Raw genomic sequence first — 144179 nt, forward strand, 5'->3', positions numbered from 1 at the left:
TTACATGACAGTAGATGTACTTCGATAATGCGCGTTTAAATTGCGCGCATACCCTCGTAACTTCAATATTCCCCTTAGGATTGCCCTTCTTTTGCCTGGGCTGATTTTAGCGAGGAAGATGGAGTGTTACAATCGAGACGAAATTCCACTGAGAGGCTGTTGTCGAGTTTTACCTAAAAGTTAACTGCGCCGGAATTCCGAGGCACGATCCTGCCTGGAATAATTACTTTGACCCGACTTTTCATCTCTAGTTTTCTTTTTCCTGTCAAAAGAAGCAATATACACCGAGACAGAGTTCTTGAAAGAATGCTAAATCGGCCTGGCCTAAACCAGGATAGGGCTCACCTTTGTTCTCATTAGAACTGAACCAATACCCCCTATACCCGTTTTCACCTCAAGAACCGTAGTAAAAAAAAGTCCGGGATCTTGCGGAGCGTTACTGATTTCCCCCATTATATAGAAAATTAAGATATATGCGGCTGCATTTGAGATGTGATCTCAAATTGTCTTATCTCTTATCTCTCTTGTCTTATTAAGACGTACAGTCTCCGGCGATATGAAAGACCCACTGGGAGCGCGTGGCCGAGGCGGTGACTGGCGGGGGCGCTACGAGCGCTCCGGGCAATTCCATTCTGCTTCGAGGGGAGGACGCTCACTCGGGGCTCAGCACAAACTGATAAGCGCGCGCTTTAGCTGAGCCCCGAGTGAGCGTCCTCCCCTCGAAGCAGAACGGAACTGCCCGGAGCGCTGGCAGTGCCCCCGCCAGCTACCACCTCGGCCACGCGCTCCCAGTGGGTCTTTCATATTGCCGGAGACTGTACATGTTCCAAACGCCAAAAGCATCGGTTTTTCCTCCGACAACCAAATCTCGTAAGAACTACTTCTCGCCGCGTGTGAACAATGCGCAAAAGTTGTCTTTTTCCTTGAAGTGAAAACCGGTATAGCAGACAAGGCCTACTCCTTTTTTCGCCAAAACGTCATCGCAATTAGGTCAACATCGCTGCGAGCGCGTGGTGCAGCGTCTCATAACGTGTGCGACACTAGCAGGCGGTGACGCCAACAGGGACGCGTCTGCCACTTTGCGGCGTCTCTCGCCGAGCTTCGGCGTGTTTGCCGCTCGCGGCGGGATCCACTAACGATGACATCATGCTCAAGCCTTGTCTTCTCGGTAATATTGACTGAACTCGGTTAATTCGGGTTCAGGTTTTCAAACTTGTCCGAACGGGCGCAGATCTCGTAATGTGAATTTTGAGGCTCCACACTAATACTCATTATTTAGCGCGTTCTGGAGGCACTCCAGTGCACAACTTGCCCTTTGTTGTGTATATGGTATGGACCCTTTAAAGGGGCAACCGGCAAGCTTACGCTTTCTTTTTGTTTTTGAGCAAAAAAAGCGCTGTGTGTGTGTTCTTTTTATAAGACACAGACACAGCCCTGCCTTCCTTGTTTTTAGTCTCGTTTTTGCGCTGTTTTATATGATAAGATTATTAACCAACTTGCCCGACTTTTACAGCGGAGCTGTCAAGGGCTAGTTTCCCCAGTTTCGTGTCCGGTACCAAACAAATGTCGACACAAAACTACACAAAACTGTGGACAGCTACCGCCATCTATTAGCGACGGCGACAACCAGAGAACCAGTCTGGTTTCCGCCGTCGCTCATAGATGGCGGTTACCTTTCCAGCTATCACAGAAGAATGGATAGTTGGGTGAGTTGATGGGAATTCATCGTAGGAACCAGCGCGAAACACCGATGACTACGAAGAAAAACACACACGACGAGCGCATAAATAACAACCCCGGATCGTTCTAAATATATCCGATTCTTCGATCGTTCAAATGGCAAATTATCCATTCACACTTTAATCCTTACATCTATTGGGCAGGAGATCGAACTATAGGGGGCGCTCTGACCCGTTTGTTTTCCCCACGCTTGGTGTTTACTCAACACAAGGCCTGTGCACATGCCGACAGGCCTTATGGGCATGGCCATGTCATTTTCTACAATAGAGCGCGGGGTGCAGTTTAATGCAAAAAATACTAACAATCGACGAAGCGACGTTAAGTGCCGGATCTATCCTCAAAGAATGCGAGCTTGACCCACTTCGGCTTTTGTGCTGAGCTGGGATCGTGCATGCTGCATTGTTCATGCAGGCCGAGTGGAAACAAAACAGCCCCTCCTCCCCCTCGCCAGAAAACACGAACTCCAGCCGAACGCTGACGCCGCGTTCGGTTATGTCGGCCGAACGCTGCGTCATTGTATTTGTTGTCCCCATCCGTGTAGTTGTTAGGTTAACCGCTTAGGGCGTCACGGTCTGTCCTCCTCCCCAATAAATAGCTCATTCCCACCATTGTACAGCTTCGCTGGTCTTCCTTCTTCCCCAGAGTGGAAAAGCTGAAAGTTTTGTTCGGTGAGTTTCTGCCTACCACTTGACCCAAGTGCATTGTTCCGATGCTTACCTACGGGATTTGTGGGCTCGATCCCACGTCTAGATTTTTATATATGGACGTCAACCAGGCATCTTTTGTGTGCTGAGTGTAAGAAATTAAGAAAAAAACTGTCGTTTTTATATTTCTCCTTTTGCTCAAAAAGAGAAGCAAGGAGCGATTGTTTGCAAACTTCCTAAAAGGTGTACATTCTTTCCTCAAAGAGGGGGAGCCAATGCGCGAGAAACAGAGGGAGAAGGGCTCGAGAGAGCGCGCTGGCATCAGAACGCCGAGTTCTGATTGGAATGATTAGTGGGTAAACCTAAAGCTAAGCTGGTTTTGTCTCCACTGCACTCGTAGAACGCGCTCGAATGCGAGAGCAAACGGCTGATGGCGGCGTTCCCCATTCTAACGCGTTCGACGAGAGTGCAGTGTAGCTATAGGTCTACCCACTAATCGGCCCAATCAGAACACGGCGTTCTGACATCACCGCGCGCTCTCGTCTCCTCCTCTCCCTCACTTTCTCGCCGTATTCCTTCTTTTAAATTCCAAGTAAAGTTTTCGATAAGCGGTAGTATTTACCTTCTACATTAAAGCAACGCTTTCGTGTGGTAGGGAAAGCAGTACTTTGCTCGCAAGGTATCTTTGGGCAACGTCGGCGGCACTCTGGTTACTATTTTCAAGTTCTTATGAGTTTTAAGAACAACCGTGTCTGCTTGTTTTTTCTTGGTTTTAATGGCTACTAGTCAGACATCTATTGCACCTTTGGTTGGTAATTTTTTAAGATCCTTATATGTTAGTGGCGTCTTCGTTTTCTTATGTACACCACATCAAAGCGATGCAGCATTTAAAAAGCGCGTTTTCGCCAGTGTTGGCTGCGAACCTCGGACGAGAACGGTCGTCTTCTCCGGGCTCCGTAAACCCTGGAGAGCTGAACGTGATCCTAGCGTAAACATCGCCTCGCTCCGTCGGCCCGCTGCGGCACGTCCGCCGAGAGATCGGCTCTCTCGAGGGAGGAGGCCTAGCCGCACGATTTAGCGGTTGGGCCTAGGAACGACATCGGCCATGGAGGTTGTTGTAGCCGGGGAAGACCTCCTCCCAGAGCAATACGACGAGTCCTGGACGGTCATCCGAAGGCGCCAGCGGGTCCTAGACGCGGCCAGCCAGCACGCCTCAACTCCACCACCATTGCCAGCGACCTCGACAACCGCAGGTTCAGCGACAAAGAGCAGCACCGGACTGGCCCCGGCGCGAGGACGACCCAGGCATCGGGCTCCACCGGCTGAACGCATCCCGGAGGACCACGTCAAAGTAGTGCTTCGCCCCAGAGGTGGGTTAAATCTCAGCACCGTCTCACCCACTACATTAGCCGACTGCATCACTCAGGCGGCACAGCTTACATCTGACTCAAGGGACAGAACCCTCGTATTTGCAAAGGCCAACTACCTACTTGTCAGCACCCCGGATGAAGAGCGCGCAAGGAAACTGTGCTCAGTCACCGCCATAATGGTCAAAGGCAAGCAATACGAATTCGCCGCGCACGTTTCGGCCCCGGCTAACACCACTGCGGGAATTATATTCAACATCCCTGAGGAGGACTCCCAAGCCGAAATCAACCAAGTGCTGATCAGGTCCAACCCTGACCTGCCTATACTCGCAGCAAAGCGTCTCGGAGAAACCAACGCAGTTCAAATCCTATTCAACGGACCAAAAGTACCCTTCTGGGTTCGCTACCGGCCAGCCACTTACCGGTGTACCCCGTATCGACAGAAGACCGAAGCATGTACCAAGTGCTGGCAAAAGGGACATCGACAGGATGTCTGCCCTCATCAGATCATCAGGTGTGCCAACTGCGGCCTAGAAAACCCCAAAAATGACCATCCATGCACGCCTCGCTGCGTGGTATGCGGCGGCCACACCTCATGGGAACGCCGGAATGCCCGAAGAGATTCCAACCCCGCCGCAGGCAACCGTCGCAAGCAGCCCCACAGTCGACCTCTGCCTGGGCGAGGGGTCCTCCAGGCAGTGAAAAACCGCCTCCCAACACCGACGACACCAAGCACTGGCCCGCCCTCTCAGACAGAGGCAGATCGGCGAGTAAGTCACCGGCAGGAGAAAGGCGAACAACGAGGTCCCCCTCTATCAACCGGGGCAGAACACCGTCCACCGACAGAACGAGGTCATCAGACGGACCGGCAAGAAACACCAGGAGACCGAGCTCCAGGCACCGTCCCAAGGCGCGGGACACCTCTAAAATGGTAAGCTTCGGGGTAGAGGTCAACCACTCTCAATCCTCCCATACCCACCCGCCCCACGCACCACCCCCCTCCCAAATCCCACAAGAGGTAGCGGCAGAGCTCGCTAAGTTCAGAGCTGAGATGGCGGCGCTTCAGAGAGAGAATCAAAACCTCCTTAGAGAACTTAAGGCCTCTAGACACGAGATACAGGCAATGAGACAAGAAAATCAGAACCTTAAGGCTAGCATGCACACGCAAGCCCCCGTCGCGCCCCCAGCCTCAAAAAAGAGGGCCGCGACAACACAACCAGAGGATGAAGACACTATTCCTGACACCTCTCGATCCAACGGGGAGCCCGACAGCAAATACTCCAAGATGGAGCAGGACATCTTCTTGATCAGGGAAGGATGCGTTAACCTGGAGGCAGACATTGACAACAAAATTGCCAACGCGATACAAACCGCGATGCAAAGCTCGCTTAGTGGCCTCCTGAAAGAATTTGAAAGCAGAGTGGCAAAGGCGTACAGGGATGCGATACGCGGCTCTAGATCAAGGAACGCCTCCCCTGGAGCTCCCCAGCATGAACTCACGCACCCCACCCCAACGTATCCAACCACCTACACGGCGGACCCCGCACTAGATACCCCGCACTCTCTAGAACAACCGCACCATGGCACATACTAATCACAAAGGAGTCACAGTTTGGCAGTGGAACTTGTGGGAATTCCCCTTTGGGGGGGTTACCACTTAGAAACACAAAGGTTCCATGGGTCCGTATAAAGACGTGTTTATTGACTGCAATGCCAACACGCTTCGCTCTTGATAACGAAAAGTCTGGGCGCTGGCTCAATTGCCAGTATCACCCGGTCGGTTTCCCGCGCTGCCGCATTAGACAGAATCACGGGAAGTCGAAGGCCCACAAAGAAAAACCGAGCTCCGTAGAGCCAGGGCCTCCGCCGACGAGAGCCACCTGGCCCCCTTCGGGGCCAGCTTATGTAGCCTCGGAGAATGGACGCGCCCGGGGAGGCCACTAGCAGTCGCGTCCATTATAACTCTGAAGGGTGTGCCGAAGGCGCGTTCACCCAAATGGGCAAGGGAGAGCCGGCCCCTTCGGGGAATTCGGTCTCGTGGTTCCTTGTATCCGGGAGGCCGACGCCATTGGTGACGACGACTCCCACGGCCTGCTTGAAGCTAGGCCTGGATAGGGATAGAGGGAACCCAATGGTTCCCACACTCCCCCCTTCTCAAGGCTAAGGTAGGCCTAAAAATAAAATGGCCTACCGGCTCTCAAAAACAAAATAAAAAAAAAACGAAACGCTAGAGCGAAGGAGCATGCCGCGAAGAAAACAAAGATATAAAAAAACGATCAGCGCGGTACATGCTGAAAACTCTAGCTCGAGGCTTGACAGTGGACCCCGGGTGCAGCCGAACTCTGCAGCCCACGCTTCTTGGCAGGCTTACCGGGAGTAGCGTTGCAATGTCCGTGTAGTGGCCTGGCTTGTGCAGGAAGGACGGCCCGGACACTCCATGACGAAATGTTCGAAGGATCACAGAAAGTACGGCGGCTGGGCGTCTCTCCTGGGGGACGCACCAAGTGGCACGAGCACTGTCACTGGGTGCGTGACGGGGTGCGAGCTGCTTGCTGTCGGCACGGGTCCACAGCCTGGGTCCGCGACCGGATGCCACGTGTTGCTGGGCTGAGGACGAGTCCAGGCAGCGGGAGGATGGCTGCCGCCATCTTGGCCAGCAGCCGACGAGCCGGATCTGGACACGCAGGCCGGCGACGCTGCGGCAACGGCGACGATGACGCTCCCTGGCGTCGATGACACCCCGACATCGAACCAGGGCCCAGGAACCGCCGGGAACTGGAATGCAGCCTGCGCTCTGCCCCCCTCTCCCGTTTCGTTCCCCAAGAAGGAAGCTTCGGAAATTCCGAGCAAGGTGGAGCCGTCCAACTGAGGACACTCGACCAATCTCTGAGTGCACCAGGCCCCGGAGATAAAAAAGAGGCAGAGACAAAGGTGTCGCTTCTGCCGTGAGTCACGTGCATCGCACTGGCTCGGCTTGCGGAGTTATTGTGAAAATGGTTACACGACTCCGCTTAATGTGAACACGGATGTCCACATACCGAGCTGACTCGCGTCACCCCGGACAATGGATTTGTTGGTGACTGTTCGACGAGGCAAAGTTCTTTGTAGCTGCTTTTGCTTACGATGCCTAATCGCTTCGATTTGCGGGCGCAATGAATTGTCAAATGCACCACCCTGTCCTTTCTTGTGATATTGAAACGATGCAGGGCTGCAATCGGGCAGGCTCGCCAACATTGTTATTTTTCAAACATGTTAGCTTTTACCTTTGGCTAAAACACAAATGCCCGTGGCCAGGTATAGCACAGCGACCTAACTTCGAAAAGTCTTGGAGCCGCGTGCTGCCCTGGCCAACGCGAACAAAGGAGAGCACCGAATGCACCTCCCAGCCGCGCAGGACAGCCACCTTGAACTGCAATGTTCGTAGAGGCCAAGCGCCGTAGCACGAGTTTATCCGCATCAGCAAGAACAGAAACCGATCCCAAATAAAACAAACCCCCGTGCCAATAGCAATACCAGACTATTTACGGAACCGATCGGCAACAACACGAGTTGCTCGACCCGGCGAGTACGCTGCCCGGCTGCCAAAGCCCGTCTGCAACAATACGAGCTGCTTAGCGACGTTAGTGGCGAGCGTACCGCCCGGCGGACGCACCGCCCGACTCCGCAGAGTCCGCGAAAATATTTACAATTATTCACATATTTACACCCCGGATCGTTCTGCTGAGCATCAAAAACTGATCCGTGCTACCGTCGCCTCCCAACGAACACCTCGAGTGCCGTGGCTCACAATCTCGTCCAGTGACCGCATGGCGGTCACCTTAATCGGACACGCAATCATCCCGGGACGCTGCTCAACCTGTTGCACTGCCCGGTAGCACGATTGAACCGCTCCCGGACCCCGCGGCGTTTTCACCATTAACGTCGCTCTTACGGGGTTGCAACTCGATAGGTGGCCCTCAAAGGTTAACGTCATTGTTGCGTGCGACGCTCACTGACTTTTGGCCGGAGTCGATCGCGGGTAAACGGAACATACTCAATCCTAGTAGCCGAAAACCATGCTCACGCCAGTCCTCTGTCCCTTGATAGCGGGAAGGAAAGACGGAGTAAAAAGGAAATCATTTTGACTCACTCAGTTTTCCCGGGGAGCCTTTGTTCCGGGGTCGCTTGGTCAACCTGATGGCTACTGGTCCGTCGACGCGGCGACGAAGGGCAGCATCGGCGGTCTCCGCAACCTCGCTAGACTGGGACCGGTGTTGCAGGCACCGCGCATTTTCTCGCTCCGAGATACGCTTTTAGTTTGTGCGCTGACGGGGTGTCCACTCTGGGTGGGCCCCGCGAGCCGTCTCGAAGGCAAAAAGCTGCACTTGCTTCGTGTTGCGTCACCGTGCTTTGTTCGAGAACGGGCTTGACCTCGAAAAGCGCAGGTGCGCCTCCCCAGCGAAGTAGGCTGGCGTCGTCCCGAAAGGGAATGCCTCGGACGTATTCCGGGCGTTGAGTCACCTCCGTTTGGAAGCGAGCTCGGCTGAAAAGACACTGCATTGTGTCCGTGCGTGGCTGACGTGGCCACTAAGCCGTTGAGTGGCGTCGGGTGTCGGGCGTTCGCCTCTCCCTTTGTCCACCTGTTTGATCCTTGGCCGGAAATTGACCTGGTTCGCTATCTTAGCGAAAGGAGATGGATGCTGCTGTCTTTGCAGTCCACGGTAAGCCGCACGTTGAAGCGCCAGATGTGGGATTCGCCCTTTGGGGGGGGTTACCACTTGGAAACACAAAGAGGGTTCCTCGGGTTCGGATAAAGACGTGTTTATTGACTGCAATGTCAGCACGCTTCGCTCTTAGACAATGAAAAGTCTGGGCGCTGGCTCAATTGCCAGTATCACCCGGTCGGTTTCCCGCGCTGCCGCATTAGACAGAATCACGGGAAGTCGGAGGCCCACAAAGAAAAACCGAGCTCCGTAGAGCCAGGGCCTCCGCCGACGAGAGCCACCTGGCCCCCTTCGGGGCCAGCTTATGTAGCCTCGGAGAATGGACGCGCCCGGGGAGGCCACTAGCAGTCGCGTCCATTATAACTCTGAAGGGTGTGCCGAAGGCGCGTTCACCCAAATGGGCAAGGGAGAGCCGGCCCCTTCGGGGAATTCGGTCTCGTGGTTCCTTGTATCCGGGAGGCCGACGCCATTGGTGACGACGACTCCCACGGCCTGCGTGAAGCTAGGCCTGGATAGGGATAGAGGGAACCCAATGGTTCCCACAAACTGCAGAGGTTACAAACGGAAACGAGCGAATCTGCAGCTTTTAGTACAAAACGCCGAATCTCCCCGGATATAATCGCACTCCAGGAAGTAGAAACTCAGGTCAAGTTACCGGGCTATAAAGCCTACCAAGGGAAAGAAAATGGCAAGACCGCCGTCCTGGTGCACAGAAACATCCCCGCGTCGCGGCACCAATTCGACAGTATAGACATCCCTCATGATTTAGTAACAGTCTATCCCCCGAAGCGAGGTGGGACTAAGGTATGTGTCTTAAACGTATACAGCTCACCAAATAATCAGGGCAGGACGCACCGATTCAACCAGCTATTCTCGCTCGCAAGAAAAGAAGCGGGCCCACACGCTCTCTTAATAGTTGGAGACTTTAATGCCGCGCACACTGCGTGGGGCTACCAGAGCTGCAGTCCCAAGGGCAGAGACCTCTGGCTACAGATACAATCACACCACCTCACATTAGAGACCAATCCAACAGCACCCACACGCATAGGCAACAGTGTTCAAAGAGACACAACACCAGATCTCACCCTCTCATCACGCATCAGCCGGCTCACGAGCACGGTCACTGAACACAGCCTAGGCAGTGATCATCTCATCATAAGCACAACACTCTCCCCCAACATGAGGCTTACTCGCACCCCCAGGCAAAGCACCCTGGTTGAATGGGAAAGCTTCAGAGCAGTCAGAGAGTCCAACGCAACAGAAAACAGAAGCAGACACGAACAGATCGACGATATCATTCAGTGGACTAATCAGCTGCTGAGGGATGTCAGAGGAGCCACCAAAGAGCTAGACCCGAGCATTCCATCGGAAACGGTAGACTCCCACCTACAACATCTATGGGAAGCCTACAGTAGCATTCTAAAAAGATGGAGGAAGAACAAACACAACCGTAAACTGAAAACCAAACTGTCCCAGTTGGAGAGACAAATCAGCTCACACGCGAGTTCCCTGGTACGAGACCAATGGGGACAGATCTGCGATCAAATGCGCGGTAACCTTGGGCTGAAAAAGACCTGGATCCTCTTACGACACCTCCTTGATCCGGATCAAGGCAAATCGGAACAAAAGAATCGCATGACTAAACTTGTACAAAATTTCCCAGGCTCGGATCAAGATTTGCTCGATCAAGCTACCCAAAAATACCAACCGACCGGGCCCCAAAATGCACTCCCTCCCTACCCTGGGCAGCAAAACACCAACGTGAACCGAGAAATCGCGGAGGCGGAGGTGAGGTCGGCAATATCCAAGCTGAAACCCAACTCGGCGCCAGGACCGGACGGAATAACCAACCGCACCCTCCGCAACCTTGATGACTCATCCATTACAGACATCACCGACTACATCAACACATGCTGGAGAGAGGGGAGGATTCCCGAGTCATGGAAACACGCAAAAGTTATTCTAATCCCCAAGCCAGGGAAACCCCTCACCCTAGAACACCTAAGACCTATTTCTCTGACATCCTGTTTAGGTAAACTAATGGAACACATAATCCTAGATAGGCTGACCAACCACATGAATGACGCAGACCTGTTCCCACACACCATGGTTGGCTTCAGGGCTGGGCTATCCACGCAGGACATATTATTACAGCTCTCTGAACAAATAATCAAATCCACAGGTAACCTCGACACGGCAGCCATCCTGGCCCTAGACCTCACAAAGGCATTCGACAATGTCACCCATGAATCCATCCTGGGGGGTCTGGGGTCAGTAAACCCCGGAGAGAGGACGTACAACTACATCAAAGCATTCCTCTCCGAGAGAACTGCCGTAGTCAACGTTGGCGACCTCGCGTCAGACACTACCCAACTGGGCAGCAGGGGAACCCCGCAAGGGGCTGTGCTTTCGCCCATTCTCTTTAATCTGGCAGTCATCAACATCCCCAAAAGGCTAGGCCAAATTCCCCAACTCCGACACAGTCTTTATGCGGACGACATCACCCTCTGGATCGGCAGAGGGAGTGACGCCAATATAGAAGAAACACTACAACAAGGGGTTGACATAGTAGCGGAGGAAGCAGAGAGAGCAGGTCTCGCTTGTTCTCCGGCGAAATCCGAACTAATACTACTTCGGCCCTCCAACACTAGGAAACAAAACAACGCTGACATCGAACTACACATCAATGGCAGGCCAATCCCAGTGGTCTCGGAGCTCAAAATCTTGGGACTGCAGATCCAGGCGAATAGGCTCAATAACAAATTTCTTGAGCGAATAGAAAGTCAGATTAATCAAACAATAGGCCTACTGAAAAGGGTGACAAATAAACATAAAGGCCTCAACGAACAGGATCGCATACGCATCCTACAGGCATTCGTCCTAAGCCGGCTAACATACTCGGCCCCATACTTACGCCTCACGCCGGCCTTCACCAATAAGGTTAATACCTTGATCCGCAAGGCCTACAAAATAGCACTGCGCCTACCGCCTAGCACTCCAACTGCCAAACTGGAAGGACTCGGTTTGCATAATCACCTGGACGAATTAATAGAAGCACATCGTGCTGCCCAACTGACTAGACTCTCCCGCACCCCCACTGGTAGGCACATACTCGCCAGCCTAAACATTGGATGTCACAAGCTCCACCAAGACAAATCCCCCATCAGGCCCAACATCCACAACAAAATTATAGCAAATCCGTTACCTCGAAACGTCCACCCCACCCACAACCTTGCTCGCAGGAAACAACGCGCCATTTCCCTGCAAAGAACCTACGGGGATAACCCAGGTGTCCTATATGTCGACGCGGCAGAATACAGTCACCATGGGGCTTTCACGGCGGCGGTGACTGACAACTTACACACCCCCATCGACGCCGTCACCGTCCTGACCACTGACCCAGAAACGGCGGAAGAGGTAGCCATAGCCCTCGCCTTCACTGTGATCCCAACCCCCTCAGTGATCATCACGGATTCTAAAACCGCCCTTCAAAATTTCGCAGCTGGCCGCATTTCCAAGCCAGCGCTCAAAATTCTTCACAGAAACCCGCCCCAGACCTCCGTCAGACTGGTCTGGACACCCGCGCACGCTGGTCTCGAGGGAAACGAGGCGGCCCATGAACAAGCCCGAGGATACACTATCCGGGCAGGGCCTAGCCTCCATCCCTATCATGGGGCTAGATCCGCCAGGGACCGTCCATCCAGCTTCCATGAAATCACCACACACTACCTCCTCTCCCGTCAGGTCTACCCGCCAGCCGACAAGTCCCTTACCCTGGAGCAGGCCCATAGTTGGCGCCAACTCCAGACGAGCACTTTTCCTAACCCCGCTATCCTCACCCACATCTTCCCCTCAATGTACCCCACCTCGGAATGCACCCTATGTGGAGACAAAGCCACTCTGCCCCACATAATATGGGCTTGCCCACAAGACCCTTTTCCCTCAATCCCATCCCATGATGAGTGGGAGACCTCGCTCCGAAGCTCCGACCCAGAGGTGCAAAGCGCCTTGGTGGAAAGGGCAAAGGAGGTCGCCACCACAACGGCCACAACGAGGACCGCACTCTAAGGAATTCTCATATTCCGCCAATAAAAATTTTTTCTCTCTCTCGCCAGTGTTTAAAGTGTAACTATAAAACAGCTGGTAGTTTCACGCACTGGCGAAGATGTTAATGCTTAAATTGATGAAATGATGGAACTTCAGACATTGTGCCAGTTTTGGCTGTTGAGAGGTTCTTACGTATTTAGCACACTCGGGCATTTATTTCAATGAAACTAAAGTTGTCACAGCGCGCAAAGTTAGTTTTTTCGTTGTTCTAGGTGTTTGACTGTATTTATTTATTGTATTGTAAACAAAACATCAATATACACGCAGAAAATGTCTGTTCCTTAGTACAAGATCGGGAAGTAGCCCTTCTAAATTGTAAAAGCTAATTCTCTCCCATAATTTTTGGCGCCTATCCTCACTGTAGCAATATTTTTTTTTTCTGATTTACCGCGATAGCGCACAGGAACTCGTGTCACAGAAAATCAGGCGTCGGCGTCAGCGTCCGTGGGACCGAAAAATCCCGGCATGCACATGGTGACGTCACACGTGACGTCACGTGCAACGTCACGAGGGTTATATTCCCCTCTAAGTTTGGCGGGAAATTTTCTCTTTACATTTGGCGGAAATGTTTTTGCTATATTTAGCGGGTCGATTAGGTCATAATGTCACAGCTGCGTGTGACGTCACGCCACATGACCTCTCGCGGGAATTTCAAACAACCCGCAACGCTCACGTGTGACATCACGTGACACGTGACGCTACCAACTAGACCACGCCAGTACGCCTGTACGTCTCGGGAACGAGCGCGGGTTTATATGAAAAGGCTTTGCGAACAGGGCCCCAATAACTACTGCCTTCCACTCTTAAACGGGCCATGCAGCAGTTTTCCTACTTTCAATAAATAGAGCTTAGAATTAATTATTCCTTAACATTTATGACCTATGAAACACACGTTGTTGTTGTTTTTCTTTTATTTTTTCTTACTCTACGCAGTGGAAGTCGCAGAAAAAAATCCCAGAAACGCGAAAACCGTTTACCTTCTCAACTCGCAGCCAGAAAATGCGCTCACGAGATCTGGATGAAATTAAAGACGTTTCCACTGCTTACGAAAATCACAGTTCACACGTGCCATTGGCGACGTGAGCGATCGAAAGTGTTGGCCCACCACAAGTAGCCGAATGCTGACTATGACGTAAGCAAAATATGTCTCATCGACAGAAATAAGAGGAATGTAAGAACTTCAGTTTTGACGGTGTTGGCGTGTTTCAGGCTTCAGGTTTCAGGCTTCCCGGATTCTCATTTCAAACACCATCGAGCTTGTTGTTCACAAGGTTATGACTTCACAAAAGGTAACGAACGAGGGTGCATCCGAAACAACTCGCCGCTAATCCTCGTTTTAACTTTAAGTGGGAGCGAGGCCGAAGCTACAAGCACGAGCATGTGGCCCTGAACAAGGCTTGCACTGCACAAGCGCGCATCCTTCGCAGGGACGCTGAAAGCCCGGAGCTCGCGCATGTAGCATCGGCTGCGTCTGAACTTCAGCTGAAACGAAATGTAAGCCAGCCCAGCCAGCGCTCGCGCGCAGTTCCGGCCAGCCTGAAAGTGTTCGTGCATAAAACACAAACACAGCAATGACCGCACCCTCAAACGCTTTTATGGAAAGATGTATAGGCGCAGACTTCCGGGTTGTGTGGGGGGGGGGGGGGGGGGGGAGGGGGGGGGGGCATCGGGGCTCCCCTGGCGAGATGCGGAGGGGGCAGAGCCCCCCCCCCCCCTTTGGGCCCGGGCCATGATGCTTACCGAGACGCCGTTTACGTGCCATGTAACCAGCTTCTATGTAGTGGCATGTAAACAAAATAACGCCCTCGTTGCCTTTATTGACATAATACATGGGAAATGGAATCCCAGCGTGCTTTCGTTAGCTATTCAATCTTCAGTTCTGGCGAAAAAATAACGCGCAGCAACACCCCCTCCCCCCCCTTCCCGAAGAACTTCTCAGCCTGCCCCCCCTGGGAAAATGGAAAGTCTACGCCGCTGGAAAGATGTATATGCCGCCAATGATTTTAACATAGCTACGCGTCGGGGTTGTCATGCAGAGAACAGGGAGCGCTGAGTTCCACGCATTGTTAAGGTTCGGCTATTCCCGTCATTTCAGTGATTCTGCACGAGCAGCTACACGAATGCGTGTCGAAGCATTGACTATCACGTGCCAAAATCGAATGCCCTGCGCAGTCTTCGTGTCCACTGTGGGAGCAGCATTTAAACATCTTTGCAACGGGGATCGCAAAGCTCGATGACGCACTCCTGGAGATCGCATTGTCGACATTATCCCCGCAACTCCGTCATAAAGTTTTGCGAAGGAGAGCCTGAAAGAAAACGTTCACTTTTATCCGGTGAATTCCAGCGCGACTAAGTTTCTTGATCGGTGGCATTGCGTTCAAGTATTTTTGGGTACCACTAGTGCCCGTAAGCTCGTGTAAACAGAGAAACCTTGCTACACAATAGCGCTGCAGAGCCCCTTTAAAGGCGACGCTTTAAGGTTTCTCAAAGCTTTTTTTTTTTTTTTCTGCCGATTTTGAGACGTTAAAATGCTATAGGTTGTTCAAAGGTAACATGCAAAGGGAAAAAGCACATTTTCTTTCTTTTATTACAGCTTGGACGGGAACAGGATGCCATAAAATTAATTTACGACGAACAAAAAATATTTTAAGAGCTATATTTACGGCGCGAAGCGCATTTGTAGTTGGAAACCGTGGCTGCCGCCACCGGTCACGTGGTAGATCATTGCGCTGCCTCACTGCAGCCCAGCCACTGAACGCAGAGCGTGGCGCGGCGCCGGTTTAACGCATTTCTCAACACCGCCGCTGTTGGAAGGGTACACCACTGCGCGCCACCGTCGTCAATTTCTGACCGGCGCAGAGGTCTATCACGTGGTGTTAGCGCTCTTTCAGGAGCTTCCTTTGGGATCTAGAAGTTACTTATTATTCCTTTGTTGCACTTCAAACGAAGATTTATAAGTAACTTTTAGAGCCAACATGAAGCTCCCGAATAAGCGCAAGCACCACGTGACCACTGTTGTCACGTGACCAGTCACGTGACAACAGCGGCCTCTTTTCCGCGGGCTCCCCCGTGGGCGCTAACTACAAATTAATTTCGCGCCATAAATATAGGTCTAGAAGTATTTGTTTTTTGTTGTAAATTTTGTTTTAGGACATTCTTTTTCCATCTTTTTCCATCATTTCAAATAGTTTTTGGCCTTCGCATGTGTTTTTTAGTTAGGTTGATTACGTACACAATAATAAACATACCCACTTCAATTTTGTTGGGTTTTGTACCCCCCTCCCCACTTTAGTTACAATATCTTGTCAAAGAGAGATAGAGCTCATGTTCAAACTTGGCCAACTCCCAGAGTCGCAGTGTTTCAGTTCAGAAACCCAGGTAAGATGCGACGAACGAAAAATTGTACAGGGTTTAACTTTATTTTGTTTTAAATTCCATGGGAGCTTCCCAAAAATCAGCTATCATTGATGACTGCGACATGTACATAGCAAACCGAACCTAGGTAAATCATGCGCTTAAAATAGTCTTCATATCTTAACCCATTTCCCATTCAGGGTTTTCAAAATAAATAAAGACACTTTATTCCGCAAACCTGATTGCCGAACTGAAATATGTAATACTTTAAATGAACCTAAAATGAGGTATCCTTAGCTTCTGGGCATTGAAACAGAACACAAATAACAATCACTCGGAGAACTTCGTTTCTTTAGAACCAAAACAAACTCACCGACTCAAGAATACCTTTGCTCGTACACTTCATAAAAAAGACGAACACGAGTTTTGGCAGTCATTAAAATTATACTCTCAGCTGTCCCTGCATCTGTACTGGCGCACTTTGCACTCCCAAAATCGATCAATATCATTTCTTTATTTCGTATAGCTAATTAGAAGGATATCGGTATCGTGCTGTGATTCATGTTCAGTCTCAATGGCAAAAGGGCCTGACGCCTATTTTTACCAGTGACACTGCACAGCCATTGCGTGCTATCCGATTAGCCCTTCTCATTTGCTGTACTTTTAAAAAAGGCCAATGATTGGTGTTGCTTTAATACTTGGGTTTGAGCTTGTTGGTCCATTACTGAATAAAAGGTTAAAAAGCGTGAACGAACGGTGACAATGACGGACGACCGGACACGTGCTTCTACTGCGCCTGTCCTGTCATCCGTGTTTCTTTGTTGTCCCCGTTTGATCGCGTTTTTTTTTAACCTTTTATTCTGTTGGTGTTTCTGCCGTGCGTCCTGGAAGGCAGTATACATGCAGGTGCTTTTGAGAGCGTAGTAAGTTCAAGTCGCAGAGGTCAGACTGACACAATCATATAAAACAAGAACGAACGAACAATGAAAAGGGCGCACGTCTCAACTTCACTCGGCGCTACATAAGCAGACGACGCTCTTGCTTTGTCCGCACCACGTGACATGAACTACGTTAACAGATAATAACAAAACAAAGCCACCTCAACCCTGCAATTCATCGGGGTTTTCGACACTCCACATTAAAAGCACGACGCACACTTAATTTCTAAAAAAAAAAAAAATAAAGTACACAACCGAGCGACACGCCACAGCGGTTCATGATCACAGACCGACGGCCAGTCCTCGCGGCATTGTCCTTCGCACCAGGACCGACCACAAGAACCGACCAGTACCACTCTGTCCCCGTTCGCAGTTGTCGCACTGCGCGATCACCTAAACGTCGACATGGCGGCCGCCGCCAAACAGGACCAGAGGAGGCCCACCAGACACCACCCGGCGTCCGTCGGCCGACCGGAAGCAGCCCCGTTGCCCCTGTGCTGCTGCTGTCCTCTGGACGATGACGCCAGCATATCCGCGCCCTTTCGCTGATTCAAGACGACCTCGATGTCGTTCTTCGTCAGCTGCGCATCATCGTCGTTGCCGGCTTTGTTCTTCTCGTCGGGATCGATATCGGGGTCTGGAGAGGCCCCGTCGTTAATCCTGTTACCGGACTCGTCCGCGGCTTCCTTGTCTCCTTTCCCGGCGGCTGGCGGCGGCGGACGGGCCGAAGTCTTTCGGGTGGCGGAGTGGGTGATGGCGGCGGCGCTGCGGAACTCTGGCCTGGCGTAGTCGGCGGGGCAGCCCAGCTGGCTGGCGCTGAGTCGGGACACCTTGCTGCTGCTCAGGTTGCCACTGGCTTGGAAGTCGCACTTGACGTGCCTCAGCTCGCGCCGAAGCTTGTCGTTCCTGGTGGCGTTCTCCAGGTGCAGCATCCACACGAGGCGGCAGTCGCAGCTGAACTTGTTGCCTGGAGGAAAACGAGAACCGTTTATCGATCGATTGATTCACTAGATTGACTAATCGGCAGATTAACTGTGTAAGTGACAAACTGCCTGACTGTGCTTATGCTTTTTATAACGTCCCAATTATTATGTCCCACCAGCATCATGCGTTGCATGCACATTTGATGTGAATAAAAACAAGGGATTTATTGTAAAAGTACTTGTTGGGCTAGTCGCGGATGAATGTTTTCAACCACGGTTGAAAGCCCTAAAAGTACAAACACAAGAGAAACAACAAACACGGGCGCTACCCACAGCTCTTTTTGAAAAAAGAAGATGGAAGTATATATATATGCACTTCTATCGACACTTCTATCGACATGCCGATACATCCATCACCACCTAGGCTACGCGTGCGCAGGGATACCCACCCTTCAATCATTTACATAAATGTATCAAACAAACGTATCTCGGCATCATACAATGCAATCGACATGTCGCTCATGCTTTGGGGCCCCCTCTTCCTGATAAAGTACGGCTCTTTGAAATTCGCGTGCTCTTTCATTCTCGCTTCTACTTAGAATCTTGTTGTCACCAAAGCGTGGCTCACATTAGCTCATCCACGCCCTACAGGGCATGAATGAAAGGCCATCTCTCAAATACGGTTTTGCGAAATTGGCAGAGGCCATCCTACATAAAACTGTTTCTCCAAGAGACAGTTGTGTGCCTCTTAAGCCGCGGTCACACATTGTTTTCTGCAGACATGATGACAAACATTATCTGCGGGCTGGTCTCAAGTAGCTTCCAAGCATGTTGCTTCATGCATACTTCGAACATTGCAGGCTTTGTGTGTACAATCTGACTGGAGAATCACAACTAAGGCGCCCCTCAGACACTGTCTGCACAATGTCTTTTGTATGAAGTATGAGCAGTGTGCCCATGGCTTTAGAGAAAAGCCCGTTAGTGTTCTCAGTGTGCGGTGTGCCTAGGCGATGCCTAGGAATAAATTCAGCTACCATAGAAGCTTAATGAAGTAAAACAAAAATCTTGCGTCTTTACCCTTTCTACATTGATTCGGAAGAACTACAGCGTACATGCATTCCCTGCTCGCAGAAGCTCCTGTATTTATATTGCTTCAAGATGCACGCCGAACGTCAGACATCGATTTTCCTTTAATCAGCTCTGCTAAGAAAAAGGGCGAGCGGTTTCGCCAATGAGGATAGCGGACCGTATTGCGCCCCTCCCAGCAGCATGCAGTCTCGGTAGCGGATGCTTTCTAAAAAGAAAATGGAAGCATCAAGTTAGAAAGAAAGAAGAAATCGGGAAGTGGCAATACCAGAGCAAAAAATAAGGAAATCAAATATGTAGACGAGAACATTGGGGACGAGTAAGACGAGAGGGAAACCTAAACTAATCTCCGGGAATTATTAACAAGCGGGAAATTCTCTCAACACAACAGCAGTTCCGCTAACCCGGGAAACTTCAACACGTTCAGCAGCGGGTCTCGCAGCATGCGTAAGTTAACGAGTCCAACCGGTAAATAAGATAATGACCTCTGCAGGAGGATTGCGAATTCTAGCTTCAGAGAATTTGTCAAAGAGCAGGCGACGGTAGTTATTGGACTATACGCCACTGAAAAATATCGTACATTTGTTGGCAGTCCTTGTGGGGGGGACAAGACAAAGTCTCCAAGATACAGAAGCAAGAGAAGCATCCACCTCTTTCTGCCACCGAGACAACACTGATTTCATAGCATGAGACTTATCACATTTTTCGTTAGCTGATCCGATTAATCAAAAAGCCAGGAAAAGTGTTCCGTGTTCATTTCGGTGGAGTACACAGACGGAGATTTGAGGGTGTAGACAAAACAAGAAGCACCGAATAGAAAAAAAAGGAGTCATGTTCTCTTCTTCTTTGCCAATCTCGACCTTTCTGTTGTCCGCGGAAACCGAGTGCGAAAGGCGTTATAAGCAGACCAAGGGTTTTCTGAGTTTATGAAGAAATATTGCTTTCCGTCTTCGGCTCAATGTAGGCCTGTGAAAGGAAACGCCTTTTTTTCTTTCTATTCTTTTCTGCCCAGGATCAGCGATTGAATCCGGCGGCTCCAGCATGATCCTGGAGGTCGAACAATGAGCCATCACGAAAAGAAATTACATGTAACTCATAAGAAAGAACGCACTTAAGTCTTGTTCATCCGTGTCTTGTTTGAGATCCTAAACAAGGCCGACATACGACATCCCTCCAAGTAATCAGAGAGGCGCCGTCTTTTTTCCTCGAGATTAGATGATGAGAGGCGATGGATTTGGAACTTCTCAACGTGGATACAGTTTAATTCGCGCTTCAAATGTGGATTTCAAAAATCTTGTATATATATTTTTTTGTGAATGTTTGGAATATTCGGTTTAAGTATATTTTCCTCTCCAGCTCGTTGCTCGCCCTCTCCCGGCTGAAACGAGAAGCGCTCTAGCGGGGGTCCCCCGGTTACCGTGGGCTCGTTGGGACTACGCAAGACGGAGGGACGAAGGGAGTGGAACATTGCTGCCTGCTGCGATTGGTCAGCGCCACGACGCTGACCAATCGCAGCGGGCGATGTCCCGGCCCCATCGTTCCGCCATCTTGCATAACCCCCAGCTCAGCGGGCAGGGCGGAACATCTCGCGACCATGGCTCACCAACAGCCAGTCTTGAATGCAAACAGCATTCTTTACTGTACCAATGTAATGTAGGGGCCCGTGTGGGACTTGAACCATACATTCTAAGAAGTTCCTGCGCGTCTACTTATCCGTAAAACTTTTGAAGAGACGACCTCTCCGATCTTCGAAATCAGCTCAGCGTATGATAAGGCGGAACATCCGTTTGGACCTAAAAATGAAGTATGCGCTGTGGCATTACGTAATGCCAAGCATCATGCTTGCATCGCGTAGTGCCACAGCGTAGACTACATTTTGAGGTCAAAAGAGATGTACGCCCTCATCATTTGCTTAGCTGATTTCGTAGATCGCAGAGATGGGCTCTTTGAGGGTTTTGCGGGTAAGTAGACGCGCAGGCATTTCCTAGAGTGTACTGTTCCACCGGTTTTCCAACATCAGCGAAAGGGGCCGCAGTGAACGTACGTGCAAGCGGGTAGGCGTTCCTCCGAACTGGAAATCCTGAGCTGGGCAAAACGATTCCGGGGAAAAGAACTAGACAAAAATTAATGTTAAGGAAGATGATGTAATTAAAAAAATAACGGAATCGCTTTTTCTAGCCACATTCGTTCCAAAATAACAGGTGTTGAATTTGGAACTTTTACCCATTATCAAACGCCGGGACTTTGATATCACTAAGTGCTTTACCACAATTAATGTCATTACACATGGATTTTTCGTACTAGATAGAGCATTTTAATTGATGTCAGACTAGTTTTAATTTACACCTTGTTAATTAAAATCCTACATTATGCACCCGTACTGATAATTTGCCAACATAGGATCACCACAGCTGTTCGCACGTTTGAAATTAGATCATGAGCAACATATTATATTGCAGCTTGAAGACCTACGTGTTAGGGTACCTTAATTTTATTATTAGTGATACAAAGTGCGGCCCCCGGTGAACGTCATACTTAGAAAAATACGAGGTACAACTAATATAAATTTTCCGGAAAGGCCTCCTTCTCGTTTCTTTTTAGCGTGTAACAATGTGACATCATTATCAAGATTACCATTGCCTGAAAAAAAAAGGCTTCTGTTGCCTCTTTTGGATTCTGGGTTTGGATTTTCGTAGTGAGAACAGTGTCTCATAATTCATGATTTTTTTTTTAATTTGAAACTTATTATTCGTGGCGAAATTTTGGTAAACTTTGATTGATTTCAATGTTCATGTGTTGGTAATAATTCTAAAGCAAATAATCATCTAGATGCCTAAAAAAACCATGGCAGGACTAAAATGTTAAAATTGTGAACAAAACGGGGACAAGAAAGATACACAGTCGACCGGACAGGCGCTTTACTCTCAACTGTTGTGTTTTCAATGCCAGCATCGTCGCCTATATATCCACAATTATTGCCCAACCCCCATCACACCCAAGCGCACACTGAAAGGCAGCCATCCAAAAACGCCATTTCCCGTTACAGGGCCCGCAGTTATCTCTTATAGACCGACACGCGGGCTTGACGTCACGGAGTTGGGGCGGCGCTGCGGTCGCGCCGAAGCAGGGTGGCGAGGGCAGAAGGGCGCACGTTTTGCATGGGCGTCATAGCATTTCAGCATGCCGCGAAGCGGTGTTGCCGTTAACTGCACCGAAAGGAACAAAAAAAAAAAAAAAAGAAGAAAATAGCGGAGTGAGTTTCCACTAGTTCCCATCAGACTCTGAAATGCACAGAAGGTGGATAATATCCGTGGATCGAAAAGAATAGTCGCCTCGAGCGAACGACCGTTTGTGCGGCAAGCACTTTCTTGAAGGCAAGTGTGCTTCCATTTCAATCTCCGTCCTGAGGCTTGCTTATGTGCAGGAAAACCGTCGTCTGATACCCGAATTTCGTTCCCACGGTGTTCGCGCACAAAGCATCGGCCAAGCGCTCGTCGCAGGCTCGCTACGCCCGGGCTACCAAGCAGAAGGGGATCGGCGACAGAACGGCAGCGTTGTAGGCGTTACCGAAAAAAAGTAACGAAATACGTTACTCGTTACTTGCAAAAAAAAAAAAAAAAGGTACGCCTTACCGAGCTACGTTACCCAAAAATGAAAGGAACGCTTTACGGCTACCGATAAATAGTAACGCACGTTACTTCTGCTTTACTTTTTAAAGTATGATTTAACACGTTTTACGTTTTTGACGATAGAGGTATGCATAAGCTCAAGTATCAAGGAACATTATGTTCATGCAGAAAATGAGCATAGTTACTTTATCTCTTTTTACGGTTTCACCTAAATACTCGCAAGAAAAAACGCAAAGAAAAACGCAGAAAACTCGGATCTTCACATGGCTCGAGGCCTAGAAACACAGAAAAAAATTTAAGTGTAATTTCTTTAAGACTTGGGAAGTAGTAACGAGTAACGTAACTACGTTACTTGAAATAGTAACGTTAGTACGTTACCCCTTTCTGAGTCGAAAAAGTAACGAGTAGGTTACTACATTACTGAAGGAACGCGTTCCTGGTAACGCCGTTACAGCTTACTTGTAACATGTTATTTCCAAGGCTGCAGAAAGGACAAAGCATTACTGCTTGTCCTGCCTTGTGGTCATGAAGGTAGAAAAAATATCAATCCTTGACTTGAAGACGCTGCGTGTATTTAATTAATAAATGCACTTTCGCAGACCCACAGTCTGCTGATCCCGCCTGCAGAGCGGAAACTGACTCGAAGTAATCGTATGCCTCGGAAAACATGTACGCCTGCACCGTGTCAGCCGTGGGCTTGGCGAAAAAACTAAATAAACGACTACTGTGAGCCATCGACTTCGGTGGCAGCAACTTCACGTCGGAATTCCAGCGGGCCTTGTTTGAGGCGTACGGAACCTCGAAGGCAACGCCGTCCAAGCACAGTTTGTTTCGATACCGCTGCCATTCAGGCTCGGGTAGTGAGCTTAAACAGTCAGGCGTAGCATACGACATACGTTGTCAGGAAATACGACGCACATATAAAGACAGAAGCGTCCCTACAACGTCAACAATGAGCGCACGCCACACAACGCAATGGCCAAAAAAAGGAAAGCCGGGCCGCTTTTGCCCACAAAGCGACCTTCCGGCGGTGCTTTTGCCCACAGAGCGACCTTCCGGCGGTGTTTGTAAACAGAGCCGCTCCGCGTGTCGGTCTATAAAAGTTGTCTTAGTGAGGTGCTAGGAATAAAATTGTCATGAAACTTTTCCGTGCGATTAGAATGTCGCACAAAACATTTCACGACTCTTTTATTTGATGAAATCACTAGAATGTCTGACGGAACGGCATGTTATCTGCCAAGAATTCTTTGCAGACGACACCGTTCATTCACGCTCTCCAAGGTGCCGCAGACGACATGCCGTTCCGGCAGATAAAAAAAAAATAACAGCAGACAAGTCCGTTGCTTCGACACACTTGCGGCGACAAGACCTTCCGAGTGGATGGTTCCACTTTCGTTAGATTGGAAACAACACCGCTGGAAAGTGCGAATCGTAAGTTCTGTTTCGGGCACTCGGAATCCCATTTCCAGTGTCAGGACTGCCCACGTCGAAAAACGCGAATGGATGTCCGGTGGCTCTCCAAATTTAACTTGGGAGCTCGAGAGGCATAAAACGGGAAGGGAATGCGCCGTCTATTCCTGGGAAGGAGAATAAACAGTCCAAGTTCGTCTACGAACCGCGGGCCTGGCTTCCCCCGGGGAAAATTCTTCGACGTGGAACGTGAGGAGCTGCACGCGGCCACTGCCCTCTTATTTTCGGTTTGTTCGGGGGTGCTGTCACTGGAGAAAAACCAAGTGTGAAATCTTGGCAACCGTGCACTTCAACTAGAGGCGTTGAAAGGGTGAACCCTGTTTCAGAGTGAACTGAAATAGTTTCTTAATCAAGGCAATCCTAATGCAAAAGATAATCTGCAGTGTTGCGTCTGCATTTGCGCAGGAGGGGCGGGGTGGTGACGTCCGAACAACGCCAAACTCTGATTGGCGTTGATTGAAAGGATAGTGGGTAGACCTAAATGCTAGATGCCTTGAGGCTACCCACAATTTGTTTTTCAATCAGCCAATAAGAGCTCGGCGTTCCAATAAGGTCACAACCCCTGTGCAAGGAGCAGACGAACTTGCGCTCCGCATTCTAATACAAAAGACAGCCTGCAGACACTGCCTGAGGCATTCCTTTTACCCTGACGGTCACATTGGTAACACTGTCTGCAGACATGTCCGAATCACAATAATGAGGCGCGTACGCTGATAATTATGTCATCATGACTGCAGCGAAAAGCCTGTCGTTTTTATAATGAATGAGCAGTGTGACGCGCCCCGGAGTCACACTGCTTATATAAAGGAGACAGGCTGCATACAGATTCGAAAGCTAGTCACCGCGAGATCCCTGCTTCGAATGCCGCATACCAATGAGTTAGAGGATAACTTGGGCAAGCGGCATTCGAATCACGGATATTGCGGTGACTCGTGTTTGCAGACTGTCTTTTGTATGATGAGCAGCGGCGCAGCGGAGTGATTCAAAAGTGCAGGCGAGATCGCGGGACCTATTGCCGGCGTCTGATTGGCTCCGGCCACAGGTAGCTTTGGTTGCGCTCGGGCGGAAGCTGAAACGAAGTATAGTGGCACTTGAAGCGAGTGCACTTCGCCCCTAGTGTCGCTCGTGCGTTGCCACACGGTAGATTTAGTTTTACTCACTGCAGAACGTACTATACACTCGATCCAGGAGACCGAGTCTGCAGCCTCGATAGCAGATTTCATGAGTAACACAACAACCTAGTAGAAAGCAATAAAGCAGCATAAACATGCAGTTGTTTCATGCCAACAGAAAGTAATAAGTAAAAAAAGAAGGCTAACCTGGCTATCAGCCTTTTCGACGTACAGATTGCTCGTAATTACGCAAGAATGCTCGGCGCCTATATTGGTGTCTCAAAGATGAGCCGAAGAAATTCCGCTCGAGCGCGAAACCGCGAACTTCGGATTGTAGTAGAGAGTCGACCGTAGCACCAGGAACCCCAAGTCGCCCACGGTCTGAGCAGGACACCTTAGCTGTGATCAGACCTGGAAGACTTCTGTAGTGCGAAGGTCTTCCAGAGGCCTTAATCTGGACACTTGGCAAGAAAGTCAGCGAGATATCCGACGGCCGTGAATGGCGGACACCCCACTTGATCTTGGCGCCGGTCAATCTTCTTCGCCAAATGTCCAGATTAAAGACCCAGGTCTGGATAACTTGGCTCGGCTTGTGATATGGCTAAATGTATTCATCAAATTGGTGTAAAGCTTTCAACTCACGTAACAATGGCTGTCACCATGTTTTTAATAGGCATACAAATAAATATAGAAATATGCGTGTATATTTTGATCATTCGCGTGCTGTTTGCTTAACTCATCATCATTGACAACATTTCAGAGTGATACTACTACAACCTCAGACGGTGTTGTTCTGCCCATTAGCTTTTTGTCTCTGGGTTTTTCTACTTTGATTCGTCACCAGCTCGCCTGCGTCCTTGCCCTAATTTCTTTGATAGAAGATTTTGCCGGCTAGATGGAAAACGCTTCAAGTGACATTCGATACGTTGAGGTGCACTCGCTTGCAGTGAAACAAAATGAGTTCGTCCAATGGGAATACGACCGAAGCCGACGCTACTTAAGAGCGTGATGCGTGTCATTGCACCCGCGTCCCTGCCGAACTCTTCGTGCACTACACTGAGTGGCCGTCGACGCATGCACTCAGAAAATAAACGATTTGCTTTTCCTTTTATAGCATGTTCAGGAAGCAGTTAGCTAATGTAATTATATGTCTAATAAACCGACGGCAAGAAGAGAGAAAGGAAAGTTAACGGGTCAGGAAGACGAAGGGGGAGCGAAAGGGAGGAAGAGGAAGACGAGGGTGCTTTGGAGACCGAGGAAGAGGGACAAGGCGTTGCTCAGGAGGGACCGGCGAAGGACTGGCCTTGCGAAGCAGGTGCGGCCATCGCCTTTCAACCCAACATCACCGACGAGCTTCACAAAGAAGCGTCTGGACGGAAACCAACGGCGCCCTGACCGATCCACCTTCTATACCAAACCCTACACCGGCAAGTGGAACTGTGCTAACGAACACGACTTTCATTTCTTCGCCTTGGAATTACTCTTTCTTTCATAATTGAACGAAACTAAAGCTAGAGAAGTGTAAACACAGGCTTCCCGCAAAAACCAAACGAACGTCTCGGTCGCGTGTTTTGAGTCATTAGAAATAACCTGACACTCAGTGTTGTACACGTTCCTCAAAAAAAGGAACGAAATCTCGTTCCTCGTTCCTTCTGATTTTTGGAACGCGTTCCCGTTACAAGTTACATCTTTGAAAAAGGAACTCGTTCCCGTTACAGTTTAAAAAATGGAACGTATCGTTACATATGCGTTACATTTGTATTTTGCTAACTACTATATTTAGTTTAATCAAGCAGTTTTTTTTACCTATCCCATTAGTAGTCAACATACGAGTTTGTAAGTCGTTATGGAAGGAAACAGGAGAAGAAAACAAGCGGAAGCAGGGTTTCATTTGTTGATACATTCAAGTTAAAAATCTCAGCTTTCAACCATATTCACGCTTGTAGTGGACAATTCAGACGAGCCGAATGTACTTTTACCCAACATTGTACCAGCGTTTTACAGCAACCTCGCACGTTTCAATTGAGCAAAGTCCCTTGTTCGACCTTAACAACAGTTGCTTCTCGATGTTGCTGTCCGCAAGACGAGCAAGTCGAGGAGAGGGTAGGGCCTTTGGAAGGTCAGTCTTAAAAAACTACAAGTATTTCTTTGTGAGGTTGTCTTTGTTGTTCATTTTGAAGGTCTGTGTGTGTGTGTCCGGGGCGGGGGGCGGGGGGGGGAGAAGAAATAATGGTTATTTTTGTGTGTGTGTATCTTTTAAGTGAACAATGTTCGGAATACAAGGGTGCGTTCGATGTCTGGCAGTCTGTGATCTTGTAACTGTAGGTCTCGTTATGGAAGTTCACTAGTGGCTGTAGTCGACCTTAGATTTCTGGGAGGATTCGTGGAAGCAAAGAAAGTAGCGGAGCTTGAAACAACCCTCTTTCTTTGTCTTTTCCTACGACTAAAAGCCTTGCTTTTATTACGCAATTTCGGGCACTCAAAAACGAATCAATGTCCACCAGCTCTCCTGCAGCCGAAACTGTTAGCGAGCAAGGACCACACAGAATAATTTACAAGATTAGTAGCCACAAAGGTAACGAGATCCTACACTTCTTAAAAATATTGTTTCTGTACTGTCAAATTTTCCCTGTTATAAATAAAATAAAAATTACCCCACTGGACGAAAAAAAGGAACGCCGTTACTCTTTCCGTTCCACTAAAAATATAACGCGTTCCCGTTCCAGTTCCAGCGATGCAAAATGGAACGGCGGCGTTCCTTCGTTCCTCCTAAAAGGAACGCGTTCCAGGAACGCCGTTCCTTGGAACGCCGTTCCGTACAACACTGCTGGCACTTAACTTTGTCCGTAAATGAGAGATGAACCTGTTTGCTGCAACTTTGTCATATCGCGCCAACATTGACCATTGAGCTAAACGACGCTGTCACCCTTCGGCGGCTTGTTCCCCGACAGATGTGCGGTGTGAACAATCGTTAAGTTATGCTTTGGCAAAGCGAGTGTGCGTGTGTTCGACAGGCCGAAGATTAACCCACCACGGCAGAACGTTCAGCAATATATTACTGAAACAAATTTAAAGCAAAAAGAGTATATGTTCGTATTATTTTTTTTTGTGTGTGTTTCACTTTGAGGTAAAACTACGCGGTCGAACATTTAGACAAAGTCCGACCGCGGTCACCGCTACAGTTCGTTCGATTGAATCGAGCACGGTTAAAGGTAGAAGACTAATGGCCGATCACACGTATGAAGAGGTTCAACCGAAAATCGCACCAAAGTTTTAACATGCCAAAATGTTTGCCCGATATATTGAAGAAAGTGAGAGTATCTATGTTGGCGTTCAAAGCATAGTTGAGATTTCTGCACCATAAACGCCCACGCGCAGTTCGTTCTAAAAAAGAAAAATCTGGTGAAACAAGTTCTTATGTTTCAAGTTTCGTACCAGTTTTGTTTGGTTTTTTGTAGCCTTCAATAGAGATACATGAGACCGCTGATGTTTACGCTACTTTCGTTAGCGTCTGCGGTGGTACTATGTTTTTAATAACCATTTCTAGTGACGGCTTTAGCTGCAAATGTAACTGTCGCGTGACGCTCGGCCGAGCGGCCATTGGTTACAAATTCTAATGGACACTCGAGCAGTCGTTGCCATTTAAGTAAGAACTATATCTGAGACTTTCTGCCCTTTTATTGCTTGCTTCCGGCTTTACGTGAGCTATGTCGAAATTTCAATCTCCAAACCCACTTCAGGTTTTAAAGCAATCTCGCCTTTCATATGGGAACTCCGATCATCAAGAATCATCTTGTATTGCATGTTTTTTTTTAGAATACATATTTGTTTTAACTAGTCGACGGGAAAGTTAGTCATTTTTCATAACGCAAGCACGAACTGATCGCTATACCTTTCCATATCGAGAGCTCTTTTCGCATCCGGAAGCCATTATTCTTGTCGTCCATCCTATGCGGCTGTTCTTACAACGTGACCGAATTGCAGCAAAGCAAAGGTCCAACAAGTTGACCGATCGCTGAGGAATGTCTGCCGAAGCCTGCATCACATATCGGCAAAATGTTACGGGGTCAATGGGTTGACACGCGGACGTGGCGTGAACATGTTGCTTCACTAGACTGGGCTACGCTCCCTTTCACCTTGCGGTGCCCTGCAGACGATGCTACGAGCCAACGGAACCAGTCCAATGTCCTCCGGGTGTCACGTGCCTTCCGCCAGTGAATACTAAGTGAATACTCCCTATTGGCGACGCGCGCGGCCAAAGTTGACCGTGTGGTCGGCGTTCGGGATGGGTCAAACGCTCTGCATGATGTCCCTATTTGAGTTAATGTTGGTTCCATCGAGGGGAATAAGAACCTGACCCAGATCGTGACGTCACGAACGTAAACCCCAAAAGGACGCCACCGAAACACAATAGGAAACTGCGACATGGAAGTCGCTCGATCCGCTCGACCTTACTGGTGTCGGTGGCTCGCGTGGACACTCGCCAGACTCTGTCGAGCGCTACATCAAAAGACCGCAGTGCGTGGATGCGGTTCCCTGCAGGAGCGTGTCACCAACGTGTAACTGCATCGGACCCGAGACGTCGGATCAAGGGAGGCCACCGACGGGTGGACAGCTTCTTCGGACTCTTTTAGCTTCCTGCCAGACAGAACACGCGACGACAAGGCCAAGAGGTCATGGACACTTCGAGCCGGGGACGCTGTAACCGACACAAAACAGTTACATCTACAGGGTGTTTGAGCGCTGTAGGGTGTATTTATGCTATTCGCATAAATAAACCGATCAACGGAGTGCATTGGAACTGTTTACGGAGGTTTTCATAGGTCGTGCATTTATCATACTCAAGTTGTATAACGGTACGTTACGAGCAAAAATTAAGCCTAAGAATATTTTTACTTCTTTTCTACGCACCGGGAGGAATGACGGCAAAAAGGGTTTGGTTGACGCCGCTGCTCATAGACGGCACCACGCACATTGGGAACTGCCAAACCTGTTTTCAACAGCTCCTCTAAAATAAAAATAATTGCACTTTTTTGTGACATTTGTAAGTATAGCAACGTCAACCAGTGAGTTTCGCCGTTTTCCTCACGTGCAGAGCAAAAAACAACTTCTTTAGGTTTACCTTTCTTTCATGAAACCTACACTCATCAAATTTAAGTGTTCTAAATACACAACCTAAAGACCCCTTTGTGAAAAGCTGAATTGCCCTCGTTTTTATTGATTTATTAATACAAAAGGTTTTTATTTGTTTCACAATACTACCAGCCCCTTCAAGGGCCAAGGCAGGAGGGTGTAATACAAACATGGAAATCAAACATAACACTGCTTTCAAATATCAACATTCAGAGCAATCTCCAGGATCGGCGCTCGGAAAGCACATTGTACAGTCAAAACTCGTGGGGTTTTCGCGGCCGAAACTAACACGCATAAGAGCGAAGAAACCGCCACGCCTTTATAACAGACGCCCGGGTGTGACGTGAGGATGTGACGTGCCTCTGATGCGAACATGGTACCCAGGAACATCGCGGTGCTGCCTCGGTCGTCTTCGCAACAAAAGGCCTAGTAACAGTATAGCCGAGTTGTTCGTGAAATCATGCGGTAAAGCTCCGAAATACTTCCAGACCTCACGTCTCCAATTCGTTTCCTTTTTTTTTTCTCCTGCACGTGTTTATCTGGTGTTTCGCGGGCACCCCTCTGGCGTTCTTATCTGCTGTGCTGATATGAGAAATTACGACCCTTCGTCGTGCCCATGGGCCTAAGGTATGCTGCTCCCTGTGAAACACCAGGGTGCAGTGCCCGATAGCTAAAGTAAAGAAGCCTTATTTCGTTGAGTCGCCCTAGCGGCACCGCCGTTCTTTACCTGCGAGAGTGCTGTACCAGCGATTTCGTTGTCTTCGCGAAAAAAAGCCAGGTCTATAAAACACGTCTACCAACGCACGTTGTCGCCCGCCAAAAACTGTGCCGTTATATTTGACAGAAATTAAACGGGCACTTAGACTGGGAAAGTTCATCACAAAAACGAAACATTTATTTGCTGCGTCATCCTATTATTTGTTCTTCGAAGGAGTTGAATTTGTGCTTCACAACCTCGACATCTTTTCAGTATGGCCTACCTAGCCAATTGAGCATTGCGCGCTGTTATTGCCACCGAGTGGGATGCTGCTATCTGATTTTGATAACAAAATAAATATATCGGTACATCGATAAATTAATAATGTGGAGGTTGTTTGGCCAAGATCTTTCGACCTGGTCTGCCGGCTTCGGGGATATCAAATACCTTCTACGAAAGTTGTGACAGTCATGGGGCGGGGGATTCCGACAAAAACACAAAGTGGTTCGTGTGCCCGATCGGAAAGCAAGAATAAGAGTTACCTTAAAAAAAATAAAAGAATAACCTGTTCAAAAATGTTTCGCAAATACGCTCCCTCCAATGGAGATATAAAACTTGCGCGATGAAGGGGAGTGACTTAACTAACTCGAACCACCGAAGAGAAGACAGGTTGCTCTTGGCTAACCACAAACCCGCGCAAACCTCGCAATGGCCTTTTCGAGCGACAATCTCCGCCTGCCCCTCGGCCTTTCAATTTTGGGACGGCCCTCGGACTTATGTATCACTCCACTAGTCGCCCCCTCTCTCTCTCTCTTTCGCACCAATGCAGCAGCGACGAACCTTTCGGTCGATTACTTTCTTTCGTGTCGTAACAAGCGAAAGGCGCGTCTATTGAGAAGATCGCGGCCCCAACCGCTAATTGCAGGCATCGTTTCCGGCTCAGAAGCGACAGGCTACCACCCAACAAACAAGGCCTGCGCGTGACGTCATCGTTAATGGCTCCCAGCCCCAAGCGGCCAACACGCCAAAGCTTTACCAGAGTCACTGCAAAGCGGCGGACACCTTTGTCGTGGCGTCGCCGTCTGCTAGCGTCGCGCTCGTTGGGAGACGCTAAGGGACGCGATGGTGGCGACGTGGACGCTAGCTATATCCTATATATATAGGAGACCACGTACGATGACGTGAAGTGCCCGTGTTGTATATATATATATATATATATATATATATATATATATATATGATATAAACGAATATGTGCAGATGAATGAACCGTACTTAATCCAATGAATCAAAGTTTTCAGGAACCCGCCGAAAGCCAAAAAACGGCGGAGCCAGGATTTGAACTCTGGGCCTCCCAATGTCCGGTCGGGTGTGCTAACCTCTACACCACTCCACCTTGGCTTTCTGGTGTTTCCTACCTGTCTTACTAATGCACAAGAAACGAAATGTGTCCAATCGTCCAATCGGAGGTGTTCTGGAAACACACGCCGCCGCGTGGAACGCGGTACGACGCTTAGTGTCACGTGGTACGTGCTCGTTTGTGCTCCAGAAATCCTCCCACTGTTTGTCTCGCCCCGTGTACATGTAGCATATATATATATATATACAGGGTGCGGCCGTAAAAACTTTCACATTTGACACGCCTAGCGAAAATCGAATTTCAAACATACACACCTGAAATTGGGCACACGAACGTCGTTTATTCCAAAGTTTTTTGCCTATTTTTTTCAGACGTCAACTATGGAGTAGCGAATTATTAGAAAGATAACAAAAATGGCAGACGTGCATTTCCTATGGCCTATACCCGCCCGTTCGCCGTCTGCGATATGGTTCGCGACGCCGCTCCCAGGTGGCGCACTGAACTCTAAAACGCGGGAAACGCCGCACGAAAGGCTGGTGTCGGGCGAGATAATCGCGATAGAAAGGTATTTGAACGAAATATATGAACGATTGTTGAAATTACCTGTTTCGAGTCAAGTTCTGACAGATCGTCATGCAAGCAAGAAGACACCATAATGCGACGAGATCATTTATTTACAGCTGCTCGTCTTGTTGACAATTGCGGGTCGCTCTCGAAGACAGCAAGCACCGCTTCAATGAGCTCCTCATTTTTCAGCAGGCTCTCACGTTCACTGACTGGATTCTTCTTTTTAAAGTCTTCTCCACTCACAAAACCATCCGCCCAACTCAAAACAGTCGGGCGTGAAGGCGGGCGTTGATGAAATGCAGTGCGAAATTTTCGTTGTGCTGTGGCCACCGAGTTCCGCTCCACGTACCACTTGACTGCCTGGGCACACTCACTTGCCGAGTATTGCGGCATGGCAGGGCGGCGCGGAAAATATTTTGATAATAACTGCAGAAGGTAGTGCAACAAAAACAATAAATAGAAACAATCAAGATGCCTCAGCAGCGGCACTCTTGATTCCAAAGTTGAGCTTTCACCGGGAACGGACGTGTCAACAGATAAGCAGACGACAAAAGAAGACACACGTTCGTCTGCTTTAGAACATATTTTTATTAAACGAGGGCGTCCGCCAGTTTCTAAATTTCAAGTAAAAGGGCATAATCGTTCACATATTTCGGTAAAATCACTTTTTATCGCGATTATCTCGCCCGACACCAGCCTTTCGTGCGGCGTTTCCCTCGTTTTTGCGTCCAGTGCGCCATCTGGGAGCGGCGTCGCGAATTAGATAGCAGACGGCGAACGGGCGGGTATAGGCCATAGGAAATGCACGTCTGCCATTTTTGTTATCTTTCTAATAATTCGCTAGTCCAGAGTTGACGTCTGAAAAAAATAGACAAAAAACTTTGGAATAAACGACGTTCGTGTGCCCAATTTCAGGTATGTACGTTTGAAATTCGTTTTTTGCTAGGCGTCCCAAATTTGAAAGTTTTTACGGCCGCACCCTGTATATATATATATGGGTGATTTCATCTCAAATCGGGCAGGCTAAAAGTGTCTAATTTTTAATTTTCACGAAAAAAAATATATGTTTTTGGGGTATTTCTCAAATGAAGGAGGGCGCAAACCGCATGTTCTCCCGATTTTTTGTTCTCGAGTTACGAGCCGTAGAAGCCGCAGTGGCTGAAACTAGTGTTTTTGCCTGCCGTCGCAGGTCGCGTGTTTGACACCCTCTGCTGGCGCCATTGTTTTCTCTACACCTTTTTAACTTTCTCCCCTCATTCAATTGGTATTATAAAGATACCTTGATGTATTCAAATATTTTTAGGAATTTGATTGTTTCCTATAAAACATGTCAAACTCGTCACTCCGGTCGCTTTTCGGTCAAATTTGACAGGTCATTACTTTGTCTGTACTTAAGGTAAATTTTCTTTATTTGGCTCTACAGAAAGCCCAAAGAAAGCCCATTATAGATATAATAATATCATTATTATCTGCCAAGTAGCCGTTCCGCTACTTTCAAGTAAACGTTGTAAAAAATAACAAATGTTCACACATTTCACGCGATTGCGGCTCAAACAGAGGACATACAACCAAAATATTACATTTCTAGACTGTTTTTTCTTGTAGTCGACTAGTATGTCCAAAAGAATTTAAAAAATAAAAAATTTACAAAAATGGGGTTTTTGAGAAAATCGACCTCAAACTTTCAACATTTGTTATTTCTTACAACGTTTACGTGAAGGTAGCGGAGCGGCTAGTCGACAGATCATAATGATATTATTATATCTATAATGGGCTTGCATTGGACTTTCTGTAGAGCCAAAGAAAGACAATTTACCTTAAGTACAGACAAAGTAATGACCTGTCAAATTTGACCGAAAAGCGACCGGAGTGACGAGTTTGACCTGTGTTTTAGAAAACAATCAAATTCCTAAAAATATTTGAATACATCAAGGTATATTTATAATACCTATTAAATGATGGGGAAAAGTTAGAAGGGTGTAGAGAATACAATAACGTCAGCAGAGGGTGTCAAACACGCGACCTGCGACGGTGGGCAAAAACACTATAGTTTCTGCCACTGCGGCTTCTACGGCTCGTAACTCGAGAACAAAAAATCGGGAGAACATGCGGTTTGCGCCCTCCTTCATTTGAGAAATACCCCAAAAACATATATTTTTTTCGTGAAAATTAAAATTTAGACCCTTTTAGCCTGCCCGATTTGAGATGAAAACACCCATATGTATATATATATATATATATATATAGGCGTCGCGGGGGCCCACTAGTGATGACGCTTGAGGGGAACTGTGTGGGCCTTGTTTTTTAGGTGGCATTGGCTCGCCCCGGGTGCAGGGAGACTTCTCGCCCGAATGCTCCCCGTGCGCTCCCCGGGTTCGCGCTAATGGCCGCGCCACAAAGGAAAAAAGGAAACAACAGAAAGGGGGCGCGATCCGACACGCCTTCCTTGTCGTTTACTGGGGGCCAGATGAATACCAAAAACCGCGCTTTTTCTGCCACTGTGTGTGTGTGTGGGGGGGGGGCACAGTGAGATTTCCCAAAATTTTTAATGACTCATGAAATACGCGTAGTGATACCTGCTTTTTCGCGGTGTGTGCAAAACCAGCGTCTTACCCTCCGAGTGACGGTTTTAAATCTGCATTCGAAAAGGAAGCTATACTGGAAACCTCGCCACAGCAGAGAACTGTTCACGTAGCTTGCAAAGCCGTGGTCACACTGCTGATACGTTACAGAAAAGACAGCTTACAGAAACAGCCTATAATGCGCGTTTTCTTTCTTTGTCACATTCATGATACAAAATTCCCTGCAGACATGTTGGAAGCACAGATACGTATGGCGTCAACATGCTTCGAACATCCTTGAAGCGTGTCCGCAGAATTTTCTCTCTGTGTCTGTAGAAAACACTTTTGTGTGATGTGTGAGCAGGGCAAATGCTGCTTTAGGCTTCCAGGAGCACTTCTTGTGCAGAAACTTAGGCTGGGGGAAGGGGGAAAGAGAGCTACGATATAGAAAATAAATGGGTATGTTTAGACAAATATTTGCGCGACACGCCGCCCCCAGACTGCGCCGTGTCCCTTGGTCACAAGATCTATCTGCAGCTATGTTCAAAGCATGTACGAAGTAAATATGCGTCGAACATGCTGGAAGCGTGTCATGAATCATGATGCATCATTATGACATGAGGAATAACTGCGCTTGCGATGTTGTATTTTTATGATGTATCATCAGTGTGACTGTGGCTTTAAACATCGTTTGGAACATTTCATATACTGCACAGTTGTATCCCACGCTCATGATACACGCAGCTGAATACCGTAACATAAATCGACTCCAATAATAAAAAAAAAAAGACTAAAACATCGCGAGTGCAGTTAATCGGCCAGTTCAGCTTTTTTCTTTTACTATACAGAGAAATTGACTGAAACTGATTCTGATGTAGGGCCATGTGTCATTCTGACGCGGCGCAGGCTACGTGAGCCACCCGGGGTGATCTCTTAAAAAACTGCGATTACGATTGTCCCTAAGCTACGAGGTATCTTCCTTTTTCGCTCGATAGTTAGTGTACTTTAGTAAATATTATATCTCAGGGGTTGGTTTCAGGCGTCTACGACAAAAGCCGCAACTGTCGGAGAGGGATAGCAACGCTGGTTGTCAGGCGTCATGTCGGTGCTGCGGTGCGCCGTACGACTTCCGGGTGCCGGCGCAAGGCATGCCGCGTGGCTGCAAGTTTGTGTGGCAGTGAAGCCAAAGCTATGGGTGCCCGTGCGATCGCGCACCTTCAGCACCGAATGGCACCGATGAAGACTGTGCACGCGCAATCTTAACTTCTAAAATGCCAGGGAACTTTGACCCTGAGTATGCATATACTTCTGTTTCTTGCTCGCGGAAATAAAAATCGATGGTTTACAAGGGTTCTTTTTTTAATTTTTTATCTTTTTATTCTTTATAAATTTGTTTAAAAAAAAAAAACATTGAAAGCTACACTTATGCGGTTTGTGCGAGTGAGTTATACGCCCACGGGGACATTATCTGGTTGGCTAATTTTGCGATAAGTCGGCTAATAATTAAAATTTGTCAGTCAATTTTTAATTAGTAAAAATAGACATATGGCTCCATTTAGAAACTTGCAGAACGCTATCGAAATCCACTAAATCTGTCCTTTTCAGAAAGACTTTCACCTCGTGAGAAGCGTACTAGTGCACTAAAGTTATCACTCGTGGAGCAGGTACAAGGCTGCACGGGGCTAGATAAAAGAGGGAAAATTTCGGGCGCCTTACCGCAACCGCTATACTCCGTTTCACTTTATGTTGTACCGCAGCGAAAGCTAGAAGCGCGAGCTCATGGCGTTGGCAGCTGCCCTTGGAGCACGAGAGCTTGTGCCGCCGAGATGTGCCCCAGAGCAAGGAGCTCGCGCTTGTAGCCTTTCCTGCGGTACAACATAAGGTGAAACAGAGTATAGCCTTGCAACTGCTCCACGAGTGGTAACTTTAATGCATATACGCTTCTCACGCGCTGAAAGTTTTTCTGAAAATGGCTGATTTAGTGGTTTTCGATGACGCCCAGCAAGTTCCTAATTGGAACCATATGTTTCTTTCTCTAAATAAAAAGTTAATTAACGAATTTCACTTAATCATTTGAATTATCACAAAGATTAGCCACCCACATAATGTCCCTCTGGGCGTATAACTCACTCGCACAAACCGCATAAGTGTGGCTTTCATGGCCTTTCTTAAACAAATCTGTAAAGAATAAAAAAAAAACTGTATATAAGACGAGAAAATTACTACACTTGCATCATACGATTGAGCGGCGCGAGTTTCACACCATGCATGTCTGTTTGCAGGTGACTTTCCCACGCTGTACGACTGCTTGCAGGTGAGAGTTTGCAGGAAAAGAACCAAAGCACCGACGCTTGGGTTCCGTGTTTTCGGATAAATCTTAAAAATTCCGAAAAACGCTCGTCGTTTTATTTTCCGTCGATTTAAATGTATCAAAAATAAAACCCCAAAAGTTTTAGGTCACAGCAACAAAATAAAAAGCAAAAAAAAAAAACACTGTGTTTTAGAAATAAATTTTACAAGAGCACAGGGTCAGTGGCCCTGAGGAGATGCAACTTCAGTGTCCTTTGAAATCTCGAAATACTAACAAACGACTGAGCTCGTCAGCATTCCTTCGGGGGAACGGGTCAGGGTGCGCGAACTTTATTTATTTATTTATTTTTTTTATTTGAACCCCAGTTAAATAAAGTCCGACGTTCAGAGAATAGGGAATCTAACAAAAATGAACTCAGAGAAACCCCAAATTTTCAGCGAAAAATAAACTCCAAAAAACACCCTCCGAATTTCACGATGAATAAACTCCAAAAACACGGAATCCTAGTTAAAGCCTAGTGTTGCTTGACTATCAGCTAACCCGCTGGTAAAAAGCTTAGCGGCCGGTCTCACCTTTAATATTGATTTTAGCGGAGTATACGCGACTTCATTTTGACCAAATATTTCGTGCCTCAGAGACGATACCGGTAATTTATTTTGATTTGATTTTTGACTGGAGCTGCCTTTTAATCATCGCAAGAAGATTCGGAGTTCATCGCGATTTGTCTCGGGGTTACGACACTACATTGCCACCATTCGTAAAGCACCGAGAACAACTCAGCCTGTTAGTTTAGTATTTAGAGGAACTCGAGTCAGTATTATGATGGTCTGGTCTTTTCTTTTTTTTTTTTTTTTTTTTTAGTTTCGCAATTAATTAGTCTCGAAAAGGCTGTCGTTCTCGAAGTTCGAAAGGCGTTAAAAAAGCTTCGCAAGATGGTCGTAATAACCATCTTGCAAAGTTTTTGGTTTGTTGTTTTCGCTACCTGCTCCATAGCGCACAATCAAATCGGAATACCAACGAAGTAAAAACAAAATGTAGCGACGCCATGCCTCCCACAACCGGTTATGAAAGCAAGCAAGACTTGGTCGGTGAAAGCCGGGCAATGCCCACAAATGAAGCGCCCAGACAGACATGGCACCGCCGACGCCGCCGCCACCAAGCGCACTTCGGATTCCAACCGCTTTCGCCGTGTCCATGCGCGCTTTCACAACAATAGAAGCTGACTGCGAGGAGCAATCAAAGATCGATGCGTGGACCAATCGCCAGCAGGCTTCGCGCATGCGGGTGCCGCGAGCGAGAGCCGGACGGACTGTTGATTGGGTGGCCCAGCCTGTTTCGTAGGCTCCGCTGTGCTGTCACGACAGCAGCTTCGAGACTTGGGATCGGTTCCGCCGGCGCAGCCGCTGAAAGCTGGCGAGTCTGTCTGCAGTGCCGTGACCGGGCTCCGTCCCGTCGTGACGGAAGGACGACGTCTGGGACGGGGCAGGAACCGGAGGAGGAGGAGGAGAAGGAGGGCACTGCTTACGGGTTGCCTGTGCCGGCCTAGGGCCTTTCGCTGCTTTCCGCGGCTCTTCTGCGTCTCGTCCATCTTCGCAGTTGAGAAGGTCATGGGGGCGGCGTTATTCACCGGCGCCCCGCGGCTTTGCACGTCTTTCCCCCCTCGCGCTTCGCACCTGTAAATACTGGTGTTGGAGCGATTGGTGTTGTTTTTTCTTCTCCTTTTTTTGTGTGTGTGTGCATGTGTGTATGGTGCACCTTCCAAAGATATACGTAAGCGCGCGTTAAGGCTAGGCTCCCTAGTTAAAGGGACCATGAAATGACCTTTTTACTTTTTCCAGATAACTTTTACATTAAACCGTCAATGTTCACTGAATGCCGAACAAGCATCCGTTTTCGTCTCGGTTTATTAACTTCTACACAAAAAATTATTGAAACATCGACTTTTTCATTCTCTCCAACTGATCGCAAAACAAGCCGTGACGTAAACCGTTTCCGGAACCGGAAGTTCTCTCGGCAATAGGAGAATGGGAGTGTTAGCGGCAACGAGTTGGGGTGCGCCGGTAGGTTTTACTGCGCTGATGTCACCGACGTATTTCCTGAATCGGCGCCTCTCATCGCCGCATCGCAGCTGAGCGAAATTCAATGAGATCTGTTGCGCTACAGCGACAGCATGGGACTAGTCCCATACGCCGGTATGCCTGTTGGGAAGTGCAGCGAGTCTTCCGGTGAAGACTCCAAAAGTCAACCACCCTGTCATTGTTGGCAGAAGGGCCGGCCCGTGTCAGTCGTTTGCAAAGCGACGTAAGCGCTTCGGGACCGTTCTTTTACGATTGCAACTCGATACTGACGCGACACTCGGCAAAGAAAGGTTGGACCGGGGTTGTACGTATACCTCCCACGAACTGTTATAGCTCGACAGTGACGTGCAGTCTGTGAGAATAAAAATGGCATACCAATAACAAAGTGTACATACCGTGTTACGAAGGTAATCCATACGGCGTTTATTTCAGCTCTATATCACACAAAACAAGATAGAATCGACGAGAGTCCCTTTTCGACGAGTGTTCGTCAACACTGCCTCGGAAAGCAAGGGGAAGAGATTGACCTCACCTCTTAATCTAGAATTGAGGTCAGTGATCAAACTATAATACGGGAAGGGTCCACAAGGGTCGCGCGGGAATATTCCATTTAGCACGCCAGCCGGTCGTAGGCAGACGGTCTTGCGACGAAGCAACGCAGCGCCGAGTCGGAATGCCTGCTAGGCCTATATTCTGAGCACCTCGCTTCGTCGGAGTCGGTGGATCCAGCGTTCTTGTTCGTCGTGGTCTGTTTTAAGTACTGTTTTCTTGCTGCTTGAAGTCGGCACGCGCGGGAAGAACACGTAGAAAAATAAACGTTCAGTCAGTCAGAGTTTTGAGAGGAAGGAAAACAAAGAAAATAAACGTTCGTCGGCGGCCGCCGCCACCCAAGTAACTGTCGGCCCTGCCCTACTGCGCACGCGCAGTAGTTGCTTCGTTTACCACACGATAGATGGCGCTTGGCTCTCAGCATTATCAAATTTGGCAATTTTCGCCACACATCTCTAATTATGCTACAAAATGTGGATCTGAATATTATTTAACAAAACTTTTAGGAAACATTCGCCGGCTATTTATTGTTTACGATCGCGGAGCTGGTGAGGTAGGCTCTTACCCAATAGGCGACGATTTGGCTGACGTGCTCCATTTCCGCGGATGCATCGTAGTGAACAGGCGAAGGAAGGAAGGCGCAAAAGAGTCCAGTTTTCTTTTAAAAGTTCTATAGCAAATAATTTTTTTGGCTCCCTATTTTTGTGTTTTTGTGTTTCTTTTCACACGTTTTACGATGAGCGGTGGATGAAACTCGATTTTAAAATCGTTTCATGGTCCCTTTAAGGCTAAAGACCTGCAAAGTGCAATATTTCACTGTAATTTGTTTTTTCATTTCTTTTTTACAGACATGCATAGAGATTACAGTTTCTTTCGTAATTTGGTTTTAACGTGAAGCGTTGTTTCGGTACTTGCTCTGGATTTCGTTAAACCACATTTCCTGAAGCCGTTGCCTGCCACGTCCCACAATGCAACGCGCGCAGTGTTGCATTATGGGATGTCACAGACCCCCACAGCAATTCAGTTTCCCCACTAAATTTAGCGAAGAAATCAAATTATTAACATCCCGTGACCTACGCGCCAATTTGGTTTCCCCGCTAAGTTTAGCGGGGGAATCGACGTCACGTGACCCGATGTCACGTTATGCTAGAACGTTTCACGTACCCAGCAATTTGTCATACAATTTGCATTCTCTCGGCAAACTGCCACACGTCAGCCTCGTCGACGACGTTGACGTCGCCATGACTAATTTCTGCGCGCGATCCGTGGACACGAATCGGCTACGTGGGTGACGCCACTCCCGACGCCGCTCGTGTCATCTCGTCTTGCCTTTCTTCGGTGCGAGAAAAAGACAAGTTGACGTTTGTTTCCCTGCGACTGCGTTCACCTTCGGGGACCGCCGAGTGTCACTAGAGGCCCATTTTATTTGTTCCCTTTACTGACCATTTCAAAAAATTTCAAAAATGTTCATCTGAGCCCGTATTACTAGACCAACTCAACTGGCAAACTTGGAAGAAACAGAGCCCAGACCGTCGCCGCAGTCGGTAGAAAATGTCTTACTCCTACAACGGCCAGATTGGTTACAAAAACTGCCTACAGACGTGTTCCACGCACATATGAAGCAAACGGGCTTCTATGGTGCTTCAGACATGTACGCAGACAATGCCGTCATCACGCGTGCACCAAACACCGTGTCTTTTATAAGACGTACAAAGGAGAAAGAGAAAACGAAGTTTCGATTTTGAAATTAGTTACATCAGATCATATGATTTAAATCGTACATATTTCATCTAAATCAGACTATTTCGTTTTCTATTAGCTTAATTTGGTATAAATTACTCACTAGAACATTTTTTTAAATTTTTTTATCGCTAGATGCATTTCTAAACTCGGTATATTGATCTATTAATTAATCCCTCCGATCACTCAAAAACAATGCAGAAGGAAAAAAAAATGGCGTATAAACGTGCAATCAAATAAGCAACTGTTTTATTTGTGTAAACCCCGCTATGCAGCTTGATATTTCTAGTTGTCAGTAAGCTTCCTCTGTTTGCTCTTTGTCATGTTCCGATTTTCCTCCAGTATGACAGTAATTTCCTCATATTTCTTTCTTCATTCCACTTCCTGATTTTCTACCCATGGGACTTTATGTAACTGAAGAAGTAAATAGAAGGGTAGAGACAGATCTCTTTTAACGCTCCGATTGGCCCAGAACAGCCCCGGCCTTTGCTCATTTTCAGCCCGTTATAAATATGTTTTGTCCGATGATTATTTGATTTAAACAAGCAAATGAACATAGAAAGCGTCAGATGATAGGCAAACAGTAAATAAAAAGTATTTTGGGGAATATTTGGGCGGGAAAGGTTTGATGTATCTCATCGTTGATGCATATTAAGTCACGATTTAAATCATATTGATCCACATTCTCCACCCTGCCAAAAACACGCCCCCCCCCCCCCCCCCCTCGGGGTCAGAAAAACAAACAAAAAAACTATCCCAACCGTTTGCAACAGACTCGGTAGGAATATCGAGCGCGGACACGACAGGCTGCTCTCCGCACCGGTGTCCTGAACCCGCTGTTCCAAACAAAGGGACAGCGAGACATGGCCCGGAGAAAACCCCGAACAAGGGACGACAGCGGCGACAATGAATAGCGGGCCCCTTTCGTCCCGTCCGCTGCCCGGAAACTAAAAGCTCGGAGGCACGCGGTAGCAGCGTCCCCAGCCGCCAGCTGCAGCGTCCAGCGTCGTAGGTCGCGTTGATGTTGGGTCATCGCTCGGGAGATAGCCCCAACGCGAGGCTCGTCTGTTCAAACTCGTCGTTGGCACAGGTCTCTCTCTCGCCGTTCTCGATCAATGCGTGTAACAGTGCGTGACGTCGAAAGCGCGCGAGTTCTCCGATGGCCTGCCCCGCTTCCGGCGTATACCGCGCTCATTGTGAACGTGTGTTTACCCGCGAAGCCCCTGGCACGCAACGTGCAGATTGATTTGTCGCGCGCTGTCGATAGCCGACGCCGACCGCCGGACTGAGTCGGGGGAGACAAAAGAGTACGCTGAAACCGTCGCGGGACGCGTGTCCGTCATTTCCAGCGCTTTTATTGTACGAGCTGTGCCCTCAGGTTGGGGGGAGGCAAAAGCGTTTTCCTGGAAGAGACACTGCGGTACGTGGTCGGTCCGTGCTCAAAGTGACAGCATGAGCTCCCGCTAGCAAAGGCTTTGTGTAGGATGTAGGCAAAAGCTCTAATGAACTTGTACAAATTAGGTCTCAATGTAAGTGCCAGCGAAGCCGATGCTACAAGCACGATATTTTGTCTTGCACGACGCTTTCACCCCACGAGAGCGCGTGCGTAACACCTAGGCTTAGAGCGTTCCCTCTTGTAGATTTTTCGCTATTCATTAGAGAGCTTTCCAAAGTACCGAAACTCCCTCTTCCGGCATATTCCGGCCAACTCATGGCCATCCTGTAAACGTTTGACAGCGGGGTTTGTTTTTGACCATTGAAACTCGCGGTTACAGGTTATTTTACCCCCCCCCCCCTCCCCCCCCCCCCCCCCAAAAAAAAAAAAAAAAATTGTACACTGATGTCATATTACGCCTGAAATTGATCGGAGTACTCTCGACGCCATCATTCGTTTTTGCATACTAGCCACAAAACTTACAAAACCTTTTTTTTTCCCAATTTGCCTCGAAAAACAAAATTCTGTTTTCTCTTTTTTTTTTCTTTTTTTTTCTTTTTAGGTTATGACTACAAAAGGCCACTGAGGAGACGAGGTTTGTGACGCCTCCACTTGCCTAAATTGAGTGCCACTCGCGGCGCCGAGTTTTGGAGGTAGTGTTTTAAAAAAAAAAGTTTCGAGATATTCATGCGTCTCCTATCACATACTTCATTTTCATGAAACGAAGGAATTCGTCAGAATAATAATAATAATATTCTTTATTTTTACATGTGCACAAAAATAAATCCCAGACCACAGAATACCTGCAGGCTGATCTTCATGGCCTGCTTTCGTGCTTACTATAGATGACAAACGAGCAGGGCACTTGGCTGGAAGGCGCGAACACCGATCGCGCTTCTATCCACCCATTAGGGAGAGCTCAAGTGACGTTCACTTGGCTCAAACTCTGGCAAATATCCGTACTTGGGAACCTTGGCCTTACGCCTTTCCTTGCGCGGAGGCAGTGTTTCTCGGCTCGCCCGAGGTTCTTTGTGTGGGGATCGATTACACCCGCCGGTCGAGTCGGCGGCATAAGAGAGCCTTGAGCGGTACTCGGTTTTCACAGACGCCGCGGCTGCTCTTCCAAGTTAAGACGAGCCGGCGTTCGAGCATGTTGCCTCGTCGGAGTTGGCATGCCCAATACCATTTCGAAGGGGGGAAAGACGAAGTAAAGCCATATTTACACGGTGCGATATTGCTTGCGAATTCACAGCTACGACGTCGGGCACCAGAACTTCCTCGAAGTTTTTTTTTTTTTTTTTTGGCTGCACGAGCGACGTCGCGGTTGCGAAATCGCAAGTAAAATCGGACCATGTAAATCAGGACTAAAGGGAAGCTGAAGCGGTTCTGTATTTGAGTAGAAACACTTAAATCGCCTTCGTTTGACCTGGTCAAGAATATCGAGAATATTTTCCCATTCTGTGCACGCAGGCTGCAGAAAATCATTTCTAATGTACCGGAGAAGGCACTCTTTCCCGTCATAAAAGGAGCTTTCGGGAATCACCGCTCTCGCGCATCTTCAGCGCCTATCAAATCTATGCACGCGCATTCTTTCTATTTTCAAAAATGGTAGGAAAAGACGTCGTCACTGGTGTCAGTGCGGCGGAATGAACCCGGCAAGCTTGCAATAGCATGCGCTGCCCACACCAGCGACACGCGCTCCGCGGCAGAAAGATCATTTTATGACGTGACGACTGGTCGAAGGTTTCTCGTGTTTTCTCGCATTTAGTTACATCTTGGTAAACACGAACGTAATATTCGGATTCACAGGATAAAAATACTGCAGAATTCGCCTCTGACTCGCTTTTTTCTTCAATAACCTCTTCAGGTTCCCTTTGAGTGTGGCTTGATTTGGCCCAAATGCCCGCCTGGATGTGGTTCCCGGGAGCAATCGTCGGCGGAACCACCTTTCGTGTTTCAGATGTTTGCCGACACCAGAAACGTCGCCGGCAAAAAACATTGCTTTCGTGTAAATGAGAGGAAACGTTCATACAATCACCACGCACGGCTTGCCTGAAGTAACATGACCCTTTTGTGAAACCGCCGTATAAAATATCCCGGATGAAAGACAAAAAAAAAGAGGACAAAAAAAAGAAATACCATCCGTTCTTCGGCGCTTAAACATCCGCAGAGGGGGTGGCAAATACGCCGAAACCTCGGGGGTCTGGCGCATGTCATTCCGAGCGGAAACGTAAACATTCAGCGATAAACAATGGATTTCTATGATGTATACATATAGCGAAAATTGTAAGCTCATCGCTTTTTGTTATAGTCATAACTTTTTTTTTTTTTTTTTGAGGGGGAGCGAGGGGGTTCGGGGAGGGGGCGGGGGGGGGGGGGGGATTCTTTGATATACATGAAACTATTATGCGGCCGTGATGTCCGAGATACTTTCTGCAGGAATGTGTGGATGGAGGCAGGGTTGCCCGAAGCGTGTTGATTTAGTGAGCAGTAATCGTACGGAGTGACGCTGTTCGCTGTTGGAACGCGGTTCACCGGCGCCTTCCCAGAGAACAGAGGGGCCGCCTTTCTGCGCTGCGTCAAGCGGCCGAGGCCCGAATTTATGGACCAGACGTGCCGAGGGCTGCAGCTTTGGAGCCGCCTTCTCCCTTTGAACCGGGCTCAGAGGTACGGCCGAGGAGAGAGGTCCAAACCAGAGGGTACCGACCCCGCGGGCCGCTGGGGCAAAACAATTCCAAATGAGCAGGCTGCTCGGTGTCAACTCGGCGTAGCTTCATGCGCTGTAGTAGGGACGTAGCGAAACTGCCGAAGTTGGAATGCGACTAGGTTTTACATGTTTTAACTTTCTAACTCAAATTCTACCAAACGTCTCACATAAGTTCAGCTGTTGAGAGAACGCGCGTAAATTAGCTGACGTCGAAGAGAACTGTGCGCCCGCCATTTTAACGAACACGCTAAATAATTAAAAGTTGAAATGTCAGCTTCTATATGGTGCAAACGTTAGTAACTATTCCATAAAATTCATGAAACACGATATTGTGTGAATAATTGTCCCCCACATTTAGAAATGCTTTGTCGAAGTCGGGCAACACTGTCTGAGAAATCGAAACTCTCCAATGTTTCCATCCGTTTTGAAGGTTCTACGAAGCGGGAGAACCTCGAAATTCGAACATCAGATGGGACACGCTCGCGCAGAAACGCAAGTTTTCCTAAATTTGTTTCTTTTTGTCGGGAAAAAGGCCGTGTAGAGTAGGTGGCAAATGTATATTTTGGTTTTGTCGCTGGGTTTGTGTGAGAGGGTCTATCGAATAGGATGTCAGGAGACTACTCAATCAATCTTTTGCTACAGAGTCACGTGTATTTTTAGTAAAGCCAGAACATTCAACTGAACGAAGCTCAAACTAAAATATGGGTCCGGAAGCTCGGAGGAGAGAGTTGCCGGAAGTCACGTGACTATCGCTTCCTACCCAGTTTTTCTCGTTCCTGCGTTTCTCGGGCGTGTTAGGCAGACGACGACGACGAGGACGTTGCCTGAACCGTCTGCCGTGCGACTGTTTCGTACTTATATTCCTTCCCCTCGATGTTCTACGTTTGAAGATCGATTGGCCGGTACCACGAACGGCAGATCTCATGTAGCGGACCCACGTCCGTGGCAATACTGGTCCGTCGTGCGGCGCCATCGCGTCGTCAAGCCCGCCGCACGTTGCCCTATTGACAATGACGAGTACATGTACTTCCTGTGTTCTGTGCAACATTTTTTTCTCGATCAACCTACTTACAGTTTTTTGGAAGTCACAAAAATTGGGGCTCACAATTTTTTTTTTTAATTTTTAATGTTGAATTTATGCTTAGATGACCCACGACTCTGAATATATTTGGCACGCATTAGTTTGAACGGCACGCGACTATAGAAAAAAGGGTTAGCGCCTGGAATCTGACAAAAAGAACACGAATTTTAGGCCGCAAATTGTATTCTGGGTATAGTTGGGTTCTCATAAGTCATCTTCACATAAAAACATCGGCATGCATAAGTACCCTGTCAGTGTCCCTTTAAAGTTTAGGCAAATTTGGCCGGCCAGGGTAAGGCCACTCGCTAGTATATATCTATAGGTAATGCCCAGATTCGTATTTATTTTTATTTTTTCAGGCAAAATAAGGACGTCTCAGAGGGTGTACGTAAAAAAGCTGCGTTTACCTCTGAAAAAATTTAACGATCTTTGTCAATAGCCCAACTTCACCTGAATGTAGCCCTAGCAGTTAGCAGAAAATGCCGATGCTAAAACAATAAACTACCATTGGAAAAAAAACAAAAAACTTCACGTGAGTGTAGCCCTATACTTTGTCTCATCCTACGATGGACTAAAGGCCAACGCCACGGGCCGCCAGGTCCAATCACGTTCCACGCTATGACACTCGTAACATTGATCAGGGGTGGACGAATAATGCTCGAATCCAAAAGCGCCGCATCATTTCTATAGCTCCGACGCTGCAAAAGCCTATATGTCGTGGCTTTCTTTGCGATGTAAAATTGTTGAGTCATCCAGTGCTCTTCGATTCGAACCACTGTCCACCCGTCCCCTTATCAGTGATCCGAGACGCGGGCACCGATACCTGCATCGAAGCGAAATACCGCACAATTTCTAAGTGGCTCGTGATTGGATCCGGCGGTCGGAAGCTTTCGCCTTTAGTCCATCGTAGGGTGAGACGAAGTATAGTAGTTGGAAGGAAATACCAAAGCTCCCAAACTTATTGTTCTGGAATGAACATTGAACTGCGAAAACCACATTCTGACTAGGATAGTACGCCGTTATACAACAGAACCAGGCGCAGTGGCCCTTTTTGGCTGCGGTCTGTCTCAGATGACTCCACTATCGACTCCATACCGTCGTCTGCTTCTGTGTTCAGGTCTGCAAATTGCCGGCAACAACTATAGACAAAAAATATGGCAAACGCCTATGTGCTTGACGGGTTCATAAGAACGTTGCACTCAAGTAGCTCGGTGACTTAATTGGGCGGGGATCTGTTGAGATAGGGTGGGTGTGTGTGTGTGTGGGGGGGGGGGGGGGGGGGGGAAGGTCAATAAGCACAACACTTGCAATTCAGACTAGCGGGGAACTTCGGTTTTGCCATAAGCTCAGCCCGAATATTAATTCGTCGTTGTAGGTGATCGTGCGCTCTTCGCGATGTCCTTGACCTTCGTCTGGCTTATTTTCCCAGCCATGCTCCCCGCTCTGTCCAAACAAGCTTCCTAGAATAAACGTCTCCAGCCAACCTCCAACATCCTCCTCCAAACACTGAGCCCCAACCCCCGCCCCGCTGTCGCCATCGCCTAAACAACGCGAACACTGTATCTTTCCCACCAGCTCGGGGTTATTAGAGGAAGAAAGAGAGCGAGAGAGAGATAGGGACCATCGACTAAACGCTCCCATCTTGAGCAACCCGTGGCTTTCAAGTCCGATATTGAAGGGTACGCCAGCCGCTACTGTATAGTGACTCGCAAATACTGCCCGAATACGGGGGGGGGGGGGGGGGGGGTACATAAGGACGATATTGTGTAAACGTTCCCCGGAAAAAAATAACATATTCAACAAATATTTACGCTCTTTGCGCTGTCAGGAAGAGAAAACTATAACATATTCTCATCATTTAAGTCATCAGACGAGTGGCCTGGTAAAAGGACAAGGGGAGGTTTAGATGTGGTGTTTCCTAATCAGCTCGTCTGCATGGTTTCGCTTCTTGGGAAACATGTTATCGCTGCTGTTCACACGTGGTAGCAAAATCCTTACTTCGTCACATAAAGGAAAAGAAAAAGCCAACGAGTTACGAGTAACGCGTAATTGTTAACGAGGCACGCACCGCTTGTACATCCGAGAGGCTCCTCTAAGGCTTAACAAAACAATGCCTGGGACTCGCCTGTGTCGTCCGCAAAGAAGTAAATAAAGCGGGCGCGTTATTGAGAGGGATGGCGCTGATAGCAGCGGCAGCCAAAAGGGAGCCGGTGGGACAAGCTGTAAGCGTCCCGGCCAGAATTGTCCGAGACTGGGTATAGGAATGGCAGAGGAAGCAGAGCTTCAAGTGCCTCGGACACTTCCAGAAACTTCAGAAACGTCAGGAACTTGATTACAACTAAGACGTCCGTCGAAGAAAAAAAAAATTCTTATATCGAAGTAAGCTCTGCAGGATTCACTGGTAAAAACAGTTAGTAGACGGCCCTTGCTGCGTTTTATTCTTCCGCAGAATAGAATATCGCTTACCCAGTTGGGAATCAAAATAGAGTTCTCTAGAAACGTTTCCGCTTTCAAAGTGCATATACCTGATTAGAAACTCTCGGACGTTACTGCGCGTGATTCGTGATCCTTGTTCTGAACACGCGCATTATCACACTACTGCGGAAGCACCGCACATGGGCCCGCTGCCCGGTGACTGGGTATTTCTTGCCCGAGTGACAAGCGCTGGCAAGTTGTATGGCGCGTCTGCTGTGTCTCGTCGAGCTGTAACATATTCCTCTCTTCAGATGGGTCGGAGATCCGCTAACAATCTCTGCTTTACGGCGGAATTGATTTGCTGCACCTCCACGTACTTGTAGTACCAATTGTATGTGCCTCTGTGTATTCGGGTCAAACAGTACAGCTATTGGACCCGTGTCCGAGTCTAATAGCCACACGGTCATGCGGTGACAGGGGCGGACATCTTCGTTTACTGGACTGCATAACCATTGGGGAGCGATAGCATGCGCCTTCGTGATTGGTTGATCTTATCGAGGGACGACCGATGAAAGAGCCGATCGTAGCGCGGCATACATCTCTTCTCATTGTTGAATACCTAAAAGCGGCAGTCTGTGCCTAGCACTTGTCACCTCATTGCCATTGGGCAGAGAATCAGATGGTTGCGTCTCGCCTTGTACAAGGTGAAATCAGTCATCGACTTACGAACGTCGTCGTAATTAACCCAGGCTCCTCGTCAATGGCCACAGCAGTGACAGGCAGCGGTAAGGTCACTCGTGAGGAAGCTTATTCAGTGGCAAACACATTAATGTTCCCTAACCTAGCGGTGTTGTCAGGCTCATTAAATTCAACTTCTTTTTGCGTACTGCACATAAAAGAAGACGTAAGTTTGAAGACTGTTATTAGGTTGAGAGGTAATTGTGCACGGGTGTTTATAAATAAATGCGCTTTTGTCTACTCCGGATGTTGACAGTGCGCGTGTTTAGAAACCAGATACGCGACATCTGATCCGTCTGTGCATGCGCTGCGGCGCCAGCGGCGCCACCGCTTGAAGCGTGACGTCACAGGCGGGCCTTCGAGTGAGGTAAACTAATTACGCATAACTCAAGAAAGAATTTACCTCGAGATAACGAATTTGCACGAGTGTCACAATAACCTTCGCAAACAAGGCAAGCAACGCTTATAATCTATAACGAAAACGATATATCTAGAAAGCTACCCCAAAATAAATGCATCGCAGTTGAACTCGAAAAACAAAACAAAACAAAAGCCAAGAACAAAACAAAGCAAAACTTCGGTTCGATTTCCGTCTCTTCGCTTCATGTCAAGAAACGCTTAAATTCGCGTGTTTGCGATTCACTTCGTCGATACAAAAAAGAAGACGGAATAAAAAGCACTAGCAGTCTTATTTCGAAATCGACGTTGGCGTGAAATCGAAGCCAGTCGCAGCTCGCTCGGGGCATTCCGCCACTGCCGTGACAAGAGAACTCGAGCAGGAGGCTCGCGGGCAACACTGGGGAGGCTGAAACGGGAGAAGTTAACTCGGCTCAGCACGCGTATTTTTAACCCCCCCCCCCCCCTCCCCCAACTTCTGCTTTCCTCATTCCCCATCTCATTGGGACACCCACATTCCTCTATTCATGTTTTTTTTTTTTTACTCGGTAGTAGTGTTTGTTTTTGTTCTTATTCATTTTCAGATCCTTTCTTCGTTGGGGAGGTCTCCCTCCGCAACTCACCAAACGGCTGCTGCTAAAAGACATGCCTCCCGACTTCAACTTTAGAGGGAGCTGGGCGCGAAAACAACAAAACAATACGAGAAATAGGAAAGGGAATAGCGACCTTTCCCAAAACACAGCAACTTTCCCGTTCGTTTTCTTCTATTTTTTTCACCTGCCATCTTCTCATTTTGATTTTTAAATCGCGCTCAAGATCTATCTCTCCTCCCACTTTCTTTTGTTGTTTCTTTTATTATAGTAGAGACCGCGTCATTTGGAGCCCCAAAAAGAACAAAGAAAAACTAAAGGGAATCTTAGCAAATCGCTTTCTACGTCATGCATTGATAGAAATGTAGTTGTTTCATTTTCTCTTCATTCGTGCCTTTTTATCTCCTTCTTTAGTTTTTAACAGTCGCTGGTTAAAAGAGCCGAAAAGAGCGAGTTCCTCCCATTACCTGAACACGACCATTCCGATGTGCAGTGCAGTTCCGACTTGGGAACATTTCAGTGGCGTTGCCGAACGAAACATTCTGTTAGCGACGAATGGTTCAGTCCAAGAGAGTAGGATATACGTTTTATTCAGTTTTCTGATGCTCTGCATTGTGCCATAAATAGAAAGGCAGCCAGAACCTTATTAGAAAAGAAGTGTGAGTAAGAATAAGCTTGCAAGTGGGTTTAAAACAATGAGAGTTTCGCAGGTTAGGAAAATACACATATGCACGTACCTGTCCCAGTGTCTTTACATAATTACGAAAAAGAATACTGAACCCACCGAAGAGTATTTCGACGAGTGTGTTCACGTGCTTTCTCTACAAAATGAACGCAAAACACAAAAAGGAACAATGACAGATATGTGCGGGCTTCCAGCTGTGACATAGCGAGTTTTAGGCGTACGCAAAAGCATAGCGCACGCAAAAAAATAGCGTTGTCGCGTGGCGACGACGCTATTTCTTCATACGCAAAGGTTTCGCATACGCTATCCTAAAACTCAATGTTTATATCACACCGAACAAAGCTCCAGCAAATGCAGCTTCTGCATTCAAACCCCCCATTAGTCTTTCGGACATTATCAGCTTTCTTAGAAGACCAAAGCGGAAATGTATCAAACACTAGAGTTGTTCGTGTTACCCAACACTCCCGCAGCCTGTGCACCTAAGACGACACATCTCAGGCGCTATCTTTTGCCGCTGGAGGCGCCGTCTATGTAATAGATTTGTCAGGTAAGTCACTTGATAAGTTCCCCGATCTTTTTTTTTTTATATAAATAAACTTGTGACGTCATCATAGATGAGTTTCGCATGTTCTGAAAGTCTCATAAATATGGGCATAACTAATTTCGTTCCATATAAAATTGAAGTCGTTAAGCGCAAGCACTCAGAGTTGAAGACGGACATCTTCGAGCTATTCGAAGTCAAAGCGACTCGTTCAAAAATTAATACACAAAACAAAATGTAACTTTAAATTTATGAAACGCACGCAGTTTTGTTGTTATTGCTTTACTAAAGAGGGATCCCGAGGTCGTCTCCCCGGCAAATTATCGGTCCACAGAAATTGTGTATTGCATTAACTATAGAAAAATTGATTACGGAGGAATTAGAAGGAAAAATTTGTGAACAGTTTGATTGAACACTTTATATTTGGTTGTGCTACAGATAATGAAAATAGCACCGTTGATCTAACTTTCCCGGTGTTTACTGGTCTAGTTACAATAGAAAAATGCATCTGTCATTTGCTTATTATTATTGATTTCGGAAGTTTAACTGAGCCAAATTTAGTCGAAGACGTTTTCTTGGTGCGTTATCAAAAATGGGGGAAGGGGCGCGGATAAATACTTGTTAACAGTCATTAAGACATTCTTGAAGTGTTCTTCTCGATGAATATCGAAATAAATTTTGATGATCTCCAGAATTATCACTGAAGTGAGGTGCTGTTCCAAAATGCAGGAAAAATAACTAATAGCTATTCTTAAATCAGGCAACAAACATATGCGAATATTAGGCAGATATTGATAACCAGTCTTTGTTTAAAGTTATTAGAAAATAAAAATTAGAGATTTATTTATTGTTATGCAGTAGAATTGTCTTGACATTCATATTAAAAATCGCCCAAAATGACGTATTTGTTGCACTATTTATAATATGAATGTCAATTACCAGCTTGTTCAGCAGACCAAGCTTTTAATTGTCTTCGCCGCTTGTATGCACAGACTTGAAATATAATTCTCTAAATTCAGTGTTTATTCTTTATTGAAAGAATATCCAGCACAGCCCAAAGGCGTAACGAAGGCGCTACAGCTTCAGGAAAAAGAATTTTCGTTTCAAGAGGACACTAAAAGTAAGGCATGCTTTAGGTAAGTTAATAACTAGCAGGAATCAGAATATTATTTTCCCCATAGATCTATACAAAGCCCGTTACATAAAGTTTCTGAGAATAAACTTCTTCGGAAACAAAATGCTATCTTTAACACAAATAAATTATTAAAATTGTCTTTGGTATTTACGAAAGGGAGAAGAGCATGTATCAAAAGCCATAAATCTTACTATATGCCTGTTGATCCCAGGGTTCCCCAGGTGTTTTTCATTGGGCACATGACCTTTCTAGTTTTCATTACCGATATTACAAATATAGATGTCAAATACAGGGTGTTTTCTTTTATTCTTACACATTTGTTTAAAAAAAAACGTGAAAGCTACACTAATGCTGTTTGTGCAGGTGGGTTATACGGTCAGGCGGACATTATGTGGGTGGCTAATCTTTGCGATGAGTCGGCTAATTATTTAAAATTCGTTAATTAACTTTCTAATTAGTGGAAATAAACATATGGTTTCAATTAGAAACTTGTAGAGCATCATCGAAAACCACTAAATCAACTATTTTTAAAAGGATATAACGCCGGGGAAGCATTTTACGGCGTTCTGTAAAAGCGTTCCATTTGGACGCGTTTCTAGATTTCAGTTTCTTATCGGAGCGCATCACCGCGCCCGCGGTCCTGCTCCCCAGTGGCGGAGACGCGCAACACACGTGTGCCCCATTTCCCTCCATTCGACGAAGGAGGCGAGGAGGTGGCTTCGCGCCGCGACCGCCGGGGAGCAGGATCGCGGGCGCGTAGATGCGCTCCGATGAGAAACCGAAATCCAGAAACGCGTCCAAATGGAGCGTTTTTACAGAACGGCGTAAAATGCTGCCCCGGCATTATATCTTGCTAAAAATAGTTGATTTAGGGGTTTTCGATGATGCTCAGCAAGTTTCCAATTGGAACCATATGTTTATTTTCAGTAACTAAAAAGTTAATTAACGAATTTTAATTAATTAGCGGACTTGCCCCAAAGATTAGCCACCCACATAATGTCCACCTGGCTGTATAACCCACCTGCACAAACCGCATTAGTGTAGCTTTCACGGTTTTTTTAAACAAATGTGTAAAAATAAAAAAAAAAAAAAACCCTGTATATTGTATTTATGGACGATTATGTTTTGTAGAACGAAGCTAAATCCTATGAGGAACAAAATTATGTTAAAAAGATAAGAAATAAAAAAAGCTTACCAGGTGTCGGAAATGGCAAATGCTTTAAATAAACTCAAAACGGTGACATGTACTATTACGCAAAACGTGTAAGGCGAATTTCTCATATCGCATTGATGCGTAAATGGTTCGAAAGTTTTGAGTATACATCCACGGGGATAAATATTCGTATTAAATTTATGAGATAACGACATACTAGTTTTAAAATGCCTCTTCCGGTCTACCCTTCTTCAAACTAAAACTATCGCTCTTCGTGAAACTTTATTCGAGGAAATTATAAATTATAAACATGTTGCCTGGGGTTTGTTCAATTCACAAGCTAGAGAATATGTACACATGTTGTGGATCATATACAACAAATATGATACCTTAAGCTCTCCTTGGGCATTATTACGTTCACCCAATGTGCTCGCGCCGAGAAACAAATTAATGCCAATAAAAATCGAAGATTTTATTTTCTTATGCACAGATAAAACTCCACACTATAAAACGCATCATGTCTCCAGGTCCACTACACCTCGACACGACTGTTTCTGTAATAAAGTTCCAAGTGAGACTGGACACATTCGAATATTTCGTTTTGTTTTAATATCCATCCTTGATATTTAAAAGAAAAAATATTCCTGCATTTTTAACGAAGTTTCGAACGTGTTGTTCTTTGGCATTTATATTTTGTGTTCGCACAGTTTAATCCCTTGGACTTATCTTGCCACCTTTTATGTACACGTTCCCAGTACGTGCCCACCTTCTGGGAAACAGCTTCATCACTCATATACACCAAATTATATTTTGTAGATAAGCCCGTTTCTCTACGGAAAGTGTAGAGCGACGCCTGCGTAATAACCCACTTTCAGAGAACCAAAGCACCTGGCCATGTTCGGTTTTACAGCCGGCGCCACCCTCTTGGCATAACGCGCGGAACATGAACTGGTGTATTCCAAAATACACCCAGAGCTGTTAATCAGAAAAGCTCTATCCTTCGTCTAACCTGAACATGGACAAATCGTAAAGGCTACAAGCGCGAGAGTGTAGCTTTGACTGGTGCTCCCGCTGCGTGAGGGCTCCTGCAGCCGAGGCGCGTTACAGTGCATGGAACTCGCCATTGTAGCCTTTCCGCTTTGTCCATGTTAAGACGAGGCGAGTGTAACACGCCTCTCAATATTTATTTTCCTATTATTTCTCAGGAAGCCACTATACCGCGGGAGTACCCGTCGCTTCTCTAATTCCAGCTAGAAAAACAAGGAAAGTTGTCCGGCCCGGCAGTAATCTGAAACGACGTTCGCGTCGTCTCTCGCTTCGGGAGATTAGGTGCCATGTGCTCACTCGGGAGCACTGTGCTCATTCGAGCCCATCCTTAAGAGCGTCCAAGGTCACTCGCAATGCGATGCACATCCGCCTTCAAAGCTGTTCTCAGCCTCTCTTACGAAACGCCAAATGCCATTTTTTAGAGCTCTCTCCAAGGCGTGCTAATCGCCGTCTGACGGCGACGGTTAAGCCGAGTAGACAGAATTGATTTGCGTGGCGCCGCGTCGAAGTTATATATGGAAATACTTCCTACCTATTCCTATCCGAGTCCTCGCTACCCCAAAGATTCATGCCTGACCTTCGGCTTGTATCTGGAAGACACAGCGAGAGCCAGCGTAGCGCGTTACTTGTAGCTTGTTCCGTCTTCGGTAATCAAGTAACTATCTGCGTTAAATTTTGTTGTGCGGAAAGAAAACCAGAAACACGATTGACTTACTTGTCTGCAAATTTTTTTAAATATTTTTTTATTAATATTTTAATTTACGTGCTGCCGTCGCCGCGGCAGCTTCCGCAACAGCAATATTTTCCTAGAAACGTATGCGGTGAGCGCTGCGTGGTTCGCATTGTTATCAGGAGCGTAATATTATCAACTATCTTGTTCAGACGCTTGTTTTGTGCTTGCACCTTATCAAAACGAACGCTGTGCTGTATTTCGTATGCGTGATATGCTCTTTTCGCTTTAATCGCTGAAGATTTTCTTTTCCGTGATTACGACGACACGAAAAACTTCCAGAAATCCTGCCTGTCAGTGATGTACAGCATCGCTGTAAAAACGGTGGCAACGTTTACGAAGTTTCCGAGTACACCGCCGCACATTGTGCCATAAGCGTCAAATTCGTGCAAACGCTTCACCTAATTGTCGCTCCATAACACTGAGAACAAAACGAAAATTATCGGACTTTGTTTGGTTAACCTTTAAGCAGTTCGCTCTACTCTCGTATGGTGTCTGTGTTTCCCGACTTTACGTCAACCACATGCTACTCCAAATTAAAAAAAAGCAGCGCTTTACTTTTGAGATAGTTCCTTTTATAGTAACAAAGTACGTAAAGAGTCACGCAATTTGTGATTATATGACAAAGTATAAGAAACGGCACTCGGTTACGTTTTGTAACTCGTACATGGCTCAGTACCACTAAGTAGAGCACACCTACATTGGCTTAGGCCCAGGCACGTAGCCAGGATTTTGTTTAGGGGGGGGGGGGGGGGGGGGGGGGCCCAACCATGACAAAATGTTGTATGAGGGAGAGGGGGAAGAGGAGGTCCCTGCAAAATGGAAGATTTCGAGGGGGGCCCGCGCCCCATGGGCCTCCCCTCTGGCTAATTGCCTGCTTAGGCCCCTGCCAAACGTTTGTAGCGTCTATCGGAAGGGAATCGATTCCGACTCTTATTAGAACTGGTAGTTATTAACGTAGAGTATACACCAACTTACGTTTACAAACAAACCGGAGCGCCCCTAGCGGACGCCATCGGCGCCGCGCATGCGCGATGGGGGTGTGGGCAAGAAGCTCGCCGTCGCCCATAAACAAACCATCGGAATGGGATGTTGTCGGCGTCCGTGTGAGTCCCCCCTTCATTTTTCGCGTTCCAATTGTTGATTCTACGTCTTCCTGGCGATGTCTGACTACTTGAGCGGCATGAGCGAAATTACCGCGGCTCGTTACACCGCAAAACTTCGCGTGAATAATTTGACATGTGGCAATTCATTCCCCGTGGACGCCGTAGTATGTACGCTGAAGCCTGATTCGCATGATGCGATTTCGCTCGCAATTTTCAGTCGCGACGCCACTCGGGCTGCAAAAGCGTGAACGGTAGATGAGATGGTCGACGCCGATACTGAAAATGGCAAGCAGATTCGGACCAAGTGAATTAGGGATAACAAGTCCATGATTGTCACTGGTAACAATGATCAATATCTCCTTGCATCTACTGTTTACATTGAGCCTGCTTACTAACCTTAAAATTTAGGTCTATTGAGGCCTGCGCTTACTTCTTATCACAAGTACTGGGGCAACGTTTGGTCTACGGGCCGGCGTCGTTTAAGAGAGCAGACGACAAGCAGAAACGTTTCAAAGAGCAGACGAGAGCTCGAACGATCAGGCGGCCGTTTCAACTTGAAGACGCACTGAACGTAGTCCGCAGGTGGTCCGCAAAACTTGACGGTTTTCTGGCGTCTATGTTGGAATAAAACAAATAAATCTAATGACCACAAGTATCCGTGAATTCAACCCAAAGTGCTTCCCGCCCAAGCAATCGTCGTCCGACGGCGTCTGCTTTTCCCTTTTTACGGCACATATCCAGATTCTCTGACGAACCGAGCACGTGGAAACTGACCTTCAAAGCTTTCTCGACACTTTCGGTACGGGCCCAGTCGCGGCATTTTGAGGAGAAGGCATGTTTTTGTCTAGTTCCTATCAAAACAACGCAGGAATACACGTCTGGCATGGGACTTTTGCCCACAGCCCCAGACCCGAAGTGCGACCGACGCGCCACCACCGCGCGGTGACGTCACAGAGATGAGTTGGTGTATACCCCTAAGCGTTTCCCCTCCGCTCCGCACCGCACCCCCACACCCCCGCACCTCCCCCCCGCAAAAGTATCACGAAAAAACTCAGGTTCAGCCGCTAGACTTATCAGGACGAAGCACGTGAGGCAACCATACTTCGTTCACGCCTAAGCTGAGACTGCGGTGGAGGCTACGTCCTCGTTAGACCAGTCATACGCCTCTCTTTCGGCACATAATCACGCTCCCGCCCTTACCCACGCGCAGAGAGCCCGGTCAGGTGATAAGAGGGAGGCGGCTGATTGGTTCGGCGGGCACGTAGCTCCCACTGCAGTCTCAGCTTGGTCATGAACGGAGTATAGCACCTTAAGCTCCCTGCGCGACCGGAAACCGTTGTGCTTGGGGAATTGAAGCAAATTTTAATACCACCTATAGAAGAGAAGGCCTGCGCCCTTCCTCCCAGAACGTCATGATCCACGCAGCGCCACCTAGCTGCCATCAGCATCGCCGCCAGAGCGTCTCGCAGCGTCTCGCAACAAGCGCGACGCTTTCACGCTGCGACACAAAGACGGACGCGCCTGCCGCCATGCGGTGACTCTATAGATTCAGCAGGCTTGCCGCTTGGTGCAGCTAGAAGATTTCCGAACAAGGACGTCATATGCAGGCCATGTCTTTAGGTACTAAAGGTTCAACGCTCCACACGGGTTCTCTTTTATTTATTCAAAATTGTTTTCCTCGTGTCTTTTTATTAATAAATGCCAGAAATTATTTTATGCAATTTCTGTTAAAATATTTCGCTACATCTACTGCTTATTTTAATTTAGCTATACTGATTTTTTTTCTACATTTGTAAGCTAATGCACTCTGCTGCTATGAAAGTGCACCGAAGACGAATCAAAATGACGACGTCTGCTTCTCTACATTTTTTGCTTTTATTGTTGAGCGGAAATAATTCAATATTAGGTATTTGATTGATGGCACTCGACTACTAAAATTGTCTAGATAAGTGGAGCACTCCTCCGTGCTTCTTACTATACTTCATTTCATCTTACGTCCCGACGCAGCCGACGCTACGAGCAAATGGGACCATTCAGACAACTTCTAAAGAGACCATCATAGCGTTCGTCACGTTTTTTACGTGCTATCTAATTTTTTAACCAATCATAAACAGAAAAAGCCTAGTGACTTGCACTTTTAACGCTACTTGATTGGCACCATTACCTCGTAGCGTCGACTGGCACGACGGCGCAGTGTGTTCGAAAGAACGTGGCGAAGATACCCTGGTGCAATATCTATGCACAATATCTAAACAAAACAAAACAAAAACACTGACCAGTGAGGCTCATGTCGAAGGACTCGGCGTCAATCTTCCTCAAGTCCTGGACAGTCCTCCAGGTAAGCGTTACCAGCTGGTTCTGCGACAGATCCACGGTCACAAGGTTGGGAGCTCCCATGAACATGTGCGCCGGCAGGACGCGGAGCCGGTTGAACGAGAGGTACACGATGGTCAGGTGCGGCAGACCGTCGAAGGCCAGCGGATCGACCTCGGAGATCTCGTTGTACTTGAGATCGAGCTCCACCAGGGACGACAAGCCGCCGAAGACCCGGGTTTCCAGCCTCTTCAGCTTGTTTCGAAACATGTCGAGCCTGAGTACCCGCGACAGCCCCTTAAAGCTGTGCTCGGTGAGGGCCTCGATGGAGTTGTCGCTGAGGTCTAGCTCTTTAACCTTGCCGAGGCCCGCGAAGGCAAAGTCCTCTATGACCGTCATCTTGTTCCGCTCCAGGAACAAGTGCGTCAGAGATGGTAGGTGAGACAAGGCTCGCGCAGGCATCTTCTTTAGCTTGTTGTCCGCCAGTTCCAGCTTCTTGAGGCGAGGCAGATGCGAGATGCAGTCCGTCTCCAGTTCCGTTATCTCGTTGGAGTCGAGGGACAGCACTGCCAGTTTCGTCAGGTTGTAGAAGGCGTGTGTCTTCAAAACACCCAACTCCGCCTGGGAGAACTTAAGACGCTCCAAGACCGGAGCATGTGGCAGGACGTCGGAAGGAACAAACTTTAAGTGATGGTCCTCACTGAGCGAACTGAACACGATCGAGACGATGGACGGCTGCTTCGCGAAGGCTTTGAAGACGATGTCGTCTTGGGCGGTGTCTTTCACCACGTAGCAAGTCACTTCGGTCGCGTCATCAGTGATATCGTCCGTGTCGCAGCGGCAGTATAGCGCTTGGTCGATGAGATTGCAGAGGTTGGGCACGAGGTCCTCGGCTTCTGACGCTCCCGCTTGGAATGTTGCCGTGAGGAAGAATAGGAAGAGCGTGAGGTACCTAAACCAAAAGAAAATCGGAGAAACTGTGAGCTGAACGTGATTATCCAATAAACTCGATAAGTAAAACTGCGGATACAGTACAGTTTATAAGGTACCGTAGAATTAATGATGATTCTTTGTTTAGATCAGTGTCGAGTGCAGTATATTCATGTAGTATTTTAGATATAATTGTATATACGCTCTCAGAAGTCCCTGAGCGTACGCTTCCCCACAATGCTCTCGAAACGCAAAAGCTATCAATCAACGCGCCAAAGGTCATCGAAACAATTACGGTCAGTGACGCGTCTTTATTCTTACCAATTAATGACCGCACAATCCCCATATACGGCTCTGGCCTTGGGGCGCTCGGGGCACGGGTGGTAAATACCGACTGCTTACAGTACCTCTCGCTAAGTGATCATGTTGGTCGACGACGTAATCAATCGGTGGTGACAAGCTCCCTTCCCTCAAAGCCCTTCACCTTTTCCACTTGGTGGATCAAACATCGGAGAGGAGGCGAGTCCCTCCTCGCCTCGTCGCAACACTCCTCCCCGGAGTGTTGCGACGGGGAGGAGTGTTGCAGCCTAAGATAAGTAACCAAAGGACTAAACCCTAAGATAAAAGGAATAAACCCTAAGATAAGTAACCAAACAGTTCACGAGACCCTGCTCTTCGTAAAAATATTGTTTTCATACTTTTAGCATTTCCCTCTTGGAAATAAAATAAAAATTACTCCACTGAACGAAAAAAAGAAACGCCGTTCCCTTTTCCGTTCTAGTAAAATTGTAACGAGTTCTCGTTCCACTTCCACCGATGCAAAATGGAACGGCGGCGTTCCTTCGTTCCTCCTAAAAGGAACGCGTTCCAGGAACGCAGTTCCTTGGAACGCCGTTCCGTACAACACTGCGCCAAACATAAATCATCGGTATTCCTTTAATTGGATTAACCAAACAGAATGATAAATGGCACAGCATACACCAACGATCAGTCTCCAAGGCAAGAGAAGTTTTGCCGCTGTGACCGCGTGACGAATGGCTGAACAACTTTCTCGTAGTGTGAACTAATTAATGGAATACCAACAACTGCAGCCGTATTCACCAGGCGTGACTAACCAGCGAGGAAAGAACGGCTAGGACAGGCAGTATTCCTGGGAGAAAACTTAATCGCCGCAAGTGGGTTACTGCTCAGGAGTAACAAGCGAACAGTGACTGGAAAATAAAGGTTACGCCTGCGTGTACTCAGAAAATGCTACTACGTGAAAGAAACGTATATCGCCTAAAACGTTGACATTAATTAGATAAAAGGAAACGTTACAGCTCTATGAATTTGTTGCACACAGATCTTATTAAAGGAAAAATTGAACATCGAAAGGCGACATGAAGAAAGCCGGATTGTAAGCGACGTAATGAAGATGGAAGTACTCTTAAATTGCGGCCTCTCTCGTCGTTCAGTTGAGATCATTTTAGCGGCAGCTCTGTCCTCTAAACAAGGTGATACCCAGAACATTTGCACTCTAAGAAATGCCCTACGCGTCTACATACTCGCAAAACACTCGAAGAGCCAATCTCTCCGATCTCACGAAATCGGCTCAACGAATGATGAGGCGGAACATCTGCTTAGACCTCAAAATGAAGTGTGCGCCCTGGAATTACGCATTGCAAGCATGACGCGTTGCATTGCGTAATGCCACAGCGCGGACTTCATTCTTAGGTCTAAACAAATGTTCCACCTCATCATTCGCTGAAGCTGTTTTCGTAAATCCCTGAGATTGGCTCTTCGAGTGTTTTGCTGGTGAGTAGACGCGCAGGCATTTCTTAGAGTCTGTTGCTACATTTCCTGCTGGAGTTGTCCATCGGCGTTATGAGGCAATATTTGCTTCGTTCAAGATGACGATTGGCGGTGATGGGAGTAGGACACGGCGCTGAGCGCTAGCCACCCGCTAAACAGCGGCTAAACTAGCCCTCATCCTTCACTACGATTTGTAAATCACATTCTAAAGGGGGCCCGTTCTTACACTTGCGTTTGCTCAGAACCGAGCTCTTGGGATCTCTCACGAAAAGAGTGAGCGCTTGCGTTATTTATGAGGTGGTCCTGGAACTGCATTTCACTAGAGTGAAGGTGTCGCAATATTTTCGAGATCAAATGTACGTACTATATCCATAACAGGGGTCCCAAACGCGCGGCCCGCGACACTCTGGGACGCGACTGCGAGCCCCGTCTCTATGTCTCAAGTGCTACGTGCTCCGAAGTCATAGGTTAATATGGGGTGCGCGTTCTCTGTTATGGTCAAAATTCTCACGGAGCAGTGTCCACGGTTCTTACCCTCCACTCGGTCGTGGCCGCGGGTGCGACTGCAATCAAGAGAAAGATAGAGTGCATTCTGAACGTCGCCGTAACGACAACGTCACGCGCGTTGCATGCCCTTTCAGTTACAGAGGGTCGCAACCTTCAACTCTAGTGTGCTGAAATGAAATACGAAATTACATCCTTACCTAGAAATTGTGATTGGACGATATAAGTTAAGCTCACTGCTTCCACTACGGAAATATTCGCGGCTAAGTGGTTGGTCAGAAGAGCTATCAATTAACGCGCCCAAGCTTATTTAACAATTTCAGTCAATGATGTGTCCTTATTCTTTCCAATTTATGACCACACTCTCTACATAAGCGACTCTGGCCTTAAGGCGCTCGGGACACGGGTGGTAAATACGAATACTTAGAGTACCTCCCGCTGTGCTATCGTTTTTGTCGATTACGTATTTAGTCGGCGGTGACAAGCTCCTCCTTCGACGCCCTTCCCCCTTTCCACTTAGTGGAGCAAACGCCGGAAAGGAGGCTAGTTCCTCCTCGCCTCGTCTCGCCTCCTCTCAACACTCCTCTCCGGCGTTCGCTCTGTTAAAGGGGGAAAGGGTTAAGAGCATAGCAAGAGGAGCTTGCCCTGGTTTTCTTAACTTGCAACAGGGTATGGTGACGTCTGCTGCATACGTCTGCTGGTGCTTTGATCGCATGGCGTGCTATAGTGCCCATCAAGGAGCTTCTGAAAGGAAAGAGTAAGGTTGACCTTCGAATCCGCCCCTATCAATTTATTCAAAGAAACTTCAAACGTTTTCGAATCATTAGTTGTCGATGGGCTGTCACTTCGACACAAAATTCCTGTAAAGCCCCATCAAATATTTTGTTCGACAGTACCAAGAATGAACACGTACCCAAACACATTCCCTGCAAAGTTCAGACACGATTGAAGTGTTATTTATCTCTGTCGCGCCAGTTTCATTCCCTATCATATGTTCAAATTGTTTTTGTATTATATTTTACCGGGGAATACTGTACTGCACGTAAAGAAGAGTTTCAAGATTGGGAAAACAATTTAACGTAAATTTGCCTGTCAAACTTGCATCGCTCCATCCACACGTCAATTTATATCTCGAGTAAGTTCGTGTTCTACCCGGTCAGCCTCATTTTATTATTTGCTATGAAAACTGTCTTGCCTTTGTAACTTCTCTCGGGAGCCTTTCTGACGGCAGTCAAACGCCGCTTGCGCGGACGTGAATGTCGAGGATTGCTGTCTCTACTGACAAGAAGACAGGTTCTTTGAGACGTCATACTGGCTTTGTTCCAAACGTCGTAAAGGTTCATCGAATCTCTCTTCGGCGAGCCGGGGCAGTTTTCTAAACCTACCAAATTTTTCTCCAAGCTGGGCCCCGTACCGCCTTCGCTAAATGAATGAGGAACGCCGTAAATCTTGTCGTGATGAAAAGGAGGCGCACCGCGAGATCCGAAGGATGAAGTAAAACTAGTCGTTTAGGGCAGGGACATAAATTAAGCGTCGCGCTATAAAGTAAACGCTGTAATCTTGTTATACAAGTCAGACACACGAGCAACTGCTTTCTCATAAATTACGACCTTCGTTACCAAGAGGAAGATACTTCCGAAGTTCGTCGCATCTATATACGACAACTACCCCGACTGCACCTGTGCCTGAAGCGTTGAAGCCTACATACGCACAAGAGGCGTCCAAGGTTATTTGGCTCTCCAGTGGTGAAGCGCTATAAATGTTTCCTCTCTGAAAGGCCGACCAGGAAATCTCTCAATCTCTCATCCGTAAATGAAATGACTAATTTCGTCTTTCGAAAATATTTCCCCGAAGATTGACCGGTATCTTAGAGTTATCAGTCATTATTAGAATTTATTAATACTCCGGGAGTTAGCAGATTGTTCCATTACCTCCGAAAACGATACCCGATAATAATAGTGTCGCGAAGCCGTGCTTGCGCGCGTGTTTAATTAAACTTCTTTGCATTTTTTTCTCGTGGGTTTGCGAGGGTTTCTTTGGCCGATGATAATCGTCTTTACGGCACGGCGGATGGTTTCTACTGCAGTCTGGAGGCGCCAAATGGGGGTGAGAGTCGGGAGGCCCCGGCGAACGTGAACGCTGTAACGGTGCACTTATTAAAGAGACCCACGTCGGAGTTTTGTCTTGTACATGTCTGCTTTTGAGATCTCCACTTGGGGGCTAGTTTTAGTTTTTTCCTGCATCCATCTTGTGATCCTGGCTTTGAATGTCTTTCGCAGTTTTTATAGCCACTTTTGAGAACTTTGTTCGATGTTTATTTTCTTGCATGCGCTTTTGATTTTGGGATGCCCAAGTTTGCTTTGTAGTACGAGCCCTTCCATTGGTGCTAAGAAATAATTGGTTGCCTAGATTGCCCCTGAATACTGCTAAAGTCAATATAAGCCACCGCTAAGCTTTTGATCGTCACTGTGGCAGTGGAGGCCAACCTGCACGTCCGACCACCTTTGGCTGTGGAGTCTTCCGCCCGCTAACTCATAAACTTGCGACCCCTTATGGCCGTGGAGGATTTTGGCTCGCCCGCCTTTGTGTGGATTCCTGTCTGTCTTGTTGTGCTGTGGTCGCAGCACCCGCTGGAGGTGTGATCGAAGAGGACGGCAGATGAAGTCACCAGAGATAGGAGTATACTTCCCCAAAAAGCTTATTGTCCGATTGTCTATTGTCGAAAATAATCCCTCGAGAAGGGGAACAAGGGGACAAAGGACTAACACAAATCTCTAAACCCAGCTAGGTGACTGTTGCGCGGCCGAAACATTCCTCCTGGTCTGGGTAGCCCCATTTCAAGTGGAGCGCTCTACCAAGTGAGCTAACCAAGAATTACATGTCTGGAGAGCGAACCGGTATTACCAGCTGCCACCAGTCTAACACGAACAAGGGTGAAAGGCTTGCATTTTAAGCCTTGAGTTGCAAAAGAGGTTTTCTAGACTTTTCTGAATAGACAGATATATTTTTATCAAAGCGATTTAATTAAGCAAAAAAGGAAACCATTCAAGTTTTTTTCATTACAATAAGGTGCACGGGAAAGTGGGCCAGAAGAGTAAGGGTATCGGTATCGGAGTTATCGGGACGATCTACTAAATCTCCCTAATGCTAATAAACGAAGCGTATCATCGAGCACTCGGTTTTTTTTCTTTCTTTGTCAACAATCTTTGGGAGCCAGATTTTAGTACTATAACTCGCGAATATATATAAAAAAATACAAGGATACGATTCCCCTGCCTTATTTTTTATACATGACATGCACTTGACGTCTTCACGCTGCGCTAACGGTCATTCTGGATCATTCCTACTTGTCCTTGTTTAGAAAAACAAATGCATTTCTGCGAAATGTGTGCTGCGGCACGACCGCTGACGTGACATCATTACGAGCCATGTATAGTTGCTTCTGTCGAGCGAATTGTCGGAAGAGCGAAGATCAGTCGCATTCTCCTGATCTAAACGAGCGTCGAAGTGCCGCAGTACCTCACCGAAATCGGCATCATGCGGGCAGTCATGTTAGACTCGATGACGGAAGGGCAGAGGCTGTCCCCTGATACAGGGCAACTCTTGAGCCCCATAGGGCGGAAACCGGTGCTAGCAAAGGGAACATATGGTTGCCAAAGAACTGTGTATTAAGATGGGAAATATGTTGCTCACAAATCAGTCATTGCGATACTGGTTTCAATGGTGCCCTGTGGCTATAACTTGGTATCTTTTTTTTCTTGTGTCGACAGAATTCTTATTTAGTACAAAATACGAGTAAGCATATTTTTATAGGAGCTCACGTCAAAGATTAAAACCAACATATTCTTCTTTTCAACAGCCGTAAAGTTAAATTAAAAAAAAAAACGAGTGCAAGTTACGAGGTCAATCTATTGAACCAGCAACTCTGAAAAAATAGGCTTCACAAAAATCTCAAGCAAGTTTTATAGAGACAGCACATACGTAACGGAAACCCAAAGCCGTGTTTTGATCATATAGGCACTTTTTCAGTGTCCATCGCTATTTTTCAGAAGGAATTGGTAAATATAAATGGCATTATGGGTTCACCCCAATGTCTCGAACTTACTAGTGTGGACGTGGCTCTCTCAACAAGCCGCGTCTCTTTTGCAATGGCTGCATAACCGTTACAAATGGTGCAAGTGCGCTGAACATGTCAACATTGCACATGTCCTGTCATGAAGAGAAGATTACTTAGTCCCATTTTCCTTTCTTTCTTCCTCTCATTTATTAGAAACAAAAGTAAAACCCAAAACGCAGAATTATCATATTGACATAATCACGGTATTCTTATAGTCAATAACATAAGCAGTACAAAGTGAAGCGTTTCGCAAGACCCAGCCAACCGATAATTAGCTTGGCCCTTTCTTCAGCTTCAGAAATAGCACCAGAAATGCCTCGAGCAAACAACCCAAAAATTAATATTAATGGGGAATAGTATCTCACAATCGTTGGGCCTCCCACCTATACTATTAACTGAACGATTCGAGGACTGGCTTCTAAGGCATAATTCCCCTGTATTACGCATATACATTTTACCGGTGACCCCCGATTATAAAACCTGTGGCTCAGTTTGTTCACTGGGTTCAAAATCAGCGCAGAGAACCTAGCCTTCCTCTGCTTGACTCTCTGCGACGACTTCCTGGTAGTCCTTACCCCAGCCTCATTCTGAGGCGTTCGCTTCCCACATGCACAAATATCCGTGGGCGTCTACACGATGTCGCTGATTACTGGAGCAGCGACGTCCGGGGGCGACATCTCCATCACGGCTTAACGATTCGACCGCACACGCTCGCCGATACTCTCCAAGGTGTCGATTTCCCGACGCTCGTGCGTGCGATTTCTTCAACAAAACGCAATAAAACCGTTGGATCATTAAAAAAAAAAAAAAGGCGGGTTTGTTGGGAGCCAATATCGGAAGTTGAGAAGATTGTCCTTGCAAAAAGGTCGAGATTGTAAAGATGACGCACAAGGGACGCTAGTTAACTTTTCACAGTAATAATAATTTACGTGTTTAATATAATTAGAACCGGAGAAGCTATATATTTAGACAGAGTCAGTGCAAAGGCGAGCTGGCGGAAGTTTAGCATGATGAGTTTAACCCGAGACTGGACCAGGAGGACGAAAACTTTTTACAGTAGTAGAAGAAGAAACAGGGACAAACACGCCCTTATAGACACGTGCATGCCCGTATTTGTTCTTTCTACCACTGTAAAACATTTTCCTCCTTCTGCCCCAGTCTCGGTTTAAAAAAATCATGGTAAGCTATTTAGCCCTGCGTTGTCATTTCAGTTTCAAAACGTGACCTTTCTATGAAGGTCTTTCAGCAATGCAAAAAAGAGTAAAAATGTTACATGGCGGTTGAGTGAGCATATGTTTTCTTCATGCATTGGTTACCGCATTTTATACGTCAAGCTATGACTTCTAGAATACTAGTCATTACTTTACCATACATGCCGAAGCTTCCAGAACGCTTGGTTACATTCGACGTTGTCTGCACTCAGCCCCTCCAGCTTTGCGCCAGCTGGCCTACGAAACTTTTGTGCGTCCGAAGATTGAGTATGCTGCTGCCATTTGGTACCCACACCAGATTTAGCTCACTAACGCCTTAGAATCTATTCAGAATCGTGCTGCCCCATTCATCCTTTCTAATTATGAACTCACCGCCAGTGTGTCGGCCATGAAGGCCTTCCTTGTGCCTCCCCACTCTCATTTCTCGTCGAAGAATATCACGCGTCTGTCTTTTTCAGAACATTATTAATTACCACCCTCTACTCAGACAGTCTCTACTGTTAGAACCGCATCGTTCATCCCGACGACTTTTTAACTCCCTTAGTGGTTCCATAGTTCCACTGTCACCTTTAACAACTCATTTCTTCCCCTTGCCATAATAGAGTGGAACAATCTACCGGACCATGTAGTGCTCATCAGTGACCCCGACCTCTTCAGAGATGCTGTATCGTCTATATTTAATATGTAATCAGTGCGATGCTCCTACCTATGGCCAGTGCTCAGCCGCATCTTGTTTCTATGTTTTGTTTTTGTTTATATTGTATAAAAGTTCTACTTCTGTGTTTGTTTGTATTGCCCCCCCCCCTTATGTAATGCCCCTGGCGGGGCCTTTAAGGGATAATAAATGAAATGAAAGTTCTGCAATGTTCTGCTGCTTCCGTTGTACTAGCTGCCTTATCCTTCCACTAATGAGGGAACATTGCGTACTTTTTAATTAAAAGTTGACCCGATGATTCCATCAGAATTATGGTAAAGAAGCATGTTATACATATAATAAGATTAAAAAAATATTAAATACTTAAATTTTTGTATCGTGGTTCATTTGTATAAAGAATTAAAGTGAGGTTGCATTAGTCAGTGTTCTAAGTGTCCTGTCAGTCCGACTATCTCTAACAGAAAAAAAGCAAGTTATTCATTGTAATTTTTAGGAAAAAGGTAATGTGCACAAATATGTCAGCTGTTCTGACTAAAGAAACAGGAAGCATAATAATTACATATTTCAATTAAATCGTAAGCGTTGGTCATTCTCACGAGCAAGGGAAAGCCGTAACCTAACGGAACAACAGTGCGCGGTGCAATCAGGACCAGCCCCACAGCATCATGGCACCCTGGGCGAACCCTGGACAGGGCACCCCCCCCCCCCCCCCCCCCCCGGCCCTTTTTTGTACGCCCCTATCTACTAGGTAGGACATCAGGTTGTCAGTAAACATGTGAGTTGTGGCCCAGCACCACAGCCGCATTCCAAAAACGAGCAATGTTCAAAATAAACCCAACAACTAAAGCGGAATTAAAACTGATGGACGCGGTGACGCCCCCCTTTTGGCAGCGCCCTGGGCGGCCGCCCAGACCGCCCACCCCTATAGTGCCGGCCAACTGTGCAGCACACAAAGCCCGCACGCGAAACTCCTCGCACTACTCGTTCTTGCGATGAAAGACAAATTCAGCCATGCAAAATGGGCGCTGCAAAAGCTACATGCACAGCATTAAAACAACAATGGCAGCTGGTCGAAAATTGGGCAGGTTTGTATAGGGGTATACACCAGACGCCATATTGCTGGTCGTTGTTTGCAGCGCAGGCTCCGAACTAGCTCACGCTTGTTGCCTTCCTAGATCAAAGATCCCGATTGGGTCGCAATGCTCGCTAAACGCGCATAACCGTGCATTCCTCCCAATCAAGATAGTTGTTCTTCGCTGACGATAAATGGGCATAGTTCCCAGCACCCATTGATAACAATTTTCAACGATACGGCGCCCCGTGAATACCTCCGATAGCTAATTAGCCCTAACTTAATTCCGATCTGTCCCAGTTTCTACGCGCCTGACTAGATACATGCGTAACCGTGACAAGTTAATGACAAGAGGTAATGCGTTAACGTAGAGAAAAGCGGGGGCACGTTTCCTCGGTGAAATACAAATGACACCTTCTGGGGAGATTGGAATTCCGCCCGCTCGGAATCGAAACAGCGCGCGACCGCAAAAAGAAAATGAAAGAAGGGATATGCTATTCCAAACGAAAAATAATACTCAGCGTAGCTCTGGCTGTTAAAAGTGGTTCGGCCTACTTATTGCTCAAGAAAAACATTTGGAGGCATTATTTTAGCAACTCCTCAGAGTAATGTATTAAAATGTTTGAATTAATCAGCCCAGCCCTTCACCACAGCACTACTTGCGCAATAAATGAATGACATCTGAAAAATAAGAACGATTTAAAACGCAGGTGGGCTGCAGCGAGCTTAACATCGGAAACCTTGGCACGAAACCGCAGCAAATGTAAATATAATCGTGTTTTCACCTAAAATAAAGACGCGATGCAAAAAAAAAAAAAAAGCTTTATCGCCAATGTTGAGAAGAAAAAACAAAAAGCGAAAACCTTTTGTCTGTTTTTTGTGTCCGTGAATCGCAGCCTCCTATACCCTCGTTTCAAGCTCGCGATACTTCAGAGTTCGGATGAGCAACCTAACATCTCTGCGCTTCACAAAAAAAAAACAAAAAAAAAAACAACGAGGTACCTTCATTTACTGCTCGGTGCTAGTAACTAGGTATATAGCGTAGGCTATTACCCAGTTTCAATAAAGAAATTACTTCACTTTAAAGAGTAACATGGTAAATTTCTCGTTTTTTAGCAAATTGGGTAACAGGCGGTGGTTAACATAAAACTAGAAAATAGAGACGCGGTTGAAAAAAGCAAGATATATTGCTGAAGGGTCAACTAAAGGAAATGTAGCTAATTCTGTTGGTTCTCAAGTCGATACAATAACTAGGAACACACAGATAGAACTAATGTGCTCAGCAAAATGTGCGGCGTATTCTCTACTGTTGTGCCTACGCTTTTTGGTTGTTGTTTCTCGGCGCTTCCGGACAACATTAAGTTGTCACGGTTACGCATTCACGTTTGAGTGAAAACAACGATGGTGCTACACATGTTTGTCCAGAGTACAATGCCTAAATATAGTGTCAAGATTACTCGATTAAAAAAAATTAACTAAATTATGTTAGTTCTTCCTGTTCCCGAAGCATAAAGAACTAAGAAAGTAATTACATTATTACCGAAAAAGTACCGAGCTACATAAAACGCCCACATACACATGGCGTTTTTTTTTTTTTTTTCTTCTTTTCTTACGCGTTCTCTTTGCGTCATTATTAGCATTCGTCGCTCTAGGACAGCCACAACAATGCCACGCGCGGGCCGACGACGAGATCTGCCCGGGGCCGATATCGGCACGGTGCGACGCGCGCCGACGGGAGGTGACGCCCGCGCGGACGAAGCCCGTGAAACATTTCCCACGTGGTTGGTGATTGGGCTGTAACGCTTCAAGTAGACGTTCCTTCGGTTCCAACCGAGTTTGGCCCGGGTTGCAGCGAATATGCATTGACCTAGACTGGTAGCAACTACTGTTTTACGGGATACCCCAACGGTCTCCCGCAAAACAAAGTGTGAAATCCCTCGAAGTAACTTGCTTAACTTACTTGCAAGTGCCGACAAGACGCTGTCAGACGCTCTCATCAACTATAACACTACCAACCAAGCCGCGGAGAAAGAGCATTGCTTGGATACACTCCCGCCCAAAATAAAAACGAATAAAATCAAACGGAAATTAAACTTAGTTCTCGTCCATTCATTAAAAGGAGGCAGCACTTAGTTGGCTAATTTTTCCACTCGAACATGCAGTTAGGACGAGCGGAACATTACCCTCAAGCGTTGTCGAGCCCCGAAGAAGCCCGCGCGCAAAGCATGCGGGCCTCTTTTTTTTTTTTTTTTCTCTTATTGAGGGTCTGTACGCGAGGTTCGCGATTTATTAAGTGCCCCGCAATTGGCTCAAGTGGGTAGAAATTCTAGCCGTGCGTCTGGACGAAATGCGAGCGAGAGGATTCCACTTCCGGTCTTGGTCTCCTTCGGAGCATCCGGGGGCAGACGCAGTGTCCCCCGACGCAGTCCGCTCTTGGCAGAGCCAACGAGTCGACAAAAAATCCTCGAAACCTTGGCATTTGCGTACCATCTGCAACTCGCTTACGAAGAGTACGGTTTGGCACAAACCACTCCAGATGATCGTCCCCTCGACCGTTGCAGCACAAGTTGGAAAAGAATCTCATTAGGAGGGCGCTCTCTCGATCGGTTCGTCGGCGCGCCCATACTGACGAGAGCGCCCTTCTCGTGAAAATCGCTTAATCCGTTTTCTTCGAAACGTACGCTTTTCTTGGCGGCACTCGTATAAAAACCCAAAATTATATGATTCTATATTATTTTTACAAAAACCAACACAAATCTGCGCGCGTTCGGGTTTTCATTTCTCACTGGGTAAATCAAATTTCAGGTTTTAAGACGTCGTATTCATCGCCCCCTACTCCTTTGAAGAATTGTTTTCTTCTTTAAATGTCCGATTCAGACAGATTTCTTGAATTATAAGGCAGATTTCTTTCAATTATGCTTCATTTTAGCTAAAATAAAGCCAGTAGGTCTCTAAAAAAAAATAAAGAAAATACTGAAATTTTTTTTATTAACCTTCATCTATCGGAAATCGTTCGAGCATTTTTGTGATCAAGGACCGGCCGCGCTTCGATTGTACGGCAGAGCGGAGGAACAGAAAATCGCGGCCATTTACGGAAAGACTTCTGCAAATCTCAAGGTACCGTTAGCTATTAGATCCCAACACAAATCGCATTTCTCAGCAGGAATGCCCTCGGCGCCTCATCATTCGCTGCTCTCTTCACGTAAATGGCGATGATAGGTCTCCACGCGTCCTGAAAGAAAATTAGACACAGTACAGGAACCCCGTACAATCTGCAGGACTGGGCGGTAATTTCTAATTGTGGGCATATATTTGACGGCAACTAAACAGAGGCTTGTTCTTTCTAATAATATCAATTTTTAAAGTCCAGCGCACACAAAGCCCGTTGAGATGTGCCACTGGACTCAACGAGCGTGTTTTTGTATTCAGTCACATAAAAAACGCATTGCTACATTTTTTTTTAATTTTTAAAATATTTCTGGAAACGAAACTGGAATTCTATGGCTTCTGCGATGTATCCTATAGGAGGAACAAACAAAAGGGGTAAATCCACAAGCAGCGATTCGCTTTAGGTTTGCGTAAATATTTTTTAACGTAAACAATATAGATTTTTCTTCTTTTTCAGGGAGCCGACATATTGAGAATTCCAGTGCCGACGGCGCCGTCTAGCGGCATAAAACTTGAAATGCCTGCCTGTTCTGGCAGCACAGCTATCTGGGTGTACGCATCGGTATGGTTAGGGGTGGGGGGGGTTGGGAGGGGGGGAGGGCGGAGGCACTTTGCTAGACTTGGCTATGGTGGGCTACAATAACTTTGCTGCAACCTGGCGGGCTGAATCGTGCTGGCTAATGACAGGCCAGAACCTTGCTTCCTCGAAAGAACGAGGCCGAAAACGGTGGGGTGTTTTGATTGAGTTTACACAATGAAGTATACATACGAGCAGAGCAATGTAGCTTACAAGAATAAGCTCTAGGCATTCGATAACTGCATCTGGAGTGGTGGCACGTAGATGGTTTCATACCTCTCCCATGCACTGGAGTAATAGCATGCTTTGCAGTGAATACCTCCACGCAGTTGGAATCGGTCCCCTTGCCGCAGGCGAAGTACTTGTGCGCATAAATGTGACGATGAATCTGGTAGAAAGCCCTTGTGATTCACGCTCGCAATCGACTGACTTCATAAATGAGGATCACTGGAGAGCATACAAGGCTCAATAGCAATACAAGGCCCACACTGGCGCTGCAGAGTCTTGCGCTCGTCGCAAATTTTTCTCGATTGTACCTCTGCGTATTCAAATTATTTGAGCACCCGACGACGGCACAGTGATATCCAGACAACCGTACATTTTCGGAGATTGTAACACGGTATAAAGAAGCCCTCGGAACTAACTCAGGCACGACGTCCGTTTCTAAGCGCCCATACCCTTGGCGGTTACATATACCTGTCTCAGCGGGGCAATAAAAAAATGCGACGAGTCGAGGGTACGTGAGTTGCGCGCTGGTATCAGGTAGTGCGAAAAAGGTCTGTAGGCTGCACTTACATGGTTGCGACCGCAACCATGGTAGCAGATGGGTAGAAGAGGAAGAAGTATAGGAAGAGAGGCTGCGAGCGATTCGTCCCTGCTCGACTTGATGCGCTACGATCGCATTCATGTCAACGTAGCCTTTGTCAAACACCGCGTGCGGTGTGTTTCCCAAAATATTGCAGCGGGCGCCGCATCTCTTCTCGAAGGAACAGGAACCCGCATACATAAAGGAGCAGTGCAAAGGGACGAAGAAAACCAAATGCTGCTTCGAAGGGCGTGCCTATCAGTGTCAAACAGGAGCGTTCAGTGACGACATTGGTCTAGAGCGTCGGATAATGAAGACATAGAATTCTAGAGGTAAGACTGGCTGAATCGGAGCACGTGACCCCTTCTGATCCTTTCAAGCGCGTGCTCTTTTGCTTAGAACACCAGTAAATGGGTGGGGCGTCACATCTTCATGTCTGGATGTTAATTCCCAGAATTAGGAAGATCGCGCATCGTTGTTGCACGCTCTTGTCGTTTCGGTTCACTATTGGTTCAGACCAATGACGTCATCAACAATAGAAAATGTGCTAAAACTTTTGAACTTCTTTGATCTATATTGTTCAAAGTCCATCAGATTTCTTCTTTATTTTATATTTATTTTCTTTCAAAAGTCCCACAGACTAGTCCGAGCGAACGCCATGCAAGTTAAAAAAATTTCCGGAAACGCTATGCAGGGCGGGCCCTTGGAATTACGAGCCAGGCGCGCTCTTGCCTTCATCCGATGATAGCATCATGCTGGACGAAACTCTTAGACTGGGCCATCGTGATTTTGATAAAAAATGTAGCACAGGAGCAAGAATTTCTTTTTCCGTGTCGAGAACGGTACATCAGTTGCGAGAGGTGACGTGTACATCGCTGCGATGCAGTTTGATGGGATGCACTTTAACGCTAGTAAGAGCCACGCATCGACAAAAATAAACAAAGATAAGCGGGATACCTCGTTTAGAAGCAGCCACCCGTGTGCACAAGTTGATTTGATAAGCTGCTAGTGGAATCGCGATGTGAACCCACCAGAGTTTGGTGTATTCTGTAAAAACATCGTATTCATAAATCGCAACAAAAAAAAAGTTATGATATTACTTTGCTTACTACCGCTGCATTGTTCTCGTATATGTGTCAGTTTTAGCGTGGGCATCTAACGATACGATCAACTTTTTTATCGTTTTTCAATTGGCGCAAGGCTCGGTGATATCAACCGGCAATCCAGTCGTTCGTCGATAATAGCTAGAAAGAGAACGCTACTGATTCCCAGAAGAGTTTTCAATATTATCGACTAGGTGAGTCGGCCTTTGAAGCACGCCGTTCCGTATCAAGGACAGATCTACGAAATGCAAATAGTCCGATGCCGCATTGAGAGGATTACAGAATACCACCTAAATCGGCTTAACGGTATGTTGATTGTGCAAAGCGCTGTTAACATGTAGCGAGAGCAACCTACTTCTATTTGGAAACCCAAATGATCGAGAACGGGTTTCACCGAGTCACAGTGTTTTCCTTTTCAAAACAGCGAAAATAGGTTATATTTATACAAGTGCGGGCGTAATATGCTCAGGTACAACTTTCTGTGGTGTTTCCGAAAAAAAAAAGAAGGGGAGGGCACGCACAGACAACATTACAGCTCTGTAATCAGCGTATGTAAAGTGGGCAAGAGCACGCGTTCCCTTATCTTCAACCACATTGCCACAGAACGTTACTCGCGAGGATCAAGTGCGGAGCCTGATATATGTACGCCAGGAGAGCACGAGATATGCGCAGGGAGAATAACAGGGCGCACTTGTGTTTTACCTCTGAAACCGTTACATGAAAATAAAACATTCTTTTTTGCTTAAGTTCTTTTTTTTTTACTTTTGTCCATGGCCGGGATTGCCTAACGCCGACCCTGCTCCAATCTTACAGCTGACAAGTCGAAACAGATGTGGTTAGTCATTTTTATATCGCCTGTTTGCGTTAATCTTTTTCTATTACTAACTTTTAATATTATTTATTATTTATTTTTATTATTGTTTCTATCATTTTTATTTATTCATTAGTTTTACTTTTTGTTATTTTTTTATTATTATGATTGTTCCTTTCTTATTGTTACCTTTTACTATTATTATCTCCTTTTATTATTACTTCTCGTAATTATCATTATCATTATTTGACTATTATTATTATTATTATTATTATTATTACTCGACTCCTCAAGGGCAGGAGTGTTTCCTAACATGTCGAGGAAGTCAGTCGTAGTCCCAGTCTACAAGTCTGGAAGTCGTACCACTGCGTCAAACTACAGGCCACTGTCTCTGTTCTGTACGTTATTGAAGCTTTTCGAAATGGTAGTCCGCCAAACATTGTCCTTTCGTTTAAAAAAAATGTCTTAAGTTCCAACCAACACGGATTTGTATCAGGACGCTCGACAACAGCAAATTTGATTTCATTTATGTCCATTGCATCCGAAGCTGTGTGCCACAGAGGACACCTTGACGTGGTGTACTTTGATCTGAATAAGGCCTTTAATGTGGTTAACCCTGGCATTCTTTTATCAAAACGTTGTGGTATTGGTGTCTGTGGAGGGCTACAATACTGGTTTCAGAATTATTTGTCTAGTAGAACATGCGTTGCTCGTGCGAACGGCGCGTATTCTTCTACGTACACGGCCACGTCTGGAGTAACTCAAGGATCAGTTCTGGGCCCACTTCTTTTTTTCTACTTCTGTGAACGATGTGTGTAGGCAGGTTGTAAACTCGTATTTTTTGCAATATGATGATGATATTAATATATTTATTTAAACTATCTCAGATTGCAAGTTTTTACAAGAGGACATAAACTCATTTAGCAAATGGTGTTCACTGAACGGCCTAAACAGCTCGAAAACCAAGGTCATGTCCTATAGTCGCAAAATGCAAATAACGTGTTTCCCTTACAGTGTTCGCTCAGACGTATACTGCCGTTCTAGTGAAGTGCGTGACTTGGGGGTGCTTTTTGACTCCTCCTTTGAGATTTTATAACCACGTGGCTCGTATCAGTACCTGCGCCTTGCGCACGCTCGGTACTGTTTGTCGAACGACTAGAGTATTTAAAAACCCCACAACGTTTGTAACCCTGTACCGCTCTTTGACAAGGTCTCAACTCGAATAGGCATCTCCTGTATGGAATGGTGGTTGAAAAACTACCCTCCTAAGGTTGGAGCGAGTGCAAAACAAATTTTTATCTATTTATCGATATCGATATCTACGCTATGAAATATCTCTATCAAAGAGTAACAATGAAATGGACGTCCTACAAATGAACAGCTTATATCACCCTCGAGAAAAGGCAGATTTGGTTTTCCTTTTCAAAGTACTTGATGGCATGGCCGACCGTTCACAACTGCTCTCACCAATATCTTTACGAATTCCTCGGACAGCGACCCCTTTGACAACGTCTTTTTACTCTCATCGGACATTAAGTTTCCTGGACCCCATGTTTCGCATGTGTCGGGCATATAATGGCATTGCAAGTGATCTTGATATTTTTCGTCTGCCTGAATTTGTCTGATCTCTCAGAATCGTGCATGACTCTCGCTGAACCTGTCGTGATTGTGATGTTATGATATAATATTTTAATAAGGTATATTCGGTTTTGTAGTAGTCTTCTTTTCTGCGTTCGGACCCTGTGTTCTGTACTTTCCTTGTTATGTATATCGTATCTTTGTGTCAGCATGCGTTATACGTATCATATCTTTTATTCAATATTTTAAAATTTTTATGTTCTTTTTTTATTTTTTTTTTTAATTTTTTTTTCCTACTTTTTTGTAGTGTGCAAGTTTCGGTGTGCAAGTACCAAGACCGCATGGTCGTTCCTGGAAACCGAATAAAAATTATTCTTGATTCTTGATTCTGTGTAACTTTGGCAAGCCTCGTGCACACATTTTTAAGCTACCAGTTTGGAAACTTATCTCGACGGAGTTTTGATGCAGCCACTCACGGCCACGGTGGTAAGAAACATTTAGGTGATGACTCTCTGTCCTACGTGGCGACCACGTTATGTTCGGCGCACCGAGCGCTTCATTCGCACGGCGATAGATGGCACCCAAGTAAGGGATCCCTCCCAAACCGACCGCTCCAGTTGTTTCTCCCAGCGGTACTCCAGCATTCCCTCATTCCCCGCTTCTTGTTGTACCTCATCGCCACCACGCCGCCACCAAGTCGCCAGAGTCCGTAAATCTATGTTCTCATTCTTCTTTTTCGGGTCAAGGCTCACCTTCGTGCACAACGGTGGCACCTGTGATCGACACAGTACCAAAGCAAAACACGAGGCCAGCCACTGGCCGCACACCACCACCACACCACCACACCGCGAAAAATGCGAGCACGCTACGCCGCCGGCACCGTGGCCGCCCAGGAGGGACCTCATACCTCAGCGCCCTCCGCGGCGGCGCGGAACTAACTACTCCTGGTTCGAGGCTAGCTCCGAACACGATCGGGTCGCTCGCTCCCCGCGGGAGGAGCGGCTTGAGTCATCACCTAAATGTGTTTCTTGCACCATGATCAGGGCAGATACAGCGAGCAACAGAAAGTGGACGTGTCTTTTGATAAATTGTTCTCGAGTGCTTCGTAACACTCGAAAGCGCACTCGCGACCGCAAATCTCTTCACCCTCGCCAACCGACCGGCGCTCCACTCCTGTCTTCGGAATATGCATCGGCGCACCGCACCGCGACTTGGGTAACTTACGGGGAAACGAATGAAATCTGTCTGGCTGCGATTAAGAAACGCTTTTCCATAATGAGCTTTGGTTGAGGAAGAATAAAAAATTTCTAAAGTACTCACATTTTCCTAAAATCGTAAACGACTACATTAAGTATATATAAAAGGTATTACTAGGGGAGGTCGCGCGAATAAAAGCAGTGTAATAATTTTGTACTTCTATCACAATAAAGAAAAACAGAAAGAAGGTGAGACACAGGGGCGAATATGTCTCGTCCTCTTTTCGTTTTATTACCTTCTGCTAGAAGTATAGTTATTCCAACACATATCGTTAAGAATATAATGTTGTTTTTTTTATATAATTTTATACAATACTCGATATGCTTATCAAGCGTCACAGCTTTTCTGACTGTAAAACTGGCATAATTTTGTTTTTACAATTTTTTTTTTCATTATTATTCGATTACCGTGACAGGACTCTTACTTAAGTTGGCTTTATAAGTCTTGAGTGCTTGCATGACGATCCCCCGCGAGCATCAATGATAAAGCTTGTTGACATTGTGCAGATAGAAGCGACTCTAGGTAAACAGTAGCGATAAAGTGTGCTTGGTATCTTCTGGGCAACCTTAACTTGCCTCGTCGCAATAATGTACGACTGCGCGAGTGCAATAACGTTGCAACGTTCACGGCTATATTTTTGTTTGTTCTCCGCCTTCAGAGAAGACCGTATAGCAATTGGGCCGGCTCGCTCGAAGTAATTAGAGCGGCAATAATCGGCATCTTCACGGTTACCGGTCTCATTGCATTCGCGCTGAGCACTCTATCAGGAAGGACGCGAACGAGGGACGCTAAGAGAGTTTCAGCAGGTCGTAATTTAGAACAATATTGGTGTTGGGCATAACTTCTCCGAAGCACGCTTAGCGGACGGAAGAAGGAATATCGGGTCCGCGAGAACATTTTGCTGTAACTCCCTTCTGTTTCATTGCTGGTATTTACAAAAAAACATGGCCGTACGAGCGTATGCTCAGTATTATTTTGACAGTTAGTTTCATGAGGCTAGCTGTGCCGATAATATTGGCGCGATTCTGATTGCCGCGGTTCGGTTGTCATTAACCGGCAACCGCGCCGTTTCTGCCGGTGTGACCCGTTCAAGCGGGGACAGGTGCCAGCGTTTGCTTTGGTAGGAAACAAACCGGAAAGGTATAGTTACGCAAAATGTTTTCACTATTCTATAGCCCTGCTCAACGGCATAGTTAATGTCATTCCCATCGAATGACATTGTGCGATCAGTCAATCAGTGCAGGCGACTCCCTGCACTCGTAACGCGCGTAATCATTATCGCGAGCGGATTCGCCGATAACATAAAGTCATTCGGTGAAAACGTCATCAAATTTGCCGTTTGGCAATGGTATTCCCAACTAAAATGTGAGAATTTTTATTCGTTAAAAAAAAGTTGTTTTTGTGATTTGAGTTTGTTTTCTTTCCTCAATTATACTGCATCTAATAAATGTCTACATTGCAGACAAAATTACCGGAACAGTGTTCGCGCGTGTGCATGGGCCTGGCTCCTGGCTCAGCAGAGCCTTACGTGTACAAAAACTCTCGAATAAAAGAAACTCTCGGAAGTGTAAGCGCTCGCGCCCGTGCCTTTATCGGCACTGCTGCAGTGCAGATGTTTATGAGATGGGGTATAGAGGGGATGAAACAGCTGGCAAGAAAAATATTAATGCTATTCTTTTTCGGCACTTTCTTTTGTCGATTTCGGACGTCGATTTTTATATTTATTTGGCCCGGTACTATCTGTTTCTGATACTAACAAGTCGTCGACGGGTGGCATAACTGTATCCGCTTCACTAAAAGGGGGTACACTCGATGCCAACAATAAAGGCACATCGGCCACTTCCAAATTCAAAAATCGCTTTCAGCGCGCTTTTCAAGCGGTCGACGCGGTTCGATGACCTTCGCCGAAACCAAAAGGGACTTCGAAAATGCCGTAATGTGCGCCATCCCGAAAACAAAAACAATAAACCAGCTATCGCTTCGCCCTTCCGATCGAGCGAACGCTTTTGCTCAATGGTTCGGAAACGCCGAACACCTGTCGCCGTCCCCCCCGGCGGCGAGAGCCGTCGACCTCCGTAAACGTCGGCCGACCCCCCGCCCACTGAGAGCGGGTACGGACGCCAATAAAGCTTATCGCCGCCTCATCGAGCACGCGTGATCCTCGATTAGGAAGGAACAGGAGCACGACTCGCATGGTACCCACGCCTTGCAGACGGCCGGCAGGTCGTGCCGGGGCTTTCTTGAGTGAGCGCTCATTGTCGGTTTCTCCCTGGCTTCCATTATGAGATCGCCAAACGGAACGAACTGGCGAATTAACCGCGACGGTAGTTTGCATTCGGTGGATCCTTTTTAAAACCCCGTAAAGCCATATTGGCGATCGCCGTTTTTTAATTAACCACGATGCGTAAGATCTGATCCGAGTCCTCGGCGAGCGCAGAGGCAGGGTTCATGTCCAATTCGTGTCCAGATTACATGCCGCATACTTCTGAAAAGTGCTTATTCTGCGTGTGCATGACAATAAGCCTCTTTCGATAAGTGCACACTTTAAAGCTCCGTGACCAACCGAACCTCGGAAGTACATAGTCGAAGCTGGTTCGCTCCCACAAGTTCCCGAGCGTATGCTTCACCGCAATGCACTCGGTACACCGAGAGTTGATATAGGTATATTTTTTTTTAGCATTAAATTTCTGTTTAAACAAAGCCCCGAAAGCTGCATATCTGCGGTCTCTGCATGTGAGTTATGCCGCCAGGAGGGCATAATGTAGGAGGCAAATCGCCATGATAAGTCGGATAATTACTAATACATGTTAATTAACATCTTAGTTAAGAAAGGTAAACATATGGTTCCAATCACAATCTTGCTGAGCGTCTTCGAAGACCAATAAATAGGTAAATTTTAGAAAAAATTAGACAGCATGAGAAGCGGTGGTACACCAAAGTTACCACATGTGCTAGAGGCGCCAAGCTGGCAGTGCGGAAACGGGAAGGATAGGCGGAAAAACTGCTCAGGAGCGTCGAAGTTGGATGCATTTTCGGGACCCAGGAAAACAAAGCACACCCACCAAATCTCTCTTTCTTTTCTTTTTTTTATTACGTTGAGTTTTTGTTTTTTATGGATGGAACAATTTTTTTTTCACCCTCTCCTTTTTCTGGATTTAAGCAAACTCTATACTCCGTTTCAAACATAGCGTGCAACGCAGTCAAAGCTAGCGCGCCGGTTTACACAGCCGACAGCGCCTAGGTTCGCTCCACAGAATAGTGCGGCCCCTGCAAATAAAAAAAAAAAGCCGACAAATGTACATTTTTGGAGCGAGTAACTGATAATGGCGTTTTGATTTCGACGAAAGATAGATTTTTTTCAATAAAAAGGAAAAGGTAATGTAAGCTACTTTAATTGTTTTCCGTTTTCGTCCGTGCGGCAGCCGCTTCGGGTTTTGGGTTGTGTGGCTGCCAGCGTCTTCCCCTGCCTCGCCGGTTTTGAGAAGATTGCGTCTAACGCAGCAAGCTCAAGTACTATCGGAAACAATATGAGCGTGAACGCGCCTCCGCGTGTCGCCGCTACCTGAGGCGCCTCCCTGCGGCGCCTTTGTCAAGTTTTGCGCACGCGTGTAGAAATCCTGTCGTTGTTCTCGCTTTGACTGTTAACCCCGTCTGTCATCTGCTATGCGCGCGCTGGCGGCCGCTCACGCTGTCGTCTGCTATGCGATTCGTGTATTTCCGTCACAACTCAGACACACGACTTAACATGAGTCACGAGTTTCCTGTGCGATAACGAAATGCCCACATTTGATACGTGATAAGTAGCTGGCTTTTTCATTGGGTCGAGATACAGCGACAACAGACAAATGAAATAAAGACAAAATATCTGCAAAGCTTAGCGTTCAACTAAGGTGAGCCCGGAAAACATTCAGTGTAGTTAAAAATGGCTAGAGTTCCTGACGACGAACGGATCAACATAGTTGAGCTGTCCCTCCGAGGCTACTCTCAGAGGGCTATATCTAGCATGGCTGGAAGACCGCTGAAAACGGTGAACCGGATAATACAGGCATATAGGGACGAACTGTCCAGGGCAAACATAACTCGCGTAGAAAGCGCGTGTGTCCGCCGGAGCACGCAATGTTGTGCGGCAGACGACAACACGAGTGGACGCCAGCGCGAACAGGAGTCGCATAGGAGACGACAGCGTGAGCGGCCGCCAGCGCACACAGGAGTCGCATAGCAGACGACAGCACGAGCGCCCACCAGCGCGAACACGAGTCGCATAGGAGACGACAGCGTGAGCGGCCGCCAGCGCACACAGGAGTCGCATAGCAGACGACAGCACGAGCGCCCACCAGCGCGAACACGAGTCGCATAGGAGACGACAGCGTGAGCGGCCGCCAGCGCGAACAGGAGTCGCATAGCAGACGACAGCACGAGCGGCCGCCAGCGCGCGCATAGCAGACGACAGACGGGGGTTGACAGTCAAAGCGAGAACAGCGACAGGATTTCTACACGCATGGGCAAAACTTCACAACGGCGCCGCAGGACGGCGCCTCAGGTAGCGGCAACACGCGGAGGCGCGTTCACACTCATATTGTTTCCGATAGTACCTCTACTGCTCGGACATTTTCGAAGATTCGTTGTGCGAAGATCTCGAAAGAGTGCAAGCAGGTAATCGCCAACGTGTACGCGAGTACAAGAACGCGATTCCCGGAGATGTCGGTTCGTGAAATCCTGGAGAGGGTCAGTAATGACACCGGAGTGTGCGCCCGTACTGTCGCGAAGTACAAGGCGCAGTGTTCTTTGGCAAGGTGGCGTCCCCGAAGCAAAAACCTCGCAACGTAAAAGTTTCGAGCACGCGAACCGTCAAGCATGACGAGTTCACACTCAACGCCATTCGCCTGAAGGTGCATCGGAAGTACTCTGAGAAGGATATTCCTACTCTTGATAGCATACTGCAGGCTGTGAACGAAGACGACGAGCTGCCCGACCTGTCGAAGACCATTTTGTGGAGGTTGCTCAAAGACATCGGCTTCGCTTTTGAGAAGAGGAAGCGGAGACTGGCCCTTATCGAGCGCAGCGACATCATTGCCTGGCGTCGGAGGTATCTGCGAGCCATCAAAGAATTCCGAAGACAGGGCTAGTACGGATCGTGCTATACGAATTTACTCATGTGGAACATGTGCGCCGTCTTCGCGTCGCACATACTGTAAACGATTTATTTTTCGCGGGCTCAATATTTCGCGATTTAGGTGAGAGCTGAAATTTTGGAATAATTCGCGGGTTCTAATTTTTGCGACCCGGTGGGATCTCAATGTTGATTTCAATATATCTACATTTTACTGGAATTGTTAGCGGGACCTATTTTTCGCGAATTGCGGGCGATTCGCGAAATTCAGGTCCACGCGAAAATAAAGTCGTTTACAGTTTTCCACTTCGACCATAATTTCAGAATTGTCAAATGTCGTCCTTGAGCTATTTGGAACAACTTGTTCACCTCACGGATTGCCCTAATTGAGATACGTAGATTTCAAGAAAAGTCTAGCGCATAACTTCCATTTTACTTTTCCATAGTTAACTATGTTTGCAAAATTAAGCCTGACCCAGTAAATGATCTACGTCGTGTTACGTTATTGTGATATTGGAATTAACACAGAATTTGAAATAACAATATAAGGTGTTTTCGTGCAGGTCTATCATATACCTTGATGAAACCTGGGTGAACGCCGGACACACCAAGCAATTCGTCTGGCAAGACAAGACTGTGAAGTCCTCACAGGACGTGTTTCTGAAGGGCCTGACGACAGGCCTGGCAGCGCCGTCTGGTGAAGGAGGCCGTCTGATTCTTGTCCATGCTGGGAGCAGCGAAACAGGCTTCGCTGAAGGTGCTGCCGACTTCTTCAGGGCCAAGAAAGGCAACAATGCGGACTACCACTCCGAGATGGATGGCACCTACTTCGAAGGGTGGTTTTCAAGCCAGCTCCTGTCCAAGATCCCGCCCAGAAGCATCATAGTGATGGACAATGCTCCATACCACAGTGTTGCTCTTGAAAAAGCACCCACGTCGTCGACTCGGAAAGCCGACATCCAGGCATGGCTCACAAAAAAAGGAATTTCATGGTCTGGGGACATGGTGATGGCTGAACTCCTGGAGCTTTCCAAGAAGGTCAACACACCCGGCAGTGTGTACCGGATCGACACCTCAGCAGCTGCCCACAACCACGAAGTCCTACGACTGCCTCCCTACCACTGTGAATTCAAACCCATTGAGCTGGTATGGAGCAAGGTGAAGGGCTACGTGGCGAGCAAAAACAAGCTCTTTACGCTTCAAGAGGTCGAGCGGCTCCTGCCAGAAGCACTGGCATCTGTGACCCAAGAGGACTGGAGAAACTGTTGCACCCACGTTGAGCATGTTGAAGATGAAGCGTCGGAACGGGACATCATTGTCGACAGTGAAATTGAGTCAGTGGTATTCACTGTTGGAAACACGAGTAGCTCCTCCGATGAATCTAGCCAAGATCTGAGCGGCATCGAGGAACTTGAGTAACGGGCGGACACTCTGTCAGTGTTTTCGTCTATCCAACGCCCTTGTGAGGGCCACAACAATCTGTGCAAATCGGGCTTCATTCGATGGCTTCAAACTCCTGTGTCTCTTTCAACAACAACAAAAAAAAATCACGAGTGCAGAAGGAGTTGAGTGTCATGATTGCATGTGTGCAAGGAATCCCCACGTCGGATGCCGTTTTTCGCTCGCTATCCGTGGCAGAAAGAGTGTCAGTTGAAGCAGATAGCCGAGAAAGTCTGCAATGACGAGCATTTGTATCGTCCATCTACAGTATTTGTTTCGCCCCGTGAAACACCTTGTAATAAGCTGCGGTCGTGTACTGCAGTCGTAACAGTAAACCTGTGCCTGCCACTAACTTAAATGAGACACTGAAGGAAATACCCATTTTCTATCCCTAGAATGTCACCCAGAGAAAGACCTGTCTCTGTGGTGTTGCGCACCAGTATACCTGTGCTGCATTTGACTTATGTAAAATAGTATATAACTCAAATCCAAACATTTTATTGTCCCAGCAAGAAAATGACAGTAATCTAGGGGCGTGATTTTTTCTTTATTGGTTGTTTACGATCTTTTCTAAAATGATGCGAGGGGAGCTATAAAATGAGGCCTGAAATGGGAGCATATCTCTAACAAACTGTGCTAGCTTTCCAATTATGTTTACAACATCAAAGACAAGGGGTTTCTCAGGAATTTAAATTAGGGTGAGGTGGGGTTCTCGATGTTAGGGGGAAGGGGGGCATGGAGAATAGAGGGGCCGTTCCGAATTAAGGGGATGCCTTGAGAAAAACAAGGAGGTGTAAACCCCCCTCCCCCCCCCCCCCCCCCCCTAGAGGGAGTGGGGGAAATCACTGATAAAGACACGAGAATCAGATTTGCCCAGACCTCGCAGCAGTAACTTGTGTGAGGAAATATGTTTCCGGTATGTAATGAAGTACCTGACGAAAGAAAGATGTGGACAAAAATTAAAACAGCTATTTCAAAATAAACTGTACAGGCCACAACTATTGTTGATTAACGCCTTATTATAAACTTTAGGACAAGACTGCTATCAATGCAATTTCTCATTCCAAGCTGCACGAAAAAGCAATATTACTCGGGTGTTGGAGGAAAATAACACTTGCATAGCGGCAGAGCAATGGTAGAATTGCGGCCTTTCGGCGACTAATAAATAGAAAGCAAGAAAAGAGGAATTGAAATATGCACCTCCGCAATGCGCAGAAAAATATGTGTCTTAAACTACTTCAATATTTATTTAATTCATTCAGGACATTTAAATAAGTTAGAATATGTTTTTGTCAACGAAATAGCTGTTTAGTAAAGAAAGAAAGTCATGTCCAATGTACCGTCTTCCCAATTCATTTTCTGTCCAAGATACTGTCTAACATACCGTCTTCCAGCGCCTTCGATTGAGGGAAAGCGAAGCACTTATAGTTCTTGCAAATAATAAATATTTAGCCATTTGCTTAGTTTTGTGGGCTTTGCGCACGAAATGTGTGCCTTTATTTTGTTGGATGAATAGAAAACAAGAATAATTATACTTTTCGGGTTTTGACAAATCGGCACCCTCTCAGCAATGCTAAGCCTCGCGCCCGCTTCAAAATTTTCGTTGGCGATAGCGTCGCTGGATTCTCACGTTGTCGCACAAAAACTGCTACAAACGCAAGCCGATACCATTAAGATTTCGTGGCGTAACCTTGGGCACGTAAAACACGGAGCAAAAAAGCAGAACAATTGTCACGAGAAACTAGCGTCGCGTTGCTAAGGCCAGCAGCCATGTTGAGCTTCTTTTTTTTTTTTTCAAAAGGATCGCGATTGGTCCACAGAATCGTGACGTCATGAAAACGATTACCTGGCGTTTCTCGGCGTAGGATTACATTTCCCTCTAAGAGGCATTTCCGGTTTTTTCTTAGCTTACGACGGACTATAGAAGTATCCCTGAATTCGACCGGTAGTGCTTCCCGCACAAGCAATCGTGGCTTTCCTTTTTTATGACCCTATCCACGCTCTCGGACGAACCCAGCAGGCAGAAAACACATGAAAACCGACCTTCGAACCTTTCCCGACTTTTTTGGGCACAGTCCTAGTCGCGGCGTTTTGACGAGAAGGCAGGTCTTTGTCTGACTGCTTCAAAAACGACGCAGGAATGCATGTCTCGCATGGTGGCTTCCGCCAACAGCCCCAGATTGGAAGTGCGCCCGACGCGCCACCACCGCGCCGTGACGTAACAGAGCTGAGTTCAAGCTACGTGAAAAGTTCTCTGCTGTGGCGATCGCGTCTCCAGCTCGACGGTCGCCCTCCTGCGGCGGAAACCGGAAGCGCTCTAGTGAGGGTCCCCGATTCTCCTGATCAGCGGGCACGGCGGAACTGCTCGTGATCATGGCTCGCAAAATGTCATTTCCGAATGGAAACATCACTTTTCACTTTCCCAACGTAGTGCTGCAGCCGGTATGGGATTGTACCTTACTGGAGAGTTTATGTATTACGCATAGAAGCAAACGCAAGCGGTGTGCGTTTGCGTTAGAGTTGCAGGTCCCACGTTCTGCGTGCGCCTCGTCGCCATGCGCCATCCAAGACGGCAATTTTCGGCTCCGCGCACGCGCAGTGAGGGACACGCGAAGCTAACACAAACACACAGCACTTGCGTTCGCTCGTACGCAATATTAAAACTCACTATTGTTTCATCGGCTTCCACCGCCAACGAAACGTGATGCAGTTATCAGACGTGCAAGCAAGTAGGCGTTCCTTCGAACTGGAAAGGCTGAGATTGGAAAAAAACGACGGAGCGGCCAACATGAAAGTAATTAAATGTTTTAAAAATATTAATATATATATATTTTAAAATATTTTGGGCATTTGGTTTGGAATAATATTTGCGGCGACTTGCGTCTTGCTGATTGTCAAAAGTCGCGACTTTGATAGAAAAATATACTTGAACCAGAATTAATGTAATTTCACATGGATTTCTCACAATAGCTAGAATGTTTTCATTGACTTCGGACTATTTTTATTTTATCACTTGGTAATTAAAAATGCTGCAATTGGCACCAGTGATGATAATTAGTACACTTTTGCTTGTCACATTTGTTCGCGCGTTTGAAATTAAATCATGAGCAACGCTTGAAAAATTACGTATTTCAATACCTGAATTTTACTATTATTATTAATAACAATCGCGGCAATGTATGCCCCCAATTAACGCCGAGATCCCGGAAATATGCCATTTAACCTTATTACTCTATCCAGAAAGTATAATTTTGTTTTCTTTTTAGCATACGAAAATCTCTGACATCGTTATACAGATAGACAAACAGTCAAACACTGCAGGTAATATAGAGTCCTATGCGTCACGCGTTGCTATAAAAAACACACGAACTTCAGGTCTGACTCGGATTCCGTCTTTGGGCTGTTGATGTGAGAACAGCCTTTATTAATTTATGCGTTTTGTGGACATTTGTAAAAATTGGAGTTCTATTATTCCTGTGGTGGGAATAATGTTAAACCAATTTCATTTCATTTCATTTCATTTTATTACCTCAAAGGCACTCGACTTGCGAGCGCATTACATGAGGGGGAAAATTCATAATATACAATTAGAACTTCAGTATTTTCGCGTATATACCATTTACATCTTAAAATAATACGCACAAAAATGCACTGGGGAAAGCGTGCAGACAAAAGAGCAGGAAAAAGAACACATACATGACATAACATTGCAATTTCATATATCGCGACATAATTGAATGAGTGTAAACAAAACTTAACGCAAAAAAGGATCAAGATGAAAATACAAAAATATACAACAGCGTGCAAGGCAAACAAATATCAAGGTAGCAACCGCTTACTAACTGCTCATTCCAATGTACTGTTCACACTTTAATTTATATGCTGCTAGGTTAGTCTCCGATACCACTTCGTATGGCATATCGTTCCAGTCTCTAATGCACATGACAACAGGCGATGAGGAAAATAATAGTGTGCGTGATTTGGGCGGCTGAATCTTGAGTTGGTGATCCGTTCTGGGTGATATATAGGAGGGCGGTTTGCAGTAGGTTTGCCTAAAAGTTGATGCGCTATTGAAAATAGTATGAAAAAGACATAGTCGTGACAGCCGTCGACGTTTCTCAAGAGAATGTAGACCAAGGTTGTTTTTTAGTGACGTGACGCTAGTAAATGATGAATAGTCAGAGGTAATAAATCGGGCTGCCTTATTCTGGACGGACTCCAGTCTATCGACAAGGTATGCCTGATGAGGACTCCAGACGGCGCTAGCGTATTCTAGTTTTGGAAGTATCAGCGAATTGTAGGCAAGCAATTTAGTGGACGGAGGTGCGAGAGATATATTTCTTTTCAAGAAGCCGAGGGTTTTATGAGCACTTGCTACTATGCAATCTACCTGATAAGACCAGTTTAACGTTTCTCAAAAAGTGGACACTAAGGTACTTGTAAACGGACACCCTGTCAATGTTGCGTCCTTGAAGGAAATACTGGGTAGACGATCTACTTGGCGATGTGGAAATGTTCATGTGTTTACTTTTTGAGACATTAATATTCATGAGCCAGTCGGTGCACCAAGTTCCGATCCTGTCAAGGTCATTTTGCAATATTAAATGATCGGATGTATCGGATATCTTTCTGTATAAGACACAATCATCAGCGAAAAGCCTAATGGTGGACGTTAATGAAGAAGGAAGGTCATTTACATATATTAAAAACAAAAGAGGCCCAAGAACGCTCCCCTGCGGTACACCAGACGATACTGAACATTGATAAGAAAGAGAAGCGTTTATTTTTACGGACTGAGTTCTATTAGAAAGGAAGGAAGCGATCCAGTTAAGAATGCACGGTTCGATGCGGAGTCGTGATAGCTTTAGGAGGAGGCGACTATGTGGCACAGTATCAAAAGCTTTGGCAAAGTCGATGAAGATGATATCGGTCTGGTGATTGTCATGAGTGTTGAGATGAAGGTCAGTAAGGAACTCGAATAGCTGGGTGACACATGAGTGATGTTTCCTAAAGCCATGTTGGTTTGGAAACAAAAAGTTGAATTGATCGAGGTGAGCGAGAAGGTGCGTGTATATGACGTGCTCCACGAGTTTACAAGGCACACTAGTGAGGGATATTGGTCTATAGTTGGTAGGATTTGATGATGGACCAGCTTTAAGGATAGGTGTTATTTGGGCATGACTCCAATCGACAGGAACAATGATAGAGTCGAGGCTTTGCTGAAAAAATAGTGAAAGAACGGGAGATATCAAGTCCCTTGTTACTTTTAAGAGTTTTGAAGAAATTTGATCATCTCCTGGACAAATACCGACTCGAAGGTTTTCAATGAGTTGGGAAATACCTTGAGGTGTAAAAATTAAGGGGGGCATAGGCTCAATGCTGTCTGAACGCAAAACGAAAGAAGGCAACGGAAAGCGTTCATCTGTAAAAACACTGGAAAAGAAGTTATTGAACGCGTTGGCTGCATCGCCGTCCGATAGTGGGACACCGTTCTCATCAGTTAGATCTGGGTGGGCGACCCTTTTCTTCGGATTAACGACACGCCAAAACTTTTTGGGGTCGGATCGCAAAGTATCTGGTAGTGTCTGGCCATAAAATTTCCTCTTGGCGTTTTTTACTTCATGCTTGCACGTATTTGAAACAGTGTGGTAATTTGTCCAATGTAGGGATGTATTAAACCTCGTAGCATTCTGAAAGAGCCGTTTCTTTTTATTTAGAAGTGTCTTTATAGATCGGGTGAACCATGGAGAGGCCGGATTCGATGCTATTGAAAAAGTGGGAATGTGACGTGACAACAGTTCTTGAAGTTGACTTCTGATCAAGTTCCAGTTTTCACCGACAGAGCGTAATGCGTGGTTGCGCGTGTAGTCTATAACGAATTGAGCCATTAATCATCTAAACACCGAAAAACCCATTAAAAGGCCCGCCGCTCATTATTTCGGATGACAATTATCTGAGCAAGAAAGACAGCGAGAAAGCACAAATATCAGCACTGATTTTTTCAACAACTACAAATATCAGCCTGGGTCGGACATGTATGTCACAAAAAATAAAGTTTCCGCGAACAACTTCTCTAAGTAAATAATTACGATGTGAGACACATCTTGAATTATGAAAGAATCCGAAATTAAGACATATATCGAGAAATTAAATACAAAATAAAGGTAAGTTTCGGTTTCGCTTCATAATTAAAACGCACATCCTTGCGTAAATATTACGCTAAACACCGTTCTTGTTTTCAGGATAAAGAGGTGACCTGCGCCCATTACACCGTAGCTTCCTCGTATTACCAGAAATGATTTGTTTCGCTCAGTGAAGCCAGCACACTACACGCTCAACTGGCTCAACAGCCGGCACGGATCTCCGACCCTCACTATAAACGCCATTTTGGAAAAATGAGTGGCGCCACCTATAGTTAGTTGGAGTCGCGAATACAGCCTGAACGTTGTGGGAGCCACTGGTTTCCCGCCCCCGAGAAAGCGTAAGGCGCGGACGACACAGAGCTACCAGGCTTCGAGCCTGGTAGCTCCGTATCGTATCGGGGAGAGAACGCCACCATGTTGGCCTATCTTCTCGCACTCCTCCGCGCGTCTCCCGTTTTCGGGGGACCAGATCAAGCGGGACAGTCCGGCCTTCCCTTCTCCGAGTGCACGGCCGTCTGGTCCAGAAGTCCTGGAGTGGACTCCGGGCGAAGGGTCGAGTCGCGGCGTACGGGCTCGTCCGACCGGCGATGACTCAACGCTAGCGTTTCCCCTGGCTCTGACAGTCGGCATCCCCTCCTCGAAGTGGACGTCTGTCTGCCGAGGGCTCTGGCCCAAAAAAGGCGGGTAGTGGCGTTAGCTCGGCCCACCCGCGATGACTCCGCTCGCAATTACCCCTTTGGCTCTCATGTCGGTGGGCGCTGAGGGCACCCTGTGTCCACGGCTCGCTTGACCGCAGTGTCTTGTTAGGGACCCCTGTTTCCCAATAAACGCTTTTGGATACCGGGATCATCGTTGTTGGCATGCCGTTGGCGAACCCAGGGCGGCGATCACCCTCGCTAGTAGCCGTCGGCTGCGCGGTGGGACTGCATCGGGTTCCCCTACGAGCACCGGTTCCTGAACATGACGGTACGTAATACTTTCACAACGTCTATCTCAACGGGCGACTTGTCTCTCAGCTGTGGATGAGCAATTTAGCCAGTGCAGTCGAACCGCTAGCCTGGGGTCTTTAACGTGCAGCACGCAGTAGTTACACACGACCACACGCCGGTACGATGCTCATCCAGATCGAAACGGGCAGAGGGGGATTGAATTGCGTGCTCTCACCTTTAAGGCCTGTTCGCACATGCGGCGGAGCGCTACAAGCATAGCGCTGATTTAAGTGCTGACCTCGATCTAAGCGCGTGCTGACCAGCTTTGTATCGCGCCGCCGAGACTGTTGCTCATGGCAGACGATAAGTAGCAGACGACACGTGAGCAGCGCCACATCAGCACTTCGCTGCATGTGAGAACCGGCCTTCACCGTTCATTCGGTCCAGCTGCTTCGAAATGACGCCTTAGAGGCCCCGGCGTCATACCTCAGCTATCGCCGTGTTTCACTTTACAGCGTAAGTGCTTAATTTTTTGAGTGACCAAACTAATAATGGTCACTCTGCCGGGTTGTTTTCTAATTACGTACTTTAGAATTTAGTGGAGATAACTTTTTTTTTTGGGAAAGCCCTTTTTTTTAATTAGATTAACCAAAGTGACATTAGCACGACATTAAACTCTGAACATCAGGTGGCGAAAATTCAGGGTTGCGAAAATCGAGACATTTTGTAGTCAGTTAACACAAAACTCTTTGATTTAAGTTAGATTGATCTTTTTAATTACTCTAGCAAAAAATAATCATTTCTTACCACCAGATGTATTTTTAGACGTGCCGTATTGATTGATCCATTCGTCTGGTCACTAAAAACAATGCGGAAGAAATAATTGTAACTTTAAGTTATTTTTTTAATAGACAATTTTTTTAGTGGTATACTTCCTGCCATATTAGAACTAAAACAGTCTGACCTTCTTAGATATTTTAAAAGCTAGATTTACTTCTTCTTTCACATTTTGACTTAATAGTAATATAACTTTTTTTTTTCTAGTCGTATCTTTTCTTTCTTTTGCGTTCTGACTTGGTTGTAATAGAAGGTTACGCAGCTGACGAACAGAGTTCAAGAAAGAAATCAAGCTCAAGGCTCCGACTTTATCTGGAGAGCATTTTTTCCCCCCTGGCGTTTATTTTTATATAAATCTTGCTTAACGGTTCTTCGATTTAAATACAAAACAGATGCCCATAAGAAGAACCTAATGACAGGCAAACAGTAAATAGAAACATATCACCGTGATCCCTTTTGCAGAAGAGGTTTGATTCAAATCATAGTAGAACTGGTCTGATTAAGGTCACAATTCAAGTCACTATTGAATTCACGATTTAAATCATAATGATTATTATTCTCCCCCCTGTATACACTCGTATGCGATGTCCGTGTTATGACGCATTTAAATTATATGCGAAAATCTAGTTAGAACGAGAGAACAATTTTATTATTTTTCTAGATGTCCAGAAAATTTGAAATCCAATAAAATATTATTTTATATGCTTTGGTAATCTTTTATATATAATGATAAAAATTAAATATTTCCTGTTTTTTTGAGGATGTGGGCAAATTTTTAAAATTGGCGATTAATTATTTTTAAGGCGTGATGAAAAAAACAGCTGCACCTGTCATAATGTTTTTTCTTAAGTGACTTGTTTAGAGATAACCGTCATGCCCCACAAACTATAATTAAAACTGTCACTGTACCAATTACAAAATATGGCTTTTCAAATCATTTCAAGTCCTTCGTTATTCCAAACACTGCGCTCCCCCTTAAAAAGCAACCTTGGGGGTGACACAGCATAACCTTCAATACTTGTCTTTTCTTGTGTTGCATAGTGTGCCCGGCGTTTAGTGGAAGAAGTTCAGTATAACAAATCATAGCTTCACTGAATTCGAACATGAATATGCACCGTAATGAACAGCCTGTACTGGTCCCCAATCAAGCGCTTTATATTTAGGCATAATCCGCGTCCTCGCAAGGCACTTTAGTTTTCATCCACGGACACTTGTTGGAATTCTCCAGCCGTGCACCTCACCCAAGGCACGCGAGTTCTCCTCCATCCTGCGGCCGTAAAGACTAATTGCTATACCGAGCAGGGCTTTAAACATTTCCGTGACAGTCCCAACACTTCGAACAGCCCTCGTGCTCAGTCAGAGTCTTGAGAGGAAGGAAATCAAAGGAAGTTTTGCTGAGCCGAAGCTCAATATGTCACCCCCGTGCTTCGTCAACGCTTCCCTTTATACACGTCCCCACCCTCCACTCGTTATTTCGAGCACCGAAGCGCCGGGAGAGAGGGCAAGCGGCGGGGTGCCGAAAGAACGGGGGCTTCGCCGCAATCGCTCAATTTCACACACATTGACCTTTGCACAGTTTCTTGCTCTTGCTATTATTACGAGACCCGGTCGCACACATCCTTGCTCCCCCTCCCCTCCCCCTCCACGCCTTCAAAAGAAAATTCCTACAATACAAACTCTTCTTTCCGTGTTTCGAAAAATGTGTTGTGTCTGATGACTCCATACCCCCAAGCTTTCGTAATTCTGAAATGCAAGCTGTGATCTGAACTTCAACCCGGAAAGCATGTGTATTACCGCGAACAATATAGCCTGAAAAAAACCCTCAATGTTCCTTCGATTCCCTTGCCAGCTTGTAAAAATAATTAAAAAAAAAATAGAACTAAAAAAAAGGAGATTGATTTTATATAGATCGGAAAGCGAAGTAATTAGGTCTTTGACCTCTTTGATACTTTCAGAGATAGCGGAGCTTGTGGGGCGAACGGTCGGGGTAGCGACCGTCGAGATCGGAGGTTTCAGCTCATAATGTCCAGGGATGTACATCGATATATAAATTCAGCAGTCATGTTTTGTTTTTACGTACTTTTATGTCGAATACGTTTTTGGGTTTCCCTCACTTTGGTCTACACCCGGATCATGTAAAGAAATAACGTAACGTACGTTACACTTTCTCCAATCACGTGAGAACCGTTATGCTTGGCGGGTGACATGTGGGTTACACAATCTGGCGGATTTTGGTGACTCCGCGTGCAGAATATTAATAAGAAATTTAGGCACAAAACTTTTCTCAGGCATGAACAAGACAGGCTACGATTTTTGTACGAACCCTGCTGAATGCAGTTAATGCAGACACATCACCGGAAATAGTTTTTGAATTCTATTTTGCTCGATTCCATCAACTTTTGCTCACTAAGTTAAATATACTGAGGAGCACTTCCCAGAAAACCAGCAGGGATGGTGACTACTGGTATGTTTACTTTTTCGTTACAATCATATACAGAAGTCCGCTTGTTTGTTGAAGCTGTCCTGTCTGCACACTGCCGAAAACTATTTCTAGAGCTAACGTTTGACGGCAGAATAATTTGAGCGGAGTGTTAAGTAACGAAGAATATTTTGTAAAAATAAGTAAGATTTGTTTCAGAAAAGTCTATCTTTCTACAGTTGCGTCGGCATCGCTTTTTTTTAGCTTTCTTTGTGAGTGTCGGCGTTTTGGAGGGAGCATTTGCGTGGGCAGAGCGGCCGGGAGGTGGGAGCGTTTCCCCCGCGGTCGTTAAGAAACGTCTCGGGTTTCGGGAGTCTGCTCGGACAGATCCCTTCTTGTAGCTGGTTGTGGCTTTTAGCCGAATGTGCCTGTATATAGAGGGTTTTGCCGCTTAGTGTAAAATTGTCACTTTTTGCCCGATGCAATTACTTAGCGGTTGGCGCCAGTCAGACTGGGAAATTTGCAGGGAACAACTATACAAGGAATTTAGGTTTGGCGGTTGGAGCGCCAGGATGACAGCTCGCCGGCCATTGGATAACAGTGTACCGCGTGTGAGGGGTGGAATTGGAAGTGATTGGTCCGTCTCTGGAGGGAAATTAAGGAGGCCCCTACCAGTCTAGAAAAGGGCTGCCGAGAAGATTCTCGGGGATTCGGCTTTTGAGATCAGGCAGATTCGGCTCTTGAGACTGGGGGACTAAAGTATGGGTTTTAATTTTGGGAGTTCTGTAAATTATTGTTGACTTGTTGTCGTTTTGTTTTGAAATAAACGTGGCCACACCGGCCATCGTAAGCCAACCAACGTCGCAATGTGTCAAGCGGGATCGAACAACTTTTAGTATTTTTTTTATTATCAACTTCCCGGGGGACTTGCATCGGGCGAACGTCCTCATCGGTCGCCACCATCCTGACCGGCCCCCTCTGCCCTTCCCCCTTGGAAAGTTGACTCGGAGCATCTCAGAACTATACTCAAAAGCTCAAAGAACCTAAATCTCTCAGCGCATCAGCGAAGCATTGGTTTTCAGTTCAACGTTTCGCATAGATTGCTTTACAAGGTTCTTTGTTTTATTGTTTTTTTTGCGTTTTGTTGGGAAAGTTTGACTATAAAAAAAAAAGAACACATTAGTGAAATAGAAGAAAAACGTATGTCACTTTGTATGTGATATCGCCTCGCTTTGTAACATAGCAGTTGCAAACATGCCATAGCTAGTCATGAACAAATATTTTCACGTTTTTGCCGCTGCTCCTGTTGATCACAGTAGAAAGCTGCCTAATATCACTGTCGCAGTGTCTGATCAGATGCTGAATTTGTAAAATATTTTCCCAGAATCTCTTTCTGAGCTATGCGCCCTCTTGCACACTCTCTATTAGTGTAGAGCCAAGATATGGACCATTTAATGGGAATCAACTTGACATTACGGTATAAATAGCCGGGGATTCGGGCAGCTCTTTGTTTCGAAAACAAAACACATAGATAACACTTGATGCTGACCTCATTTTCCTCGAACTCTATTTGTTATATCTAACATCAGCTCTTCTTGGCTCTTCTCATTTTATGACTCTGACGTCAGGTCTAAAGTTCGGCTTCTTTGCCACAAATATATGCAATGAAATAACAGGCAGCCTTGTGCAAACATAAACAAGACTCCTCCGCTCGTATGGCGCTTGTACCGCGGAGAGCGGAGAGGTAACCCGATGCACCGGAATCCAGACGGTGCTAGCGTTTACCATGGCTTGGCGGAAACATTCCTCACCCCTCAATGACGAAAATGAAAAAAACAAACAAAAAAAACAGATAAAGGCGGTTGCGCCGAACCTTGCACAAGATATATGCATGCGTGCGGGTATGTTTGGGAGTGTATTAACGGCCCGTGGTTCTTTAGATCTAGCCTACTTCCATACATGGACAACCGAATGAGAGGGAAAAACGTGAGAAACGATTGCGTCAGAAAACATAAAAAAATGACTGAAATAAAGTCGCGCAACAGACACTTTAATTATCGAGTATTCGTAGAGCTTCTGAAAAATGTCTAAAGAATAAAATTTCAACACTAAACACACACAACACACACACACAGAAAAAGACTTGTATTTGCCAGTTTTTTCAGCCGTATGTGGAGTGGCTCTTATCAGAAACGGTTGTAATCGATAAAGCACGACGCAGGAAACACGGAGCTTATCGCCAGCATAGCTAAAGCGGCGCCGAGCAGTTGTCCTTGACATTCATTGGCTGTCGACCGACTCCGCGAATCAAGAACCTATCGCGGCATCATTACGGAAAAAAATATAAATAAAATATCGAATTCCAGTTGCATTTTGCTCTCATCCGCTCACTTTTGTTTCATACAAGATCAGTCATATGCACTCGACGTTTTTTTAATCTATATATTACTCCAATTAATTACCGAAAGTGAGATGTTCGTAACACTAGACAGTTCAATTATTTTTGAGGAGAACGTCAAATTAAATGGAGAGAAAAAGAAGTGTTGGCTTCCGACAGCAAAAGGGCAGGCGAATTTCCTTTCTAAATGCGAGCTGAGTCAAAAATGTACCCCGCGCTAAAACTTCTACCGCGAGATAGTCTTTAGCAATATTAATTTTGTTAGGTTTTACTATTTCCTCCTCTCGGACGGGCTGCCTAATTTTCTACACTAGGGTAGCTGCACTTTGAGAGCAACCTTCGACTGAGAAAAGAGACGAGAGTTCCACTAACTAATGCTTGTCGTGCGAGATGCGAAATAAGAGACTCATGGAACAAAAGCAAAAATATTGCATCCTGCCTTTGCTTTTTGCTTTTTTTAGGGTAGAAACGTTTCTTTCCCTTCCCTATAGATACGATCAAATGAATTATGTTTCGACTTCGAATACATCGTGTCGCTCGTGTAAGCTGCAAGAACCCAGCACCAACAGCGTAAGTCGCGGAAACGTGAAAGGAACCTTAAAACCGGATTCGCCCCCAGCGATAAAAAAAAGAAAGAAAGAGAACATCGAAAGTAGCAGGACTGAGCAGCAGCCAGGGGCAAGTAGGGAAGCACGCCGCCGGTCCAAGCTATAAAGAGACGCCGAAGGGCACCTTTTTTACTCGCGGTTCTTCCCGTCCGGCTTAGCGTATCCGGGGGTCAGCAAAACAAACACACAGCAGGGTGGATCCGTAATTCACTTAGGGCGGGCTGGGGGACAGAGGCGAGCAAAACCCCTTTTCAAGGGCGGATCCGGCGTGCCCGGCAAACAAGGGCGGCATGTTCCGGCCGTGTGTTACGTCGGTGCAGCGGTAGGCGAAGAGTTGCTGGTGTCTGCGTCTACTAAGTCGGACTCCGGGAAAGAACGTCTGGGTTGCGCACGCCGCGTATAACTCAGTCTATAGACGTGGGATTTCTCTTGCTGCTACCCGTGTCGGGGAATGACAGAGCACCCCGGTTCAACAACACGTAAACATTTAATGACCACTATCCTCTGCGACGGCCCTTTATCAGCGGCTGAGCGCCGCTCGCGTGGCCAGTTGCCCTTGGACCCCTCGTGGTCAAGATGACCACTCATGATTGTCGGAGGGGCAACCTGGGCCAGACGCTTGGAATCCCCAGGTTGCCCACAAGACAAGGACACGCGATTTAATGGATATCGTATCACAAAAGATGGCCGCATTATTAAGAGCATTAACGAGCGTCAGGTCGAACCAATTACCGGGCTTGTCCTTTAGTTAGACTGACATTTATGCGTTTGGTACTCAGTGAAGTTGAACTGAGGAAAATCACAAACAGCAACTCGCGTTCCTTTTCTTTTTCTTTTTTTTCCACGATAGTAATTGCATTTTTTCTATGGCCCGAGTCATCCAAGTATGACCTCCCGAATGCTTGATAATTCAGGCAATTAGCTGTTGGTGATAATAAAAAATGAAATGACAGTGATGATGGCTTGTGTACTATATGGACATGTAACGAGTAAGCGATACTTAGTTACTTCTTTCAATAACTTTCCGGGAAAATGACGTACGCTAAGACCAGCTTCACGAGCATTTCTCCCATACGGGCTTCTCGAAAAAATTCAGAAACGACGGGAAGAGCCTGAACCGTTCTATGACTTGGCGCCGAATTTGCAGTACCACCTCGAGCATTCGACATTTGAATGTCAGTTTGATGAAGTGAGGAATTTGTTCCTGTTGTCTGGGATCGCCTACTACAATTACGAAATCTGTACGCAATGAATAATGCATGAAACTATACACACAGACATCATAAGATCTTACACAAGGAGAGACTCCACAAGATCGAGCAGGGGAGGTGCCAGCCAGTGGCGTAAACAGGATTTTTTTTTCGGAGGGGGGGGGGGGGGGGGGGCAGGCATTCTACAGCGCCCCATCCCCCCCCCTTTCCTGGCTACGCCCCTGGTGCCAACTTTACTACGTTGTCTGAAAACAGTGCGCGCTTTTGTTTCCCCCTCGTCGGAAAAGTGGGCAAACGGCCGAAAACGGCTGTCGCGAAAGGCGCCTCTTTCGGCACGCTACATAGCGCCCCCTCTCGTGCCGGGTTGGGTGGAATTCGAAGCGGCAAGCGCGGATAGGGAGTGAACTCTGGTTCGGATACTCACCGCGGTCCGAAACCGTGTTTCCGGAGGAGGCGTCCGGAGCACCCGGTCGTCCGCATGCCGCTGCCGTCGGTGCCGGGGGCCGCCGAACGAGAGCGTGGGTATCCTTCGGCGGCGGGCGAGCGGCGCCCTCCCTTCCGCCGCAGCTGAGCTCCGCCGAGTGACTGCGCCGACGGCGAGAGCGACGGAGGCGGCGGTCGACGCGGTCGGGATCGCCGGCTCTGCTCCGCTGTTTCGGCGAAGCGGTCAGCGCCGCTTAACGACTGCTGGCTACGACGCCCAAAGAACCGTTCGTTACTCGTTAGCTCACCGAAAATTAACCCCTTACTGAGCTTCGTTGTCCTCCTACTAACGTAACAAAATATCGTTACCGCCACTTCCGCGAACTAACTAATTTTACTTTTACGTTACTTTCGATTTCGGAATTCGGCAGCAATGAGCCGCGGCTGCGAATGTTGAGAGCAATTAAACACTTACGAAACGATTTCGCTATATTTTTATCCTTCGTTTATCGAATTTGTAGAATTAAGTGAGGTTCCGATAGCGCGTTGGACCTTTAGAGAGACAGAAAACGTGACTATGACTATTTTAATTAAAATTTACGAGTACGCAATTTGATACACAATACCTAAAATAGTAACAAAAATACTTTAATCACCAGTTACTCCTGATTATACCGAGTACGTGAGGACGCCACTGAGAATCTAACGTGCTACGTCGTTGCTTGTAACGCCTCGACACTGGCGAACACCACAACTGCTGCAGCTATACGACCCCCTTGACACAATTCACGCGCCGTCGGAATCCTCGGGTGGGGGATGTTTCTCTTGGAGTTGACGGAGCCGCGCGCTTTTATAGGCGAGCACGTCCGATTCCGGCACGGCATGCCGTATCCCTCCCGGCTGTTTCAAAGCGGGATGTTGTTGCGCGTTCTTCGCCGCCAGAGGTTGGGGCGAGGCGGAACTGACGCCAATGTCGCGGGGGGATCGGGGGAGGGATGACGATGATCCGGAGTGGGGGATACCACCGCTTAATTAAGACATGTTCTAGGTCTGACTGTGTTGCCGACGCAGGGAAACTATCCGAGGGACAGGCCTCGAATATGTAGACAATATATAAAATATGCTATCATCGTTTTATTTTCGTTTTTCTCTGGTGAGGACTTACTATTTTTGTTTCAAGAATAGAGGGGTCCATATCACAAGAGCGAATGACATTTTAGCGAACGGCGACATTTGAGCGAATGGTCGTTTTAGCGAAAAACGGGGGCGCGCGTTAACCCATCCGTCGCGCTGCGCTTTACGCAGCTTCGCGGCGACAGTCTGCGGCAACTCATTACAAAAATATGAACTCACTTGGCCCACCCGAAAACGCCGCTTCGCGGCGTCCGACTATTCGCTAAAGTGTCATTCGATGAAACGTGGGCGTTCGCTAAAACGTCATTCGATCAAGTGAGTGCCTCCCAGAATAGAGCACTGTCTGTCGTTTTACGACGTCCTTATCTTTTTAGTACTTTATTTGTTTATTTGCTCCCATAAATGCTACTTATCAATCTATCGAGCAAACAGGAACTTAAACAGATCGGCGCTTGGACCCATTAATGACTTTAATGGCAACCAACGGAATTAAACATATTGAGATGTTTTTCAACGCAAGTATGGACAAAGGACGAACAATGGCGACAGACACTGTGTGTACTTCATCTGTATACTTGCGTTCAGAAACCTTTCAGTATGTTCAACCAATACGCTCCTATTAGTCTCAAAATTAAACAGGAATTTTTCAGAAGACCGTTTAATATTGTTCCCCCTAACCCGTGTACTGTCCAGCTTGAATGGCTTCAGTCAAAGTTCTTTTCTTCGACTAATTTTAGTATTTTTGTGTATTTGCGTCTAACTCGGGCCACTTTTTTTTTCCTTTTTTTTACAGGAAATACATTGTGTAGTTTATATTTCTAGAAATACGCGGTTCAATAAAAGAAACCTCGGCGCCTCTTTAAGAGGATCCCGAAAAAATGACAACGCTGGGAGTCGAGGAAAACTGGGTAGAACGTCCGGCATACTTGAAAAGAATTGGAAAACATAGTGGCTGTCGACGTTTTTGTCGCAAACTTACTGGTTCCCGGGACTCAGAGAAATTAACTCCTAGCAAAATGCCCGATATCAATCCGAGGTTTGCACGAAAATTATCTTTTCAAGTTAAATGTTCCCAGCTTCGATTTCCTTCGTAATTTTTTTTTGCCGTTTTTTCCTTTTCGTTATGCATTAGAGAAGCACAGGCTGTTCGTATTCCCATTTTTAAAATAACTGTGACTCCTAATTTAGGGTACGTAGTCACAGAATGCCTTTTCAATGGGGGTAACCGACAAATCTATTTGTATTTCTTGCATGTTGTAGCTATGGGCGTAAGCTTGGTAGCATGGTCATGCTGTTCTTTAAAATGCAACTTGCATTAGCTCCCGCTGATCATTTACGAACTGTGAAATTTCGTCCGGAAAATACGGCTGTTATTCATCGACTTGCTGCTCTGTTATGAAGCCTGAATTGGAATAGAGCTGTGCATGGTAATGCTGAACAAGCAAACTTCCGTATATTATGAGAGGTTCTCGGTTAATTCAGCTTATTCTTGGATAATTAATTGTACAACCGGACCGTGTGTCACTCTGATACACACGCTGCCACTATTCGTAACTGGCAGTTTGGAAACTCGACGGAGCAGCTGCGGGTCTTGCCACACAGACTCAGCACGTTCAAACCTGCAACTTCACTTTCTATTGTTCAAGGGGGAGGGGCCCGGGACGCGAGGCAACTGATGGTACTCCAGAATATGACAACCCGCAGATGATTGATGGTTGTCTAAAAAGGTGCGAAGCAGACACGTAGGCGGTAAAGGCGAAACAAAAAAAAAATAAACAAGAACCGTTACTGTCCACCTGCTCAAATAGTAGCTTCTTACATTACCGAGTCTCGGCTGGAAGGCGTTACTGTGCGTAGACTGCAGCGCGTTTCTTTTCTTTTCAAGATGAAGCAAAAATGAAGGCCGACGGGACGCTACATTTTGTTTCAGCATATATCGGGATTCGTCAAAAGCCACGGCCAGCCAAGAGGAGAGTCAGAATCTACGCAGTGGCACAGCTGCGTTGGGACGTGTGCTTCGCCCAAGCGCTTATTGAAGAACACAGTTGCACACCTGCTTTGTGACGTGTTTTTCTCCCAAGAGCTTATTGAACAGCTGGGGCCGTAGCCTACGCCACTTCCCAAGATATGCCGAAACGGAGTATAGCAAAGGAAGGTGGGACGGTAAGAACAAAACGAAGCGCTGAACTGCTGGTAAAACACACCTCGTGTAGTTTACCCGTTTTCTTGATATTTTTTTATTGTTCATTAAAGGAGACCTGCAATCATATTTAAGCGTCTACCTTTTTTGCGGTTTCCACGTCTCTTGGGGTTCGGGCAAGCCAGAGGGCACGGAGAGAGCAACTAAATATCAGTGCGTCATATTTTAACGGGACGATGCGAAAACCTCCTCCACCTATGGGAGCGACCCTCAGTGCCTAAAGCGCGCAATATGTGACGACATCGTGACGTTTTAGGTCCTGGCCTTTCTACTGGCCAGAGCCGCTAAAAGCTTCTGTTTAATCGAAATACAAAATATAAGTGGCGCGAGCCGTTTCAATCAGTTTTAAAAGTAGATTTTGTTTAGTATTTTAGATCAGAAAAAACAAAACAAATGCAGTTTATCAAGTAGGGAAACAAGAAATGACCCGTCGAGATACCCGCCACCAAGCGGTGGAAAAGGAGGCGCATGCTAGAAAGGTCATGCGGGATCAGCCGCCGACGAGCGACGAGAGTAGGAAGCTCCCGGATGTACACGGCGGCGCTGCAGTCGAGGATCCGACCGGTTCCGGGCGTTCCGAAGGCCTTCGGCGAGCAGCATTGGCTTGCGGTTTGGCCCTTTGGCGGTATTGCAGCGCGAAGTGGCTCCGGTTCTGAACTGATCTTTACCCTGTGTTTGCTGTCGTTTGTGGCCAATGAAGTGTCATGCCGAATTAGTGTTTGATCGCGCAGCAAATGCAATGCGAGCCGCCCTGGCAGCCCGCTTCGTACGGCCTATCCAGAACATGCTTTAGTGGCGCCCTCTCGAGCCATGGAACGGAGTATGGCAGCCGTGGGCGCTCGCTGAGCTCACTACCCTTCCGCTAGTACACGGCCACTCAAGCAACCGAAGGCGTCATGAGGGAGGTTATTTTTTGCTTGTTTTTGTAATTTTAATTTGCTTATAACTTTTAAAATAAAGCGAAATTTGATAGAAGAAAAGTTTTATTAAGTTACTACGTTCAGTGCGCTCAGGTTCGGTGCAAATTAAAAATCAGTAAAAAAGTCCTTGCAGGGCCCCTTTAGTTACAGTAAGAAAAGAGTCGGTGCATCTAGGGTTGACCGCGGCTGTACTGTCCTATTTTGTACATACGCTTTCCCGGCAGTCTTTTTTTTTTGTGCTTCGATGTATTCGTCAACCGATTTTTGCCGTTTTGCCAATTGACTCCGAAACCTGATCTAAAAAAATTTAAAGCCGTTTACAACTCCCTGTAACGCCGAATTGGAGCGCAGCTCTTGAGGAGGAGGAGCGAAGGGTACTGAGGGGAGGGTAGACTCCTCCTCCTCCCCTGATTCTTTAATATGCTCCGGGGGGGTCGCGTGACCTCGGGGGGGGTTGTCACATGACTTCGGGGAGGGTTGATCACGTGACCTCAGGGGGGGGGTTGTCACATGACTTTGGGGAGGGTTGATCACGTGACCTCGGGGAGGCGTGACCTGGGGGTCACGTGACCTTGGGATGTCAAGTGGGGGTCACCTTGGGGTCACATGACCTTGAGGTGACCTTGGGAGGGGTCACCTGACCTGGAGGGGTCCCGTCACCTTGGGGAGGGGACCTCGGGGGGTCACGTGACCTTGGGATGACCTTGGTTACGCCGACGGCTACGGCGACGGCGACGCCGCTCAAGCCGGAGACGGGCGCCTAAGAGCTGCGCTCTAAAAAGTACCGCCTGAGCCCTTTCCAAAATTTTGCCCAGAAGGGTGACATACTCTTCTCAGGCGCTCGTCACTAGCCCAGCAGCGCGCCGTCGGTGCATCCACTAAGGACAATATATGCCGAGATTAGGACGAAGTAATTGGAACGACCATCTCACTCGACTTCAATAGAGGCAGGACTTCCGGTGCCATTTTTGCGTCCAATCTCAAAATCTGCCGACAAAAACGTGAAAAATGATCGATTAATATCCTAATACTTTTGTCCTTTCGCAATCTTTTTTGTTCTATTGAAATTTTCACTAATAGTAAAAGAAAACATGAAAGACGTTTACAACACCCTCTAACGCCGAATTAGAGCGCAGCTTTGAGGAGGAGGAGGGAGGGTACTTATAGAAGGGTATACCCCTCCCTCCCCCTCCTCACCTCCTCGTCCTTCCTGCTACCCCTCCTCCCCTCCTCCGTCCTCTTCCTCCTCCTCCCCTCCTCTCTTCGTCCTCATCCCTCCTATTCCTCTTCCATTCTCCTCTTCCCCCTCCTCTTTTCCCCTTCCCCTCCTCCTCCCGGCGCGGTGCATTATGGAAAATGTCCCATAATGCAACGCGCGGAACTCGGGACGTCACGTGTGACATCACGAGGGTCACGTGACGTCACTACGGTCCCGCGCGGTGCATTATGGGACATTTCCCATAATGCACCGCGCGGTTACGCCAACAGCGACGGCGACGCCGACGCCTCTCAAGCCAGAAACAGGCGCCTAAGAGCTGCGCTCGAAAAAATCGGGGTTTGTGTATGTTTACACATCTTAGAACCTGGTCTGCCTCAACGGGTGACAAGTCTCCCACCTGTAGATGAGAAATTAAGCCAGTGCAGTACAACCGCTAGCCTGGGGTCTTTAGCGTGCGTCACTCAGTAGGGATACACCTCCTTCCTCCGGTACGCCGGTACGATGCTCATCCAGATCGAAACAGGCAGAGGTCGGGATTGAGCCCCGGATCCTGGTTTCTGTAGCGCGAGTTTTCACTCCACGTGCTCCGAGCTGGTGTGAGCTAGCCCACCCCATACAGAAATGTCCTACAGTCGGCTATTGAAAATTCTTTGTATGGTCGGCTTTAACTATTTGGCCCAATTAGCGAAAGGATTTTCTATGGCTGTCTGTAGCATTCTGTATGGTCGTCTTTATAGGCCTCTTTAGCTTTGTCTATGGCCCTATCACTATCTAGCCATAGCGCTCTTTAGCTTTTGTAATGGCTGGCCCTCTATAGCCAGCATGCATAGCAGCCTACGGCTTTTCCTTTGGTGCCTTTAGCCATCTATTTGGTCTGCTAAAGAAGGCTGTATGGGTTTTTGCTATGGCTCTCTTTATTCAGCACACTCTAAAAAAAATTATTTTCAAGTTTTCCCGACTTTTGAACGCTACATGGTAAATACACATACATCACTGAACACACAAAATACACAAACACAGGCAGACAAACCCCACTCACAACATCAACAACGCAGCGACACCGGACCCCTACTCATCTCTACGTACGCTAAGTTCGCACTATCTCTCTATATATGACAGTCTTATTTTTGAATCGGACTTGGCCGGTGACTGCAGTCATTTCTCGTATAAACACAGAGAGGCGGAGCAAATATTACTCGTAGTTAATACATTATTTTAATTGTCTCTTGGAAGAGCCCCCATTCAACACCCTGAAAAATCAAATATAGATCATTAGGCTAATTAACTAAAATGTAATAAATATATTTTAATCAGTTTGATCAATCACGTTGACAATGCAGTGATGAAATGCATTCCACTGGTGCTGAAGATTGCAATCAAGTGATTGCTTGATTGCAGTGTTCGGTACCAGTGTGATCTATTTTCAATTTTGGGGGTAGTAATTAATTTTAATTGTTGCACAAGTATTTTAATGAATTTTTCAAACAAACAATATTACTGGTTTTCACGACTCGTTGCAAGAGCAGAGATCATATCTTGGGTCATGATGTTTCACCGGTATTACAGAACTTTAGTATTGCTTTAATTTTCAAACCTGGAGCGTTTTTCCTAAAAAAACACTTGCCGGCAGTGATTTTCTCTGGGCGTGTAAACAAAAATTTATTGGTTCCCAGTCTTTAGACTTGGGGCCATAAATTTTTTTATAGGCGGGTAAAGAACGTTTATTAGCCCCAGTCTTTAGGCATGAGGCCATACAAGTTTATATTGGCGGGTAAAGAAATTTTATTGGTTCCCTGTCTTGAGCCATGGATTTTTATATAGCTGGTTCTAGCTGTATTTATGGATTCCTAAGGCCGACTGTAGGGGCCATAGGGGCTGATAGTCTGCCATATAATTTTCCATAGACGGCCATAGACCATCTTTGTATGGGATTTGGCCACCAATCCCCCTCACTAATAGTAATTTCCGTCAACACTGCAACTGTAAAACGACCCATCAAACCATCAATCAAAACTTAATAACATATCTGTGACGTACCGGTTAATTTGGGATAATACAAGAATATATTTATTTAACTGTTTAGGCTACAATCGGTGTGTGTTACTTATTAGAGGCGTCTTGTTTGGTCTGCGACGACTCCTAATCTGTGGCTTCCAGTCGTCCCGTGCTTCTCCGTGGCTTGCTCTCCCCCGCCGGCGTCTCCGGTTGCATTCACCGTCGTTTGGGCTCAATAGGTCGTGTTTGCTATACGTGGCGAACACGCGCATAATACACGGCAATATCTCCCCCTAAAAACAACACGTTTTTAAACGCCCAGACGCGTAGGTGGCTGGCGCGTCCGTGTTGATCTTCTGAGAAGAGCGGTTCTGCTTGCCTGCCTCCGATGTTGCAGGATCGTTTTGACTGTCTTGAATCGTGGTTGGAAAGTCGTCACCGTAAATCGGAGACGGTGAACTATTTCGCTGTCTGATGCCGCGGAAAGGGGCGAACCTTCTCGATGTTTTTGCGCCTGAGGCTATCGTCTTAATTCGGAGATATTCCCTCTTCCTTCTTGGGTACTTGTCTCAGCTGTTCAATGTGCCGTTTCCAGGTATTGTCATCGCTCTTGCGAATCTCATACGTTCGGTTTCCTAGAACGCGGACGACGACTCCTTTCGACCATTTTTTTTTCGGTTCCTGCAGTCTCTTGGCCGGGCCTGGTCGTTCTGATGTAGATGTCGCTCTTTAGTGTTGCACGAGGCGTGCTGCTTCGCCTGTCATGATCTCACGACATCAGTTATTAATGGTCTAAGGACATCGAACCTTGTGCGAAACTCGCCTCTTGTCATCATTTTGGAAGGTGTTGAGCCAGTTGTCTTGTGCGGGGTCGCTTAGTATGCCACCAAGAAGTTATGGCTTGCGGTTACAGACTTCTTGAATGTTCCCACAAAATATTTCGCCGCACCGTTCGTTGCGGGTTGGTTCGGGGGAGAGAATAACGGCTGGACTGCGCTTCTTGTCATGAAATCCGGGAATTCGCTTGATCGGAATTGCGGGCAATTGTCTGTCACAATCCTTTCTGAATGTTCATTTCTTGCAAAGAAAGTTAGAAACACTCTTATGGTGGCTGCCGAAGTCACCGAGGTCATGGGCACTACCTCGGGCACATTCGGATATGCGTCAATGATCAGCAAGAAATTCCTTCCTTGAAAGGGTCCGGCGAAGTCTGCATGCAGACGTTACCATTTCTGCTTTCGGTATTCCCACGGGTCTATGGGAACTTTAGGTGCCTCACTACTCACTTCCTGGCATGGCCGACAACTTCGGACCATCGTTTCGATGTCTAGATTCAAAAGTGGCCTCCACACGTAGTGTCGTGCCGGTCCCTTAATCTTTGTCATACCGGCATGACCTTAATGCAAGTTGTTCAAAACCTGTTTTCAGTAAGCCGAGGGTACGATGACGCGTGTTCCCCACATTAGGCAGTTGAGCTCCAAGGTCAATTCCACTTTGCGACGGAAATAAGGCTAGAGGTCATTGGAATTCACTTGTTGCGGCCATCCATCAAAGGTGAGTCTTAAAGCATTAGACAACACGGTGTCCTTTCGTGCCTCTCTGCTGATCTGCTTATGTGTCAATGTAAGTGCTTGAAACTTTCCTAGATGAGGACATTTAATTTCGTACATTATTTTAGTTTCTGATTTTGTAGCACCCGTGTGAGCCATTGAGAGTCCTCTCCTGACAGGATGTCTGCGACTATGTTCTTATCGGTCGACCCATACTTTATTTTGAAGTCATACCCTGACAGATGTTGCCCATGGCTGCATTCTTGCTGCAGCAGTGCCTGGAACTCCCTTACCGCGATTGAAAATTGACATCAGGGGTTTGTGGTACGTCCACAGCATAAGGTGGTGTCCAAACAAATAATGGTGAAATTGTTTTACGCCTTCAACTAGACTCAACGCTTCTTTGTCGATCTGAGAGTAGTTTCACTCACCTTTCGAAAGCGTTCTTGACATGAAGGCGATCCGCCTCCGTTGCTTGTTGGGTAATACGTGTTGAAGTACTGCACCAATGCCATGGCGCGATGCGTCACAGTGCAGTTCCAGAGATAGTGCAGGGTCATAGTGCAGTTCCGGACTCTGCTTGGTAAGTTGCTTCTTCGCTTCGTTGAACGCTCTCTGGCATGATTTCGACCATTCCCACCTTTTATCTTTTCGCAGCAGTTCATGTAGCGGAGGCAGGACGTTGGCTGCACTGCTGATTAACTTTCCGTAGTAGTTCAGAAGTCCCACAAACGCTCCAAGTTCCTTTTGGTCTTTGAGCGTCTTCGCTCGTAGGATCGCGTCCACCTTCTTAAGATTTGGGTGGATTCCTTGCTTGTCTACCACATGTCCGAGGTACTCGATAGAGTTCTGCATGAAGCAGTACGCACGTTATATATTTCCCCCCAGTTCACTAGAAAATTCAGAAGTCAGGTTCTTCCCAGTATGGGAGGTCCCCCATCCTTGACACTTAAATTTTATGACACTTGACCTGCCCGTTGCACCGCATCTTCAATTGAACCATGCTCTCTTGAACGATGGACTTGCCGCCCTATTGGAAAAACCATCATGAAAATCTAACTGGTCAAGCTGGTAACTAAGCTGGTCAAACTGGTCAATGTGGAAGTCAAACTTGTTTAACTGGCAATCAAGCTGGTTTAAAATGGCCAAGCTAGAATTTGAGCTCGTTAGTCTGGTTTAAGTAAAAACCAGCATGGTCTAAGTAGAATCTATAGTCCGTTGCAACCTAAAAACGAAGGGCGAGGGTAAGACGGGCCGGGGAGGCGGAAGCAGACGGAACGCTAAAAAGAGAAGGAGGTTTCCCCCTCTCTTCTCCAGCGTTCCGTCTGCTTCCTCCTCCCCGGCCCGTCTTATCCTTGCCCTTCGTTCTTAGGTTGCAACGGTCTATAGTTTTAGATTCAATATGGTGTAGCTGGGAGCCAGTCTAGTCCTTACTGGTCAGACTGGTTTTCCGTGGAGCCAGTGTAGTCAAGCTTGGAGACGAGCTGGTCAAGCTGGGAGACAAGCTGGTGAAGCTGATTGAACTCATAACCGTAGTGGTCAAGCTGGTCTTACTAAGAGCGCGCACGCCAAGGTCGACTAGAGTGTCGGACTGGCACTGCTGGGAGCGCGCGCGCCAAGGTTGGGTTAGGCTGGGACGAAGCCATGTCCTGTCCTTTGTCCTCTCGTTTTTGGTAGACGACCGGGCGCTTCAGGCGCGCTGCGAGCTTCCTTTGTGTGTGAGAAAAGAGAGAGAGAGTGGTTGGAACGGAGAATTTGAAACACGTTTGGCTAGCTTGGGCAGATTTTCGAAGGGACGGCTATCTGTGCGTGTTTTGGAGGCTACTTGAACGACGGTGCAAGCGAAGCCGGTTTTTAGGAGACAGCGAGCGACAGTCCGTTCAGTGCGGGAAGAGGTCAAACGTCCCAAGTGAGGCGTCGCTTTGTGTCTTAGAACGTGTGTGTGCTCGTGAATGACTGTGGTGCCGAGGAGTATCACCAATGCCATCCAAGCCACATGGATTTCTCGCCTCTGCCGACCACGCATGAGGCCGCTTTGCAGCCCTTACTGACCGGGACCCAGGTTCGCTACTCACATACCTATAGCATTTGCTGTTGCTATTGCCTGTTTTTGGACTGTGTCTAGTATTTCCTGTGCGGAGAGATAAGCAATCTGTTTTTAATAACATTGGTTTGCACCGAGAACCACTGTCTGTGCGTCGGTTAGTATACTGTGTCAGCGCCGAGGATATGTAGCATCTGAGCTCATGTGCGCAGTCTGCAAGTACGAAAATAATAAATTGGATGCCAATTTGGCTTTTATAAAGAGCTTGGCTTGTTTATCGTGTGTATTGATTTAAACAGGTTAAACTGGTTGGGAAGTCCAACAGCATGGCCAGTTTAACCAGCATGACCAGCATGCCAAAACGGGCAAGCTGAGGCAATAACCCAGCTTGAAGCAGGGACCAGATCAACCAGCATGAGCAGCAGCCAAACTGGGCATGCTGGGCAATAACCCAGCTTGAAGCTGGGACCACATCACGCAGCATGACTAGTATGACCAGATCAACCAGCATGACCAGTATGACCAGATCAACCAGCGTGACCAGCATGCCAAGCTGGGCATGCTGATGCAATAGCCGATCTTGAAGCTGGGACCAGCTTACGCTGTTTTTTCAATGAGGCGGTGTACGTGTTTTTAACGTTATTCCCGAAAGATTCCACTGGATGTCTGGAAGAGTTTCTTGAAAGTCTCTAAGTTGATCATAGTCACGGGTGAGCCTGTGTCAATCTCCATCTGACGACCTTATCTAAACAACCAGCTCAAGCTGGTCCCAGCACCCCAGTTTCATGCTGGGTTATTGCTCCAGCATGCACAGTTTGGAATGCTGGTCATGCTGGCTGAACTGGTCATGCTGGCTAAGCTGGTGGACTTCCCCACCAGTTTGACCAGTTTAAATTGATGCACATTATATACCAGCCACTCTTCAGAAAAACCAGCTCGGCATCTAATTTAATATTTTCGTACTCGCGGCCTGCTCACATGAGCTCAGATGCTAGACATCCTCTACGCTGACCAGAGATGGCAAAATTACTTTCAATAAGTAATTAAATTACATTCCTAATTACTTTCCTGAAACTGCAACATTATAATTAACTTTCATTACAGATGACCGCAGACTAAAAGTGACGACATTACATTACAATTACCTTCCAAAAGTAATAAAGTTATTTTGACATTACTTTTGAATACTTTGAGGTAGTAATTCGTGCTCATTTTATTCACAGCAGATGTACCAAAACTCAGATTTTCTTGTTTACACCGCAAAAACCTTATGCGCCAAAAATTGGACCATATTAAACAGCTGTTTTGCTGCCGCACACGAAATAAGTAGTGAACATTATGAATAGCTTCTTATTTAGATATGACTCAAAGACAGTTGACTTACCAGTTTCGCTGCTCATTCAACGGTGAATGTCCTTAGTTAAAGGGTGACATGTTTCCGTCTTCTTTATTTAGAAGAAGTTACAGTTCATACCAGTATCTTAAGTCGGGACATGGGAGCTTGCTCTTACAAGGAGTCGCCACGTGAAACGGTTCTCTTCCGCCTTGGACGCAGTCTAATCCTCTTCTTGCAGGAGCACCAGTTTGTGTTTTCCCGGTCATTCCTCTCAAGGAGTATTGTTCCAAACACCCGAAGGGCCCAAGTTATTGCGCGTTGTTACACGAGGGGGCTGGATACCTGCTAGGCAGAAGCGTCGCCAGTAGAGGAAAGGGACAACGCTAGCTTTCTAAAATATTTAGTTCCCAAAAAACGGCTGGTGATATCTGCTCGTTTCTTATTCCCGAATAAACTTCCCAAGGAAAGGCAGAGAGGCATACCGCGGGCGGCATCTTCTTTGCACGATCCCCGTCTTTTCTGACTACAAAAAGCAGGCCAAGGATACGCACGAAATGTTCTGGGGCATTGACAACCCATTCGGGATTAACTATTTATTCGGTAGTTCGTTGTTCACAATGGTCCAAACTTACGGTTTGACCTTGCTTGACGAAAAAGCCAGAAGGCTGGAGATCCGTTTGTCCTGTCCTCTCAGGTTTCGAGATATGTTCACCTCACTGCCGATGTGCCCTTCGCCTTGTAGCCTAAAAGCCGTTCATCGCTAAACTGACAGTGCGGTGGAAGCTACGTGCTCGTTGGAAAAGCCACACTGCTATCTTTCGCCACTTAACCGCGCTCTCGTTCATACACTCTAAAAGATGCCTGCGCATTTACTTACCCGCAAAACACTTATAGAGCCAATCTCTGCGATCTACAAAATAAGCTCAGCGAATGATGAGGCGGAACATATATTTAGACCTCAAAATTAAGTCTGCGTTGTTGCATTACGCGATGCAAGCACGACTTAGCATGCCACAGCGCAGACTTCCTTTTGAAGTCTAAACGGATGTTCCACCTCATCTTTCACTGAGCTGATTTCTTAGATTGCAGAGATTGGCTCTCTGAGTGTTTTGCAGGTAAGTAGACGCCCAAGTGTGTTTAGAGTGTGCTCACGCGCAGGGAAAGGGGCAGGTCAGATGATGAAAGCTAGGTGGTTAATTGGTTCTTGTAGGCTTGTAGCTCCTCCCGCGCTGTCAGCTTAGGGATGAACGAAGTTATAGTACCGTTGTGCCGAAAGACGCTGTGTATCTGTCTTGCGTGTAGTTTGTGAGCGGTGACCTTACAGCGATGTGTTTACACGTAAGCTTTCCTTCTTCGCCTCCGCAGACCGCCTTTAGCGCATCTGACAAGGTCTTCATATAAAGCTTCGCGCTCAGATGACCGTCGTTCATTTGCTCTCATGTCTATTTCACAAAATATCACTAGACAAAATATATTTTTCTATTTTTGTTTTTAAAGCTCGCAAACCAACTTCATCATTTCGCACAGAAGTAATTGCAAAAGTAATGAGTAATTTTCTCGAAATGACTGTCTGAAAGTAATTCATTACACTACTAAATTACCAGCGCAGAAAAGTAATTGATTACGTTACTCATTACCACAAAAATAATTTAATTTCATTACTGTCATTTCATTACACCCTATTGAAAATTCCATCAAGATACGTAATTTGGGACACTGACTGCCAGTCAGCAGCATTGGTGGAACGTGCCCTGATGGTCCATCAGATGACGTCTGACTGCCACTACCAAGGGAATTTCATCAATAAGGACAGCATTTATATAAGAGTAAAGCTATACGCACTCATAAATATCGCCAAATGCCTCGACAAAACAAAAAGTTCGAAAAAGAAAGAAGAAAAAGCAGGTCCACCGCGCATCGAACCCGCGTCCACTTGCGTACAAAGCGGACACCCTAACCCCTATGCTATGCCATCGCTTAAGGAACTCGATTTGACCATTCGTTTTATATGAGTTTAGCGGAGTGCGTATAGCCATTTCCGTATAGTTTTACTCTTTATATAAAGCTCAAATTCCGAGGTGGCAATCTTGGATGGCTATGAAACGGTTCACAAGCCGAAGTGGCTATCTTGCATGGCTGTGAAACGGTTCATAAATCCTTAAAATGAATGTACCCGTACCTTTTTTTTTTCCCCTTTTGAAATTTGCGTTTCCCGTTTACAAACGGGACCACATGCACCGTAAGCATGTTTCAAAGAAACGCCCTCGATGTCTGAACCTTTCGGGATGACCGTATACACTTTAATTCACAAAACCTATGCGACTCCGTTGAAGCTAGAGAGCAAACATGCATGCAACGACAGACAGCCCTAATTTCCATGGACGAACTCGAGCAGCAGACATATCTGAAATATGCTCGCGGATGTTTTTTGTCTGCACTCTTCATGAAACAATAATAATGAGGTGCGACACAGCTGTAAGGCCAATAGCCCATGCCAGATATAAAGGTATAAACTTTCTAGCCCAAACCTCTCGGGCCGAGTCAGGAGCATTTTAGTATTGCAGCGCGAGATTCCGACAATGAGCGCATCACTCTAAGGAATGCCTAGGCTGGATATGCAATTAAGCCTTCAGCATGTTATGCAAAGCACTCGTACATCACTCGCCGTACTTCAGTTCTACTCACCTGCCATGTAGAGTTCTTTCGCGTCGTAGAACGATCCTTTTGTTCACGCGTCTCCGGCCCAGTAGACCTGGTACACCTTGTCGTCTTCAACTACACCGGTAAAGTCCCTTACATCGTCGGAACTCCCAACAGGCTGGGTCCTGTCGAGTAGAAATTCTACGAACACATAAGACATTGTAGAGCCCGGGCAGGATCGACAGGTGGGAGCAAGCGGGCAAACAGAACGAGTCGAGAGCGTTCGTTCATGGAAGCTCGGCGAAGCCTCTATGGGCGATGCTTCGAAAGTGGCGTGTTCGGCGTTTCGGCGGGCTTCTGATCAAGGTTGTCGGTCGGTTGCGTGTCATATCTCTAACATCAGCGCGGTTTTATGGGCACGTCCCGAAATCGTTTTCTCGTGCATAGATTATTCTTAGTATTCATAGATTTGATGAAATGGTGGTATCCGAACGAACTTCACGTCCTTTGACCGTACGTCTGTCTGCACGTCAAAGCTTTTTGACGTACAGTCAGAGACAATCGATGTACAATCAGAATCGTCACCAAGACATCTTGATGGCATTTCGCGGCGGCCGACTGCCACCAGGAAACCATCAGAAAGCCGACAAGCGGAGTCTGACTGGAGTTTGACTGTCGGTCAGGGTAACTTGTTGGCCAATCAGACATGCTTGACGTACTACAGTCAGGCACAGTCAGCGGTCCACTAGAAAACACTGACTGCCAAACAGGGTAACATTGATGGATTTTTCATTCGGGCAGGTAATGTCATAACTGCCATCACTGGCGGTGACACAGTACTAATGGACGCACAGACAGTGGCTCTTAGTGAAAAACAAACAATGCTATTAAGACTAGATTGCTTATCTCTCAACACGCAAAATACTAGACACACGCCGAAAACAGCCAATGACAATAAAAATACTACACGGGTGAGCGAAGGGAACCTGGGCTCCGCCAGTAATGGGGCGAAGCGTCCTCTTGCGTAGTCGGCAGAGGCGAGGAAATCCGTGTGGCTTGGATGGCATTGGCGATACTCCTCGGCACCACTGTCATTCACGAGCACACACATATTCGGAGGCATGAAACGACACCTCAGTCGGGGCGTCCGACTTCATCCCGCGCTGAACAGACTGCCGCTCGCTGTCTTCTCAAATTCTGCCCTGCATGGACCGTCGTTCAAGCAGTCTCCAAACAACGCGCACACAGCCGTCCCTTCAAAAATCTGCCCAAGATAGCCAAATGTGTCTCAGATTCTGCGTTCCTACCACTCTCTCTCTCTCTTTTCGCACACAAAGGAAGCTCGGGGCGCGAATGAAGCGCCCAGTCGTCTACCAAAAACGAGAGGACAAAGAACAGGACGTGGCCCCGTCCCAGCCCAAGCCGACCATGGCGTGCGCGCTCCCAGCGAGACCAGCTTGACCAGCTCGAACCGGCTTGGGCCATCTTCAGCTCCAGCTCTAACGAGCTTGACAAGCTTGAACCATCTTCAGTACCAGCTCGAACCAGCTCAAGTGCCAGCTTGCCCAGCTGCAGTACCAGCTCGAACCAGCTTGAACCAGCTTGATTGACACCTAGACCAGCTCGAACCTGCTCGAATCAGTTTAAACACCTCGCTTAACCAGCCTTTTCTTGCTGTTTTTCCTTTTCTCAATAGGGGAGGCTTGTTGCAAATTTCTACAGTTACTATGATGCGTTTCAGGTAGCTTGAGTTGATGAAGTGACACGGAGTTTCGTCCGCCGAGTTCTGTGTAATGTCAAGGTTGGTGCAGTGTAATTTATCTGTTTTTTCCTTGAATCTTGTTGATCTCGTTTCTTGTCACGGCAGATCATTTGGAAGTGTCCTATTCTTCCGCGTATTTTACAAGTCTTGTTCCCTGCAAAACAGTCTTAGGGACGTGATTGCTTTTGCCGGAACGGTGACATGGAAAAGGAAAATTTTGTGCGAAATTTTCCTTCTCCCTCGCTTGACTTTTTCGGAAGTGACGTCTTGTATTTCCGCCTTTGCGCCAACCGATTGACATCTTGTGGGTCTTGTTATCGCTCCTTATTTCCTTCGCATCCTTCATGGTTACCTCGAACCGAAGTGGCAGGATCCACCGTAGCCTTGAATGTCAGCGGCAGTTCAGCCAGCAGCTTTTCAATAATGTTTCCGTCCTTAATATGCCGTCAATGACCTTGTCTCGAAGTCTGTATGAGCGCAGCTACGTAATTTGCGATGGTTTCGGAGTATAGCTGCTTCCGGTGATGGAATTTGTAGCGTTCAGGCGTTTCATTGGGCATCGGGTCGATATGGTTCAGCACCAGTTAAGCGATCTGTACGTATACGTCTTGGTGCTTGGATTGGCAGGTGCCGCCAAGTTCAGTATTAGTCCGTACATTTCTCGTCCGACAATTGAGAGAAGAACATCGGCTCGCTTTGATTTCGGAATGTAGTTCACAGAGAAGAACACTTCGATCCTCTCGATGTACGAAGACAATGATTCCGATTTTTGATCAAACTCTTTCATTTTCCCGATGCGAGGCATTCTTTAGGTTTGAGATGGGACGTCAGTCCCATCTCAAACCTAAAGGGCTCCCTGCCCTTTAGGTTTGCTTCGGGCTCCCTGCCCAGCACCTACGCCTCGGGACTGCTTGACGTGAGCAAAGCTCCCTACATCCGTATGTGCATTTAGGCGACGCGTGTTATTTTCTTTTCGTCACTCACCCGTGAACAAGGGACCGAACTGGTCCCGAAACGTCGGGTAAATGTTTATAAACTTTTGGTTAGAGTCCCTATTTCTCGCTTCATAATTTGGGATAATGCAACTCCATATCTATTTAACTGTTTAGGTTGCAATTGGTTGGTGTTATGAGAAGCGTTTTGCTTGGTCGGGCATCGCGCCCACAGTCTTTGGCTTCCAGGCGTCCTGTGCTTCTCCGTGGCTCGCTCCCCCGCCGGCGTCTCCGGTTGCATACGCCTTCGTTTGGGCTCAATGGGTCGTTTTTGCTATGCGTGCCGAAGACGCACATAGTACACGGCAATATCCTAATTAGTTACTCCACTAACTGTGCCGGTTGTAAACCCATATAATGTTCGCCAACCTCGAGAAACACGTAACGAAAACAACATTCTAATAGCAGTCAATTTGTTTGTTTTTCTTTCTTTTTATACAACAAAGCGCCCTGGATATCTGGTATATGTATCTGCCCCCGGAAGTGAAACAAATCGCTTCTACGATTATTCCGTGAATTATGCGAGGCATGTATAATTAAAAAGGCCACCCTAAAGAATCGCAATTACGAGTCGGCGGGTTACTTGTAATCCGAACTCGCAGATCTGGATTAAATGTATGACGATTTCAAACTTAACAAAGAGAGCGGAAGTCTGGCAATTAACCGAGTTTACTCGAGCATCCAGTCGCGGCTCTCAAGCCATGCACGCGTGAGTAGGCGATGATTGAAGCGACGCAGCAAGGGTATCGCTTCCTCTGCCTTGCCAGGTGTTAGTTCTACCTGCATAGTTCAACTCGTGCGCTCTCTTTAAACCCAATCTGCGTCCTCTCGGCGCAATGTTGGTTTCTCGGCTCCCCGAGTCGGCATTTCGGTCAACTCGACGGTATTTCATTGCAGTCTCCTCTCTCTCTCTCTTTATCGCCCCTGCGTCCAGCCCAGGTAGCAAGCCGTGGTTATTTTTCGTGCCCACTTTCCACTGCGAGAGGCGACAGTACCTCCAAACCGTTCGCGCAAACGTTAGAGAGACCGGGCGGTGCATTAGTCACCTCTAGAGCGACGCTGCGTGAAATCGGTCTTCCAGTAGATTTACGCGTCCCCCGTCGCGTATACTCCCATGCAGGCATAGGTGCTCGAGGTGGAGATCACGAGATTCAATACTCGCTGCGACGGGGATCGTCGATGTGACACCGAGCCCGATACTTGGAATGGTTACGTCACTTTCAGTATTACCCTAGAGTGTACAAGAATCGTGGAGTCTTGCGGCCCAGCACATATTGCTAAAACCGCCGCCACACTGGCATCATACAAAAGACATGTTCGAGGCAAAAATGATGACAGAATCGTCTGCGAACACACCTTTAAGCCGGGGTCACACTGCATCATACCAAAAGACAGTCTGCATAGAGATTCGAACGAGAGTCACGGCGTGATGCGTGCTTCGAATGCCGCGTGACAGTGAGTTCAAGGAGGAAACTTGGGCAGGCGGCATTCGGTAGGCGGATACTGCGGTGACACGCTTATGATGTATGAGCGGTGTGACACCGGCTTATGCATGCTTTCCACATATCTCTGGTTCGAACGTAGAGATTGTGTATGACCTTCATGCGAGGCAGAAACAGACAGTGTCTGCGGACTGTCCTTTGCATGATGTAAGGTCTTAAAGCCCTTCAGAGGTGCAGGAATGAAAATGGGGGCGCTGCGGACGATCTGTTTATGTGTTCCATTAAATGGTTGTTTGATGGCTCCTTTTTCGAGGTCAAGCGACGGACCATTCCAGAAATCGCCTTGAGGCAATCTTTGTCTACTGGATAGCAGCGATCTGAGCATACATGCTTGGTATAGCTCTCTTCCCGGAAATATCGTATGTTGCGCCTGGGACAATAGGGATTTGAATGATGCGAATATAAATAGGAAAAGCGGATATCGGAACACTGCTATAAGTGATAGTAGTCTGAACCATGCTCCTTAAGAGCAGATTTGGAACTAACGCGTTACATATAACGACCTTACTGGTAATGCCTTAGTTTTTTTGTTTTTTTTACTAACGTACTAACATAGTCCTTAGAATCCCAAATGAATAGCGAGTAAAGTAATGCCGTTATTATTTCACGGTATCTCCTATCAAATTACGTTACCCGTTACACCTTACTTTTTATTAAAAATGGCCGCATGATTGTTTAAAAATAAAATATTTTCTATTATGTACACTACGCAAAAGTGCCAAAGGAACCAGGGACTCAAACCATAACCGTAACCGAAACCGAAAACCGTTTAGGAACGAAATTTTTTCAGTAACCGGAACCGGAACGAAACCGCTATTTGAACTTTATAAAAACCGTAACCGTAACCGTAACCGTAAATTATCTACCGGTAACCGGTTTTAACCGATATTAACCGAAAAATAAAAATATTATTTTTTCACAAGTATGACCTGCAGGTGGGATCTTGAAATGTCGTGGGAATTCGACAGAGTTACTTTCAGCGAATGATGCATCTGGTACTGCATTTCCGTTCAATCTAACTTCAGGATTAAGAATACTTAGTTGGAATCAGTGGTCGAGCTTATAATAAAAAAGTCTTTTTCTAAATCTGCCACACTCCTAAATCGCTACATGTATTCAGTACGTGTCGCCTTTAGTGTATTAACTATGAAGTTCGAATTCTCAGATGTATATGTATATATATATACATTTACCGGGTGTTTCTTTATATTCTTGCAGATTTCTTTCTAAAAAGAGCCGTGAAAGCTGCACTTATGCGGTTTTCGCGAGTGAGTTATATGCCCAGGGAGACATTATGTAGGTGGCTATTCTTTGCAATAAGTCGGCTAATTATATAAAATTCCCTAATTAACTTTTTTAATTAATGAAAATAGACACATGGTTCCAGTTAAAAACTTGCTGAGCGTCGTCCAAAACCCCAAAATCAGTTTTTTCTAGAAAGGCTTTCAGCGCGTGAGAAGCGCTGTAGTGCTCTGAAGTTACCACTCGTGGAGCAGGTACAAGGCTGGGGCTAGATAAGAAACGGAAAAATTGCGCGGGCGCCTTATCGAGACCGCTAGCCTTGTACCTGCTCCGCTTGTGGTAACTTTAGTGCTCTACTACGCTTCTCAAGCGCTGAAAGTCTTTCTGAAAATGACTGACTTAGGGGATTTAAACGACGATCAGCAAGTTTCTAAATGGAACCATATGTCTATTTTCAATAATTAAGAAGCTAATTTGTGAATTTTAATTAATTAGCCGACTTATCCCAAAGATTAGTCCCCCACATAATGTCCCCCTCGGCGTATAACTCACTCGCCCAAGCCGCATAATGTAGCTTTCATGGTTTTTTTTTTTTTTTTAACAAATCTGCAAGAATAGAAAGAAACACCTAGTATATATATAATATGGATGCTCCGGCTGAGAGCGGCGGAAGGAACGAGAAAACGTCTGAGGGGTTTCCGAGTTATTTTCTTTTCGTGCCGACACCCTTTTTCGAATCGAGTGGCAGCCGCCGGCACTGCCACGCAACTCAGCATGTCAAGAGAAAAAGTCAAGGAGAAAGATGCCTCGTCGCCGAACGAGCCAACGCACTTGGCCTCCGATGACGGAGCCGCCCTTGTCCAACAAACAGGGGATGCCATTTCGGACTCCTTCGCCTCAACCTTGGGAGCTGCCCTGCTTCCAATCGTCGATGCCCTGGCCGGTCTCGCCCCACACTGCCAGCAGACTCAGCAGTCCCTGTCGCAGAACTCTGATCGCGAGTTATTTGAACGTCAGCACGGTAAGCTCAAACATCCAAAGACGAGCCAAGAGATCGCTTCCAACGTCGCCTGAGTCCTCCTCCTGCTTCCGCCGGAGGTATGGCTTCTACGGGAATCTTTTCTACCAGAGCCACCAACGCGATCCGCACCGCCCATTTTGGGAGCGAGGGTCCGCCAGGACTAAGACATTCTGAGCGACCTCGCCCAGAACACCAGAAGTTTGTCAACGACAGATGTCCACGATATCCGGCATCTCCACTCGTATCGGTTCTGCTGGGATTCCATGCTCCCCGAACACCGGCACCTCATTTTTGATTGACTAGAACTCTTCTGCGTATTCGCGAGAGGGAACTGGAGGACGGCTATCTTTTACCAGACGTCCAGGCTCGAGCCCGAGGTTTTTAGAGAGCTCCCCGACCAGCTACCCAACCAGCCTCGACGCGGACGCCGCATGTCTCGTGCTTCCGCGAGCACCAGCTACCATCCGGGCACCAAGTCCGAGAAAGCCCCTAATCCTAAGTGAGTTCGGCAGCTACCCTCGGTCTTCGAGACCCACCAGTGCCGTCATCGACGGCATGGTCGTCTCTTCGAGGCTCCTGAATGTTTTCCCGGTCGAGAACGTTCTCGCCCATGCATTTAGCGAAGCTTGCACCTCGGCCGACCTTGCCCTTGCTTCATCTTGGACCGAAGAAGACGACACATTGTATCTGGACTCGACGGCCACCGCCGCCGAGCGAATCCTGGAGTGGCTCAGCAGGACCGACAGTGTCATCAAGCCCCACACCGATGACGACTCCTTCGACACCTACGATGGTGATTAGGAAAACCACACCAACACAAAAAAACACACTACAGACAAACAAAGCGACGTCCAAGACTCCGAGTTGGACCTGGGTAGCACTGCCTACAAGTCGAAAGCGACGGAACCTCCACCGCCAATCCACCCAACTTGCACCTCAAGTCGACTGGGCAGTGTTTAGTGAGGCATATGTAGTTTTCACGGACCGCCCGACTTCGGCGCACTTTCCATTCGCTGCACAAAGGCTTCTTGCTTCACGGCCCGACCAGGTCCCCACATCGATGCTGCTGTAACCAACATGTTGACGGGATCATCGAACGCTCCTCACGTGGTCCGTACCTCAACCCTGTCTCCTCGTATCCAAGTCAGCCACCAGTCCCGCTTTGTTTTAGACTGCGCGGCACTTATTCCTTACCTCCAGGCACCTCAGTTCCGCCTTACTCCGCTACCCCAGGCCATCAAAGTAAACCGCCTTCTCGCCCCAAGCGCATATGGTGAAGCTCGACCTTGCCGAGACCTTTTACCATATCGCGCTTCATCCCTCCTCCCGTAACCTGACCACATTTAGACAAGGCCGCCGTTACTGCCGTTTTTGCCCTATGCCCTTCGTGATACGCCCGGTGCCGTTTCACATGCAGCTCTTGGCAACAGCCATTTCCAGGGAAATGCGCGCCCATGGACTCTGGGCTTGGTCTCCCATAAAAAACTTCTTGTGCGCCCATCACGACCCAGACAAGTTGACGTCTACGGTGCTCCTCCTCGTGGAGGACTTGTTGCGGTGGGGGTTTCACTTAAACCTAAGCGACACGAGCAGAGCCCACGCGCCGCATGAATTGTCTTGTGTTCAGGCTTGACAGAGCCGAGGACATCATTTCGCAGACGCCAGAACGGCTCCGAGCCATTCCTCGCTCGCTCGAGCGTTCGCTTCCCCTCGAGGCGCTCCAGGGGGCGGCGGGCTACTTGGCATTTTACTTTTCTCTCGATGGCTCTGTGTTTTTTTTCTTCGTCCCCTGTTTGACAAAGTTTCAAACCAAATTCTCCTTTCACACTACTGGCTTCCCTTTCTTCTGCGTGTTTGCCAACTTTGCCGCACTGCCAACCTCCCACCCTTCCCCCCGCTATCCAACAGCGCATGGGCAGATGCCTCCGGAGTCGGTTACGGCGTAGGTGTTCGGGACTGTGCGCAGGCAATCATTGCCCCTCTGCCGAGGCCAAATACCTCCTGGAAGGACTCGCCGTGTTGTGGTGCGCATTATTACCGAAAAAAGGACTCTTCTAAACACGGAGAACAGAACATTGGCTCTCGCGCTGCCCCGCGGCCATGGACGAGGTTTGCCTTGGGGCTATTGGCAGTGCCATTTTTCTTCATTTATTAATTTATTGACATTTATTGAAACCTCGGGAAACCCTTCGGACGTTATCTCGATCCTTCTGCCACCCTCAGCACGAGAAGGAAAGTATGTCTCGCGCCGAGAGCGTGAGGACTCCATGGGCCGCCGGCTCGCCATCGAGTGTCAAGCGCGCGACGGCAGGTCGGCGGGGCTCATGACTGACGGTACCCATTTTATTGACATATCTTCATTAAGTGAAAGAAGAGAGAGGGCATTGGCAATATCCCAAGGCAAAGCTCGTCCATGGCAGCGGTGCAGCGCTAGACCCGAAGTTGTGTTGTCCGTGTGTAGAAGACTCCCTAATGCACGCGCACCAGAGCATGGCGAGTCCTTCCCAGTGGTATATTGGCATCGGCAGAGGGGCTATGATTGCCTGCGCACATTCCTTTACAAGTACTCCAAAACCGACTCTAGAGGAATCTGCTCATGCGCTCTCGCTGGCCTATCACAGGATAGGCCAACGAGAGACGTGCGCTTCGATAGCCATAGGCAATTGCTTGGAAATAGCAAACATGACGTAGGTGTAACATGGAACAACAACGAAGACTAGGGAAAGGAACGAACAACACATAACATATTTTTACAGCTTTCTATGTTGCTCGTTCCTCTCCTTAGTCTTCCTTGTTTTGTGCTATTGCATTTACATTATGTCTGACTTTCACCAACTAGCCCAGATCTCAATTTTATGTTTACTTTCACCAACTAGCCCAGCTCTCAATTTTATTACTTTATTTCACTTAGCATTATTTTACTAGAGAATCACTATAGTTCTGCTTCTTCCTTTAGAGTGAACGAAGACTCGTCCGCATGTGTTAGGTTGAAATCAACTATAGCGACGAGAAGGTGAGAATGCTTTTTTCCAGCACACATAGGGATGTTTCTTAGGGTTGTTTACAAACGCTGCCGAACAACAAAGTAGGAATGTTTATTTTAATTTTTATTATATAGAGTGCGATGGATCCCCGAGTAGCGGAAATAACCTGTACGCGCGGGTATCAAACGATGTAAAATAATGTAATGTAAGTATATGTAATGACCCAGCATTAGAGCTACAAACGTGTGCAACTTTTGACCAATTAAAAGTATTACGAAGTTTCTAAGTTTCTTGAATTTTATGTTGTTCGATATCTGGGAATATTTTAAACCGTTTATTATAAGACAGCTGTATAGCATTTAAATTAAGCAAATTATTAGGAAAACCGAAATAAACCGGTTTTTAGGAACGTGTAACCGGTAACCGAAACCGTAAAAATTAAAACAGTAAAAAACCGGAACGAAACCGTTATGAAAAGGAAGCGGTAACCGTAACCGTAACCGAAACGTTATATTTTTTGGTTTGAGTCCCTGAAAGGAACCCCAAGAAAGCTATGTAGAAACGGAGTCATTTCAAACTCCGTCGGTAGAGTTCCCGCGACTGGGCCCAAAAGGCCCGAGATTATCGCTGCGCGGAACCCCTAAGTGTCCTTGGTGCAGTCTTTGTGTAGAAGCTGCTGATATCATCGTCACCGGCCCCTGAGCAGCCGTCTCGCTGGAAAGAGACATCCTTTTAGAAGGCAACAGTCCGCCGCCGCTCAAAGGATTTTTCGTCAGCATCCCTAGCTACTCCAGCTGGTCACATCCTTCTCTTCAAAACAAATTAATTCTTCTTCTGCCAGCAATAAAAAGAATAAACTAAATTCGGATGCGCTGACATTCTACCGCTTTCAAGCAAAACAAGTTTGTTAGCGGTGGCCGGGTGCTGACGCGTCGTTAATTGAAAATGTGACGTTGCTTTGTGAAGGAATAAAATAACGTTTATTTTACCAGATTAACTTTGATTACATGAAGAGGTCTATTTTGCATCATTTATGCGGCGTAATTGACATCTGTTCGTTCTTTCCAGAGCGATTTCTTCTGCCCAGGCAGGTGCTATGGGCAAAGTTCAGTTTTCCGAATCGCGCTCGCGAAGCCTCACATGTTCGAGGATAAACACTACACATCCTGCCGTCAGTGAATTCTTTACTAACCTGATTAAGGCAATGTGAATGTCTTTGTTAGTATTTGTGGCGTTATTGAAATTTTGAAATTTTATTAGTGAGTATTGTTTCCGGGTCCATGTAAAATGAGCGAATGACGTTTTAGCGAAAAGCGACGTTTTAGTGAACAGTGACGTTTTAGCGAATCGATGTTTTAGTGAATAACGAGAACGTTTGTTAACCCCCCCCCCCCCCCCCCCCCCCCCCCTCTCTGCGCTTACGCCGCTAATGGCCGATTCACACGACGGACCGAATCGCGATTTTCGTTCGCGGACCGTGTACCACGTGACCGGCACGTCACCGACTCCTGTGATCCGCGCCGCTTCCGCGGACCCGCGGACTGATAAAGTCGAGTGCCTTTTTCACTCGCGGACGTTTGGCGGCAGATTGACTTGGAAAGCATTTAGTCTGGCAACGGTGCATGCTTTTCTTGGTTTTTTGCTTCTGGGCGTTCGAGACAAAAATGGCACATCGTTGTTTTGTGCGTTCGTTGGTTCATTTTGTCGCGCGATTCTTGGTTCCACGCGTGAGAGAAACTCCAGAAACTTTGTCCGGCTGACGCGACGCAGGTTCCGGTACTCCTCCGGGTCCGTGTCAAGAAGCTCCCGTCAAAACTCGTCTAGCACGCCGCGGTAATTCTGGCATGCCCAATTGAGATTCCACCGACAAAAACCTTTCTTGTAAGTTGTGAATGTGGTGTGCTTGAGTGTTGTGCACGAGCGCGGAGTGCGTGAAGGCATCTCCAAACGCCCCTCCGCGAGCCATAATCTTGGCCTCGTCTACACCGAAGCTTTCTCGAGCAGGACCATGCCTGTGTCAATGTCATGCTTTGGGTTAGTAAAGTTAGTGACGCTTGGTGCGAAGCCTGTCCCCGTGTTTTGTCTCGATCTGTACGTAACAGCGGCGTACGATCCTTTATCGCGGTAGCAAACGTCGATTTCTCTCTTGGACAACGGTGCCACGGTGCGATGTTGTGAGTTTCGCGGCACTGTGGAACGGCGAACAAGTTCGGTCCATCCTCGCTGGCGTCTGCTCATAGTCTCCCTCGTGTGGATGTGCTTGGGAGACGGACGAACCGCGGACATGTCGTCACGTGATCAATCCATCCGCGGATCAGTCCGTCGTGTGAATCGGCTATAAGGGGCGAGAGTCTGCAGCAGCGCATTAGAAAAAAATGTTAACCTACTGGGCCCATCCGTAAACGCCGCTTCACGGCAGTCGAATATTCGCTAAAATGCCATTCGGTGAAATGTCGGCGATCGCGAAAGCGTCATTCGATCAACTGAGTTCCTCCCTTGAACAAGTGTATTGTTGCCGAGGTTTATAGAGGCGGTTTATTATAAACAGTTGTCAAATACTAACAGTGAAACGCATAGTAACGACGAACTAACGTAAGAGTAACGTCCGTTATTTATATGGCAAGTAACGACACCGGTATTTCGTTGCATCTGCAAAATGGTAACGGAGCTCTGTAACGCGTTAGCTTTTCTTGATTCTAACGAGTAACGCTATTTCATTACTTATTTACGGTAACGGGCACAGCACTGCTTGGGACTAGGAAATTTAATTTCATTTTATCCCGTGGCAGTGTAGAAGTAAAAACAATGAAAAGGCAAAAATAAAAAAAAATTAGTACGAGATATTATTTAACAAATTATTAATAGTATTCCTAAAATCAGCTGCGTTAGTTATTCCAACTATTACTACGGGAAGGCTATTCCAATCGATGGAGTTTTGGTGCAAAGAGGAGGCATTAAAAGATGTCCCGCAAGGATCCGTACTTTTAGTTTGTGATCCGTACTTTTAGTTCGTGATCGGTGCGTGATGAAATGTAAGGTGGTTCTGTAAATGCCGCATAAGTAGCCGTAAAATATTAATTTGCATCGCTGTACCCTGATTCATGGGATGTCAACGGGCGAATCCCTTTAGAAAGCAGGCCCGAGAAACATGACTGCCGCTTTGTCTGTTATGCGTCTTCACCGGGCGCCGAGCTGATGGATTCGCAACGGTACTCCCCGTGTTATAACGCAGTCCTTTTTCCGTAGCAAGTGTGCCTAAGCAAATATATACACAAAGAGGCATTGGGCGGCGAAATGGCGTCAGAGTATCTACATCCCGAGAAACACGCTCGGGCTGAGAAACATCACATTGTGACGCCTACTTTTCACCAGCCTCCGCGGACTCTTCCTCTGTCTCCGTTTATTTCTTGCGACGTACTGCGAGCCCGAGACCGACGTTCGACGTGACAGTTCGCCAGCGCAATATCCTGCGGATCTAAATTAAGGCACCGACGATGCTCCCGGAAGATGGAAGGCTCTGGGCGACAGTGTTTCACGGTGACCCAAGCGGATTCACAGATGACAGCGCGCAAGTTCCGCTATGGCTTTTTCTTTTTTGTTCGTTTTTGTGACAAGATTAATAACGGACGTATGTTCGTTCCTTCCTTTTGCGTCACGCTTTGGCGCCTGTATCTTTCGCGAGTTCCCGTAGAGTCTTTTGGGCGGTGATATACAAGAACGGCTAGAATCGCTTTTGTCGCAGGAAATAGTTTTCGCGTAAGTAATGCCGTTTCTGTCTCTGAATTTTCTGGGTTCTTTTTGTGCAGAAGTAAACAAAGCATGGCTGCTAAATATTGCTTAAATATATTTTAGGGGGAAAGGGGAGGGATGGAGGCTGGAGCCTCATAGGCTTCCTGGCTACGCCACTAGGTCTTAGTCTAAAGCGAGCTTAGGAAAGACATCATTCATGATGTCTTTCCTAAGCTCGCTCCAAATATTTAAAGAGGGGCAATTAAATTAAATGCTTCTGTACAAAAATAAACAAACGAAGTTCTAAAAGCATTGTCATTTTCTTCTTACAAACCACACATAACATTGGATGGAGGGAGCGCTCGGACCCGGGTAGGCGTTTTATAGGTGACGTAGCAAACCTACCCTTACGGCCTTGATATCTATTGTCGCTGACAGCTTGAGGAGCGTAGAGTTCCTGTATATAGCTACCTAGAGAGGAGCGCAGAGCGTGGCTTGTTTTGGACGGTAAGGCGGGGCAAAACGGGAAATTTTGAGTTTAGAGCAATCTGTATTCGAATCGTGCAATGTGATTAATTGGATATTTTGCCAGCATGTGCCGGCACTTCTCCGATTTAATTCGCAGATAATCTGCTACAACTGATGTAAACGCGCCAACGAAAAAAAATAATAAAAAGCTCCGTGAACGTTTGTGGGTATACGAGCCGCCATAGCAAGGTTTAATTCCGCACTTGGATTCTTCTGGAGCCGCGCAGCTGAGTTTTACTGTATCAGGCTAAGCCCTTATCATAATTGTCTGTTTCGGTAGCTAACTCGGGATAAGGTTTTATCGCTTTAGATTTTGATGGTAATATGATGAAATTGTTTAAATAAGTGCGTACTCAAGGGGCAAAACGCGACAATATTGCCAGGCGCGTCGCCGACCCAGCGCGCATGGCCGAATGGTTACCGTACTTGGTTTGCGCGCGGAGGCCTCAGGTCCGATTTCAGGGAACGGACGCTTCTTTTCTTTATTCCTTCAATTTGGCATTCTCGTAAGTTCGATAACCCAGTCGTCTGATCGGGGTACGAATGTTCTACGCGCCAAACGATCTACGCCGAATGTTCCGGAAACCTATGTGGGTACTGAAGATGCTCCGAGTGGCGATCGGGGACCAGTCTCGCTCTTTCGCTCGGTCGTGCTATTCCGCCGACCTCCGACGCCTGCGACGCTACCTTTTTGATTATTTTTTTTGTTCGGCACAAGTTCGTTAAGTTGAACGTTTAATTTTTTTTTTATTCTTCGCCTCATCACCTATCGTTAGTGACAATATGGCTATCAACAGGTGCAAAATGATCATGGGGGGGTTCAAGGTCTCCTCCTGATCTAAAGCCGTTTTTTTTTTTTTCGTTTAATTATTATCTAGGACAATTTTGACGTAAAAAAGCCAGTTCTTAATGATTCAAAAATCACACAAAAAGCGCTTAAACTTGAGCATTAGCAGCGGCAGTCTATTCGCGCTGCAGCAAAAGTCATCGTTAAAATACGGATCTAGTCTAAAGGCGTGCAATAAATCTCAATGAATATAAAAAAGCAAGAAAAAAGCGAGTGTTTCAGAACAGTGAGTTAGGCTTCAAACAAAAGCTTCTTCCGTCCAGCAAAAAAAAAAAAAAAGCTTGTTTAGCATATCGCTGGCATGGAAAAGTTCCTGTTTGGGCTGACGTGCAATGAGGTGCAGAAAATAGTTTACGCTTACTGCGAAACAAATGACACCGAGGAGGAAGGTTATACCGGGAGAAGGAGCCAAGCTTCGGACCATTTGGTCACGGAATAAGCGGGCAACGCAAAAGCGTGCCGCAAACCGCGCAATGGACGTCAATTGTGACTTACAGTGCCCGATACGCTAAACACTGCGGAGCACTCGTTTTGCCCCACTGTTTTTTATTTTTTTGTTAATTTGGAGTAAAAATGGAAAACAAAACGAGGTTTATTTGTAAATCTTTGTCTCACATTGGCCCGCCTTATCTCGCACACTTCGTCCTTCGTTGTTCGGCGTTCATATTCGCAGCTGCGGCAATCAGATTAGCTGAGGAGCAATCAAATTTAAGAAGCTCAAGGCTCGCCATGCCCTTCTCAGGCTTTTGGCGACTATGGGACGCGTTGGTCTATCCCTCATTAAGGAAGGGCAATGCACGACTATCTCCCCTCTCTCACGTACCGATAGCGATACAACAACTTTAGATCCAAACATCAACAAGGCCACAAAATGTTTCTGTTGTTTTTTCCGTCTTGATTTTATCAAATACATTTTATGCGTAATTTCATATGCTCGCGATATAAAAGGAAGACGTTAGCGTTTTGCTCTACGCTCTACTCTTTTGATATACGTTTTGATGGTGGTAATCAACTACACTAAACATATCGTCGCGTAAAAAAATGCAAAGAAAAACAAAAAAAAACACGGAAATATCGAAAATTACACCGATTCTTGAAGAGAGGGAAGGCTGCACCGAGTTAGACGAATCTTAGGACAGTAAATTTCGATTCGATATTAAGACAGAGCCGAAACCAGCGAACAAGTAAACATAAAGAAAGCGCCGCACGGCACGCGTGCATGGAAAGACTCACGCGTCGCCTTCCTCGTCCCAGTGACAGATTAACCCAACTGCTTGACAAGCACACGCCTCGCATTCGGTTCTCAAGACGGAAATGGCAACGCGCTTAGAGACGCTGTCCTGAAATGCGAGGTCCTTTGATGCGACCGCCACAGATATCTCCCGCGCCTCCCGAAAGCTGCTACGCGACAATTTGCCAACAACCCGTCGGGCAGGTCCCCCCAGCCGCTCGCTGCGTTCACTCTCGTCTTGAAAAGCAAATTCGTAATACATTTCGATCGTGCGCCAGATTTCAAAAATGCGCGACGCTGTGGTTTTACTTCTGCTTATCGGGAAGCTTCCAGTCGCACTGTTCGTATAGTATGCGGAGAGCAAGTCGTCGGCTTCTTGCGCAAGAGTGGGGATGACGTCAGAAAGACGCCAAGCTCTGATTGGCTCTGATTGAAGGTTAGTGGGTAGACCTCAAAGCAACCTGCCTTGAGGTCTACCCTCTTTCTTTCCTTCAGAACACATCACAGCTCGGCGTTCTGATGTCACCACAACCCCTGCAAAAGAAGCACACACTTGTGGTCCGCAAATGAAAGACATGGCGTTCAGGGCAGATATGATGAGAAAATTACCTGTGGACACTCGTCAAGCACGTTCGAACGTTATATAGATACATAGATATATCTAAAGAACTTTTTATAGATATATATGTTTGGAGCATGCATGCTGCAGACATTTTTTTTTTACCAATGCTACCGTCATACAAGGAATGCCTCAGAGACTCAGACATTGTCTGTAGATTGTCTTTTGTGTGATGTCATTTTGACAGCGGCTTAACTCTCCATAACATGCCATCGCAGGACATCCAAATCGACCACAGCGGCCCGTGAAATATTGAGCCTCCTGGACCGGCGAGCATAAAGTAGCGAATCGAATCGAAATCGCGTGTTTAGAGTCCCTGTTACGAAGAACATCGGCCGCATTTCCAGTGCCAAGCGTGTCGGTGACAGGCGCGCAGATTGCTTAGCGGGGGTGTCTCCCACGCTCGAGTTTTCGTTGCTTGGGAAGTCAACGCGGTGTCTTCTTATTGAACGTCTGCAGCGTCTGGCTGCTCGCCAAGACAAGCGCGTTTTAATTAAAAACGTTACTGTAGGAAGCGCTCTTGCTTCAGCGGAGCCCAAGCCAGCTTGCTTCACCGGGCGCCTTTGCTCCACCTCACCAACGAAGGAAGCAGAACTCGCTTCCGGAGTACTTCTTGCGCATGCGCGCCGGTAGCAGACGAGTTCTTTTTTTCCCCCATGTTCAAACTTCGTCTGGGTTTGTATGCGCATGCGCATTGGTAGCAGACGGACATGTGCCCTTTTTGTCTATGTGCTTATGCGACAGGGGAGAGTACTAAGGAGAGGGCAGGGTTCCAAACGCCGATGGTTGATTGCGGCGCTCGGTATTTAACCGTTGCGTACAAAACTACAATAGTGACAATTTTCCACCCCTACTTGAATAATAGAAGCATTCTCGCGTTGATATCGAACAAAGCAGCAACAAATTTCGAGGGGACACTGAAAGTGATTTCTAACAATTCGCAGGTTTTATTATATTGTAGTTGTGTATGTATGACTGAAATTAAATAAAGATAAATTGAAGCGGAAGGTGCTGCACAAAATGTTAGCCTTCGAGAGTGGGGGAAGCTTGTGTGTACCGAATGCAAAAATAAAATCAATCTTTTTTTTTTGCTATTAGTGGTTTCCTTGTTACACCACTGAGAGTCAGAGCAAATGTTGCTGACGTCACCCGTTACGCTTGCCCAGAAAATTAAAACAAAAATAGCAAAAAAAAAACTTTTTTTTTTTCAGCATCTGTTTTTTGTTTGTGGATATCGTGACTTCGAGGACAATATGCCAAAATAAAAACAAAATACTATTAGTGCTATATCATCTTCATCACTCGTCGAATCGTTCTACAAAAGTTCTTTGAGTGTGTCGAAGGAGGTTGTTGGAAAACATGGCAGCAGTAATCGCGACTCCTTTCATCGCATGGCTAGGCGTGCAGTCAAAACACATCTTAAAGCTTCAGCGCCGTGTCATTTCTAGGTCACCCCATTTGAATTGTTTCGCCACGGAGGTGCCCATCCCCATCTCTATTGTTGAGGACGAGCGACGCCACCAGCACTTGATACCCCTGCTACCGAAAGCCCGTTTTACTGGACAGTGTGGAGCCCGTCTTGGATGCACAACATGCATCCGCGGTTATGGAATAATATCGTCAACAAATATCAAACCCAAAATAGTAAAGTCAAAATTTATTTTAGCGTCCCTTTGACCTCAGTGTTTTCGAAGTTTATACGTTCAACGACAATGTGAACGATTACAATCGCACTTAGTCTCATTTCTATATTTGCCTATCGCAGCGCTTTGTGCTCGAGGACGCTTCGTCGCAGCAATGGTATAATGGAGCGTAAGGGCAAATCGATAAACCGCGACGTCGATTCTTTTTTTACAAGTTTGACATCAAAGTTTCTTATAGGATCCTGGACTCGCCCACTCTGGCAATTATACATTCTAGCAGCGGCTGCAATAAGTTACTGTAAGAAATCGGGGTGCAGCGTTCTTGGCCTAGTAGTAGTAGAATACTTATTTACAGGGGCACGAAGGTGCCAACCCGCTTGGAGATGATATAGGTTGTAACATTCTGGGGAAAAGAAAAAAATGTTGAGTTCCGACTTGCGGCTATTTCGTTACTCTGTCGGATGCAGCGAAAAAGAGAGCCGTAATCGCGAGTTACACCTTCTTTCCAGTATACTCTCAATGCTTCTTTTCAATGTTTCTGCATTATTGTACTGCCTTTTGTTTTTGGCTGCATTCTCAAAACGCAGTTTGAAAACGCGCATAAAAAAATTACAGTGTGTGTTCACTTCTTGCCAATATCGAACAGCTGGTGATTTGATTACTGCACGATTTGCGCCGAACTGCGACAAAGGGCTTACCCAGCTGCATCCTGCTACATTTATCCCAAATATGGAGGATTTGCGCCAACATTGTTCCAAAACTTGATTTAAGTCGATTAATACTAGATTGGAAAATAAACATCGATATGGTTTAAATCATGATAGAGAAAAACACCTCGAGACAACGCGGACGAAAAAAGGGGGACAACCACAGCTGTGTTGTGGTTGTCCCGCGTTTCCTTTTTTCCTTCCTTGTCTCGAGGTCTTTTCACTATGATAGTCTCCGAGGTTGCCTGCGCAATAACTCTCACTTCATGATTTAAACCCTAATTGATTTCATAATTTAAGTCATGATTTCAGGCGCACCGATTTGTCTGCGAGGATTTCAATTTTAAATTATACAGTTGGTTCCAAAATAATGCTGAAAATACTGTTTACCGTTTGCCATTTGTGGTTGCTTTTCATAGGCTTTTGTTTTGTATTTGAGTCAAAGAATGATCAAGCAGAAAATATTTATAACACGAAGTCCTTAAAAATACGCATCTAGTGATGCAAATCATTCTTTTATAGCTTAAGGGATTTAAATCACGTAAGTTTGATTTAAGTCGAATAAACCTTTTTTTTTAGTTATATTTTTTCCTTGATTAATACTGACAGTCAGAGTGTCGAACCGGAACCGAACCGAACCGAAAACCGGAACCGAACCGTTATTTTTAGCCGAACCGGAACTGAACCGAACCGAAACCTTCGCCGCTATCTTGGAACTGAACCGGAACTGAACCGGAAAAACTATAACGGTAACCAGTTCAAAACAGTTCACGGTATTTTTTTATTATTATTGCAAAATGAGTGTTTGAGAAGTAAAAAAAATACAGCTATATTTCTATATAGTAATAAAATTGTCATACATCAAATTGCAATGTATGGGAAATTGTGGGTTTTCGTGGCGCTTTTGTATTGGCACAACAATTAGTCATGTGTCAGGTGGTCACGTGACGTCATATTGTTAAGTCATGCAGTCAAATAATGTGACGTCACCTGGTCCCGTGACAAACTCTTGTGACTCTCTTCGTCAAGTTGACTTCGGTTGAGAACGTCACTAGATGTATTATCGTTGTTGACACCGTGAAGTCACATGCCATCACGACTTCTCCCCATGAGTCACGTGACACCGTAACGTACTCGAATGTCATAAGCTCGAATAGAGTGCTCGGGGTTTTGACAATCCGCATCGCCAAACATTTGTCCTGACTCGTGTTCAGTCAAATATGAGAATAGCCGAACTCTAACAATGTGTAAAGCTCGACCGATGCTTCATTCGTTGCCAACCCCAGCGCATGACTATGATGAACATTGATGGTACTCAATTAGCGTCAGATCATATCACCGCTTGCTCTAATTGCGAATTGAGGATGGGAAAGCTGTTTCTTTTCTTTGGTTTTTCTGCATCTGCCATTGAGCGTAGAGGAAAACTAATGGGTGTTTTTGGAAGTTATCAACGTCAGGAATTAGCTCTTAGCGGTATTTACTGAAAATACAAAAGTTGATGCGCGACCGATTTTACATGTACACAACATTAAGGCACCAAACATGTCTTCGTTGTTGCTGAACTATCTCATACAGTTGTTGCCGAGAATCGAATGATTAAAAGGACCAAATATGGCTTATTAATGTGTCGATAAACAAAACTACAAGTGTGTTCCACAGGAATACCTGAAAAGAAAGATTCTAGTGGCCTCAGAGAAACAGCTGGACGTGGGCAGCCGCTCAAATTCTCGCAGTTTTGTTTTAAACTTCAGAGTTTTTGGGTGCAAGATAAAAGAAATTGATGATTACTGTTACTAAATGATACAAATATATTTGTCGAATTGGCACCCCCCCTAACGGAGGAGGGAGTACCTCAGAAGGAAAAGGTATTCTGTGGAGGAGCATCGTCAAGTGAAAAAAGGGAGGGAGGGGGGGGGGGGGGGACCTAAAAACATTGTATTGCAAAGTTTCCTCTGCTCCTCACCTTCGACACAGACCAGACACAGTGATCCCTTATTTCCTTTCCAAAATCGTTCCTGTGCGAAAGCGCGTTTTTGTGGTGCCGGAAGCTCGCGCCGTTCCTCACAACGCTGCACCAAGCAAGAATAACTTTTGTTTCTTTTGGGGGGTTGTGTGTATGTTTATGCAGCCTAGAACTTGGTCTGCCTCGCAGGGGCGACGAGTCTCCCAGCTGTAGATGAGCAATTTAGCCAGTGCAGTACAACCGCTAGCCTGGGGTCTTTAACGTGCACCACGCAGTAGTGATACACGACCGCACGCCGGTACGATGCTCATCCAGATCGAAACGGGCAGGGGTGGGGATTGATCCCAGGATCCCTGGGTTCTGCAGCGCGAGCTTTCGCTCCACTTTTGTTTCTGAATACATGACACTGAGCGCGAACCTTCTGCAGCGGGAATTTCGCACCACGGGATTTGATTTTCTTAGGTAAAAAAAATCTCAATGACCCTTAGCATATAGTGCGATGATGTCACGTGCAAACCATGTAAAACAGTTCAAGTTGACGCGACGGCAGAGCGTGAGGACGTCATCAATGTAGGAGGTGTAGGTCTCTTCTTGTCGTCGAGTGATTCTGGTTGTGATTGTGGTAGTTCGTGTGTTTAGGGTGTTGACAGGAGTACGGAAGGCACAGGATGCGTTAGGTAATATTTCTGTATTGCGATAGAGACATCAGAAAATAGAAAAACCAAATATTTACACCGCGGCTGTTCACAGAATGTCATTGTGCGTGTTGTCTCTGTCGCAGTTTTTTTTTCCCTGGTCACTTCGAGGGGTAGCGCCGAATAAGGATGGTGGGGGGCTCGTTATTCATGGGCTCGGCGGCAGCTGTTGTTAGTCTGAAGCGTCTAGGTCCCGTAGATGATGGTAAACCCGGTCGCTGGAGTTGTCTTCAGCGCCTCAGGTAGTCCAGTCGGCCTCAGGCAGGCCAGCGCCTTGACCACGAGAGGAGGCGGGGACAGAGTCGGGCCTCTGACGCTTGGTCACGTCTACCGGGGTCCGAACAGCTGTTCGTAGCTTCGCCTTCCCAGTCCAAGCTGTGCTCGCGCCCTTCTTGAGCCCTTTTCAAAAACCGCGCCATTCCCTCACGCATCTCTTTTCTTCTACCTTTTTTTCTTCCTAGCCTTCGTGGTGGATCACCCATCACAAGGAACCCCCACCAAAGTTTTTTTTTCTTTGCCTTTGTCTTCGTTTGTAGGACAAAAAAAGAAAAAAAGCACTTTACATGGGTAGATCCCTACATTTCATTTACACGTTCCGCCGCAGGTCGAACAAAACTTTGTTTGCAGTCCTAATAACAATGTCCCACCCTCATTCAAACACACGCACCATACAAATATTGACAACCACGTGCCCCGTAAAAGTCCTCAGCTCATGTCACACCCGGCTCAAATAATCAGCCCCTACATTCTCTTCTTCCTTTATATACTGTACCGGGAATCGGTATTCTTGTAGAAGCCAACTCCATCTCGTAATTCTACTGTTTGCTGTTTTCATCTTATGTAGATGTTCCAGCGGCTGATGATCCGTTTTTACTATAAATTCTCGTCCGTATAGGTAAACGTGAACCTTTTGGGTTGCCCAAACTAACGCTAGGGTCTCTCCCTCAATAGTAGGGTAATTTTTTTCGGGGGGCATCAAGCCCCTACTGGCACACGCCACTGGATGTAGGTACGACTCGTACTCCTGCATTTACGCCGCACCATATTAAGACAGCTATCTGACGCGCCTGTCCTAAGCAAAAACAATTTTGTCAAGTCTGGCGCCCGGAGAATCGGTCCTACTGAGAGAGCTTGCTGCAATTCTCGAAAAGCTTCTTCGTGCCTATAGCCCAACGCACCTTGTTGGGTTCACTTTTCTTCGTGAGCTTAACTAAGGGAAGAGCTCTCTCCGCATAATTCGGAACTAAATGCCGATAATAAACCGTCAGTCCTAAAAAGAATCTCACTTGTTTCTTTGTTGCAGGTCGCTTAGAGCCTACTATGTTTCGTAGGGTCTCCGGTAGCGGAGCTAGCTCACCATGCCCCAATTTGTGACCTAGAAACGTGATTTCTCCCATTCCCAGTTGGCATTTGGTCCGTTTAACAGTCAGCCCTGCTGCGCTAATTCGCCAAAGAACTTGTTCGAGCACTTTGACATGTTCATGCCAAGTCTCAGTGGCGATTGGAATATCGTCGATGTAATTTTGTACCCCTTTGATACATCATACCTGTGAGAACCTTCTTCATTAGTCGCGCAAAGAAGGCAGGTGCAGTCTTAATCCTAAAAGGCATGTATTTGAAGTAATACAAACCGCTTTCGGTAGAAAATGCTATTTTTTCTTTAGAGTCGCTGGTAAGGGGAATCTGCCAGTATCCTTTTGACAAGTCTAGCTTTAAGAAACATTTCTTTTTTTCCAACTTCCGCGAACACGTCCTCTATCCGCGGAATGGGCTCGGTATCAGGAATGAGTACGTCGTTTAGACGTCGGAAGTCAATGCAGACGCGTTGTGACTTATCTTGCTGCTTCACTAGGACAAGAGGAGAACGATATGGTGAGATTGATTGCTCAATCACTTGTAGCGTCTACATATGTGACACCTCCTCCTCTATCATCTCCCTCGTTGCAAAGGGGATTGGGTATTGTGGAGTCTAGATAGGATCGCTTGTCGACCCCCCCCCCCCCCCCCCCCAAACTCAAGCTTTCACTCCAACAGTTCTGTTCGTCCCGGCACCTCGGTAAATATCTCTTTAAATTTTTGTACAACACTCTTGACGTCCATTTTCTATCTCTCGCTGAGGTCTTCGGCCACCACCACATTCTCAATTCCCTGGGAAGGCCTGATGTACCTACATGGTATGCCCTGCTCCGCTTCTCCCTCTTCGACAGCTATTATTGAGCACGCTTGATTCTTAATTTCGGTATCCCTCTCTCGCTCCTCATACTTTTTTAGCATTTTAATATGAAACACCTTCGTTGTATGCCCTAAATCTATGACGTAGTCGGCTTCATTTATTTTTCCTACTATTTTGTAGGGACCCTTCCAGAGCACGAGCAGCTTGTTCTTCTAGGCCGGTACCAACAGCAGTACACTATCTCCTACTTTTAGATGTCGCCTTCCCGCCTTTTTGTCGTACATCTTCTTCTGGTGCTTGCTCGCCGCTTCCAAGCTCTGATGTGCCAGTTCCGTGGTTTCTTCAAGGCGATCCCGCAAGTCCAAAACATACTATAGTCGGTTACAAGTCAAGAAGGTAGCGGCAAAAGCCCCTCAAAGGGAATCTTGTATTCCTCCGCCACCAATCGCGTCCCGTTGTTTCCGTGACGTCACGACCTGCCCGAAATAAACCTTGTTCTGGCAAATGAATATTTTCAACATGGCTGCCGGGCAGATTTTCTACGACTCGAGTATCTTGCAGCAATTATTCTGTTTTTAATGCGGTTTTTCACTTACCCGAGCATACGTCGCTAAGTCGTAACCGCGTCCACTTTTATTCGCAATAGGTTCTGCGCGACAGCGTGAGAATCCAGCGATAGCATTGCCATCGAAAATTTCGATGCGGGAGTAAAGCCTAGCATCGTACATACGTCGAACGCCGTCTGCTTCTCTGCCTCGGGTTGCGCCTCAACATCGTGAAGGCATCGGCTTTTCTTCGCAGTGGTTTCCGTGGAGCGACGTTAAAATGCAGCGGTCACCAAACTCTTCTTTATAAGTGTAGTGGACTGTGCGGGAGGGACATAAGTGAACCGCGAACACAGTAAGTGTCTTTACCCAATTTCGACCCTACCTTTGCTGGCGTTAATAAATAGTCTGTCTACTGAAATGACGCTTTCGAAGCAGTATGCATTCAACTGTGAAACGTGGCGTCCTTGTCAAGTTTCCGCGTCGCAATCGGCTGCACGGTAATCTATGAGTGCGATAGTACCCGCGGGTACACCCTCGTTCGCAATAATGAGCTGTTACATACAGGTGGCACACAAATGATAAAGCCAGTGATGCGTATGTTACAAACATTTAATTGATATTGTTTTGGACGTTAGGAGGCTGATGTCTTCTTTAGGAAGAAATACCAGAGAATTTGAGGGAAGCAGATTCGGTTCTCTCAAATGCTTCCGAACATTCTGCTTGCTCTCGAGGCGCTGTCAGTCGTATGTTTATGCTTCGAAACCCGGGTACGTGACGCCTGTACCTCCACTCGTTTGCGTCGCGGCCTGAGGTATTACCGGTAAACACGCACCAATTTTTCCAATTTACTTAAGAAGGAAAATGTGTCCACAATACTGGATCGCAGCGTTGGTTTAATAATTTGTAAAAGATGAAAAGTATGGTCAATAAAAATTGATTGTAAGGGCAGTTTCCTGCTTCATGAATTGTGGCTTTCTTATATGCGAAATATTTGTTTAAATCAAGAATTGAAAACATACCGAATGCTCTTGATCTTGGTCCGAATGCAGGTGGCAGAATGATTTGTCTTTATAACAATAAAATCAACAATGTTTGAATCAAGGAACAGCTCAAACCGCCTAATTGCATTTCTGATGTATGTTTATCTCTGGATCATACCAGGCCGTAGCCGCGAACGAGCTCTTCAGAATCTGCCATCGTCTTTCTGGTCTACCTTGGCAAAGACAGACTCGTGTAAAAACATTGAGCTTCTTGGAGGCAACCTTGCAGTCCTCATTGTCAGAGCCTCCATGGAACCATTGGAAAGAAGGGTCCCTGTTGTTTCATCGACACGTTTCATCAACTTTTTACGACTCGTTTCATTGATACTGCCACACTGTGCTGTGAAGTTTCATCGACACAAAAATTTCACGCTGTAGGAAGATTTTGTTGTGCGTCTATCACTGAAGCACATATTAAACTATCCGACCGACCCAGTTCACGACGCTTTGAGGCGACAGTCTCCAGCAGTTCATTACAAAAATGTGGACCCACCCAGCCCACCCGTACATGCCGCTTCGCAGCAGCGTGTAAGGGTGGTCCTACCCCCTGCATGTACCCGTACCCTTGCTCATCAACTAAGCAGCGCACCCCTAACCAAACCAAGATCTTGTCGACGAAACATAGCAAGATATGTCGATGAGCGAGTGTCGATGAAACAATCTGTTGATAAAGCGTCGCAGCGTTGAAACAAACTGTCGGGGAAATGTCATTTGATGAAATGAGTGGCAGCGAAAAAAAAGCCTGTTCCCGAGCCGCGTTACTTAAACACTATCGCAGGCATCATTTTTAGATACTCATTGCCAGAACAAATGCACTCTAAACAAAGAAGAAAATGAATTTCGCGCCCCTCTGCTGTTAAAGTTCACGACCCGGAATTGGATAAGGGGCCATAAGGCAAATTTGATATGGTTCTGGACTGGACAAGACCACCTTTCGGTACTTCACAACTCTGCCCTTGGCAACAAGTCTGGCTGCAATCTGTGCATTGTGGTTCTTATCAGCTTTGAAAACGTTAGATTTAATCCTGTACATTGCACTAGTCCGGAAGGCTCAAGACTGAGGTCTCTATGGAAGACCGCTTCACTTCATCACAGCGTTTCTGCAAGACGGACAATATCAAGCTTGATCTAGGCCCAGTTACTGGCATTGGCATTCCCCAGATCTCCGTCCTCTCACCAATCCTTCATCAATGTTGTAGCCGACGTTTTCTCATGTCAAGCAATTAGTGCTGTTTTTACGATATATTTCAAGCGAGTACAATGGCGCCTCTTAAATTCAGGAAATCTATGCCGCACTACTTCAGACCGCACTTCGGCGCACAGGGCAGCCTGCTCCTCATCCACCACGAGGTGTTGGCCAACTCGCCAAAGTGCGACCCAAGAGTCATAATGGCCGTCGACTTCAAGGAAACTTTCGACGCGTCTACTCAGCTTCGAAACGAAGCACTAGCACTCGCATTTTGCTCTCCACTGTGCTAACACAAGGTATTGTTATTCCCAGGGTGGCCTCAGTCGTGTGAATGGCCACAGACGTCCTGTTTATGTTTTGAAACGAGATCATTAGCAGTTAGAGTTAGCTGCACACAGTGCTGACAGACGTTATTGTTATTCTCAGAGTGGCCTCGGTCGTGTGGATGGCCACCGACGTCCAGTTTATGCTTCGAAACAGGTCATTGGCAGTTAGAGTTAGCTGCCAGCAGCGCTGATGCACGTTATTGTTATTCTCAGAGTGGCCTCGGTCGTGTGAATGGCCACTGACGTCCAGTTTATGCTTCGAAACAGGTCATTGGCAGTTGGAGTTAGCTGCCCGCAGCGCTGATGCTCGTTATTGTTATTCTCAGAGGGGCCTCGGCCGTGTGAATGGCCACCGACGTCCAGTTTATGCTTCGAAACAGGTCATCGGCAGTTAGAGTTAGCTGCCCGCAGCGCTGATGCGCGTTATTGTTATTCTCAGAGTGGCCTCGGACGTGTGGATGGCCACTGGAATCCAGTTTATGCTTCGAAACAGGTCACTGGAAGTTAGAGTTAGCTGCCCGCAGCGCTGGTGCACATTATTGTTATTCTCAGAGTGGCCTTGGACGTGTGGATGGCCACTAACGTCCAGTTTATGCTTCGAAACAGGTCACTGGCAGTTAGAGTTAGCTGCCCGCAGCGCTGATGCTCGTTATTGTTATTCTCAGAGTGGCCTCGGACGTGTGGATGGCCACTAACGTCCAGTTTATGCTTCGAAACAGGTCACTGGCAGTTAGAGTTAGCTGCCCGCAGCACTGATGCACGTTATTGTTATTCTCAGAGTGGCCTCGGACGTGTGGATGGCCACTGGCGTCCAGTTTATGCTTCGAAACAGGTCACTGGTAGTTAGAGTTAGCTGCCCGCAGCGCTGATGCACGTTATTGTTATTCTCAGAGTGGCCTTGGACGTGTGGATGGCCACTGACGTCCAGTTTATGCTTCGAAACAGGTCACTGGCAGTTAGAGTTAGCTGCCCGCAGCGCTGATGCTCGTTATTGTTATTCTCAGAGTGGCCTCGGACGTGTGGATGGCCACTAACGTCCAGTTTATGCTTCGAAACAGGTCACTGGCAGTTAGAGATAGCTGCCCGCAGCACTGATGCACGTTATTGTTATTCTCAGAGTGGCCTCGGACGTGTGGATGGCCACTGGCGTCCAGTTTATGCT

At 46.8% G+C, this 144179-nt stretch overlaps 2 protein-coding genes across 2 annotated transcripts; one reads left to right on the top strand and one right to left on the bottom strand.

The window, feature by feature from the left end:
- Window positions 1–15130: 15130 nt before the first annotated feature.
- Window positions 15131–66917, bottom strand: LOC121836487 (connectin-like). The gene is made up of 3 exons (XM_042291397.1): window positions 66891–66917; window positions 60105–61161; window positions 15131–17820 (listed from the first exon to the last, which is right to left on the bottom strand). The coding sequence occupies exons 1-3, from the start codon at window positions 66915–66917 to the stop codon at window positions 17243–17245; spliced, it is 1662 nt and encodes a 553-aa protein (XP_042147331.1). The 3' UTR covers window positions 15131–17242.
- Window positions 66918–83642: 16725 nt separating this feature from the next.
- On the top strand, window positions 83643–86249 carry LOC115310574. Its single transcript, XM_042291401.1, has 3 exons — window positions 83643–83747; window positions 84664–84806; window positions 85394–86249. The coding sequence occupies exons 1-3, from the start codon at window positions 83643–83645 to the stop codon at window positions 86247–86249; spliced, it is 1104 nt and encodes a 367-aa protein (XP_042147335.1).
- Window positions 86250–144179: the final 57930 nt, after the last annotated feature.

The sequence above is a fragment of the Ixodes scapularis genome, unplaced genomic scaffold (assembly GCF_016920785.2).
Source record: "Ixodes scapularis isolate PalLabHiFi unplaced genomic scaffold, ASM1692078v2 PGA_scaffold0__279_contigs__length_252992795, whole genome shotgun sequence".
NCBI classification, from domain to species: Eukaryota; Metazoa; Arthropoda; class Arachnida; order Ixodida; family Ixodidae; genus Ixodes; species Ixodes scapularis.

Coding starts and splice junctions, on each gene's coding strand:
- LOC121836487 (XM_042291397.1), bottom strand. CDS start 66,917: ATGACTGCCCGCATGATGCCGATTTCG. Junction 61,162..66,890: donor CCCGCATGATGCCGATTTCG/GTGAGGTACTGC, acceptor CTGTATCCGCAG/TTTTACTTATCGAGTTTATT. Junction 17,821..60,104: donor CTTCGACATGAGCCTCACTG/GTCAGTGTTTTT, acceptor GTTTTCCTCCAG/GCAACAAGTTCAGCTGCGAC.
- LOC115310574 (XM_042291401.1), top strand. CDS start 83,643: ATGGCTAGAGTTCCTGACGACGAACGGATCAACATAGTTGAGCTGTCC. Junction 83,748..84,663: donor CTGGAAGACCGCTGAAAACG/GTGAACCGGATA, acceptor AGCATACTGCAG/GCTGTGAACGAAGACGACGA. Junction 84,807..85,393: donor ATCATTGCCTGGCGTCGGAG/GTATCTGCGAGC, acceptor GTTTTCGTGCAG/GTCTATCATATACCTTGATG.